The 134,765-nt window shown below is 38.1% G+C and overlaps 6 protein-coding genes across 7 annotated transcripts in view; all 6 read right to left on the bottom strand.

Annotated features, from left to right (window-relative positions):
* Positions 1 to 9,114, bottom strand: part of LOC141544296 (keratin, type II cytoskeletal 1b-like) — a 14,071-nt gene extending 4,957 nt beyond the window's left edge. Inside the window, exons 1-6 of the mRNA XM_074270303.1 lie at positions 8,518 to 9,114; positions 4,744 to 4,958; positions 3,223 to 3,283; positions 2,477 to 2,572; positions 890 to 1,054; positions 29 to 154 (exon numbers count right to left, since the gene is read on the bottom strand). Of these exons, the coding sequence (XP_074126404.1) occupies positions 29 to 154; positions 890 to 1,054; positions 2,477 to 2,572; positions 3,223 to 3,283; positions 4,744 to 4,958; positions 8,518 to 9,039 (1,185 nt within the window). The 5' untranslated portion in view covers positions 9,040 to 9,114. The remainder of the gene's footprint in view (positions 1 to 28; positions 155 to 889; positions 1,055 to 2,476; positions 2,573 to 3,222; positions 3,284 to 4,743; positions 4,959 to 8,517) is intronic.
* Positions 9,115 to 24,154: 15,040 nt separating this feature from the next.
* LOC141544295 (keratin, type II cytoskeletal 3-like) lies at positions 24,155 to 35,716 on the bottom strand. Its single transcript, XM_074270302.1, has 9 exons — positions 34,938 to 35,716; positions 31,743 to 31,963; positions 30,953 to 31,013; positions 28,827 to 28,922; positions 28,117 to 28,281; positions 27,221 to 27,346; positions 26,093 to 26,313; positions 25,315 to 25,349; positions 24,155 to 24,937 (listed from the first exon to the last, which is right to left on the bottom strand). Exons 1-9 carry the CDS (start codon positions 35,655 to 35,657, stop codon positions 24,588 to 24,590), a joined length of 1,995 nt encoding a protein of 664 aa, XP_074126403.1. The 5' UTR covers positions 35,658 to 35,716; the 3' UTR covers positions 24,155 to 24,587.
* An 8,459-nt stretch (positions 35,717 to 44,175) lies between these two features.
* On the bottom strand, positions 44,176 to 52,294 carry LOC141542836 (keratin, type II cytoskeletal 3-like). Its single transcript, XM_074267448.1, has 9 exons — positions 51,732 to 52,294; positions 51,339 to 51,559; positions 49,707 to 49,767; positions 49,257 to 49,352; positions 48,174 to 48,338; positions 46,706 to 46,831; positions 45,947 to 46,167; positions 45,432 to 45,466; positions 44,176 to 44,791 (listed from the first exon to the last, which is right to left on the bottom strand). The coding sequence occupies exons 1-9, from the start codon at positions 52,263 to 52,265 to the stop codon at positions 44,526 to 44,528; spliced, it is 1,725 nt and encodes a 574-aa protein (XP_074123549.1). The 5' UTR covers positions 52,266 to 52,294; the 3' UTR covers positions 44,176 to 44,525.
* A 9,865-nt stretch (positions 52,295 to 62,159) lies between these two features.
* On the bottom strand, positions 62,160 to 72,854 carry LOC141543962 (keratin, type II cytoskeletal 2 oral-like). Its single transcript, XM_074269618.1, has 9 exons — positions 72,297 to 72,854; positions 70,999 to 71,219; positions 69,887 to 69,947; positions 67,683 to 67,778; positions 66,489 to 66,653; positions 66,250 to 66,375; positions 64,769 to 64,989; positions 63,487 to 63,521; positions 62,160 to 62,530 (listed from the first exon to the last, which is right to left on the bottom strand). Exons 1-9 carry the CDS (start codon positions 72,852 to 72,854, stop codon positions 62,160 to 62,162), a joined length of 1,854 nt encoding a protein of 617 aa, XP_074125719.1.
* A 24,864-nt stretch (positions 72,855 to 97,718) lies between these two features.
* On the bottom strand, positions 97,719 to 106,668 carry KRT3 (keratin 3). Of its 2 annotated transcripts, XM_074270300.1 has the most exons (10): positions 106,553 to 106,662; positions 105,993 to 106,267; positions 104,624 to 104,844; positions 104,241 to 104,301; positions 103,572 to 103,667; positions 102,409 to 102,573; positions 100,803 to 100,928; positions 99,469 to 99,689; positions 99,154 to 99,188; positions 97,719 to 98,244 (listed from the first exon to the last, which is right to left on the bottom strand). In XM_074270300.1, the coding sequence occupies exons 1-10, from the start codon at positions 106,578 to 106,580 to the stop codon at positions 97,937 to 97,939; spliced, it is 1,536 nt and encodes a 511-aa protein (XP_074126401.1). In that variant the 5' UTR covers positions 106,581 to 106,662; the 3' UTR covers positions 97,719 to 97,936. The 2 variants fall into 2 exon arrangements, with proteins under 2 accessions (XP_074126401.1, XP_074126402.1); XM_074270301.1 differs by having other exon boundaries at positions 105,993 to 106,668.
* Positions 106,669 to 119,341: 12,673 nt separating this feature from the next.
* Positions 119,342 to 127,959, bottom strand: KRT4 (keratin 4). The gene is made up of 9 exons (XM_074270299.1): positions 127,399 to 127,959; positions 124,225 to 124,439; positions 123,064 to 123,124; positions 122,446 to 122,541; positions 121,678 to 121,842; positions 121,278 to 121,403; positions 120,603 to 120,823; positions 120,326 to 120,360; positions 119,342 to 120,229 (listed from the first exon to the last, which is right to left on the bottom strand). Exons 1-9 carry the CDS (start codon positions 127,876 to 127,878, stop codon positions 120,057 to 120,059), a joined length of 1,572 nt encoding a protein of 523 aa, XP_074126400.1. The 5' UTR covers positions 127,879 to 127,959; the 3' UTR covers positions 119,342 to 120,056.
* Positions 127,960 to 134,765: the final 6,806 nt, after the last annotated feature.

Here is a 134,765-nt window from a genome sequence, read left to right as displayed (position 1 = left end):
GTAAACTAAAGCTGGAAACACATCCTACCTGTTTCTTCACATTTCCGATCTCTGACTGTAGCCTCTGGATAGCCCGATTGAGCTCCGATATCTCCATCTTGGTGTTCTTCAGGTCATCATCATGTCTTCCAGCTGTAATTTGGAGCTCCTGGTACTATAGGTCAAAGACCACATCACACTCAATGATAACTCACTTGTGTTCCTTAAGCCTGAGCCTAGGAATCAGAGCCAATCTTTCTAAAGAATAACCTCCTAAATAGTCAAGGTGCCTTCAGCCTCGAGTTGTCCTTTGCCTTCCATGGCCCATCTGAATAGTTTACTATCCCATGACTTCTGGATTCAAACTCTAATCCAGTCAGGCAAACTTTCGCCCTCTACCTACCTTCACCTAATCTCTCCCATTTTTGGATCTTTACACTAATCATTCCTCTAAGATGTCCCTCCTCTCAAATTTGTACCCAGGCTTATTATTCGTTTCTCCAAACCTTCCCTGATTAGCTTAAATGACTAGTCAAATCATTAGTTCCCTATCCTCTGCATTTATAGACCTCAATGCACTTAATTTGCATTTTCTTCTTTTTTTCTGTAGCCCTATGGCTGTATCCAACAGAGCATTTCTTCCTTTAGCCCATTAGCTTCCCAAAAATAACATATAGATTTCTTCCCTCTGCATCTCCTCCAGTATTTATAACAGAAATCTGAAGGTAGAGGACTCTGAATTTGGATTTCTATTATTTTAACATATTTAAGTTCTCTACAATTTAATTAAATTGATCCCCATCTTAAGTATATGGGGCATTTGAAAGAGTCTATTCCACTTTGAGCTTTGAACTAAGGTATAGAGCAGTTAAATTAAGGCTAAGCCCAAGACAGCTGTGGAGTCACTCACCTTGTCCTGGTACCTCGCTTCAGTCTCACTCTTGCTCTTCTGGAAAATTAGTTCATATTGTTCCTGGACCTCCCGGATAATGCTGTCTAAATCCAGACTACGATTGTTATCCATGGAGAGGATGACATTAGTGTCACTGGTGGTAGTCTGCATCTGGGACAGCTCCTATGAGAGAGAGAGAGAGAGAGAGAGAGAGAGAGAGAGAGAGAGAGAGAGAGAGAGAGAGAGAGAGAGAGAAGGACAAGAAGGAGGAAGAGGAGGAGGAGGAGGAGGAAGGGAGGGAGGGAGGAGAAATAAAGAGAAAAACAAAGAGACATAAACAAATACAGAAAGAGACCGAGACCAAATGATAGAGACAAGAGATAGAGAGAGTTGCTCAGTTTTTGCCTCCATCATCCCTCCAGGGAAATTCTCCATATTTCTCCAGGAAGCTTTCCATACCTAGATCCCAGTTTCCCCAATCCTGCCAGCAATATTCCAAAAAGTACACAAACTCTTCTGTAGAGTTTTGCCGTGCTATCTATCTATAGTCAATTTTCTCTATCTCTACCCTAAGTGTGTGTCTCACCTTTTTCAGCAGAAGATAGATCCCAGAGGGCAAGAATTATACTGCCACTTATTGGTAAACCTACCTCAACAACGGAGAAAAAGATCTGCAAAAGGGACTTTTAAAGATTGGGAAGCCTCTATTTATTGCTTGCCAAATAAAGTATAAACTCTTGGTCTTGGCACTCAGGGCCCTATACAATCTGTCTCCAACCTACCTTTCTAGACTTATGCTATCTTCTTTCATCATATTCTGTGTTCTAGCCAAACGAGACTACTCTCCATTTCCTGTTCTAAATCAATCTTCTTATGTTTCAGTATTTTGGGTCACAACATTCTCCATCTTTAATCTGTCCAAATCCATCCTTTCCTTCAAGACTAAATTCAGGGGTCACTCCTCCATGAAACTTTCTTTGAATTCTTCCTCAAAGGGAAAAGTGATGTCTCTTTCTTCCAGTCTCTCAGAGTCTATCCACTCTCCCATGTATCATTGTTACATGTGTTCATATTTTTCTCCCCTAATACAATATTAATTCTCTGATAAAAGAGCTCCATCATATCTCTATGTATAGATGTCTAGCCTCCTTATTTATAGGAGGTCCTCAATAAATGTTTCTTGACTTTATTCTTAGTTTTAAGGGGTGATTCTTGGATAAGTGAAAGGATAAATACACTGTAAAATGTGTGTCATATACACTATATATAAAATATACATGTATATATTTGTTTTTAAATTGAATTTAAGCTGAAATAAATCAGTGACTAGTAGACAGGACCACACCTAATCTATCCAAGATTTAATATTTTGTATAGGTAATTAAAACCTCTAGAGAAAAGCAAAAATATCATCCTGAGCCTAATATCTGAGCTAATACTCATAAATATTTTTCCTGAAATTTTTTCTGTTAAGAACAATTCCAGAAATACCCCCCAAAGAGTAGATAAGACCCTAAAGACTGAGATTCATTTCCTCCACAGAATCATGCCACATTCATAATTTTAAACAATAGAAAATTCTGACTTCCTATAGATTGACCTTACCGCTTCATACAGGAACTTCAAGAAATCAGTTTCCTTGATCATTGCGTCCACCCTAGACTGTAGGTCAACTCTGTTCATATAGGCAGCATCTACATCCTGAAAAAAGTAGAGATTATTTTAGTCTCCTTACCATTTTCCAAATATTGATGGGTAAACTGTTTTCCTAACTTCCCACTTGCTGGTTTTTTACCTGAGGGTAGAAGAACCTCAAGAAAGGAATGGAGTCTGAAATCTTGTCAGTACAGTTATTTACAAACAGTTCTGACCCAAGTTCTGGTCATGGGAAATAGAAAGACAAAATATTGATTTTACCAAACCACAATACTTGGTTCACCCTAGTTCTCCTTTAGCTAGATCTCCTTTGGATCATGAATAATCAAAAGATCATTAATGATTTTAATATAACTCTTAGGAGATAAGAATTAAGAGATCTAAAGCAGTCTCTCTTTCATATGTCCCTCCTTCAGATTAAACTTTTCTCATCTAAGGAGATGACATAATTTGGATGTCAGTGATACCTGAGAGGCCAACTTGTTCATTCCCCTATCTCCAAGCATCTGGCATCACTGAAGATGAAAAGAGTCAGAATCTAAGGGTATCCCAGAACTTCCCTCAGTTACTTGTAATGTAGGGGAAATGATGTCAAAGGTCTATTATAGCTCAAACCCTATGAACTTATTACTCAGGTTTACAACTTTCACTCTTGGCTCTTTCTAAGTGGCATCTAGTCCTTTCTAGTCACTCACCTTCTTCAGAATGACAAAATCATTCTCAGCATTGGTCCTCTTATGGATTTCTTCCTCATACCTGCAGGGAGAAAGATGCAAGAAAAACATAAGTGAGCAAACCTTGGATTCTTTAGGTGTTCCCTTCAAGTATAAACAGTCTGATGCACACTTGTCTATGGGATTGAACATCTTCCCCAGACTGATTGCTGGTAGTATTCCAGATTAAGTCCAAGGTCAAGAAAATAAGAGTTCAAATCCAGCTGTGTGACCCTGGGCAAGTTACCTTTATTCTGGAAACCACATTCAAATCTATATTTCAATCAGACCTCCTCAATATGTGTGACATCTCTCTCTATTAGAATATAAACTCATTGAAGGCAGGGATTATAATACTTTTATATTTAGATTTCCAGAGCATAGAGCACAGTATAAGACACATAACAGGCACTTATTAAATGCTTCTTTTATTCATCCATCCATTTAAGTCTAGCATTCTTTCCACTATACCATACTGTTAACCTAAAAATGTCAGTTATAGTTTTGGAAAGTATTGGGCTACTTTATTAATATATAATTGGGTAATAAAACACTCCAATACACTTTTATTACTACTATGACACACTTACAGCTGTATATCTCATTCTGGGGTATTTATTATGATGAATTTCCTAAGTACACACCATAGAGGTTAGTTCAGAAATGGGGCAAGTTAAAGAGGAAAAGTAGTCTGAGATTAACGTTAGATAATTATGTCATTTATACGTTATACTGTGCTGTCATTACCATTGCTCTTAAAAGGCTAATAATAGTAGCTAGTTATAATAGCTAACTATATAAATAACTTATATACTGCCTAAAAATTAGCAAAGCTCTTTACAGATGTTATCTCATTTGATCTTCACAATCCTCAGAGGTGCTATACCATTTTACTAATGAGGAAACGGAGACAGAGAAATCCAGAGTCACACAGTTATTAGGAGGCTAAGGCAGGATTTCAATTCAGGTCTTTTTGCCTCCCAAGTCCAATAAGGGAATAGTATCCCCTAATACACATCAAAAATCCTTCCACTCCAAGTAGATGATTTCTGTAATGTTTTGACTGAAAAACTCTCTTATTGCAGTCAGCCTGGAAAAGGATATCTAATAAAATACTTTGGTAGCAATTGACAGACTTGTAATGATAATGTGGGTAACCTCCATGATGTGCTGGGGTTTTCAGAGCTAGTATTTTAATGGAGGTGTAATAACACGTATCAAAATACATACATACTATATCTAAATACTAAATACTTTGGGTTTCATAACCTTAAAAAAAAAAAAAAAAGGTTTTTATGTACATTATGTACATTACAATCTCACAAGTGTCCTAGAGATAAGTAAGACAGGAAGTTATCCTCATTCTATAGGTGAGAACTAAGCCGCAGAAAGTAGGTCACCTAGCTACTACTTCCTCAAAGCCAAATTTCCTTCCTCGATCTGGGAAGTTTTCCTAACATATCCTATTCCCCACCTCTTCCCACCCTGGGCTCCCATACTCACTTGTTCTTGTAATCTTCTACTAAGTCTTGCATGCTTCTTATCTCTAAGTCTTGGCGCATCCGGTCTCCATTCAGCCCATCCAGCTGCCTCCTCAACTCAGTGATATAGGACTCCAAGATGGGCTCCAGGTTTTTGCTCCTGGTGGACGTCCTCACCTGCTGCAGCAGGTCCCATTTTGTCTGCAGGACCTGGTTCTGCTGCTCCAGGAACCGTACCTGAATGCCAAAAGAATTACTATAGCCTAGACTCTTGGACTTTGCCATCAGTCCTATACTTAAACCCCTGAAACACATTGTAAAAGCTTTTTGAGATCAGTGATTGTTTCACTTTTCTGTCTGTATCCCTGGTGCTTAGTACATCATTTGGCCCATAGTAAATATATAATAAATGCTTTTTCATTCATTGATTGATTTCTTCTCCTACAAAAAAAAAAAAAAAAAAAAAAAAGAGTATAATACTCCACTTAATTAGGTTTTGTGAGAAAAATAATTAGGAAATAAACATATAACCATCCATACTATCTGTTTTCATTGAATACCTACCAAGTCCTCCTTTTTCCTCTTAACTCTGTATTTGGAACTATCTCCAGCCCTTGCTAACTTATCTTTAGTTCTCTGGGTCAGAGAGAGCAGCAATCGACCACTTCCCTGTCTCCTAGGCTCTTCCCAATCCCCATTACTCTCCCTTCCAGCATCAGGCCACCTCTTCCTGAAAGAAAGGGCTCTTTTGTTATTGGGCTGCTGAGTTAAAGGGTTGCTGCAAAGTGGCAATGATGATACCCATCTGAAACAAAAATCTATATTGCTTCTAGGCCCTGGAAGCCCCTAAATCTCAAGCCCCTTATATTTGAAGGGCTAGATATTTACTGATTATGGCTTGGAAACAAACCAAAAAAAAAAAAAAAAAAAAAAAAAAAAATCCCAGACAGGAAAATCTCCCATGATTCTCTTTTTTGTTTATTTCACTGGGAAAAGGGATTGAGCAAGAGGCTTTCAAGGGTGGTGTCAATATGACCTGTTTTTATGGGAGAGTTTTCACAAAGATACTCTGTGAGAAATTCCAGTTCTCCACAACCTATTTTTATCCTGCAATTAATCACAGGAAAAACATCAAAACTGATAAGGGAACTTCAGGATCATCTAGTCTATCTTTTCATAGAGAAGAAGACAAAGGCCAAGAAAAGTGAAATGACTTTCCAAACATCACTCAACTTGTAAATGGCAAAGATTTTAATAGAGATTAATCCTATAGAGGTCCAAGTCCAACCCTTTTCCTAATGAGTGGAGAGATTAGATATAATCAACAAAACTGCTGCTGTGCTTCTACAATATATATGCTTAGCACTGCGTGAAGCATAAGGTAAGGAATGAGAACAGAGATGGATATAAAGAATAGACTTAAACCCTGCTTGGAGAATTTTATAGTCTAGTTCATCTTAGGATGTCATTCCTCCATTACTTAGCCCAAGGTTTTGCACACAGTGCTCACTTAATAAATATTTGTGCAATGGGTAAGAATCAAGTAGATAATAAGTAATGGGGAATTTATTTTTTTATTGTCTTGGCCAATATCCAATAGTTGGGACATTGATTAAAAAGAATGTTCACACAACAAGGGTAATCTGTGCTCTGTCTACAATTTTATCATGTATGAGAGGAGAAAACTTGAAGGAGGAGGAGGAGAAGGAGCAGGAGGAGGAGAAGGAGGAAAAGGAGGAGAGGAAGGAGGAAATTTTCTTTTCTAGAATCAGACAGAAAAAAAAAAAAAAGAGAAGGAAGAGCAGCAGAAACAGGAGGACGAACAGAAGGAGGAAGAGGAGAGAAGCCAAATCCTTTTTTCCTTCTGATAGACCATCTCAATCTCTAGAGTAGAGGTCTTTAAAGTTGTTTGGGTTCTGGACCCCTTCTCAGAATCATGTTTTTAAAATGCATAAAGAGGAGGAGGAAACCTTCACCAGTAGAAACCCAAAGTAATTAAGAAGGCAACTTCCAACAGGTTTTTCCTTTCCATGTACTCCTATGTCCTCCCACAATCACTTCTGAATTATTCTCAATGTCTGCTCTCCTCTTTTGACACCCCTCTTTGGAATCTTACTGCTGAAATACAAATTAGACATGTCCACGTTTCCAGGTAAGTTAATAGACTGAATTGGTTCTCCATTTAGTCTCTAACACTCCCATCCTGTATGAACTCGGGAAAAGTGGCTGAACTTCTCTGGGAAGTGATTGAACCTCTCTAGACCTCTGCTTCTTCATTGCACCATAGCCAGGAGGATGAAAAGAAATTCATCTCCACCTTCTGGGAATCCTCCCAAGAATGATGCAACAGTTCCTATGTGGAGTCCCAGTTCACAGGGTGGAAAAGGAGGGAAAAGGAAGGGCCTTTGCTGTTGCTAGGCTTACAAAGTACTTAATGATTTCTCCTCTAGAATCAGGCAGAAAATGGGATTAGAACAGGTAGTCTTAGAAGGAAAGGAAGGGTATAGAAAAAAGGAGGGTTTTTTTTTCCCTGTAATTCCACATTGTTGGATCTGGTAATTTTTACATACAGCCAGAGGTACTTGCTGGATCAAGGATCTGCTCCATCAGAGCTTTCCAAATCTTGCACCAGAGAGGATATGGGTGGGAAGTCAGAGTCTTTTTTTTTTTCCTTCTGACAGACCATCATAATCCCTGAAACAAGGATCCTTAAATTTGGCTGGGTTCTGGACTCCTTCTTAAACAATGTTTTTAAATGCATAAAATAAAATATATTAGAGTATAAAGTAAAACAATTATAATAAAATACAATTGCCAAAAAAAATCTAAGGAATAAGCTTATGTATTCCAGATTAAAAATACTTGCTATAAAATAATTGTTTGGACATGTGTGTATATATATATATATATATATATATATATATATATATATATTATATTTAACTTATACTTTAACATACTTAACATGTGTTGGTCTGTCTGCCATCTTGGAGAGGGGGTGGGGGGAAGGAAGGGAAAAGTTGGAACAAAAGGTTTTGCAATTGTCAATGCTGAAAAATTACCCATGCACATATCTTGTAAATAAAAAGCTATAATAAAAAAATAAAAAAATATTTGCTATAGAACTAGATCATCTAGTCCAAAGTTCTTATTTTACAGAAGTGGAAAGGGAGAAGGAGATGTGAGATGACTCCAGTGTCCCCTCAGATTATGCCTGTTTCTCCCCCAAGGGAAAGAGGAGGAGCAAAGTTAAAGCATCTCCTAGAGGAGTCATCTTAGAAAATTGAATTGCTTCCCCTCAGGTCACAAACTCTGAGGTGGAGAATCAGGCATATTAGACTTAGCATCCTAAAGACCTGAGTTCAAATACTACTTCAGACACTTCCTAGCTAGTTGACTTTGAGCAAACCACTCAACCTCTTACAGCCTGATCTATTTTCCTGATCTATAAAATGAGTGGACTGTAACCAATGATTTCTAAAGTCCCCATTAGATATGAACCTAGGATTCTAGAACACATTATTAGACTAGAGCTAGATGGTCAGTCAGTCAATCAATCAATAAGCATTTATTAAGCTTCTGTTGTGTGCCTTGTACTAGAGATACAAAGAAAGATACTAAGCAGTAGAGATACAAAGAAAGGCAAAAGACACCTGCCCTTGAGACAACAGGCCAGTCTTATTCACTGTGGGGTGCCCAGTGCTGTTGACTCTGTAGTCAGCCATGCTGATTAGCCAGCACCCAGAAATTGGTGCCTCCCTCTATCACTCCTTGAACTTAGCAGCAAGTCACTCACCTTGTCAATGAAAGAAGCAAATTTGTTGTTGAGAACTTTGATTTGCTCACGTTCTTCACTTTTCACCTTCTGAAACTCAGGGTCCACCTCTACCCCAAGAGGCTGAAGGAGGCTCTGATTAATGGTCACCTCCCGAATGCCCCCTGGGGGACAGGAAGGACCAAACCCCCCAAGGCCAAAGCCACTACTCCCTAAACTTCTGCTTCCAAAGCTACGCCCAAAACCTCTGCCTCCTCTGCTCTGCCAGAAGCCACTGGTTCCATCCCCCACCAGGCTGCTGGAGATGCTTCTGTGCCCACTCAGATTATAGAGGCTTTGGCTGGTGTAGCTGCCCCTAAGTCGACTGTAGCCTCTAAAGCCGCCACCACCACCACCACCACCACCACCTGCACACCTCCCACCTATGCGACACACAGATCCACCGCCCTGGCTTCTGCCACCAAAGGCCCCAGAGGAGCTGACGTTGTAAACATGCCTGCTCCCCAATCCAAAGGCAGACCTAGAACTGAACTGCCGGCTCATTGTTTCTCAAGCATTCAGAGAGATAGGTAGAAGAAGAAGAGACTCTGTCAGGAAGGAAGAGAAGATTAGACTGGGAAGGAGACAACTCCTTTGACAAGAAAACTGGCACTGCCCCTTATATATGCAATTGGGCTGGGTACATTCTCCAACCCTTGGGAGGAGAATAATATTTAGTTTACCTGCCAGCAATGAGTCTGGTTCAAAACTAATACCTAGGAGTTGCAAAAACTCCATTGTAGACGAACTTCCCTAACTTGCTTATTTATCTTTCATCTCTCTCTACCTGTTTAGAGATTCAACTAAAATGATCACCCAGGATATGGTTGCTGAAAACTCCTCTATCATTTCCCCCTAAACATTAAGTCATTTTTTCCAAGCAACTCAAGAGAGTTGTTTGTTTGGAGATGCGCCCTGAAATCTGGGGCAAATTCTGGGGGTGCCTGGTCATCCTCCAACACTAATTGTGATGGCTCGGGCTGGGATTGGAGGGCAGTTTCTGGAACAAGAATCCTGGAGCTGTTTGGTAGGTCCCCTCTGCTGTCCTTCCCACACCACTCCTGCCCTGTGTGTTGTTATTACTGCAAAAGCCTTAGATTTTTATCCCATAAAAGACTGGGAGCCCTGAGCAAGATGAGTCAGAAGTAGGGTAGTGGAACAGAGGGAGGAATCAACCCTAAGCTCTCTCACTAACTGTATGATTTGGAGCAAGTCACTTAATTTCTTAGACCCTCAGTCATCTCATCCCCAAAATGAGGATAAAAACACCTTGTCCCTTCCCACAGGGTTATTGGAAATGTAAAAAATATTTAAGCATGAATATACTTTGTAACCAGACCCAGCTCTATGTGGACCTCTCTTTGTGAAACTTAGAAAAGTTTCAATAAGAAGCTATTACATATGATACACTGTTCAGAATGCTGGGTAAAGAAATTCCTATAAATTCATTGTATCCCTTTAACATGCGGTAAGATCCATATATCACTTATCCGAAACCTTAGCACATTACTAGTGGGTTGATTATCAGCCAGTATAAATTCAAGGAAATACAAGTTTATGCTAGAATTCACATGAGCCAAATCAAATTAGAAAGGTCCATCTGCTAGTAGAAAAATCAAGTAGATTGTTTTCAAACCAAAAAGAAATCTCTTTTTGATTATTCTCTGTTTTGCATTTCCATTAGGGTAGATCATAGAAAGCTGGCTCTAGTTAATCAATCAATCCACAGATTATCGAATACCTACTGAACAGCCAGACACTATGCTGAACATTAGAGAGATAAATAAAAGCAAAAGACCCTGTTCTCTAGGAGTTTGCATTCTAATGAGGGAGATAACATATATATAAACAGGAATGTTCCAAAAAAAAAAAAAAAAAAACATACAGAGTAGACAAAAGGTAACTTTAGAAGAAAAGACTCTGGAAGCTAAGGGGACCAGGAAAGACTTCCTGCAGAAAGTGATATTTGAGCTGAATGTTGAAGAAATACAATGGTTCCATGAGGCAGTGGTGAGGAAGAAAAAGCATTCCAATGCAAAAATCACAGCAATGGGAGTTGGAATGTTGTGTTCAGGGAACAGCAAGCATATCAATTTAACTAGATTATAAAGTTCATGAGGAGAATAAAGTATAAGAAGACTAGAAAAGTAGTCAGTAAATTTGGGGCTAATTAGTTCGCCTTCCTGAACCTTTGTTTTCTCATCTATAAAACCAAAGTGGTACTCAGAGGCTTGGACTAAAATCTACTTTCCAAGTAGACAGAAACTAGGCATAGACCAACATCTCATACCATATACCAAGATAAAGCCAAAATGGGTACATGATTTAGAAATAAAAGATAAGCAAATTAGAGGAGCATGGAAAAAAATCACCTGAGAGATCTATAGATAAGAGTTTATGATCAAACAGAGGGTGGAGAAGGTAAAATGGATAATTTTGATTACCTGAAATTATAAAGGGTTTGCACAAACAAAGCCAATGTAGTCAAAATTGGAAGGAAAACAGAAAACGTGGGGGCAGGAGAATTTTAGAGCAAATTTCTCTGCTAAAGGCATTATGTTTCAAATATGTATATAACTGAACCAAATTTGGGGAAAATAATTAAATTAATTAATTAAAATAAGAGCCATTCCCTGGTTGACAGATGGTCAAAGAAAATGAACAGTTTTCTAAAAAGAAAACAGAGTTTTGAATATTCACATGAAAACTCTAAATAATTACTTATTAGAAAAAAACAAGTTAAAACAACTCTGACATACCACCTAATTTTTATAAGATTAGATACCATGATAGAAAAGAAAAATAATAAATGCTGGAGGGCATGTGGAAAAATAGGGACACTAAAGCACTATTGGTATAATTATGAACTGTTCCAACCATTTTGAAGAACAATCTGGAATTATGACCAAAGGACTATAAAACCATGCATAGCCTTTAACTCAGCAATACCACTATTAGGTCTATATCCCAAAAAGATCAAAGAAAGAGAAAAATGACCCATACACACACACAAAAAAAAATTATTTGCAAAGAACTGAAAATTGAGGACATTTCCATCAATTTTACAAATAAATTGTGATTATGATAGAGTACTATTACACCATAAAAATGATAAAGAGGATAATTTCTGAAAAACCTGGGAGAACTTATATGAAGTGATGCAAAATATAATGAAAAGTACCAGCATGATGTACACAGCAATAGCAATATTGTAATACAATCAACAGTAAAAGACTTAGCTATTCTAATCAATACAATGATCTAAGATATTTGTAAATCTGAATGCAGATCAAAACATAATTTTTCATCTTTTCATTTTTCTTGCTTTTGTGCAACACATGTAATATAAAAATTTGTTTTACATTACTTCCCACGTTTTAAAAAATCCTGAAAAAAAAGTAAAATGTGCTTTCCAATTCTAATATGCTAAGATTCTAGGATTTGTTGAGCAAAGATGCAGAAGGACAGACATCAGAAAAGAAGGAATCTTGATGACTTAACACAGATGAAAAGGGGACATAATCCTAGGAAAGGGAGAGGTCTGGGCCAATGGGCAATACTAAATTTTCATTTTCTTTCTTAACACTGGACTTGCTCACCTTGCTCTGTAGCAATTCCTTCAAAGAAAGTGTATCCTTGTGATTATATATATATATATATATATATATATATATATATATATATATATATATATAAAGCTATTCTTGAATGATGGACTAGGAAAGAAAAGGAAAAATTTAGAAGGAGATAAAAGAATATGCCCTGCCTACTTAAGTGAGCATACTGGGAATAGCTGAACAGAACCCTTTCCAGGGATAGAAATGGATAGGAAGGCAGAATTGGGAATGGAGAGAGTGAAGATGATAGTATCCCAGGAAAGAAGGCACATGAGATTTCAGATATCTTTCTAACCTCCTGCCTCCATCTTCCAAATGTATTATCCTTAAATCTTGAAAAGGAGTGGTGTCTCTTTAGCTCCAGAATTCCAAGCTTCCATGGACAGAGTCACTCTGATGTTTGCACTGAACTTAGAGTTAATGTGATGGCCCCTAGATGCAGCAGACAGATGCAATATTTTAAAGTTTTTTTTTCCTAAAAAAAAAAGAAACAAATCATAGATGTTAGAATTTTCAAATTCAAAGTTACCTTAGAGATAATCTTTCTACAAATAAGAAAACTCAGGCTCGAAGAAGTGAAATGATTAGTCCAAGTGTATTACCAGAGAAACTGAGGCAAGACAGAGATTGTTTTTTAATCTTTTAATGTAGAGAGGTTAGGCTAGCTGACCAGATGGGACTCATGTACAAATCATTCCAGCCCTGAGAAAGTGAGGCAGGGAACTTATATAGGGTTTTAGCTAACTAGGGTTTGCAAACAGAATACATAACCTGAGTATTCAGTCTACAAAACAAAGGCTTATAGATAAGGGGGAGTGAGGACACTGGGTAGGTAGACAAGCCTTAACTCCAGGAAAGGATCATAACTTAATCCTGACAGTATAGGGGTTAAGATAAGAAGGTCAAAGGCAGGAGACATGGAGGCAAGGGGCAATACTCAAATCATCCAAGATAATATACCTGGAGGTTATGACACAATGGTATATAAAGTGGTCAGAGCTTCAAGGTTTTCCCTGACTCAATTCTCCCAGTTCTAATGACAAGGAAGGGGGAGGAGGATTTGGCCATAATAATTTTATTTAGGGCATAACACAAGTTCACCCAGCTATAAGTTAGTACTAGAGCCAGAATCTTTCCACTATACCTTTGTTTCCTCCTGTCCTCAAAAGTTCAGCTTTTAAACATGCAATCTACTGTATTCTTCCAACATGAATCATGTGGCTACGGAGTCCATATGTAGTTAATTATATAGTCTTTCAAACATCTGTATTTTTAACCTGGGGTATATTTTCTCCAAGAATAGAGGCTGCAGTTTTTAATTGTCTAATACTCCTTCTTCATTGAAGTTAATAAATGCCACAAATCTGGGAAATAATATTTCATTGCATAATCAACTTTCAGTTATTGACTGATCGATAATAAACATTTTTATTTCCTTATAGACATGATCTACTCTGCTAAAAATAACTCTAGGTAAGGAATGCTCCTCTAAATGACCACATCATTAATTCCACCTTCCCTCACAATAATAATTCACTTGTACCCTTATAGAAACTGAAGAGAACATTTATGAAACAGAAAACACTCAATTGTCACTTCTCAACTCTCAGAAAGTTTAGTGAGAAGGGAGTTCTGCATAGTCTGGTACTTGGCATTAGTCTCAGGATTAAAGATGATGTTGTCCTGAATTAAAATCTGACCTCAGATGTTTACTAGTTGTGTTAGTCAGAGTAAGTAATTTGCCATCTTTTTACCTTTGTTTCCTCATCTGTAAGATGGGAATAATAATGGAAACTATCTTCTAGAGTCATTATGAGGATTGAGTGAGATAATATTTGTAAAGTACTTAGAATAGTGCCTGGCACATAGTATAGTATCTATATAGATATTAATTATTGTCATCATGATAATATTATGTAACTCCACTGTTTTATATCAATGCTTGAGCATTCCTAGGACATCATATGTCAGGTGACAGGGTTAAACAAATAAAGCAGGGCTAAGAGAAACTTTGGAGGTCACCCTTATCCAGAACTAGGGCTCTAGCCCTGAGTGTAAAAGAGTAAAAGTTACAAAGAATGAACCTATTTAATATTAACCTGCCCTCTGCTTAGTGGGAGGTCTTCTCACCTTTAAGATTTCATATACCACACTCAATGCCTTGATCTCTTATGTGGGGAGGAACAGAGGATGGGGAAGAAAGAGGAAAATATCCAAATTTTTGCTGTTACTCATAAAGTGACATATAAGAGAGCTACCAGCATAGCTATCATCTGTCCAGATTGGAAAAGTCATTCTCTATCTCCACAAGAAAATAAGCTGGAATGGCAAGTAGCACATGGGATTTAAATTGGATCAAAGGAAGAATTTTATCAGAGATCAATTCTATGTGAGATCACATCTCATAAAGGAGATTTCTATGTGTTTATAATAGGAGAGACAACTTTTTTGGGGTTTTTTATTGCCAAGAATTTATAACAGAAGGGAGCAGAATAGAACTATTTGAGTTCAGGGCTATCCGTTTGGGCTGACAGTGGAGGTAAGGCACAATAGGCCTAATAATAATAGTAACTCAAAGTGACATGGTAATTTCTAATTTATAAAGCACTTCCTCTACAACAATTCTTCGAGATAGACAGAGGTCACAGAGTTAGTGAGTGCCAGATCTGGGGTGATTTCATAAGATTCCTTTCAGGTCAAAGATAGAAGCAATTATAATGATGTGGCTTATAGATGGTTATTGAAACCCACCTCACTAACTCCTATATAGACACCTTCTCTCCTGCCTCACCTCAAATTCTCACCATGGAAAGGAAAAAAGATAAGAAAGTTAAGAACAAACTTGCACAGCCCGTCTCCCAAGTCTTAAACCTAGAATTGCCAAGTGGGTGAGGCCCTAGCCAGCTATCATTCACCCAGATCACACTCTCGGGTGGCAGGAGGTGGTGGGGTTCAGGATAAGCTTATGATGTGATTAATTCATCCAACACATTTTCCAAGTCCACCTCTGCCAGCAGGCTTTCTGGATCAATCTGGATCAGGGGAGGGAACTGCACAGGACCAGTTCCAACCAAAAATATTTTACAAAGTATGAGGTTCTGGCCACACAAAGACAAAAAAGACTGATTTACAGAAGCTTACTTTCTACACAAGGATGCAGCATACAAAGAGACACCTAAGTACAAAGTACTTGAAAAGAGAGAGAGAGCCTTAGGAATTCCTTAGGCTTCCTAAACCTTCCTTATCATCTGAGCTAAGTCTTCAAGGAAGCCAAAGGATTCTAAGAAAGAGAGGTGATGAGGAAGTGCATTCCTGGTCTAGTAGCCATATTGGCATGGAGCTCTAATTTGCAAAAAGGACAAGGGAGAATGATTGAGGAGAGTGGGCTCCAATGTTGTCAGAGAAAGGAAAACAACTCTCAAATGAGAAAACCAAAGGTCAGAAAAATGAAATGATTGCCTACAAGTCACACTAATAAGCAACAGAGTCAGAACAAGGAAGAGAAAGGAAGAAAAATTAGAAAAGTGAAAGAAAGGAGAGAAAGCATGTGACAGATAGCTCAAGTTTCCCAGTGACATCCTATTCTAATTCTGAAGTGATAAGAAAAATTCATTGTTTGTGATAGCACCTTTTCTCCCCTCCCTCTTTGGGGTGGAGAAGGGAAGAAATGCAGTTAAGGGAAATGATTAGGCTACAATGTGAGGGAGGTACTAAAAACCTGGCCAGAAAACAATTGTTTTGAATTGTTTTGAATGATCCATAAATATACAATGGACCAAAGAACTCATTCAAAGCTCTTTCTTAACTGGACAAATCTCAAATCAATGTGTTCTAAGGCAGAAGATTCCTTTCTCTTTGGGGTCCAGGATGGTAGATAAATATGGTTAGGCCAAGAAAATTATAGATAACTAAAATCAATCAATAAACATTTATTAAGCACCTACTATGTTCCAGGCACTGTGCTAAGTACTAGAGATACTAAAATAGCAAAAGATAGTCTTTAGCCTCAAAGAGAATAATTGCAATATAATAGGAGGGACAACACACAAATATATAATTAGAGTTATATACAAAGTAAATAGGAAATGATTAACAAAGGGAACACCCATGCTTAAAACAGGCTTCCAGTAAAAGATAAAATTTTAGTCAGTACTCAAAGAAAGCGAAGAGATCATGGGGGACAGCCAGAGAAGATAACTGTAGCTGAGAGATGGAGTATCTTGTTCATGGAAGTCAAGAAGCCAGTGTTACTATAAAGAGTGAATGGTAGGGGACAGCTAGGTGGTGCAGTGGTTAGAGCACCTGCCCTGAAGTCAGGAGGTCCTGAGTTCTAATCTGACCTGAGACACTTAACATTTCCTAGCTGTGTGAGCCTGGATGAGTCACTTAACCCCAATTGCCTCGGCCAAAAAAAAAAAAGTGAATGGTAGGGAGTAAGGTGTAAAAAGACTGAAAAAGGTAGGAGGGGGTAAATTGACTTCTTTGAGTTCACACAGGTGAGTGGTCCAAATGAGATTCAAAACTAGGTCTAAGAATGCCAAATCCATCCTTCTTTAAATTATAACACACTTCCCTCACCCTCTGGTAGGCTTGATAACAGTAGGCAAGGAGTGAAAGGGGAAATGGGAAGTGAAACCTCTTATTTTTCTTGAAAAGCAAGATAAGTGTATAAATATGTTTACATATATTGGAACCCATTTCATTTTTGAATAGCTCTGATTTTTCAGAAGCTTTCTTTCCCTGAAACCTAAAATTACCTCCTCAACTTTCACTGTTTCTTCTTCTAGCAAGAGAACTATTTTTTCTTCTAATCCTTCTTGCATGTAATAGCTCTTCACATATTTTAAAATAGCTGTCATACTTCCACAAAGTCTTCTCCTCTCCATTCTAAATATTCCTAGTACTTTCATCTAGTCTTCATATGGCATAAACATTTAGAAAGTTCAACTTTGAAGTTGTTGTACTCTTTCCAGAAAAACAAAGGAAAAACCTTACCCAACACACAAAAATACTTGCCAAAGAGCAGTGTCTTCCTCCCAAGGAAAAGTCATTTTGTTGAAAAGGGGCTGCTAGGTAATTTTTGGGAGTCATCCCCACAGTGATGGTCAGGAGATGCCTAATCTATCAGCCCCCTTTATCTTTAGAACTTCCCACTAATTGGGAGATCCATCCCTTTCTCTGCATTATCCTCAGAAATCTCTGGACAGATTTGTGTCCCCAAAGCCACAAATTTCCATGTCCAAGCCTGCCCTTCTTGTAGAACACCCACAAACTATAGCATGTCTGGGCAAGTACCCCCAGAGCAACCCACCACTCTGTTGTCAACAATGCACAGATGCCCTGGGCCCCAAACATGTCCCCAGCCAACAATAGCACAGCTAGGCAGCAACACCCATGACATTTAGCATTGGGAGGCAGGGGAGGATCCAGAGCAAAGGTAGACAATTGTTCTATTTTCAAGAATTTACAGTCTGTTAGAGGGAAAGGGACACCTGCAGGGGGAAAGAACCTTAAAGAATGGGGAAAAAGTTACCCCCTCTCATTTCTGATAAATGACTTTTGCATAGCCAAAGAATTGGGCAGGAAGAGTCATAATAGTCTTCTGTCCTGGGCTTCCAGACTTCAGAAAGCATCCACTCTAAAAAAAAATAATAGAAATGAGAAAATGTTTTAAAAGCATCTATCCTTCTATCTAAGCCCCTAACCCAATTGACATCTGAAGCTAACACATTCATCCTAATCATTCTCTTTATACCATTGTCACTCTTCTAAAAATTTATCATTAAAATGGAAAGTTAAATCTTTCTCCCTCTTAATTTGGCTCTGTTTGGAGATCATTAGTAAAGCCCTCGGGAAATCTAAAAAATGAAGTGGCCAGGATAACTTCATCTATCTCAGGCAGATCAAGCCTTTTTCTGCAAATATGCCTCAAGCCATTTTTATTCATATACTAACATATAACCCCACTAATTCACTATCACCACTTTGGAAGCCAAATCACCTGGGAAAACAGGGGATCAAAAGAATATCCAGCAATGGAATATATTTAGTCAGATTTCCAGTAAAGTATTAATTCCTGTAATAAGAGTGTCCATTTTCTTGGAGCTGTAAATATTTTCAATCAGGACTTGGAAAATAGAAAATTTAGGAAGGAAGAATCTCAATATCCAATTTGATTTCCTAAGTTATAGACATAATAAGAGTACCTTCCCAAAAATGACTGGGGAGGTAGTGCTAGAGCTTAATCTCCAGAGAGAGAATTTCCAGGAGTTCATGAGAAGGCTAAAGGGGATATATTCTCACTCCCAAACTCCTAGGAAAAAGTCTTTTAGAGTTAGATATAAAGTCAGAAAAAAACTGAATTCAAATACCACCTCATATATTTAATAGTTATGTGTGATCTTCAGAAAATCACTTAATTGTTCTGAGTCTTAATGTCCTGCAACATGAGGGAGTTGGACTCTAGAATTGCCATAGATCAGTGATGCTATGAGATCATCCCATACCAGTTGAAGATCTCTCCAACCCCAGATCAGATGAAATGGCAGATATGAAAGTCCTTTGAAAATGAAAAATAATCTAGATAAATTAAAGTATTATTAGCCAAAGTAACAATAAAGAAAGCCAACAAGGCACAGTAGATGGCTAGAGTCAGGAACACCTGGGTTCAAGTTCTGTTTTTAAAACATTTTTGTCTGTATGACCCTGGTTAAGTCATTTAACTTTCCAGTTTCCTAGGCAGCTCTTTAAGGCTGTTAAGTCTCAATTGTATTGATAGAAGGAATTGCTTCAGGAGAGTTACCTACTGAAGTCATGCTTAGGATGATAGTGATGATCATGATGACTTAGACAAAGACTATAATGATAATATACTACTTCAAATCTTCATTATACTATGGAGATATCTAGAATTCTCAAAAACTCAAGATCTGGCAAAAGCCACAAAATATGCAAACCTTCCAGTTTCTCAATTGGCTCTGTTCCTATGACCTACTGCTTCACTCCACTTCAGCTGCAAACAGAAATTGTCCCACCCTTGAGCTTGCCATCTAAGCCACAAGTACTCCATTTCCATGATCAAGAGTTCTGAAATTCCTTTATCAGATCAGTCTCCTATCATTTCATCTTTCTCGATGCTTCACCCCTCCCAAAGCTATTCTTCATCACCTATAATGTCTCCACCCCTCTGCCATCATTTTGTCATTGTCTTCCATCATCCTCCAAACTTTCTTACTTCTGTTGAGGGCACCACCATTATTTTAATCCACCAGTCCCCTACTCTTCAAGTCACCTTTGACTCTAGCCTTCTCTTCATATCCAATATCCAATCAGGCGCAAAATCTTTTTGATTCCACTATCATAACATCTCTCAATGTATCCTCTTCTGTTTGCTCAAAAAGGTACCACTCATTACCTCATCATTTCTCACCTGGATTACCGTAAGCACTTTCTATTTACCTCCAATCTCCTTTCTCCAATCTATCTTCCACATTGCTGCCAAAATAGCCATCAAGTACAGATCTAACTGTTATTCCCCTGTTCAAAACTTTCCCTAGTCCCCCATTTCTTATAGAATTAAAATACACATTCTTCAGCCTGGCATTTAAGGTCCTTCACCATCTGGCTCTAATACTTTTCCACTCACGCTTCCTATTATTTCCCTTAACAGTCAACACATTAAAACTAAATGGGACTGCTAACCGGAATTGATTAGGCACCTCTTATGTGTCAGGCATTGTGCTAAACACTTTACAAATTTTGTCCATCACATTTGTTCCTAACAACAACCATGGGAGAAAGATGATATAATTTTACATTTTATAATTGTGGTGACTGAAGCAAATAGAGGCTTACCTGGAGACATACAGCTAATAAGTGTCTGAGGATGTGTTTGAACTGTCTTCCTGATTCCATGCCCAGAGCTCTATTCACTGCTCCTCCTAATATCCCCTGTCCCTATGTTCAAAACAAGTCTGCCCCAGACTCAGCATAGACTTCCTTCTCTTCTGCTTCTCTGAGCCCTTCAAGGACCAAACTCACATTCTAATTATAATCTCTTGAAGCCCTCCCTGATCTTTTTCCCCTCCCCAGTAAGGACCTTCTTCCTCATGATCTTGGATTGTTTTGTCTTTGGATTCCCAACACAGGATGTGATCCATAACAGGCACATAATAAATTCTTGTTGAATTGAATTGAATCTCAGAGTTACAAAGTACATTATCTGTTCTAGTCTACTTAAATAAGAATCCTTTCTATTATATCTGTTCCGAGTGATCATGTAGTCAGTCTCTGCACAAACACTTGAAGTGATGGAAGTCACTGCTTAGGCAGTTAGATAGGACATCATCAGCACTGTTGTCCTCACCATATTTATAAATAACACTAAGATTTTCAAAACAATTTATAGATGTTATCTCATTTAACCATCACAACAACCTGATTACATTATTGTTATCATCATGATAGGAAAGATGAGGAAATTGAATATATATATATATATGCATTTTGGGGGGCAGCCAAACAACCTTTATGTGGCAGGCTTTGACCTTAATTGTTTTGACTGTTGGCATGATTTTTACCCTTGAGCCAATACTTCCAATTCTGAGCTCAAATCAAAGTCTCCACCAGTCTTCTCATCCCCTTTAGCTTGATTCTTCTCTCAACTAGAGTTAATTGGCCATAGCTGCTGAAAAGAATGAAAATATTATTTCATGTCTTTTTCACTCCCAAGTGCACAAGTTCCCAGAATACCAGGAACCTGGCTAGAATAGTAGGAGTGTGGTGATAAAGATTTGAGAATTGCTAAGAAATGTTTCCATGATTTTTGCCTACTAGCCTGTAAGCTGATATCATGAAGGCAGGATGTTTTGGGGGTGTTTTCTGTATTTTCAAAACTGCACATTGCCCTCTGCACCTAGTTCAGTGTTTTAAACATAATAAATATTTAATAAATATTTGTTTAGGAAATTTCATAGGATTAGAATTAAAAAGACTTTAAAGGTCATCTAGTCCAGCTCCTTCATTTTATATATGAGGTAACTGGAACCCAGTTGTTTTAAGTGACTTGTACAGAGCCACACAAAAAGGAAATGACTGAATTGAATTGATAACATTAAATAAGGGCTATTCACTGTACTATTTCAAATAAGGGTTCTCTATGAGTTAAAGGAATTTTTAAATGAAGAAATTAGTAATTAATTAATCAGTCCCACCCCACTTCCATTTCATTTCCTACATTTATGGGACCATAGGATAGCTCAAAGTCTGCACTACAGAAGAAAAGACTTAAGAGGGTAAAAGATTTTTTAGAGGCTATTCTCAACAACCAGCTGGAGATAGAGGGAGGGACACTGCAGTCATCTGGGTCTGCATCCAGATTAGAATTGTGGCGCCATAGCATCCCAGGTTTCTTTTTTGTTTCATTTTTTTATTGTGTGTTAGAAGTGCTTCTTCCTTTTCAAGGATTCAATGAGAGTGACCAGTGGGGAACTGGTTGATAGAGTAATTAATTGAGGGACATAAGAATATAAGTGTTTGTTTGCCCAAGGTTGGCTGAGAAGAAAGGTTTGGAGAATCTTCTCAGGGATCCCAGGTGCTAATGTGGACTCAGATAGATCCTTATTTATGAAGTGATACTTAGAGAAATAGGAGGAGAATTCCACAGATTTTAGAAAAAGAAAGCACCAAGTGTCAAAAAGGATAACTTCAGAGTGTTTTCAAAGCATGAGAATCAAAAAGGCTGGTCAGGTTTCCCCTTAGGATTTGACTTGGAAATCTAAATCAGATGGGGACTTATGGAATCCCTCAATATATAACTATATACTAAGGGGTGATAGATCTCAATGATTAATATATCCATAATGTGTAGACATGTATCTGTTTTCTAGGAAACAGTGTCAAATCCTTCATATTCCTCAGAGAAAGGATAGCTCTATGAGTTACAAAATTCAAACAACTCCTTAATACACAGAATGAGAATTAGAACCACAAATCAGTCACTGTGAAATTGAAATGACTCACAGCAGTCACAATTTACAGTAACAACCTGTTCGAGGTCACTGGAGAGGATGGAATTTAGTCTTCCGAAACTGTTGCCTTTCTCCAGTAAAAGGGGAAGGCTTGTTTAGAAACCAGATAAACTCCCAAATGCTTTCTGTATCATAAGAACTGTAGGAGGCCATACCACCCAAATAAGAACTGATTCCATTTTCACCAATATCCATCCCTTGAGTTCTCTTTCAGTCCTCTCTCTGATTTTCTTCAGCCCTGGAGGAGTCCACCTAATGAAAAAGCATTCTTATGTTTTCAAGCTTAGTCTTGTCAGGCAGGGAGCATTCCAAAGTCAATAAAAGGGTCTCTTTGGGATCTCTTGTCCCCCTCAATGGCACTCTCTGAGACTAAGATGTGAGATGTGAGAGAAGTGATCATTTCAGATGTGAGAGCCCAATATCTTGACTCCAGCAACTCCCTGTAGGTGGAAACCTCAATGCCCAGGCCACCTCAAAGCTCAGAAAGTCCTCCCCTTTATTTTTACCTCCCTGGGCCTCAGCTTGCTCACCTGAAGAAAATGAAAGGACTGAACCAGGAGACTTCTGAAAGTTCTTTCTACTATTAAAATCCTATGATCCTATGAAAATGCCAGGAAGAATCTACATTTCTATATGATTCTTCCATATCATTGTGTAAGTCTGTTCCTTCACTTCTATGCTCCCTCATTTTTCTCACCATTCTTCTTCCCAACTTTCACTAAAAAATGTCCAGAGTTCTGTCCAGCTGTTCTGTGTCTGTGTTGGAACCTGGGCCTTATCTTCCCATTATACTGGGAACTCCCTGAGGGCAGGGGCCGGGTCTTCCTGCTCTACTCCGTATCTCCCACACCCAAGCCTAATCACCAGGGGCAGGGCACTGAACATGGAAAAAATGTGCTCCATGTGGGTGGCTTGTGGCAGCAACAATAACAACTCCAACCTCTATGCCCTTCCAAGGTGTTTGAATCACTTTCCACACAACACCCTATAAGTGAAGTTGTGCAAATTTGTGGTTTAAGTTCAAAGAAGGGAAAAGAATAAAGCATTTATTAAGCACCGAATATATGCCAAGCTACAGATATCTCATTTCATTCTCACAACAACCTTAATAAATAGGTGCTATTATTATCCCCATTTTACAGTTTAGGAAATTAAGGCAAACAAAGGTGCTGTGATTTGCCCTGGATCACAGGGCTAGAAACTGTTTTAAACTGGATTTGAACTCCTGTTTTCCTGATGCCAAACATGGCCATTTGTACACTATGGCTCAAGAAGGAATGCATCTAAAAGATTATACAACTAGTAAATGTCAGAGGCAGGATTCAAACTTATGGCTTTTGACTCCATGTCCAATACTCTCTAATTTGTTGTTATTATTCATCCTTCATACTTGAAGAGAACCAATGACATCACAATGGTTTTCACTACGGGTCGAACTGTATATTTTTAGAAGTGACTATGGCCAGCAAATTCAGACACACTTTCCTTTCCAAGAGAAAAAAAAAGGTGCTAGGTTCAAGAAGATAATTCACAGAAATTATTTCTGGAAAGGATTTTTAGAGATCATTAAGTTCAGCTTCTTCCCCCATTTTATAGAGGAGAAAGCTGAGACTCAGGGAAATTAAATGATTTGCTTAGAGTCACATAGTAGTAAGAAGCAGATGCAACACTGGAATTCAGAATTCTGGGCTCAAAAGCTATTCATTGTTAAGTTGTAGAGTACTTTGAACCCATTTGTGATGGTGAGGAAGCAGCCAGCTGGGTCCCAAGTTCCAGGACATTATGATGTTAGGGTCAAGTTACAACGTGTTTGTGTTTGACTGTGATAACTCAGTCTAATAGGAGTTCAGAAGGCTCTCGCACAGATCAGGCACAATGACCTTGGAAAAACCTTATGAAGCTAGTATCTCCCCTGGGAAAGTTAAGATGGAGGAGAAGGAAACCAGCAGGACATCATGAAAACCAGAACGGAAATGTCTTAAACAATGCAATTTATTGAAGAGGAATAACAGAGCATGTTTCCCCTGGTCCAGTATCACTCAACAGGGAATCAAAACATAAAGTAGAGACCAAAGGATCCCCCAAGGATTAGAGTCACAAAGCTGAGTCTCTCCAACGAAGTCGTCTGAAGAAAAGGGCAGGCTTGGGGCATTGCCTAGGAGTCTCATGTCCTAGGGATGTTCCCATTTGCTAAGGAGATAGTTCCCAAAATTACGAACCCTCTAACTTTCATGGTTGTGGTCTCAACAGCTGAAGGATGCCAGAGCAGAGGGAAAAAGCAAGAAGAGGACTGGAAGCTACATCTGTAGATATAACTATGTAGTGTTATGCAGAGTTTGGTTAGCGTGGGGTAGTATGGAGTAGGAATGAGCACAGTTGAGCTTTTGGTAGTTTACTCATAGGTATTTTAGAATTTGCTGTTGGATCTCTGGCTCCGGGTAGAGCTCTGCGAGACTTGGATAGAGCTGCTACCACCCCCACTGACAACCCCAGAGCCTCCAGACTGGCTAGAGTACCCGCCTCCAACACTACAGCTCCCCCCAGAGCTGACGCCCCCACTAGAACTGCCACCATGGCTCCCACTGCCCATTCCCTTCCTGCCTGTTCCTCCTCTGCCATAACTTCCCCCAGAGCTTATTCCCTTGCCACCTGTGCCCCCACTGCCATAACTGCCACCACTGGTGCCACTTCGGCCATGTCCACCGGCTCCTCCTCCCATGGAACCACCACTACTGCTACTGTTGCTGTGGACCATTTCTAAAGAAAAGAAAATACAAATACATATGAGATCAGGAACCATTTCTATCATTCATCTACACACACACACACACACACACACACACACACACACACACACACACCCTACAATAGAGCTATAACTAGAAATGTTGGCACCAAAGGCAAGCAGCCCTAAAACCAATTTTTATAATTCATATAGTGAAAATGATGCAAGTATGAAAAAGGAATTAGTTATTATTCTGATTTCTATCTGCTAAAAGTATTCATGTGTTAAATATTCACTCTTCCAAAATCTCCTTGTCTGAATTATGGATCTGCATCAAATAATCCCTCTAGTTTCAAATGTTACTAATTACCTCTCTCACAACTTCCCAAAGTAACAAAGCAATGCTTACCGATGCTCACGGTGCTCTGGCACTCTCCAGACATCCTGTTATGGAAAAATCTCCAGCTGTATACATTATTGATCCCAAGCAAAGGTCTAAGTTCTCTATCTTCCCATCTTTCTTAGGAAGAAGGAATTCTACATAGTCTAGAAGGACCTTTCTCTAAGCAGTTAGATCTAAATCATCTCCTTTTCGTAAACATCCTCAGAGCAGGACATTCTGCAGCCTCCCTTGAAACTATACCCTGGTGATTCTGAATCCTTAAAAACAAAATGCTCTTCCTGATCTTCTAGCCTAATGCTTTCTCCCTTGAGTTTCTGAGGTGTTTACTAAGCATGAGAGAACAAGATAACTGCCTTCAATTATTAGACACTTTGTCACATGGAAAAGAAATTAAATTTATACTTCTTTACTCCCCAAAAGAATAAAGATAGTTGGAGAAAATTACATGGATGGTGATATGAGATTAATTACAATTAGAACTGTCCAAAAAATGTAAATTAGTGACTCAAGGTATAGTGAGTTCTCCATCACTGGAGTCAACAAGAGCCAATAAGATCAACAAGATGCCTTATTATCAGGGATGTTGTTTATGGGACTGACTCATGCTTTGGGTTGGTCTAGATAACACCCCATGATATCTCGTGGTTGGTCTAGATAACACCCTTATAACACCAAGATTTGCTGTCTCCTCTCCCCCCCAGTTCCCCCAATCTCAAAGAGTTAAAAGTCTCTTTCTGGCCTATATTTCCTTGGACCAAATCAGGCTTCACTTCTGTGGACTCACCTGCATTCCTCTCCCTCCAACAGCTTCCTATATGTGGCAATCTCCATGTCCAGGGCCAGTTTGACTGTCATGAGCTCCTGATAATCACGAAGTAGGCGGGCCAGTTCATCCTTGGCCTGCTGCAGAGCAGCCTTGAGGTCTACCATCTTGGCATTAGCATCCTTGAGAGCCATCTCTCCACGCTGTTCAGCATCAGCAATGGCTGCTTGAAGGTTGGCGTTCTGAGGGGGAGAGAGTAGTGGAAATGGCAATGAGAGAGTAGAGAAGAAAAAAGTAAAATAATGGCGTTAGTGGTATCCTATTCTTCAGATGGATGCTTCTCATGTCTGGAAAAGTACGACAGGGGAATGATCAGTTCATGTTCATATGTCCCTTTATGGTTTACCAAAATCAGTTCTCATAACAACTCTGTCAGGTAAATAAAAAATGTTTATTCCTAATTTCCATTTATATTTTCCATATAACTAATTAGCATCAGAAGCAGAATTGGAATCTAGATCTGCTGATCCTAGGGGTACAATGGTCTTTCTATTAAGAAAAAACTAGCTCTGCTAAGTAGCTTACATGAACTTATGAGAAAATCTCACCTCACCCATCCATTCTGGAGCTTCCATAGCTGTTCCTCCAACACACATCCTTACATCTTGGCTTTGCTATCTAAATGTTTGCATGACCTTTTATGTTTTGGTAATGTTTCTAGTTATTAGATGCTTCAGGCTTCCATAGGGCAGTGCCTGAGTGTAGGAACTAAACTGGAAAAGCTCCCAGGACAGAATTACACACAACTGGATAAGTCAATCAATAAATCCATCAACAAGCATTTATTGAATACTTACTGTGTACCCCACATTGAACCAAGAGCTTCCCATACAGATAATTGTGTATTTGCATTTTCACTTTCAATAACCATATTTTATGACTTAAGCTTAAGCCATAATAATAATAATAGCTATTGTTATAATAGCTACTACTTAAAATGTGCAAAGCTTCTTACATACATTTTCTTATTTGGACCTTCCCATTTTACAGATGAAGAAACTAAGATAGTAACTTAGAGTCATAGAGTATCAGAAGCTAGACTTGAACCAAAGGCTCCAAGTCTAGTCTCTATCACTTCCATATACTCACCTGCTTCTTGACATTCTCAATTTCAGCTCGAAGCCTCTGGATCATCCTGTTGAGCTCAGAAATCTCACTCTTGATGCTTTTCAGGTCATCCCCATGCCTGCCAGCTGTGTTTTCCAGCTCTCCCAGCTAATAGTCAGAAAAAAACCCATATTCAGAGTACTAGAAGATAACTTAGAGATCTTCTAGTCAAATCCCCCTCCCCCATTTTTAGATGCAGAAATTAAGGCTCAAAGAAGGAAAGTGACTTGCCCCAAATCCCACTACAGAGCCAGGATTGAACCCCATGCACAAATTGACTAAATAACAACAACATATAGAATACTTTAAGATTCTCAAAGCCCTTTCCATATATTTCATGTGACCTCTACAACAATTCCCATTCTAGAAATGAGAAAACTGAGGCTCATAGATTGAGTTGCCCAAGGACACAAAGGTGTCCTTTATATTCAAAGTTGGTACCTCCTGGTTCTCACAACCATTTATACCATGTCACTCCTATATCATCTCAGTCTGATGGTTTCAGAACCCAGAACCAGACTCAATTTCAGATTGGTGCGATTACCAAAGATGGGGAATTTCTGACTATTATGGTATGGCAAACTGGGGAGAATCTTTATGGAGTTATTTATGCCAACAGAGAAAGTCTGGGTTCATCCCATTTCCCCGGGCTACATAGTAGAGAGGGCATTTTTGTTATCTGCTTCAAGAGCAGATGCTAAAGGAAGTATACTTGGAATTCAATAAGGACTTAGGCTGAACTACTCTCAGTAATAGTACATGGGGTTATAATATATGATAAATCTGGACTGTCAGAAGCAGGGATCTGCTCTTAATGAAGTCCTTGTTCCAGCTCTAGGATCCTAGGACACAAGCAGCTTTCCTAAATTTTCACTTACTTTTGTCTGGTACAGGGCCTCAGCCTCAGCCTTGCTCCTCTGAGCAATGTCCTCATACTGCGCTCGGACTTCAGCAATGATGCTATCCAGGTCCAGGCATCTGTTGTTGTCCATGGACAGAACCACAGAGGTGTCACTGGTGTCTGACTGCATCTGGGACAGCTCCTGCAAATCCACATGGATACATTCACTCCCAGACATGGTCTATGTGCACTGCAAATAGTCAGATGAGGAAGAAGAAGAAAAAAAGGAGAAAGAGAAGGAAAAAAAAAAAAGAAGAGGAGGAGGAGGAAGAAGAACAGGAGGAGAAGGAAGGAGTAGAAGAGGAAAAAAAGAGGATGATGGGGAGGAAAAAGAGGAAGAGGAAGAGGAGAAGGAGGAGGAAGAAGAAGAGGAGAAGGAGAAGTCAGAAGTAGGAAACAGAAAGAAGATTCGGAGATGACTGGATAACAACCCTGAATGTAGGATGTAGAGGAGACAATAAGAATTCCAGCAATAAGGACTGCAGATATAAAACAGGACTGTCCTGAAGGTTGCCCAAAGAGAAGCTAGAAAAGGTCCCCAAGTTTGGTCAGCACTGATCATCCTGCCCAGGAGAACAGCCTTGAGCAGAATAATTGAGATGGAGTCTCTCTGGAAGAAGTTTCTAAGCCCTTTTTTAAAAAGTCAGGAAGAAGGTGACAAGGATAGGAAGTTAGAAGAGAACTTACTGCATCATACAGGGCCTTGAGGAAGTTAATCTCATCCATCACGCTCTCCACTCTGGCTTCCAGTTCTACTTTGGTCATGTAGGCAGCATCTACATCCTGTCAAAGAATTTAGTTGGTCTGCATTATGCTCTGAGAGACCCAACACACAAGGGATGAAAGGTGTAGAAAGAAAATGATTGCAGATCATTGACCCCTAGAGGCCAGTTAGTATAGTTTGCCCATTTTATAGGTAAGAAAAATTGAAGTTTAAGAGAGATCCCAAAGTCACACAGAACCCTAATTTCAGAGCTGGTGTGCTTCCCACTATATAATTCTGCATCCTTAGAGAAAACATAGTTTCGACATTCAAGAAGTTGATGGGGAAACCAGGACCCAGGTGAACAGAAACCAAAGACCAGATTAGAGGCAGCTAGAAAGAGGTACTTATATCAGGGTTAAGGAATCAGAAATTTGAGGGGCAAAGAGAGAGGAATTCATTAAGGATGGCTTCCTGAAAAAGGAGAATTGGCAGACAGGAAGAGAGATGGACAAAATTTGAGAAGGAGAAACTGTGGGTAGTAAGGGACAAAAGTAAGGGGACAAGTAAGGGACAAAAGTAAGGGGACAATAAAGGGGATAGGTAAGGCATGTGCTAGAGTTGGGGATAGGTTTGCCTAGCTCTGATAAAGTCAATAGGGAGGGAAAAACAACGACGGGAGAAGAGATGGGAAAAGAACAGTAGCAGCTAAGATGTATATAATATTTTATGGAAGTGGAAGAGTCAGGAAGACCTGAGTTCAAATCTAGCTTTAAGCCCTTTCCATATATCTCATGTGATGTCCACAACAACCCCCATTTTATAGATGAAGAAACTGAGGCTCAAAGATTGAGTTGCCCAGGTTCACACAGCTGTTCTTTATATGCAGAGATGGTCCCTCCTAGCTCCACATCTGGGACTCCTTGACTGCATCTTGCTGCCTCTCCAAGGAATGGCATAGTGCCCTTTAAAGCCAAATGAGTAATTTGGATTTGAGAAGATAGGTTCAGGGAATGATCCAGTTTAAGATGAACTAAAAGAATTTAACTCTCCAAGTTCTTCAGACTCTTAAAATCCTTTAAACTGATAGACCAAGAATAAATAAATAAATAAACCAAGAATATTGACTAAAATAGTAACACTACTACTAATTGTTTCCATTTATTTAGCACCCAAGATTTACAAAGTGCTTTCCATACTATAATTCAGTAAGAAAGGTAGTGAAAGTATTTTTATACCTATTTTTCAGATGAGTAAATTGAATTTCAGGTGAAATAACATGGTCACGGTCATATAATTAGTAAACATCAAAACTTTTTTTCTTTTTCTGCTTTTTGCTGGTATGACTTTAAATCTAATCATATTTGAAAATTCAATAAGCCTATCAGATAGGGATGGCTCAGAGAGGAAACTTGGTACTCCATTTTTCCTGAGGGATGGGGAAAGCAAAAAAATTATCTTTACTTTAAATACTAGATACTTCCTTATGGTAGTACCTCTTCAGGAAGACTCTTACCTACCTAAGAGGCAAATATTTTCCTGAATCTTACCACCTCACAAAGATTTCCCCACCTCTCCAGATTCAAATGGTGTGGTGATAAAATACAAAGCAGACCTTCTAAAAGAGTCCACAATTTTAAAAACTATTTGGATAATTGTATTTCAACAGAATTTGTTTTCCTTGTACTCTGCTTTTCAAACAAATTTCATACATTTAGAAGAATTATTCTAAGATGGAGTCCATAGATTTCACCTGTGCTGGGAGTCCATTAACTCACACAAAAGTTAAGAACCCCTGATGGAGAGGAAAGAACCCTGGGAGACTTGGTTTTAGTGTCCACACTGCTAGATATTATGTGACTTTAAGCAATCCTCTCGTCTCCGGGTTTCAGTTACTTCACTGATGAGATCAAAGAGGTTGGACCAAATTGGTAAATCTGCATTTCCTTCTAGGTATAACATTGCAAGAGTCTCATATCTGTTAATATTCCTTCCTGTCTTTCCAGGTTTCAAAGTTGGCATCTCCTTCAACCTCCCAGTCATACACATCACTATGAGATTCCCAAGGATCACTATAAGGTCCCCGAAGAGTTAGAGTGAGGAAACTCACCTTCTTGAGAACCACAAAGTCATTCTCAGCAGCAGTGCGTTTGTTGATCTCCTCTTCATACCTGTAGATAAAAAAAGACATTTCAGTTCATAACCTTTCCAGAACCTCTAAAGAGTCCTCATAAAGATTAGAAAAACCAGGCTGATCAACAGCAGTACATTTCTACTTCAGAGAAATGGTGTTTGGATTGGACCTAAGGAAAAATATCCAAATGGTAATGGACACCAATTGGACACTCTCCTAATCTTCCCCAAAGAAGCCCTCCTGGATTGATCATGAAAGAACCCTCCATCACCTGGAATTAGGATCATTTCCCCATCCTGTACTACCTTTCATTTTCCTCTCCCAAATTGAGTTTACCCTAATTTGCTTCCCCTGGGCTTACCTCTATGTGATGTTAATATTTTACTATCCAGCCTATGCCTGCTGTTTTTATCCTGTAATCCAGCTCAATTCAGTTCAATTCCATTTCCTAGCTGTCTTTTACTTATTTTTGGCTTAGTCCCTGAGAATAGGGGCTACATAAGTATATTCTCTCTGTCTCTCACCATGATGATAGAAAAGCCTTTTGAAAGATTACAGTCTTCTACCAGTTGCAGTGTGAATTACACTGACCAGAAATGGGCCCTCTCTCCACCTACATATCCATGGCCAGAAGAAAATTAAACCAATACAGATGTCCAGTATTATTATCATAGACCTCTCAAGAGTTATAGAAATGGGAGATGAAGGTAAATATTCTAATGTCGCTTTCAGATCTAAATCTACACCTAAAATGAGTGAAACTCACTTCTTCTTAAAGTCTTCAACCAAGTCTTCCATACTGCTCAGTTCTCCAGTCAGCTTGTTTTTTTCATTAACCATCATATCTAAGTGGGCCCGGAGGCTACTGATGTAGTTCTCAAAGAAGGGCTCAAGGTTATGATCATTGGAGTTTGAGTTAGAACCATGGTCCTGAAGCAGCTGCCACTTAGTCTCAAGGACTTGATTCTGTTGTTCCAGGAACCTGACCTGTGGACCAAAAAGGAGAGACTCTTAGTACCCACCTGGATCTTCCAAAACATTGCTAGCCAAGTTTTGTGATTGCTTACTATAGTTCAAGGAGTCAGAAGACCTAGTTACTATCTTACTACTTACTATCTACTGACTGCTTACTATCCTTTTAACTTCAATCATCTAACATCTGAACCTGTTTCCTCATCAGTAAATGGGATAACACACATGAACTAACAATTATACCAACTACTGCAGAATCAAACGAGGAAACATATATAAAAGTTCTTTGTAACCATAAAGTACAATTCAATGACTGTTCTTATTACTATGAGAAGTATATATCATATGATGTGATATAATAATTCTATCATGCCATGTCATATTACATTATATTTATTAGATTGAATGACATATATGAAGCATTTAGTATTATATCATATCATATCATATCCACTTTAGCACCTTTGCCAAGAAAATCACACCAATAAATCCTTAGTCTCTTCTGCAATGTGTGAATAATTCCCACTCTTAACAGCTTAACCACTCCTCACCATCCCCAATTCAAACAAATATATATGGATACATTCAAGAAACATTTTCTATATACTGCAGAATAAGACACTTCACGCATTATCATGGAAGAAAGACAGTGTCTACCAGTATAAGTGAAGGGATACTGAGAAGACTCCATGCTCTCAAATTATTACTTTCTCCTTCATATCTAGGGTCTCACAATCAGAGAATGAAGCCTTTGCCCTAAAGTAGTCATTTTCCTTCAGCTACCTTTTAAAAAAACCATATTTCCACATTTACCATGCTGCACAAGAAAAGTCAGATTGAAGAGGGGGGAAAATGAGAGGAAAAATCAAGCAAACAAGAAGAAAGGTGAAATAGTATGCTGTGATCCATATTCAGTCCCCATAGTCCTCTCTCTGGATGCAGATGGCTCTCTGCATCACAAGTCTATTGGAATTGCCCTGAATTACTTCATTTCAACTATCTTTTACAATATAAATATTAGGTTGATCTTCAGGGAAGGAAGAAGTATGGAGAGAACAAATATTTATGTCACCAGTTGGTGCTAGATACAATACTAAGTACTTGACAAATATTATCTCATTTGACCTACACAACAACCCTGGGAGTCAGTATGCTATTAGAATCCCAATTTTACAGTTGAGGAAACTGAGATAAAGAAAGATTAAGTGTCTTGCTTAAGGTCACATAGCTAGTAAGTATCTTAGGCTGGATTTAAACTCAGGTTTTCCTGATTCCCATAACCATCTACCAACTGTCTATGAATGAATTTTGTCAAGCAACTTGAGAAGTGGATAGGGAAGTAGGGTGGGAAAGCAATTGATAATCCATCCAATCACCCTATTTTATAGAGGGGACCACCCAGAAATTTGTCCAAGGACATAGATCTTAGATTAGTAGAAAATCCAGAATTCTCTTTATTCCAACTTGAAGTAAAAAATGCCAAATTTATGTAAGGTTTGCACTTTGATTTGGGTAGTTTATAGGGAGCAAGGAGGAAGAATAGGAAATAATAACAAATTTCTACTTCATAGTTGTCTAAAGCCAACTCTATTAAACTGTATGTGTCCTCTCAAAGTTTTTCTAGCCCTCTTTTTATTTTATCATCAAACTAGTAATGACTCACATCTCTATACATTTTGAAGTTCCAATTATATCCTCATTAAAAACCCTTATAAGGTAATCAGTGCAAGAATTATTTACACCCATATTGCAGATGACAAACTGAGGGTCAGAGAGATAAAGTGACTTGCAGAAAGTCATAGGACCAGTCATCAGAGAGGCAGGTTTTAAATGGCATAATGCTATTTAAGCACTTCTCCCTGCAGTGCACAGTTTTCCTAATAAGACTCTCTTTCCTCAGCCCAAAAAATAAATATATGGTCAAAGGAGTTTACGATAATTATCATAATTATAATCTCAAAACTATTTTTAAAAACCACCACATTTTTAGTAGAGTTCCCAAATCATTTCTCTTTGGCTTTGGAATTTTTTTTTCTTTCTTATATGTCCAAGGAATTGGGCTCATTATCAACCCTTTACAACAAATAATGATGTTGTCCTGTGAGGACTTGTCTTAGAAGGAGTGTATAGTGGGAGGAAAATTGCTCTTTGAGAAAAAAAATGCCAGGATTACAGTTCTAGCCTTAATAATCATTAGCCCAAAGACCCTGGAAAAGTCATTTAATCTCTGAGCCTCAGGTTCCTCAACTATAAAAGTTAAATAATTAATTTTTACAAGGTTTGTTAATTACTTTGTAAACAGTAAAGGTTTCTAGAAATAGGGGCCATAACTATCAATCCATATTTGCCATTGTGGCCCCAGCTCTTCCTCTGTCTTTTCCCATAAGCTAAGAATAGAATCATCTCTCTACCTGAGGAAAAGATCAGTTTTAACAGAATTCTACTCTCTCTTCCTAAAATGACTAAAGTTCTCCTCAGAGACAGCTGAGCCAGTACTGTAAACAAAGAGCTTAAGGAGAGTGGCCAGGTTAATGAGAAAAGGAAAACAAAATTTGTCACTGATGAGTTGATTGATCACTGAGAAATTCCTGAAAGTTGTAGCTAAGCTATTAGTTTTCTATCTAAAGACAGCCATAGAATGATAGAATTTTGCAATTGAATAAGACCTTATCAATTTAATAGACAAATTGCTTCATTTTACATATGAAGTAACTGAGGCACAACAAAGGTGATCCTTAGATTTGAATCCTTTCGATCTAAATAGATCCAGATCCTTTAGATCTGGAAGGGACCATAGAAGTACTCAAGTGCAACAGTTTCATTTTACAGATGAAGAATTGAAGTACAGAATTGACTGACCCAACAGCTACATTAGTCGCAGGTAACAGAGTCAGTATTTGAACCTGAGCCAAGTCAAGCACATTTTACATAATAATGCATAATCTCATAACAGGATTCTTCATTACCCCATTGTTCCAGGTTGACTTACCTTGTCAATAAAGGCAGCAAATTTGTTATTGAGGGTCTTGATCTGCTCCTTCTCTTGGGTCTTCACCTGCCCAATTTGGGGGTCAATCTCCACATTGAGGGGCTTTAGAAGACTCTGGTTGACAGTCACTTCATGGATGCCACCAGGGAAACCACCAGGACCACCAGAGCCACCGAAGCCACCAGGGCCACCGAAGCCACCAGGGCCACCGAAGCCACCAGGGCCACCAAAGCCACCAGCTCCCCCTCCAAAGCCACCAGCTCCCCCTCCAAAACCACCAGCTCCCCCTCCAAAGCCACCAGCTCCCCCTCTAAATCCACCAGCTCCCCCTCCCATGCCACCAGCTCCCCCTCTAAATCCACCAGCTCCCCCTCCCATGCCACCAGCTCCAAATCCACTGCCCCCCAAGCCACAACTTCTGCCACCACCTAAGCCCCCTGCCTGGTAGCTACCCCCAGCTACACTGATAGAGATCTTTTTGTTCCCCCCAAGGCAATACAGGCTTCTGCTGCCAAAGCCCCTGCCCATGGCAGCGCAGGCTGATGAAGCACTGCCACCACCACTCCCACCACCTCCTCCAGATCGGGAAGCAGATGTGGATCTGCCAGAGCTGATGTGACTCTTGCTAGAGACCACAGCAGATCGGCCACTGAATCCTTGGCGTTGCCCTCCACTGGAGGTCCTGCAAGATTGTTGGCTATAACTGACTTGGCGGCTCATGGTGATATACTCCAAAAGAAAGATGAACTCAAGAGCTCCAGAGAGAGGAAAGCTGGAGGATGCGCAGATACTTTCTGAAGCTCAGGACCAGAGATAGCCCTTTATATATGAGGCCAGGGAGCTTGGCTAGCTACTTCTGAGCTAGCAACCTAATTGAGGGAATTAACGGGTTGGGTTTGCCTGCCAGCAACAGATGGAGTCCAAAATGAGTAACACACCTTGATAATCACTCAAAATTCCCAAATTGCTTTGGGTTACTGGGGTTACTCAATGAAAATAAGCTTGTATTAGAAAAAGGACACCCCAACAGGGGTTGACACATCCCAAAATCCCCAAAATGCCTTACATCCAGGTTTTGGGGATTTATGGATCAGCATTTCTCTAGTCGTCCTAATCCTTCATGGTGACCCTACTCCCCATCTCACTAATCACTAACATGCAAGTCCAGCATTCACTTTAGGAGATGTAGGTGTAGGACCATGAAACTAGTGGATCAGAGGATCTATATTCTTACTCCAAGCTCTCCCTTTCTGAGACTCATTTTCCTCATTTGAAAAAAAACACACTATTTTCAGCAATTTATCTTAACTGCTTTCAAAGAATTTAAGAGGTGGGAGAGCCAGGGGTAAGGAAGGAGGTTTTATGGAGATGTGGCTATTATATCAAAAGGGATTGATTTTTTAAGGAAATTAAATAGACAGTAAAGAATGGGACAGGATAGACATTCCCTCTGAGATCTACATGATATTATCTGAATCTGAACAGACCAAGTGGGAAGTCCAGCTCCTCAGGAAACTAAGTTTTCATGGACAGCCCAGTTCTTCTCTGAACTTATTTTCTTCCTAATTTCTTCCTTTTCTTTCCTTGGTGACTTCAAGAAATTGTCTCAGTCTCTTCTTTCCTTTGTCTTACCTACACTCCCATCCCACGTCTAAAAATGCTTTTCTCTTTGACCCTAAGGACACACATATACATAGATACTGTCTCTAACCTCTAACAAATCTTTCCAGGATTCATCTGGAAAAAAAAATTTCACTAACCACTAACCACTTATATCTCCTTTCTTGCTGCACCTGACACCTCATTCAGCATGTTCCTCTGATAAGTGCAGATTCACAAGCTCCCTGGTACTATGTACTAAGTACTATGAGGCTTTTACTTCATGTAATCAATTTTTTGACAATTTCTCCATAAAGGAGGGAATAAATATTTACTTAGTACCCACTATGTGCCAGGCACTGTGCTAAACACTTTTCAAATACAATCTCATTGAGTGTCTCAAATTGAGGGATACCTGGTCTCCTCTCTTTCTTTCCTCTGTCCCCATATGCCCCAATAGCCCTCTTTACTCTTTACCCCCTCCCAGGAGCTTTGGCCTCCCTATTTAGAAAGACTTCCCTTTATCTCTCTAGGGTCCATCACTACCACTCTGACCTGAAACCAACTGGATAATTTCACTCCTTCAGGAATCTTTCTCCATTTAACCTCATCTAGATCCATTCATATTGTTCCTATGTTCTCAATTCGCATACTCAGTAATAATTCCTATGTTGATGGACATCTCACTGTTTACAATTTTTTTACAACAATCCTGTGAGAGAGGAACCTTAAATATTATTTCCATTTTACATATGAGAAAACTGAGTCTTGTGGAAATTAATTAGCTTCCCTAGTCCCATAGCTAGTAAGCCTCTGACCAGGGTCTCAAATTTCAGTCCTTTGACTTCAAATTCAGCGTTCATCCCTCAATGTAAACTAACATGGGGAGAAGACTAAGAGTTTGCAATTGATAAAGAATTTGAATTTTTAAAGAAATGTAATCCTATTACTTTCAATATTCAAACTAATTCAAGCAGAACAAAGAAGAAAGGGAAAAGGGAAGAGAAGTGAAGAGAGAAGTGAAGAGAAGAAGAGAAGAGAAGAGAAGAGAAGAGAAGAGAAGAAGAAGAGAAGAAGAGAAGAGAAGAAGAGAAGAGAAGAGAAGAGAAGAGAAGAGAAGAGAAGCGGGAGAGGAGAGGAGAGGAGAGGAGAGGAGAGGAGAGGAGAGGAGGAGAGGAGAGGAGAGGAGAGGAGAGGAGGAGGAGAGGAGAGGAGAGGAGAGGAGAGGAGAGGACAGAAGAGAAGAGAAGAGAAGAAAAGAAGAAGAAGAGAAGAGAAGAAAAGAGAAGAGAAGAGAAGAGAAGAAGAGAAGAAGAGAAGAGAAGAAGAGAAGAGAAGAAGAGAAGAGAAGAGAAGAGAAGAGAAAGAGAAGAAGCGGAGAGGAGAGGAGGAGAGGAGAGGAGAGGAGAGGAGAGGAGGAGAGGAGAGGAGAGAAGAGAAGAAGAGAAGAGAAGAGAAGAGAAACGGAGAGGAGAGGAGAGGAGAGGAGAGGAGAGGAGAGAAGAGAAGAGAAGAGAAGAGAAGAGAAGAGAAGAGAAGAGAAGAGAAGAGAAGAGAAGAGAAGAGAAGAGAAGAGAAGAGAAGAGAAGAGAAGAGAAGAGAAGAGAAGAGAAACGGAGAGGAGAGGAGAGGAGAGGAGAGGAGAGGAGAGGAGAGGAGAGAGAGAGAAGAGAAGAGAAGAGAAGAGAAGAGAAGAGAAGAGAAGAGAAGAGAAGAGAAGAGAAGAGAAGAGAAGAGAAGAGAAACGGAGAGGAGAGGAGAGGAGAGGAGAGGAGAGGAGAGGAGAGAAGAGAAGAGAAGAGAAGAGAAGAGAAGAGAAGAGAAGAGAAGAGAAGAGAAGAGAAGAGAAGAGAAGAGAAGAGAAGAGAAGAGAAGAGAAGAGAAGAGAAGAGAAGAGAAGAGAAGAGAAGAGAAGAGAAGAGAAGAGAAGAGAAGAGAAGAGAAGAGAGAGGGGGGAGAGTGGAAGGAGGAGAGTGAATGAGAGACAGACAAATAGAGAAAGACAAAGACAGGGAGAGAGAGAGAAGAAAAAATTGCTTTTTGGTGCCTTTTTAAAAATCACACCACAGTGATCATTGGCCATTCTGACTTTAAACAAGACAAATCTTTTCACTTAAATCCCATGTTTCTTTAGGTCCCAATAAGGACTCTTAACAGCATGACAATAATCCATTGAAATACAGAAACAAACTGATAAACTTTTGGCACAATTTGTCTATGGCAGATGAACCATAGAGAACAACACTTCCATCCATCCCATGAGGATTGCCAGAGACCTCACCCAGTCTGAATGGGCCAAGAAGGAAGTCTTTATTTTAATCATTAAGAATGAATTTCAAAGAGCTTGGGGCAGAGTTTGGAACTATAATGAGGGACCTTCCCAAATACCTGCTTCTTGCCAAGACTGACAGCTAATCTTCCAGGGGCAGAGAATAAAAGCTTCATGTTTCCCCCTTCCCCAGTTATTTCTACAAATGAACAGAGACATAAATGTGACGAGAGAAAGACTGCTGCTGAACTGCTAAACTGGTGACCTGGAACAATCAGAATGGCTTCCTGGGTTAGCCTGCCCCAGATGGCCATTGACATGAAGATCTCATGGGATAATCTGCATCTTCTGCCCATTTCTAAGAGATGATGAAGAATTAAATCCAACATTCATTGAGCCCCAACTTTGTACAGATCACTGCAGTAGGCAACTGAGAAAAATACTTGATGAATAAGATTTGATCCTTCCTCACATGGAATTTATAATCTATGCAGCTGCCTGATCACTTGGGAGAAATGAAGATATGTCCATTTGACTTGGGAAAACCACATCACTCTCACTTAAAGGCATGAGTGCAGATGTCAAGTCTCCCACATGGAACAGAGTCCTGTCCTTGGCACCAAGGAGAACCAAAGAAGGAAGGAATATGATCTCTCCCTCCCAAGAAGGCACAGGTGCCAACTGGGCCATAAAAAAAAAAAAAACAAGAAAACAATGGGATTAATTTAACAGTGGAAGAGGAAAAAGATGCAGCAATAGAAATGGATTGGAGAGAATGGGACAACGAAAAGAGAGAGCATTAGTCTAACGAGTTCTTCTGGATGAGTAAAAATATGGGACAGTGATGGAAAATCGGGGAAGGGCTGATATAAATTGGAATAGCCAATTCCATGGTCCTTAGCAGGAAAGGACATTGGTCTTCCTGAGGAAATCTGTCCTCCAGCTCCAGGGTAAGCACTGAGAATTAGTTTAGACCTGAAAAGGCACCAAGGAACTGGAGGGAACAAATCATTTCCAAGCAGTTCTCATGCACCCTATCTCATTCCCAACAGTTTTCCCTGACTTTTTTCTCTATTCCTGTCTAATTATCCTAAACATCTTTGACAGTTTCATCTTCCTTATGCTTAGAACTTGCTGTCCTCTTTCTACTCTAAACCTTGCAGTGAGTCCCATTACCTTCAAGGTGAAGTTCAAACTGTCCTGGCTTTCAAAGTCTTCTCAAATTTGGTACTATTCTCTCTTTCCCATCTTATATTCTACTGTTGGTGTTGTTGAGTCACTCAGTCATTTCTGACTCCCCTCATATAGTCTACACAGAAATCAAAGCACAATGTATTCATGTTCTATGTACAAAACTATTTGCTTTCTTCTCTATATCTAGAATGTCTCTCCTAATTTAAACTAAATTCTTAGCCATTCTTTAAAGTCAAACTTGAATCAACTCTTCCACATGCCCTTCCTTATGTGCCTGATCTATATTGATCTCTCCAACTGTGAAACTCCAGGGTGTCCCAAAAATCTTAGTACAGTTGTAAGCTTTAGTAAGACTTTTGGGACATTCCATTCAATGATAAAGAGTGGCTTTTATGAAACTCAAAGTTTTTCCCTTGGAACACTGCAAGATAGAAGAATAATATGATTTTATGACCGACTTTGTTCAAGAACATCAAAGCATGGAGGGCACCTCCAAGGAGTGTTTAGCTCTCCTTAATCCTCAACATTGTAGAACAAATGAGCAGAGCACATAGTTAGTAAGAATAATTAATTAAAATAATAAGATTGAGTGTCCCAAGTGAGTTCCTCTCCATTTCACCCCACTTCCAATTCTCCTTGGTGTTAAGTAGAACAATTATAGCTGTTCTTATGTTTAATGTTCAACTGAGGAAGGTCTTCCCTGCAGAGATGCAGATCCCAATCTTCTCACTGTACTAGATGATGTCATGAGTTTTTGTGATTTTTTTTTAATCATCACCTGGAGGCTAACCTGCTGGTAATGATCCTCACTGAATTTAGTCCTTCCTCAAACAACAGACAATTCTGTTCATTACTGATATAATATTTAAAATCTTTCCCATTTTCATCTGTTGGCTTAACCCTTAAGAACCCAGAGACATCTATGTAGCACATCAGGTATCCAAAGAGAACATTAATGGATGATTATTACAGGACTTCAGAAATGCAAAGTTAATAATAGCTTGGCATTTCTAAGTTTAGCTCAATTTTGGTCTCTCAACTTTGAAACTCTTTGGGAGTTTCAGAAAGAAAATAAGACATTGAACTACATAAAAAGAAAGAAAGCAAAAATAAGACATTGAAAAGAGTAGTTTGAGAAGAGAAGCCATAGATACAAAGAAAGAGGCGAGTCTGGCTTGAGATGTCTGAAGGAAGAAGGATAGAGCAGGGTCTGTCTCTTATCTCTTTCTTTGTGTCTTCAAAAGTTAGCACAGGGTTTTAGAGACAGTAGGCTGCTTCATAAATGCTTGTTGAGTATGTGAACAAGTGAATGAATGAGTCATCACAATTTTACACATCAAAGGAATGTGAAGAGTATAACTGGCATTTACTCCTTCCCCCAAATTCCCAAACCCTATTCTATGTGCTGGTATTGATTGAAGACTTTATCTACATTCTCTCCTTTCATATTCCCAATAACCCCATAAGGAATAAGTGCCATACTCAGTTAACACGTGACTGAAATGAGACTCAGGTCATGACTTGTCCAAGATCATACAGCTAATAAGTGAAAAACCAGGATTTGAACTCGGCTGCTCTTGACTACTGATCATTTCATTTCCCTAGTCCAGGGAATATAAAAAGATATTTTAAGGTATCTTATATCTGGTAATCTTATCTGGTCCTTACAACAACTCCTGAAGGTAGTTACTATTATTATCCCCTTTTGGCAAATGAAGAAACTGAGAGGTTAAGTGACTTGCCCAGAATAATAAGTGTTTACTTTCCTAGTTTTAGGCAGCTAAATGTCAAAGTGGGAATCAGGGAGACCTAAGTTCAAATCTGGCCTCACTTCTTAACTGTGTGACTTAACCCTCAGTTTACTCATTTGTAAAATGAGTAGGAGAAGGAAATGGCAAACTATTCCAATGCCAAGAAAAGTCCAAATTGGATCATGAAGAGTCAGACACAATTCAGAAATGATTCAACAACAACAACAAATTTCCTAGCTTGCTTGGTAAATAAATTTGACTGAAGCTTCCTGACTCTAGGTCCATTACTCCAAACTCTAAACCAAGTATAGGAAGACAAGGGCCCACCAAGTTAAATAGTTTGTTCAAGACCGCATAGCTAGTGAAGAGGCATAGCTCAAGCTGACCTAACTGTTAATTCAGGGTTCCTCCTACTCTATTCCAACAGGAGGGATTCCAAAAAGAAGATTCAAAGCTGAACCATTATTTGCATTATAAATAATGACTCATTTCTGTTCTAGAGTTAACACGAACATTCATAGCCAAGAATCCATTGTAAGCTAAATTTATACCAGGTATATAAGAAGAGTTCATCATGAGGAAAACAATTAACATAATTAATCATTTTCAAAACAAAACCATTGAAAAACCACGTGATTACATCAAAAGATAAAGAAATAGCCTTTGGCAAAGTATGACAGTCATTTATGCCTTTTAAAAAAAAAGGTATAAAACTTAGACATGGTTTTTAAAAGCTGTATATTTAATAACCAAATAATATTTAGCATTATATGCAAACTAAGTAGTTCCATGCAGAAAATACCAGGTCAAAGGCAGGAAGACCAGTTCAAATCCTACTTCTGACACTTACTTGCCTTACTAGGCAAGGTTCTGAAATATTTTTTATCTTCAATATTCTTCTCTCAAAAAATGGAATTAATAATACTACTTCACAGGATTATTGAGAGAATTAAATAAGATAACACATGTAAAGCCCCTTGCAAACCTGAAAGTTTTGGGTAAATATTATTATTATTACTATTCAGTGAAAAAGATTAGAAACTTTTTCACTAAGTGCAGAAATAGTTTCTATACTATACCACTGCTATAGTTGATATAGTTATAGAAATGTGAGCAATAAACAAAGAACAAGATAAGAAAAATAAGAAAAAAATTAAGACATAAAGAGTCAAAAAAGACTATCCCTGTTCAAATGAAATGACATAGATATAATAAATATAGATGACTTTGATATAAATAATATGTATATAGATTTAGATATAAGTATAGTATGAGAAAGAGACAGAAAGGGAGAGACAGATAGCATAACAAGATAGAAAAAGGGAGAGAGAGATAAAGAGAAAAGGACACAGAAAGCAAGAGAGAGATAAAGAGAAAGAGAGGGACAGAGATAGGTGAGAGACAGAAACAGAGACAGAGAAAGACAGAGACAGACAGACAAACAGACAGCAGAGACTGAGAAAGAGAAATAAATGGAGAAAGAGCCAGGTTTAGAGGCAAAAGAACTATAATCATTAATTATCAAAGGCCAAGGACCCCTAATTTTTGCTTTGAGGATAGACCTCTGACTTTTATCCTTTGCACCATTTCCCACCAAATATCCTGTGACCTTCCATGTTAGATCAACAATTTCTATTGTAGTCACATCTGCCAGACAGATTCTTGGCTTCCTTATTTCTCCAGTGCAAATATTTGCATATTTAATACTCCCATTTACAGTGTGGCATAATAGCTGAAGGGATTAGATTTTGGGTTAGGAAGTCCTAAATTCCAGTCTTGTCTCTGATGTAAATTATGTTACTATGTCCAAGTTGTTTAATGGCATTGCCCTAGGAAACTCCCTAAGATATAAGTTGTGAGCTACTTTTTATACCCTAAAAATTTGAGATCTTCAGTGCTATGTATGAGCTGGGGTAGATTGAAGTGTATATAGGTGGGGAACGTTAAGAGGGAGAGGAAAGGGAGTGTGATGGTAATAAAATATGTGAGTAGGAAAGAATTGCTTATGAGACTAGGATACACACACACACACACACACACACACACACACATAATCTTCTATATAGAAGACCTAGAATTGGTCTTCCAAGTTTGTGAGAAAGCTATCAATTATCACAATTATCCATTTGGGAAACTCTGGAAAATCTTATAAACCAATTTAGGGTTGTGATAAATTTGACATTACAAGTACACGATCCTGATTTATCATGTCACATTGAGAAGGAAGGATGCTGGTCACAGCACATTCGGGAAGGTCATGAGTTTCCACTTAATCCAAAATAGGTTATTGGATCTCTTCCCTATTTCCAATCCCTGCGCCTATTGATCTAGTTTTAAGGTATCTCTCTTCTGGTCAGGAAACTACTTAGAATCCCTATTTTCTACAATTCACACAAAAACAAGATGCAGTATATTGTGCAGCAGTTTATTGAAGAATAGAAAGATAGGAAAGAATGGCAAAAGGTTCATTTTCAAACACAGGACTATGCCGGAATTGAAAGTGGAAACAGAATCGTAATGGAAGAACCCAAATTCACATCAGAGAAATCTTAAATTTGAAGAGAACCTAAAAGGCCAATCAAAACATGAAACAGAAATCTTTTCTGCAACATTGCTGATGTGAATATACAAATCAAAATCTTCCCCTTCTGCTTTAGCATGACAAGATGCTGAGAAGCATGGTGGTTCCAAACCCAAAGAAGATTCATTTCTCAGACTCTTCTCTTGATTCAGATGGAAGGGAGAGGATCAGGGAGCCAGGGCAGTGGCTAAGACTTAATACTTGATGGTGGAGTGTTGGCTGGTGGTAGTGGTCTGGACAATCCTGGCTGAAGGTGAGCTGCCACTTCCTCCAGAACTCTGGCCAGTGGTGACTCTTCTGCTTCCAGACTGAGAGTTCTGACCAGCAATCACAGACTGGCTACCACGATTGCTGGAGCCAGAGCCTGAGATGCTGCTCCCTCTAGTGCTCTGTCCACTTCTGTTGCCTCCGCTAGAGTGGCCTCCAGAACCAGTACTGGTACTAGTGTTGCTGACCACAGCTGCAGAGAGATCAGATTAATGATGCCCTGAGGTGACGGTTGGCTGGAGAGGTAGCCCCATAGTCATGAACACTAGGTTGGTAACAATGAGACAGAGATACAGAAAGCAAACAACAGATCTTTGAGGTCTGAGAAAGGATCTAAGGGCACACACACACACACACACACACAAAAACAAAATGGAATCACCTAGACATATATCTAGACATCCGGATGGGGGAAGGAGGGAGAAGAAGAGAGAAAGAGCAGCAAGAGGAACTGCAATTATAAGGGACTAATGATCAAAAACTTCCAAAAATGGGAAGTGAGAAAAGTACTTTGAATTCTCTCCACAACAAGAATGGAAAAATTCCAGGTGAATCTTAAAAGTACAATCTTATCTTAGATTCAGGAAGATCCAGGCTTGACCCCAAATAACACCTTGCCCTGCATGACTTGAGAAGTCAACCAGAAAGTTGTGATTCCTTTTGGACACCCCAAAACCCCAAATTCTTCCCTCCAAGGATGGGACTTAGCTGGCTAAAAAATTTTTTTTAATTGAGGGAAGGATATGTGGATGAACTAACTGAATATGATAAAGTTATGTAGTCTTGAAGAGAATATTATTTCAATCAAATAAAAGGAAGGGAAAGATACTTACAAATGCACACAGTGTTTTGGCACTCCCCAGACATTCTGTTTAGAAAAACAAAGCAAATATCAGAAGAGCAGACGACTTAAATGAGAAAAAATTAAATATCAGCTAGACTTGGCTGCTAAAATTTAACAGAAAGAGGAAAAGTAGCATATTAATGTATATTATTATGCCATAATAATAATACATTCTAATATGGCATAAAACATATTGTTATATATAATAAATTGTTGTATTACATGTAATAATGCATACTTATGTAAAGAGAAATGGAAATAGAAGACCCGGGCCCAAATCCCAGTTCCTATATTTACTAATTTCATTCACTTCAGTACAAGGGGGGTTATAAAACTCATACTGCCTACTTCTTAGAATTTCTGGGAGGAAACACTTTGTAAAATACTATACAAATCTAAGCTGTTATAATTGTAATGCTAATCCAGGTAGAAGACAATGGAGATTTGACTGACTGATTTCTAGAGATGAGTTTTGACCCATCATCCTTTGCTAATATTTCTCACCTGCATTCCTCACTTTCTAGGAGCTTCCTGTAGGTGGCAATTTCAATGTCCAGACCCAGTTTGATGTTCATCAGCTCCTGGTACTCTTGGAGCAGGTGGGCCAGATCCTCCTTGGCTTGCTGCAAGGCTTCCCTGAGCTCAGCCAGCTTAGCCTGGGCATCCTTGAGGGCAAGCTCCCCACGTTGCTCAGCATCTGCGATAGCTGTCTGCAAGTTGGCATTCTTTGGAGAAGTAGAAAGGACTATAAGGTCTTTGCAGCAGCCCCCAAGTTCCCTTGCCCTTGGAAGAAGCTATCCCCTATGTAGCAGGACAATCTCCCTCCTCCGTCTTGGGATCAGCTTTGGTAGCCCTATAAGACTAGCCTATTCAACCTGACAGTTGATGAGAGTGTTTATTTCAGGGACTATGTGAACAGCTATTCTTGTACATTTTTTCAGGGAGTAAAACAGATATTCAAGGGCTCAAACCATAGAAACTCTGTCCTATTTAGGTAAAGCCATAGGTGAAGGCAGAAGATAAGGGAACAATAGTGACAGGGGACTCATGCTTCTCTTCAACCCTACATCATACCCTATCGCTCATTGGCTATCGTACAGAATATCCCCAAGCATGAGACTCCTCTCTCTCCCTCTCTGAAAGTTCTTCCCAGGGGTCCGGCAACTCTGTCCAGCTTCTTGAACCCAGTCTGTGACCCCACAGTTGTTAGAGAGGAAATTGCTTAAGCACCTGAATCTCAGACTTAAAAAGAGCTGCCCCCACCTGCTTCTTAACACTTTCTATCTGAGCCTGCAGCCTCTGGATCATCCTGTTGAGCTCAGCAATCTCACTCTTGGTATTCCTCAGGTCATCCCCATGCTTGCCAGCTGTGATCTCCAGCTCCCCAATCTGAAGTGGGGAGGGAAGAGGAAAAAAGGTTAGCTTCAGGTAGTGAGATAGATACAAGAGGGGAAAGGAGCAGAACCAGCTGTACAAAGATCAACTGTGACAGATTTGGTTCTCAGCAGTTCAGTGATCCAAGGCAATCCAATAAATTCTGTATGTAAAATGTTATCCCTATCTATCCACATCCAGAATTATGGAGACTGAATGTAAATAAACACATGCTATGTTCACTTTTTTCTTCTTCTTCTGTTTTTTTTTCCCCTCAGGTACATACTTGCCCCCTTAAGATCTGAAACCATGGTCTTGAGAGACACTACCCTTTTCTCAGCAAAGCTTACTTGCTAATTCTCCACTGAAATTCACCAGTGGTGAGGAATTAGGGATAGAAGATCAAGAACTCTTCTGTTCCCTCCAAGCTGTTGTTATGAAATCATAAGCTCCTTCAAGATGGTTCTGTTGATTTTTACTTTATATACAAAAGACATAGCAGATCCAAAACAAGGAGGATACTGTACTTGGCCACATGGGAAGCACTATGTCCAGTCCTGGGTGCCCCGTTTTAGGAGGAACGTTGACAAGTAGGAGGTCACCCAGAGGAGAGTGAAAAGGATAGCGAGGGAAAAATCATGCCAGACTCAGAGCTGTGGAAGGAACAGGGCGGGAGATGGGAGTGGAAAAGGAAGGTTATCCTAGAAACAAGATCTAGAGAGGGCTTGCTAGTTATTCTCAAGGATTTGCAAGGCTGTGGTGTGGAAGAGCCTTCTTCCATTTGGCCCCATAGACCCAAGAGCCCCAGGCACTTTGGTATCATTGAAATGAAATGGGATTTGGCCAGAGGGCCTGAACTCAAATCCCAACTCCATTCCTTGAATGTCTGTATAACCTTAATTTCTCTGAACCTCAGTTTCCTTATCTGTAGTAAAATAAAAGACTTGGACTCGATGTCCTTCAAGATCACAATATGTTATAGAGGTAAATCTAAGGTTCCATATAAGGAGAAAACTCCTACAAATAGAGCTGTGTTATAGCAGAATTGGTGCCTCTAGAACAGACAATATGTCTTTCAACAGAGGCTAGACAGTCTTTTATTAAGGATTTTGTTGTGGGGGTTGGGGGGGATTCTGTCTTTGGGAGAGGTAACCCTTCTAAAAGTAGAACTCTGAAGTCTCTCATCTTTGAGACTGCATGCTACAATGAATTATGGAATTGAATTGAATTGCTTGTGTTTTTGTAAAAGAGGGGCAGGAGGAGGAACCACATAAGTGATTACTGAAAAGGACAGAGGCTCGAAAAGAGAGAAATTGATGGGGCTTGAGTAAATTTGTGGGGCTTTGCTCATACTCACCTTGGACTGGTATAGGGCCTCAGCATCAGCCTTGCTTTTTTGAGCCATCTCTTCAAATACAGCTTTGGCCTCTGCGATGATGCTGTCTGGATCCAGGGTTCGGTTGTTGTCCATGGAGACAATCACAGAGGTGTCACTTGTTTCTGAGAGCACTTGGGTATACTCCTGTACACCCAAAGGAAATAGTTGCTTACCATCCCTACTTTTTCAGGACACTCTAAACCACTCTTTGGCAAAAAAAAAAATGTGATCTTAAAGAAAACAAGCAGCCAATAGATCCACTGACAATCAAGTTAAGAACTCGGGATGTGATCTGTATTCTACCTGGCTTCTAAGCACCTAAAGATGGATTCATCTACTTGGGGAGATCACTAAGGATATGGATTATAGAAGCTGTGGCTAAGGGAAGAGAGAGCTCAGAGTTAGAGAAAGGAGAATAAACAATGGGCCAAAAGTATAATAATGTCACCTTTCTAAAACCTCTTAAGACTTAACAAAACATTTTCTTCACAACCAAAGGACCCAGAAAGCAGCTCAGGAGAAACAAAATTAAAGGATGTGGGTTATAGTTGCAGTGACTGGGGGAGAAGAGAGCTCAAGAGATGGAGACTGGAGAGACAAAGAATGAGTCAAAGGGATAATCTCACCTTTCTAAAATCTCTTAAGATTTACAAAACACTCTTGCCTCAACAAGGGACCCAGAGGGCAGTTCAGGAAATAGAAAATGGAAAGGGGTAAGACTGACTTTAAGAAGTGAGACAAAGAATGGGCCAAGGAGGTAATTTTATCTTTCTAAAGCTCTTTAGAGCTTAAAAATTACTTTCTCCACAACTATGGGAGGAGGAAAGGAATTGTCCACAGTCTTACTCCACTACACCATATTATAAAAGGGGAGTTGGGGGAAATAGGAGGAGCTTTAACAATTCTTTTCATCCAGGGATCTTTATAAGGGGCTTGCAAGCCCTGATTCCAGTTGAGAATGGAGTTGGTTCATAATCTAATTTATGGGGGAAAATATTCTTCAACTACTCTCCCACCCAGCCACCCAATGCCAGAGTGGGCAGAAAGGGCACAGAGTCTCACAGCTTCATAGAGAGCCTTCAGGAAGTTGATCTCATCTGACAGACTCTCTGCTTTTGCCTCCAGGTCCACTTTTGTCATATAGGCAGAATCCACATCCTGGGGGGAAATTATGTCAACTTAAGAGGATGTCATACATGTTATTTAACTGGATCTCATACCAAGTCCATGCTAGTAGTAGTAACCCTACGAGATATATATACACACTATATATAAGCAAATAGATTATACCATATACCAGAACAGAGCAACCAATTGGCTCCAGAAGCTTCCATGGCATCATGGGAACTTGGTCTGCTCCTTGAGTAAAAGCTGTTGGATTATACCCAGATGGGGCCAATCCAGAACTAAAAGCTAGGCACACTCCCACCTTCTCTCAGTCCATAACTACCACCCACTACCCACCCCCACAACAACAAATCTAGACTTGCTCAACTTCATTGCCCAGTTTACCTTTTTCAGTATCACAAAATCATTCTCAGCTGTGTTTCGCTTATTAATCTCATCTTCATACCTGCAGAAGAGAGGAAAAGTCAGGAGAGATCAGTACAAAATAGGTCGAAAGAAGAGAGTATAAGAGATATGACAAAACAAGAGAAGATAGGGAGAAGAGTCATGTGTCAGTGAAGTTTTGTATGAGTTGTACCTATACTAGCTTAGAAAATTTACATCCTAGCAATGTCCTGGGGCTGTTTTCATGTATCTTTCAATCCCTGACACATCAAAAAAATTATACAGTATTATTATTGGGGTAATTCAGGGAAAAAAAACAGCTGAGAAGCAGATTCTTTGAATCACTGGGCCCTTAAAAATTCATTTTACACACACTGCAGTGCCTCTAATGCCTCAAATCTCTCCAAACATGGCCATTCCCTCATGCCATGATTTCCTTTTCCAGATGAGCCTGTGTCCTTCTCCAGACTGGTTCTCCTTTTTTCTCTTAAATGTTCCCAAATGCCTCCTCCATGTGCTCATGAGCTCTGGGAATGAAATTTTATTTTAATAATCTCCTGAGCCAAATAGAATTAGAAACTAAGTCTCAGTTTTGCTCCTCTCCTACTAATTCCCATTGTACCTGACTCAACATCTCCCCTTCCCACTATTCTCCACTGCAAACATAATCCAATTAAACTACTTTGCCCAGGTGCTCCTGGGTCAACATTCTCTTATCTGTGTGTCTGCCTCTGTCTGAGATGAGCTTTTCTCCTCTATCAGACTGAGAATTCTGTGACTGCAGGATTTCTATAATATTTCTCTAATCCTGTTTCTTCCTGATATAGCTTTCTTATTTTCATGGATAGAGGACTGTTTGGGGTTTTGTCTGAAATTTTTCTTTTTTTTTTCTTTTTTTTTTTGGGGGGGGGTGGGGAGGATAGACCAGAGACCTGTGATTTCAAACAAAGATCTGTTAACTTTTCTCTAACTTATTCTTAGAGATTTATCTAGAGCCACTTAGCAGTAATTGACTAACAAATGGTCATCACCTTCTACACACACACTCATATGTGCCAAAGGTACAGTTTAAGCCCAGATCTTCTTGACACAAAGTATGATCTTCTACCCATTTATTGTACCTTGTTGACTCCCAAGGACATCAATGTACAACGTCTGAAAGAAATTTGAAACTATGGCATTCTGGAGTGGAAGGATGCTCAGAAGTTACTGAGAACAACTACTTCAGCAACATCCCCAACAAGTTGTAATTCAGGCTATTCCTTAAAACAGGGGTTCTCAGCGGGCTGAGGCCATTTATGCGGCCCACCAGGTTATGGCAAAAGGTGGAGACAGAGTGTGAGGTTTTGTTTTTACTATAGTCCGGCCCTCCAACAGTCTGAGGGACAGTGAACTGGCCCCCTATTTTAAAAGTTTAAAAAACTTTTAACTTTAAAAAGCCTTAAAACATGCCATTTCACCAGGGGGTGAAGCTTTGAAATTAAAATCTCCTTTGCTCCTTAGTCTGCATCCTGTGGGTATTTTGGAAATAAGGATAGAACATGTCCTCATTTTAGGATCTCATACACCATTTGATAAGATCCATGGATTATAGAACAGGTGACTGTTCCTTTGGCTGCCTCCATCACTCACTTTTTCTTGTATTCCTCCACCAGGTTCTGTACTGTATTCAGTTCTCCTTCTAAGTTGTTCCTCTCCCTGAGCAGCCCATCCAAGTGGGACTGGAGGCAGTTGATGTAAGACTCAAAAAATGGCTGCAAGTTATTGGAACTGGAGCTGGAGCTCTCTTTCTGCTGCTGTAGGAGGCACCACTTGGTCTCTAGAACTTTGTTCTGTTGCTCCAAGAACCGAACCTATAACCCAGTAAGAAAAAAAAGGAGGTTGAAAAATCCCAACTCAATTAGCTTCCTCCAGAGATCACCAAATCTTGATTTTCAAAACAGTCTTGAGCCCAAGTGTAAGAGAAGTCTCAGTGGGCTCCATCATCCTTTACCTCCAAACCAATAAATAGGTGCAAATACTTACCTTGTCGATGAAAGTGGCAAATTTGTTGTTGAGGGTTTTAATCTGCTCCTTTTCTTGGGTCTTTACCACCCCAATCTGGGGATCAAGCTTCACATCAAGGGGCTGCAGGAGACTTTGGTTGATGGTTACTTGTTGAATGCCAAGGGGAAAACTCCCAGAACAACCAAAACCACTGGTTCCACCTCTGGTACCACTGAATCCTCCTCCAAAGTTACCAGTTTTACCTCCAAAGTTGTAGGATCCTCCAAAACCATTGCCCATTCCTTTTCCACCAAAGCCACCACTCTGGCCACCACAGAAGCTAGGTCCAGCCACACTACAGGAGATCTTCTTGCTTCCTCCCAGGTTGTACATGCTTCTGCTGCCAAAGCCCCCACCTATCATGGCACAGGTAGTGGCCATGCTCATCCCTCCTGATCGAGAGGCTGATTTGGATCTCCTAGAGCTGTTGTGGCTCTGACCAGAGATCATAGCAGAGCATCCACTGAAGCCTTTACTGGTCTGGGATGACTTGCTGGACTGAAGACTCAGCATTTTCTTAGGATGGAAGGGAGAACAACAGTGTTGAGAAGGCAAAGAAAGAACAAGAACTACTAAGACACTGGACTGGAAAGACTCTTTATATAGAACCAAGGAGAGTCAGTGAATTAATCTGGAGTCTTCCTGGGCTTTGTTCTCCCGACAAAATAGGTCAATGGCTTAGATACTAAGCACACTACTGCTCTAATCATCAACTCCCCAGCTGAGTGCCTTTTCCCCCCAATTAGATTTGGTTTGTCTCCACCAAACTTGAAATTTGTAGGTTCTTCTTTGATGGATAAACTTATTCCTTGCCAGGATCGGGCCCAACCCTAGAGCCTCAAGGCACTAGCTCCTTAGGAGGCAGATTCAATTAGGTGACTTGTGCCTTACTCCCTTCCTCAAGAACCTGGTTAATCTATTCCCATCACTCAGTCCTTGACCTGATAGAGCGGGTTCACAAGAGAACTTGAAGTACTCTGGGAATTAGGATGAAAAAAGTGGAACTGTCTTTAAGGCTACTCCCCCCAGGAAACATCATAATGCTCACATTGCTATAGCACCCCAATGCTTGACAAAGCACTTCTCTACATGCAACACTGTGAGGTAAATGATACAAGCTCTGTGTTTGATGGTTGCAGCATCCCAAGGGAATTAAGAAACTTGAGCAATGGCACACAACTGGTAAGGAGCAGAATCAAGATTTGAATCTAGGTCCTCTGGTGTGAAAGCCAATACTGTGTAATAAAAGGGAAGCCACTTAGCTAGGGTCATACAGTTGGTAAACATCAGACCTGAGATGCAAATCTATTATCTCCTGTCTCCAAGTTTAGCCTTTATTCCACTCAACTACACAGCTTCCATGCCATCCTGCAAAGAAAACTAAATAACATCTTCAAAATATACCAAATAACACTCTTTTATTTTTTCAAATGAGAGAACGAATAACTATGGCATGTCAGATTATAGTGCTCCAGGCCCTCCCCAGGTAGTCATTTCAATGGATTCACCATTGGATTCTGTTTATCTAAAAGTCATCAGTACTCACCACAGTTCAGGGAAGGAAAAAAGGAAGGAAGGAGGGAGGGAGGGAGGGAGAGAAGAAGGAAGGAAGGAAGGAAGGAAGGAAGGAAGGAAGGAAGGAAGGAAGGAAGGAAGGAAGGAAGGAAGGAAGGAAGGAAGGAAGGAAGGAAGGAAGGAAGGAAGGAAGGAAGGAAGGAAGGAAGGAAGGAAGAAAGGAAGGAAGGAAGGAAGGAATACATAATAGGTATTAATAGTTTCCGGACACGGAAAGGATTGACAGATTGATAGCTCTTTCTCGATTCTGCAGCCATCTCCTGATGCACAATGTATATGAAAATGTTCATTTTATGAAGTATTTGCTAAATTTAGGTTTAAAGAAAAAAAAAAAGAAAGAAAGAAAAAAGTACTTTTTATCAAAATACTGTGTATCTTAGAAAAGTGTCTTGATTCTTAATGTAAACTCTAAATCCAATATGGACAATGATTCCAAAACTCTTATGCGTATTCTTAGAGTGCATCATATGAATTTATAGGTAATAAGTTGCATACGGTTTAAAAGCTAAATTATACAGCAGATAGAGCAGGAGACTTGGAATCAGGAAGACCTAAGTTCAACTCTTGCCTCAAACACTGAACAATTGCATGACCCTGAGGAAGTCACTTAACCAGTCTGTCTCTATTTCCTCATCTATGTAATACACACCATATCACCTACTCCAAAGAATTATTGCGAGTCAAATGATTTAACACATGTAAAGAAAGTACTTTGAAAATTTTTAAAGTATTTAAAATAGAGAAATTTCTTCAATAATTTTTTGTACTAAGAATGAAATGAAAGTTCATAGAAACTCAAAATCAACTTTGTTTTTATAATTTTCAATAGCATTTTATTTCCTAAATATATGTAAAAATAGTTTTCAACATTCATTTTTGTAAGACTTTGTCATTCCAATTTTTCCCCTCCCATACATTCTCTTTCCCCAAGACAGTAAGTAATCTGATATAGGTTAAATATGTATAATTCTTTTTTTAATTTTCATATTTGTTATGTTGTGCAAGAAAAAACAGATCAAAAGGAGGGAAACCATAGAGGAAGAAAAAACAAACAAACAAAAAGTAAAAATACTATGCTTCCATTTACATTCAGTCTCCATAGTTCTCTCTCTCTGGAGGCAGATGGCTCTTTTCATCCCAAGTCTGTTGGAATTGTCTTAAATTACCTCATTGTTGAAAAGAGCCATGTCTCTTGTTTTTCTTCCCAGGTTATTTTTACCTTCTGAATCCAATTCTTCCTGTGCAACAAGAGAACTGTTCGGTTCTACAAACACATATTGTATCTGAGATATACTATAAAATATTTAACATGTATAAGACTGCCTGCCATCTGGGAGGCGGTGGAGGGAGGGAAGGGAAAAGTTGGAACAGAAGTAAGTGCAAGGGATAATGTTGTAAAAAATTACCCATGCATGTACTGTCAATAAAAAGTTATACTAATAATTAAAAAAGAAAAAAGAGCCATTTCCATCACAGTATATTATCATATAATCTTGTTTTTGCTGTGTACAATGTTTTCTTGGTTCTGATTACTTTACTCAATATCAGTTCATGAAAGTCTTTCCAGACTTTTCTGATATTAGCTTGCTCACCATTTCTTATAGAACAACAATATTCCATTACATTTATATACCATAGTTTATTCAGCCAAGCCCCACTTGATGGGCATCCACTCAATTGACAATATCTTGCCACTACAAAAAGGGCTGCTATCAAAGTCATCTTTAAAAGAAAAAAAATTCTGTGGGTTTCTGTTTCATTCCTTATGAAATGAGAAGTTTGGGTTAATTAGTTTCTCATTCAATTCTAAATCTACAGTTCTATGAGTTCAATCTATTTTTGTCCCTGTTTTCATCTCCACCTCAATCTCTATATCATCTGTGTCTTTCTTATCTTCTCCAGTGGTCTGAGTGTTCTGGAAGAGGGGAGAAAGGAGAATTCCTGTTCCTGAATCCCTATCTCTACTCAAGGATAAGACAAAGTTCTCGCCATATATGAAGGTCAGGAAGGAATGGAGACAATTAAGTAATTGAAATTGCCCAAAAATCTTCTAGTTCAGACTTTCTGTCATGTCTAATGTACCATCTCGGATGGATGAGCAACAGTCAGTTCTTGCTTATTCATATTAATTAGAGGAAGAATCCGCATGAGTGATACCAAACAACCAGTCATCCGAAAACCATTTTGATTTGCCTGGACTCTCAGACCCTCATATGGACATGCTCTAATCACCTGCTGACTTGACTCTTCTGTCCAGAGCCTGTAACTCATCAGAGTCAAACAGAGAAGACCATAGTAGATAATAGAGAGCTGATCTCATTATGAATGGAATTTACACAAGAGGTAAGAGAGGACTTTGAAATTCCCTTCTTTGGAAATTTGGAGAAAAGAAATTGACACCAGAGGACAGCTATAGGTATATGATACATCAGCTAAAAAGCATTTTAGTACTTAACAACATTCCAGGCTAAGCACTGGGGGTACAACAACAACAAAGCAAAAACAATCCCTCAAAGAGTGTGCATTCTAATAGGGGAGAGAATATGTAACTAACCAACAGGTAAAAGATATATACTGTGCGATTAATGCCAGAACACTAGTAGCTACAAGGGACAGAAAAGACTTTCTGTTTTTGAACTGAGTCTTAAAAGAAGGCAGAGAAACTGAAGCAAAGATGGGAAGGGGGAAACAGAACATTCATAAAGTATAGCAAGGGAAGAAAAGTATTAAAAGACTGGAAAAAGAGATAGCACCATTTATGAAGAGCTTTACTGTCAAACACAAGAGATTATATTTTATTTTAAAGACAATAGGGAGACACTGGACCTCATTAGGCAAGGAAGTAACATGATCAGTCCTACATATTGGGGGGGGGGACACCTTGGCAGCTTAGTAGAGGGCAGATTATTGTGGGGAGATATTCAAGGCAGGAAGAACAGTTAGAAAAAGGTTGTTGCAATTGTCCCAGTATGAGGTAACAACATCCTGGACTGGGGTTTTGGCTGTATGAGTAGAGAGAAGGACCATATATGAGAGATGTTATGAAGGCATAAACAAGATTTTGCAAAGCATTAAATGTGCAGGATAAGTGAGATTGAGGAGTCAAAAATAAAACAGATTGGGAACCTGGATTACTGATATGAAGAGAGTCTTGAACAGGTAAATTTTGAGGGGGAAAGATAATCAGTTTTCTTTTAAACATACTGGGTTTGAGAAGGAACATTCATTTAAAATGTTGAAAAGTCAAGTGAAAGTGAGAAAAAAACACTTCAACTCAAACTAAGAACAACAAAACTTCAGCACCTCAATACACAACCAAGGGTTTTGAATAAGCATACAATAAGTACCTATTAAAAGCCTAAGTAAGGGCTGGAGATACAAAAAGAGGTAAAATACAGTCCCTGCCCTCAAGGATTTAAAACCTAATAGGGGAGACATCAAAGGAATATATACAAAGCAAATAATATACTGGTTAAATAGGAAATAATTAACAGAAAGAAAGCATTAAAATTAGGTGGGGTTAAGGAAGATTTCCTGTGAATAGGTGTTACAAAAAGACAGAAATACAGACTTTGTTCTGAAGGAATTCATATTCTATGAGGGTGTGATGAGATGAGAGTAGGGGAGGGAACAGAGGGAGGAGGCAGAGTGTTGCACACATAAATGCAATGAAGGGAGGAGATTGGTGTAGGCAGCTAGCTCAGTTTATGCAATCTCTCTGCATCCAGGACATCAGAAGATGAGTCCAGGAGAAGCCGGATGATATGTAAGGAAAATGATATGGAGAGATTGTGGAACATGAGTAGAGCTGGTTCTGTTTGGCACACCATGTGGAAAGTGCATTCAAAAAGCTTCTAGTGCTTCCTCTACATTTTATTTGAATCCAGAAGAGCTCAGAAACTGCTTTTCTTCCAGAGGCAGGTAGAAGACCATGTCATAAAAGAAAGGGCCTCAGAGACTTGCCCCACATGGCTGGCAAGAAACTGCCAGCCCTGGCTTTCTTCACTTCGTATTTCTGATTCTAAGTGAAAGGAATGGTATTTCTGACCTTGGCAGGAAGAACCAACCACAGGAATCTGGAGTTGGAATCCAGGTGGGAATTTACATCAAGCCTAGCATTATCAGTGCCCTGACAAGGAGTGATCTTTGAGAGACATCCTCAGGATCCCTATACTAGCAGAAGCCCTCACCCAACAGTCATGTTGTATATGAAATTGCTGGGACAAGTATTATATAGAAACTAAGCTGTTATGATCTCTCCCCCAGAGACCAACAGGTATGAAAGAAATATAACCCAGAAGTTTGGGGGGTATACTTAATTATTTATTCTTAGAATATCTTTGAAGTAAATATTCCTTTGTAAAAGTTAACTAATGTTAAATAGCTAAGTGAAGCAAGTTTTAGCAATGGGCCCATAACAGGGGGAGAAGAAGCAGAGGAAATAAAGTAGACATACCCAGTAGGGGCTTGAATTGATGATGATGGAGGAGAAATGTTTCAAAAACTCTCAGGGTGCTCCAGAACCCTGAAAGGCTGATGGAGTAACTTGGCTTTGGGAAATAGAGCCAAAATAAAACATTATATAAATATCTATGTATATATGTGATATTAGGAGTAAATGGAAAGTAATGTTAGAGAAATTACTAACAGGAAAATCCAGAAGAAGAAGGACACTCACAGTCCCTTCTTTCAGAGAGCTCCCAGGTTATTGTACTAAGCATCACTGATGTTCTTGGAGGGCGTGTTGGGTATTCTACTGGGTTCATTACCATTGGTTTCTTCCTTCCTCTCCAGGAGAAATAAGCTTCAAGCAACTCTAGTACATCTTCTAGGTGTGCTTATGTTCAGAATGAAATCCCAGAGTGGAATTAGGAATGACCAAATATCTAGTTAATATTCACTTGGACTAGAGGAAAAATAGAACCAAACATAGCTATGGTAGAAGGTTAGCTTTTAGAGGCATCCTAGAGGTAGAGAGATTTAAACAGGGTTTGATTAGGAAAGATAAGAAAGAATATTTTAGGTGAAAAGCAAAGACATGTATAAAGGAAATCACTTTTTTGGCATCATGGACTCCTTTAGGAATCTGGTGAATCATCTATACTTTCTCTCAGAATCAAGTTTTTAAATACATAAAATAAAATAAACGGGATGGTGAAGAAACCAATTATCTCAAAATATGGTTATCAAAATATATTAAAAGAAAGCTCACTAACTCCCAGATTGATAATCCCGTACTTCTAGGAAGGGACTTTTTTTTTTTTTTTTTTTTTTTTTGCAGTAAGAGTTCCAAGCTACTTCTGAGTCTTCATCATAAGAGGCTACTGAAACCAATTTACAGGTGCCTATTCTGCAAGGGAAAGAGGTGTGTGCTGGTCCAGGCATTACGGGAATGCCAGCCCAGCCCATTGTGATACACTGGGAAGGAATGAAGCTGGTTAGTAGCCTGAAACCTTGGGACAGGTTGTGAAGTTCTATGCGGTTCACTTACTCTCAAAGACTTACCAAAAAACCTCTAATCTCTCCACTCCTATCCATTATACACATCTGAGAATAGACACTAACTTGTTATGTTAACATGTTATGGTCCAGCTTGAAGAATTTCAGTATTTCCATATTGTATTAAAATCAGACTCCTCAACTTTCCCTTCCTTCTCCATATACCTCACCATCTCACCATCTTCTATTCAATCCCTGTCTTCCCTTGGACTCAGGACCCCAATCAACTCAAGGCCACATGGTGTAATAATAAATAGAAGACGTAACATGAAGTCAGGAGGACTTTGACTAAAATCCTGTCATGGGCAAGTCCTTAAACCTCTCAGTAACTTCATATATTCTCTAAGATTAAGTTGCATAGGTAAAAGAGTTTCCACACTCTAAGAAACAAATATTCTCAAGAATTTAAATAGGTCTGTGTTCTCATGAGTGTGAAAGTAACCTCCAACAACTCAGATCAGAACTTATTCATTACTGTCTATCTAGTACACTTCTATTCATTTACCACAGGGAATCCACCAACATGCCAGAAGGTTCTTTCTGCTTCCCCTGACATCACAGAGGTAGTAGAGAAGCTCTCTCTGTCTGCCTACCTGTCATCCCTCATTCTTGCTGTGTGACCAAACAGCCTTCTCTGTCTATCACACATCTTTTTGAAGATTTCATTTATGCCTGTTGTGCTTCAAGATTTCTTATCAGTTAGATGTAGTAACCTTCTCACACCCACCTATCATTCACCTTTTCCATTTTCCTCTGTGATATTTATACATAATTATTTCTATTCTATGTCTCATTTCCACAGGACAACATCAGTAGCCTCTTAGAGAAAGGAGATTGGCTGAAATTTCTCTGGCTGAAATGTGTCTTCAGTCAAATGTAGCAAGCATCTTTCAAAAAATCTCATTTGGATATCTGAGTATTTTGCAAAAACTTTCTCTTTATCCTTTCTGATTATCAAATGACCCTGAATATAGGCTATACCCTAAAATGAAATCTCCTTGAGAGTAAATAGATAGATAAATATTAATATATGCATACCTACATACATAGGTATGTCATTTTTTTAAAATGGTGTCAAGCTACCATCTAAAAATTTATTATTGAATGAATGAAGGAAAGAAATGATTATGCTCTTATCAAACATTATGATAAAAATACCAAAGTCAAATTAGTCCCTTCCTTCAAGAAATTTACATTATAATAGGAATGACAACACAGGGCATCAGTAAACAGATAAGGATATTTTTATCTGGAAATTTACGAGGATAATAAATGGAGTCATAGAGGAGAAGATGAGCACATCCTTTCCAAGACTAGTGACAAAGTTGGTTTGATTATGGCTCAGAACCTGGAAAGGGGGAGGAGGTAAAGGACAGGGATTAAAGGCAGATAGTAAGAATTTATCCAAATAGTGAAATGAAGTATGCTAGAGGATAGAACTAGAGAAACTGAAGCAAGTATCAATCAGGAGAGCACAAGGACAGGAGCTCCTGGCACCAAAGGGTTAAATCTTGAAGGCTTTGCTTTTGGTGGCTTACAAGAGATAGCACAGAGTAATGAATCTTAAAATATTTTATTTGCTTTTAAACATTCCCTGATTTGAATCCTACCTCAGTCACTTACTATAAACAATAGGCAAATCATTTGGGGTCTCTAAGATGCAGTTTCCTTATCTGTAATATGAATATAGTAATATTTATAGTATGAAAATCAGTATGAAAGGAGCTTGATAAACCTTACAAAATATAGACCATCTCTCTTCACTTCATCCCTAAAGTTACCCCACAAGTGGGAGTGTATATAGCATAATTCTGTGAGGGTGAAAATGTGGCCATGTATACATTCTGTCAGTATTCTGTGATGGGGCATATGGTGCAGAGTTGGAGCCAGAATAGGAGGAGACAAGTATGATTAGCCATATATGGGAAATGGTCCAACTCTTCAACATAAGAATTGAGTCATCTCTTTAACTAGTTTTATGTTGTATGAGTGAGCATATGTTAATGTTCACACTAGGGAAGAACAATTACTAAATTCATGAATCAAAGGTTTTGATTAAATTTCCTTTAAAAAGGATTATTGCAGTTTAGTTTAAGCCCCTGTGCCTGGATTGTGAACAATTCCTTAAAATGTTGATTCAGCTTGCACTCTTATTCCAAAACACAAAATGCATAAAAGTCAAGCCAATTTGTCAGCATCAAATGTGTAATATTCTTACTGGTGAGTTATAATAGCTTCAATAATACATAATATTCACTTTAAAAGATTCAATTTAGAAGCAACGAGGTGGTGCAGTAGATAGAGTCTTGGAGTCATGAGGACTTGAGTTCAAAAATGACCTCACATATTTACTAGTTTTGTAAATCAAGGCAAGTCACTTAACCTGAATTGCCTCAAAAAAGAAAAAAATCAACATCAGACCCTAATGGTAAAATGAAAAATAGCAATTATGTTCATTATCTACCCATACTCCCCACAATGGGGTTAACTGTAGATAATTGTAGACATGGGATGACTCCTTATTGGGCTGATATATTACATCTTGGGGTATAGGTTAGACTAAATGGCTACAGAGGTCCTTGCTGATTCTATAATTCTATAAAAATGTACAAAACAGACAACTCAACAACCAGGCTGTGAAATTGTGTAATTTATTGAAGTAAGAAAGTACAGAATACTCTTCACCATGCAAGGGAGAAACCGAGGGCATTGTGGACATAGGAAGATAGCTAAGAAGACTGGAAATGAAGTGGGAGTACCCATGACATCCACAGCAATTGGTATTTAAAGGATCTTCCACTCAATACTTTAGCCCAAGCCCCAGAGTGACTGTGAGAATATTATACTTCTAGAAATCAGGGCAAGTCATCTTTCATCACAAAAGATGCTAAAAACTTCCTGACCTGGACCATTAACTCCCAAATATAAAGAAAATCCAGAAGGAGGCAGGACAGACTGTGAAGGCCCAGTATCAGTCCCGGGCAATAGCACTGGCACAGGCTAGAGGTAAAAGACTATCATTGCCTACATTCCTTCAGAGATATCTCTATTCTTGGTTTTGGGTTGGCCACATTTTCCAGCTTTCAAGACTAGTTGAGTAGTCTGGCTAACACTGATTATAGGTGGAGGTTCTGGGAGCTGGAAGTTCAGTCCTGCCTAAGGGACTTGGGCAGGGGGGAAATCCATTCCTTGGAGATGTGGACAGGAAGATCAAGGATATTTTGTTGGAGTTCAAGATGATACTGGGCAAAGAAAGAGGAAAATAAAGGTAGGCGATAGGATCAAGCAAGATTGATTGATTGTGGTGCAAGATTGTTGTTCCCAGTTGTGAGATTACTTGAAGCGCTGGCTGGAACTCTGGGACACATGTATGCTGGAACTGCCTCTGCTTCCAGAGTTGTGACCTCCACTTACAGAGGTCTGGGTGCCGCCTACATTGCTACCAGCACTGCTTCGGCTCCCAGAGTTGTATCCTCCACTTCCACAGCTCTGGATGCCACCTAAATTGCTACCAGCACCTCCTCGGCTCCCAGCACCTCCTCTGCTCCCAGAAACACTCCCTTGGCTCCCAGAAGCACTTCCTCCACTAGTGACATAGCTGCCACTGCTGGTACCACCAAAACTTCCACTTCCTCCTCCAAAGCTGTTACGGTTTCCACTGAGACCACCACCGACATTACTGCTGGTAACGTTGCTCACCATAGCTGGAGGAATAAATGCACACCCAAGTAAACCAAAGGATTAAATAGTTTGAAGCTCTGTATTCAAATCCTAACTCTACCCTTACTGTCAATGTTACATGAACAGAATCAGAATTCTGCTTTTCTTCTTTTCTTTTTCCCAAAAGAGTTGTAAAGATAAAGGGAGATGACACATGGGAAGGGGTTATGAAAGGTCAATTAACAGAGATATCTTAGGAAGCCATCTCAGAAATTCTCCAAGGAAAGCCAGGATGATGTCTTTATCAGAAAGATCTTAAAAATACTTCTTCCCCAGACATAAAGAATCTTAGATATAAGAGTTGAAAGGAAACTCAGAAGCCAATTAGTCCAATTTTCTCAATTTACATTTACAGTTAAAACTACTAACTCTGTATTTCCTGCCATCTTATTAACCTCAAATTATACTTTTCTCTTTCCTTTTCCCCTCCTCCCCAATATTTTACTTATCAGCAGAACTTATGGTCAAGATCACAATAAATATCAGAAGGAATATTTAAACTCAGGTCTTCTGATTCAAAACAGTACCCTTCCCATTAACTATATTATATGATCTCTGAAGTTCTCTCCTATTCTTAGAGAGTCTCTGATTATATGATAAGATTCATTTCTGATAGGCTTTCCTAAGTTTCCTGGAGTACTTAACTTGTCTCCTATTCAGCATTTGACAAAAGGCATTAGTTCTTTGAATGCCAGGACATCATTAAGAATTCTTGAAACTAGTCACCAGTGAGAAATGATTGTGAGAACAAAACTGCCTCCAAAACAGTATAGGAATTCCCAATAACATAAGTTGGATCCTCAATCAAGAAACAGAAGTAAATACAATTTCAGTGGCCTGAAAGAAATGAACTAGTAAGATAACCTGAATTAGTAGGAATCATTTTTCCCTTTAACCTCCCACTTCCAGTCAGAATAAAGACTTTATAAGAAGTACTTACAGATGCTCACAGCACTCTGGCACTCTCCTGACATTCTAGAAAGGAAACAGAAGAAAGAAAGAAAAAGTTATTCCCACAATTTCCCCAATACCAAGCATGCTGAGGGGAACAGAGAATTATCTCCTCACAACAATCACTAAGGGAACTAATATTATCCCTATTTTAAAGATGAGGAGACAGAGGCTCAGAGGTTAAGTAACTTGTTCAGGATCTCACAGGTGGCAACTGTCTGGGATAGAATACTAACCCTGTGAGGTCAATCATGCAAGTAATAAGGTTCAGAGACAAGATTCCAACCAGATTTCTGTCAACTCCAAGAACTCAACTCTTGCTGCTTTAGCAGAGACAGCTAGAAAAGAGTACTGGGCTTGGTTGGAGTCAGGAAGACCTATGTTTAAATTCTGCTTCAGGTACTTACACTGGCTGTGTGATCTTGAACACTTAAATCACTTCACCTTTGTTTGCCTCAGTTTCCTCATCTGCAAAATGAGGATAATAATAGCACCTACATCCTAGGGTTGTGGTGAGGATCAAATGAAATAACATATGTACAGTGCTTCAGAAATTTTAAAGCATTTTATAAATGCAAGCTATTATTGTTATTATAGTATGACACCTATATATGTATATATACATACATTTATGAATCTCTCTAATAATCATATATGTGTAGCATATAAATAAATATCATCCTATAATATGATACTTATATATATTTATGAATCTAGCTATTATTATTATCTTAATATATGGGATGATGTGGTGTGAGCCTGATAAAATGTGTCGACATGACACGACATGATCTGATATGATATATTGGTCAGCTAGGTGACACAGTGAATAGAGTGACAATCCTGGAGTCAGGAATGCCACAGTTCAAATCTGACCTCAGCCCCTTACTAGTTGTGTGACACCGAACAAGTTATTTAACTATGTTTGCCTCAGTTTCCTCATCTGTAATGAGCTGGAGAAGGAAATGGAAAACTATCCCAGTGTCTTTGTTATGAAAACCCTAAACAACATATATGTATGTGTATGTATGTGTGTATACACATAAATGTATGTATACACATATTTATATAGCACCTGCTATGTGCCAAGCACTGTGCACTCTACAGTTATTCTCTATATTGCCTAGAAGAATACTTTCATCTTTTTATTTCTGTGTTTATGTCCTGTCTTCCTCATCAAACTAGAAATTCTAGCAAATTCCACTCTCAAATAATCATGGAAATTATTATAAAGTCGAAGTCAGCCAAAGTTTGTCCTTCCAGGTCCACACCTGCACTCCTCGCCCTCCAACAACTTCCTGTAAGTGGCAATCTCAACATCCAAGGCCAATTTTACATTCATCAGTTCCTGGTATTCTCTCAGGAGGTGGGTCAGGTCATCCTTGGCTTTCTGCAGGGCATTCTGCAGTCCCTGGAGCTTGGCCTGGGCATCCTTGAGGGCCATCTCCCCACGCTGCTCAGCTTCAGCTATGGCTGTCTGCAGGTTGGCATTCTGAGGGAGGGAGAGCAGTGGGAGAACGGTTAATGAAGTTAACAGGACGGGTTTCAGTCTCTCCTAGAAGTGTCCCTCCCTTAAGGGAAAAAACCTAATGGCACAAACTGTGGAGACAGATAGGAGCCATCAAAATTCATGTGTAGTCAGGAAACCAAGTTTCTTCCACAGGCTAGAAAACTCCAGGGTGATAAATGTTTGGATTTATTTGCTGATCTTTTATAAACCCCTTTACTGAATTACATCTCTGTGAAGTGGCATCCGTCATGAGAACTAAACAAAAAATTATAGATTTGAACTGTACCCAAAACAAGTTCTCCTAAAGAATTAAGTATAATATCTTATGGCATGTTCTAAATTGTGGAAGCTTTAAATCTTCTAAATGGTGAATTGTTCTCTTGGCTATTTGCCATAAAAGGGAGATTAATCCCAGGGATTTTTCAGGATTCCTTAGCAGAAATGATTCTACCTTCTCATTACACCAGAAAGAACATCTGGGTCAAAAGCTTCCCATCAATTGGGAAATGGCTGAACAGGCAGTGCTATGTGAATGTAATGGGATGCTATTATGCCATAAGAAATGTTGAATAGGAGAATTTCAGAAAAAACTGGAGAGACTCTCATGAACTGATGCTGAGTGAAATGAGCCCTACCAGAAGAACATTGTACAAAATAGTGGCAACAAAGTGCAATAATCAACTATGATTAACTTAACTCTTCTCAGCAATACAATGATCCAAGACAATTTGAAAAGACTCATGATGGAAAATACTATTGTCATCCAGAGAAATAACTATAGAGTCTGAATGCAGATCAAAGCATACTGTTTTCATTTGTTATTTTTTGTTTGTTTTTCATGGTTTTTCCCTCTTGTTCTATTTTTTTTCTTTCACAACATGATTAATGTGGAAATATACATGATTGTACATGCATAAGCTATATTATCTTGAGGAGGGGGAAAAAAAAGGAGAAAAATTTGGAATGCAAAATCTTATAAAAATGAATGTTGAAAACTCTCTTTATATGTAATTGCAAAAAAATAAAATACTATTTACAAAAAAAATTTTTTTAAATTTCAGAGTCTATAGTATCTCATAACATATTACAAGGAGAAAAAGTTGAGGCAAAAATAGCCAATTGCTTCTCCCTTCCTCTCAAAAAGCTTGAATATTTCTTCTGTTAATCTGACCCCAATGTCTTCAGAAAAATGGAAAAGTCTCGAGTCCAGCTCCTGCTGTGCAGAGCTTGTATGTATCCTACCTGTTTCTTGACATTCTCAATCTCAGCTCGCAATCTCTGGATTGTCCTGTTGATTTCCATAATCATACTCTTGGTGGTCTTCAGGTCATCACCATACCTGCCAGCCGTGGTCTGCAGTTCTCCCAACTGGCATGTAAATCAAGATGATTGTGTTAAGGCTGTCATGCTGACAGCTGAATGCTAGACATGATTCTTCATAAGGGAAAGGAAGGGGAGAGATGGACTAAAGGAAAACTTACCTTGGTCTGGTATGCAAAATTAGCCTCTGCTTTGCTCTTCTGGGTGATCTCCTCATATTGAGCCTTGACCTCGGCAATGATGCCATCCAGGTCAAGGCAGCGATTATTATCCATGGAGAGAATTACAGAGGTGTCATTGACATGGCTTTCCATCTGGGACAACTCCTGCAGAATGGAAATGGTCACTCACTTACCTCCAAACAACAGGAGTTGAGGGAATGGAAAGATCCAGTGATTAAATAGGAAGAAATAGCACAAAAATCATGTCAAGAATGAGGAATGAGGACAGTTCAATGCTCTTGTGATGGAGAAAGACATCTGCACCCAGAGAGAAGACTGTGGAGACTGAGTGTAGATCACAATAGAGTATTTTCACTTTTCTATTGTTGTTTGTTTGCATTTTGTTTTCTTTCTCATTTTTTTCTCCTTTTTTATCTGATTTTTGTTTTGCAGCATGATAATTATAGAAATATGTATAGAAGAAATGCACATTTAGCATATATTGTATTACTTGCCATTTAGAATAGAAAGTAGTGGGAAGATAGGGAGAAAAAAATTGGAACACAAGATTTTGCGATGGATGTTGAAAACTATCTATGCATATGTTTTTAAAATAAAAGGCTTTTTTTTTTAAAAAAAGAATAAGGCAGACAGGGGAAAGTGAGCATTTGATTTCAGCCTGAAGTAAATTAGTCTACAAACTAAAGAAAAATGGAAAATTGTCAAGGTTGTCTTTACTTCACATGAAGAAATCACTCATTGAATCTCAAGTAAAGACGGGGAATCAGACTTGAGACCCAATGGAAATCAGGCAGCAGGACCAAGAGAAATGGAATCTTTTTTTCCCTTCATTCCCAGGGTCCTCTGTGTGTGGATGGTGGATAGAAGGCTGCGACCTTTGGTAGTGTAAGCTGGGGAAGGACTTGGAGAGTAAATGCAGTAGGGGCCAGAGTGAGGATGAAAAGGGAGGAAAAGAGCATTTGAGAAAAGGGACCAATCAAATCTGGAAGATCGGAGAGAGCAGCTAAGCAGTCTTTTTGTGAGACTGCTACTATTTAAACATCATTGGTAATATATGATCCTAGGATGGTCCCAGTATCATTGCCCTCTCCATGGTGCTGATGGATAACAGACTTTAGGTGTTTGAGGGAAGGTATATAGAACAGTTGGGATAGATTCAGGAAGGGTATTTACCATGTCATAAAGAGCTCTCAGGAAGTTGAGCTCATCGGTCAAGCTGTCTGCACGGGCCTGCAATTCAACCTTGCTCATATAACCAGCATCCACATCCTGGGGAAAGAACAGGAGGGCAAAGATTTTACCCCCCCCCCAGATTCAGAGCTCCCCCTCCCAGTGAGTCCTTTTTTTGTTTTAATGAATGACCTTTTCCAAAATAAATTTCCTAGGGAGCTATATCTTTATGGCAGTTATTATTATTTGATGTATAATTCCATTAAATTATTCTATTCATAACTAAACCTTTCTTTGGCATTTAAAAATCACCCTTGCTCCCAACATTGTGAAGTAAATGGTATAAATACCAGTCCCATTAAATGATAAGGCATCTGAAACTCAAGGAAGGGTCATGAATTTTCCATCGTATCAGCTAATTAATAACACATCTGGGACTGGAATCCAAGTCTTCTGATTCCAAATCTGGCTCTCTTTCTGCTTCCCCAAGGCCTGAACATCACTATTTTTTTTTCTTTAAATGCTTCTGATTGATCTATTCTTACACAAGATGTGGGTTCTAGCAAAGTTAATCTTCCATTTCTAAGGAAAAATAGTCCAGGTTAAGTGACAAAAGTTCATTCAATAGTCTCACTTTCTGAATTTATTTTTTATATTAATTTTTATAATTATAACATTTTCTTTGACAGTACATATTCATAGGTAATTTTTTACAACATTATCCGTTATACTCCCTTCTGTTCCAAATTTTTCCCCTCCTTCCCTCCACCCTCTCCCCTAGATGGCAGGCATTCCCATACATATTAAATATTTTATAGTATATCCTAAGTTCACTTTCTGAATTTAAACCAGTATGTTATGCTCAATATGGAGGCATGGGGTTGGGGGAAGTGGTCCTCTAGCCATTTCACAATACTACCTCTTCCCAATACCCACCTCAATTTCTTCATCTGAAAAATGGAAATAATACTTATACAACATACTTGACAGAATTGTTAAAATGAAAGTATTTTGAAAACCTTAAAATCACTAATCAAAGTTTCTTAATCTTTTTTGTATCCTGGACCCCTTTGGCAGTCTAAGAAAGTCTGTGGCCCCTTTTCAAGAACTTTTAAAGCACTCAATGCATATATGAACTTGAGTTCAAATTTAGTCTCAGACACTTGCTAGCTATATAATCCTGAGCAAGTCACTCAAATCTGCCTCAGTTTACTCAACTATAAAAAGAGATAATAATAGCACCATCCTGAAAGAATTATTGCATGAATTAAATGGGACATGTGTAAGTGCTTAGCACAGTGCCTGGCACATAGTAGATGTCTAATAAATGCTTGTTTCCTTCCCTTATCCATATATGCTTTAAGTTTTAAAACCATTCAATGCATTATATATGCATTCCTAATGTTTTAATGCATCTTAAATATTTATGATTTAAAAGGAAATCAATTATATTAAAACAAAGATATAATTTTTCCATTCAAGTTCATAGATCCCTAGAAATCTATGCAAAATAATCCTTCTCAGAATAATATTTTTAAATGCATAAAATAAAATATACATAAGTTTACAAAGGAAAGAAATTATATTGAAATGCAGTTAGCAAAATGTTTTTATAAAGTTTAAGGACCCCTCACTACAGAGAAATGAGTTATTATTACCAACCTCTTCAAGATTTCTAATGCAAATCTACACTATTAGTATTAATATAATTCACGATTACTAATCATGATCCCCAATGTTTATTTGTTGTTGTTGTTTAGTTGTTTTAGTCATGTTCAACTCTTTATGAGTTCACTTAGGGTTTTCTTGGCAGAGATATTGTTGGAGCAGTTTCCATTTCCTTCTCCACTTCATTTTACATAAGAGGAAACTGAGGCAAACAGAATTAAATGACTTGCTCAGAGTTGTATTAATAAGTGTCTACGATCAGATTTAAACTCAGGAAGATAAAACTTACTGACTTCAGGTCATTCTATGCACTGCACAATATTGATGTTGCATATATTCATTGTCAATTAGTATATGATCTTGTTGGTAGCAATAGTAGTAATCCCATTTTTTTAGAATGTCTCTTTCCCCTCATAAAGAACCCTTCCCCTCCAAGGTCCAATTTTTGAAAAAGTAGATAGACAAACCCTAAGGCATTGCTGATTGGAATGACAACCCTCAAAAAGAATTTTGATTATAACCAGTCCTATCTCACTCACTTTCTTAATTCCAACAAACTCATTCTCTGCAGCTGTGCGTTTGTTAATCTCATCTTCATATCTGCAGAATAAAAAGTATGCACAATTAGACAGTGACATCTCAGAAGTAAAAATAAAAAAGAGGGAGAAATTCCAAAGGTAGAAGTGTCTCTGTTTCTCTATCTTTCTCTCTGTCTCTGTCTTTCTCTCCATTCTTGAATTTCATCCCTCTGTTCTTTCACATATGTAAGCCAGATAAAGGATAAAACTTTCTAGAGATAGACACTATATGACTGAAAATTTATAAGGGGTTTTAAAAATACTCTAGTTCAATCCTCTCATTTTACAGATGAGGAAACTGAGACCCAGAGAGGGCAAATGAATTGCCCAAATTACAAGAGTAGTAAATATTTGAGTTAGTATTCGAATTCATATGCCCTGATTGCAAACCCCATATGCTCTACAACATTGTCTCTTTAAAAACATACGGAACTGGAAATATTTTAATGGAAAGAAGAAAAGGTTGTGTCTATTAAGAACTATAATCCATTAGGAGTAATCTCATAAAAATAAACTTAGCCATCCTTAAGGAACCAGATGGCTAGACTATTCCAAGAGTTCTAAATATAATTGCCTCCCCTTTTTTTCTCTCCAATCTAGAATAATCATAGGAATAGAGTTTGTCAGAAATCTCCCATCACTTTGTGGTATCATTCTACCCTGGATCAAAGAATCAAAGGATCTCCAAGGTCATCTAGTCTTATTCATACCTGAGCAGGAATCCTCTTTATAAGTTCTCCCAACAAGTATTATTCAGTATCATTTTATAGATCTTCAGTGATGGGAAGCACTGCCTCCCAATTTGGCATGTTTCTTTTGGGGGCACATCTAATAGGAAGCTTTTTTAATTTCATCAAGCCTAAGTTTTCCTTACTAAAGCTTCCATTTCTTGTTCCTAATTATGTATTCTAGAGCTAAGCAAAGGCTAATTGGAATCAAATCTCTGGTTAGCCGTCCTTCATTATATCAATCAGTCTAAGGATATTGGCTAAAGATTCAATTAGGAGCAATGGAAAGACCAGGTTAGACCATGACTTGCTACCAATCTTCCAAGAGGGATTTGGAGCACTCACTTCTTTCTGAAGTCTTCCACCAGTTCTTGCATGTTCCTCAGCTCCCCATCCAGTTTCCCACGCTCTCCCTGGAGCCCATCCAGAATCCTCCGAAGGTTGTTGATATAGCTTTCAAAAAGGGGCTCAAGATTGTTGGTACCTGTGACAGAATTGGGACCCTGCTGCTGCAGCAGGCTCCACTTGGTCTCCAAGACCTTATTCTGTTGCTCCAGGAACCGCACCTGCAGAGCATCAGGAGAAACAAGATGTAATATTGGATGGTCAGGGATTGGCCAAGATATCCCTGTTTAAATCCACCCATGACCTTAATTCCAATCCAGGACTCCCAGCTGGACCATTTTCTCTCTCCCTTACAATCACAGAGAAATCCAAGGTTTTCATGCAGGAAAAGACACAACCAAAGGAAAGATCTTTGGATTCTGAAAATTTTAATCACTGTCAATTCCACTAAGAAGTAAAAGTAAGAAAGATAACAAATTATTCATAGTTATCCCCACATGTTTCTACTACTACATTTTTTTCAATAATCCAGTTTCTGGATTATCCAGGGATAACCTTAAATCCAAAACTGTCGTCCTCATGACATCCATCACATTCATTTATGTCTATGCATTTCTATGCCTTTGAAAAGCGTTTTTCAAATTGTACTGTGAGAAAACATGAAACACCCAAAGTTTGTTGGGATTTTTTTAATGAGCCTTATTTTTTTGTTAATTGTACATTAAATATAATAATTTTATAAAATTTGATTCCAAGGGTTCTGTCAAACTTGTAGGATTTCTTAACTGAAAAGTTTTATCATCAGAGAAAAGTTTGAGACACACTACCTTAAGATACAATCTCATTTTCACATTAGCCAACTCATAACATAAGAAAGATGTCTATATACAAAGAAAGATAAGAGCATACACTCTAATAATGAACAAATGCCAGTGAGATTTTGATTACTTGTAGATCTCAGTTCACCTACTGTTACTATAAATGTTAGAAAGTGAGAATGGACTTGCCAGTCCTTTTCTTCCTCCAGACTTCAATGTATTTTCACTTCTCTTATTTATTCCCACACTATGCCATGCAATGAGACCACAACAAGAATTTTTCAACTAGATTACATGTGGTGAAGAAGGCCCAGAATGGCTGAGCTATTTCTTCCAAATCACACAGCAAGTCATAGCAGAATTAAGAAATGAATTCAAGTCTTTTGTTTTCATGACACTGCCACCATTCTTGGACTATCCTCTCATAACCAATTACCAAAAAGGATATCACTTCTTTTGGCTCCATGAAGGCTCCCTCACCTTGTCAATAAATGAAGCAAACTTATTGTTGAGGGTCTTGATCTGCTCCCGCTCCTGGGTCCTCACAGCACCAATCTGAGGATCAATCTCCACATTGAGGGGCTGCAGGAGACTCTGGTTAACAGTTACTTCCTGGATCCCACCAGGGAAGCCACCAGGTCCAAAGCCACCAGAACCACCAAAGCCACCAGAGGCACCAAAGCCACCCAGGCCACCATAGCCACCAGCACCTCCAAAACCACCAGCTCCTCCAAAGCCACCTCCTATTCCCCTGCTTCCTCCAAAGCCAACTCCACAGCTGCTGCGTCCTCCACCAAAGCCAAGGGCTCCACTCCTGGAACTACCAGCCACATTGTAAGAGATGCTCTTGTTGCCACCTAGGTTGTAGAGACTTTGGCTGCCAAAGCCTCCTGCTCCACTACGGGCCCCACAAGCTCCTCCACCAGAGTGTCCTGTGCGAGCCACACAGCTCATGCGGCTGCTGCCAGTGATCACAGCAGAACGGCCAGAGAAGCCGTGGCTTCCACTGCCTGAGGTCTTGCAGACTTGTCTGTTCATCATGAATAGATAAAGAGCTCCTCACAGAAGAGTAGAGAGGACAATAAGATAGAGTGATAGAAATGCTAGTGGGATCTGACATTTATATACCGATAAGAAGTGAGGCTTGGTAGAAGGAGAGGCAGGCAATTAGCTGAGAGTCATAAAAGTTTTGGTTTGACTCCAAGTTAATAAGTTAGTTCTAGGTTACCAAACATGCCTCATAGATAATCCCCTGGCTCCAAATGGTTTTGCTTTCATAGCCTAATCACCTCAAAGTTGCTCCAGTTGACAAAAGAGATGAGTCTTTCCTCTACCAATTGAAATGATTTCCTCATGGGCCTTAGGCATGCAAGCAGTAACTGCCAGGGCAGTGGCAGGGAACGGACTAGGGTTCAACAGTAGCATAATATAATAGAAAGAATATTGTTTAAAGTCAGAAAACATAGGTTCAGATCCCAACTGTGGTATTTACATTGGGCAAATCATTTAACTTCATTTAAATGGGCCTTAGTTTCCTCATCTATAAAATGATAGGTTTGTATTTAGTGATCACTAAGATCACTTCACATCTATGTTCCTTTACAAAAAAATGAGAGACAATAAAACTACAGAGGTGCAGAGTAGGATGACTTCTCTCAAGCATACTTGACAACGCCCTCAGATCCCAGGGTCAAAAGGCTGAGGCAATGGCCAGCGGGGAATAGACAATGCAGGATACCCCAACCAAATCAATTAGTGGCCTTCTAGTAGAGTCTCATTCCCCCCTCCAGATTGAAATTTCTGAGAATGTGAGAGACCTCTGATCACTGGGGCCTGGAATGATTTAATTCCTACCCCCTCATAGAGACATAAATCTGAGTAAACCTGAAGTAGAGTTGAGCAGAGTATAGTCTGGAAGATGGAAGCAAAAAGCCAAATGAGAATCATAAACTGAGCAGAAGAGATGGGGGAGAGAGGGAGTTATTATTAGAATATAAGGAATGAGGAGAGGGAAATGATAGAAGAGAGGACAGATTAAAGGAGTCAGAAGCCAAATAGACATTTCAACTTTGTTCTCTCAGAACTAGATTGATATAATTATAAAATAAACAAGAAAGAATTTAAGAAGAATAGAATTTTAGAAAAGTCATTTGATAGACCTATGGAGAAAATTGAGTGGAAATAGAAACACCTTTTTCTCATTGTACATGGCACCTCCACAAAAAAAAAAAAAAAAAAAAAAAAAAAAAAAAAAAAAGATCATTATTAGGGCACTCACAAGTGAATTCTACCAAAAAGAATAATACTATATAAACTATTTGGAAAAATAGGCAAAATAGTCCTACCAAATTCCTCTTATGACACAGATATAGTGCTGATGCCTAAACCAAGAAGAGCAAAAAATAAAGGAAAACAATTTCCCTAATGAATATTAATGCAAAAATATCAAATACAATACTAGCAAAGTGATTACAGTACAAAGATTATATCACAAAGATTGTACATTATAACTAGGTGGGACTTATGCAATTATATTATCAGTATAATTGACCACAACAGTAAAAAAAAAAAAAAAAAATCATGTGACTATCGCAATAAATGCAAAAAAAAAAAAAGGTTTTTTAACAAAATACAACAATCATTTCTATTTAAATTTTTTTTCCAGATAATGATGAATATTGGGGAGGAGGTGAGAAAACTGGGGCACTAATGCATTGCTGGAGTTGTGAACATTCTAGAGGACAATTTACCCAAAAGACTATCAAACTGGGCATATCCTTTGATCCAAGTGTCTCTATATATTCTATATACCAAAGAAATTATAAAAGAGGGAAAAGGACTCACATGTGCAAAAAACTTTTATAGCAGCCCTTTTATAGTAGCAAGGAACTGGACATTTAGTGGGTGTCCTCAGTTGGGAAATGGCTGAATAAGTTACAGTATATGAATGTAATGAACTATTATTGTTCTACAAAAAATGATGAGCAGGCTGATTTCAGAAAAGCCTGGAAAGACTTACATGAACTAATTCTAAAGTGAAGCAATCAGAACCAAGAGAACATTGTACACAGTACCAATGAGATTATGTGATGATCAGTTGATGGACTTGGCTCTTTTCAACAATGTGATGATTTAAGGCAATTCTAATAGACTTGTGATGAAAATGCCAGCCCAAGGCAGAGAGAGCTTTGGATACTGAATGTGGATCAAAGCTTATTATTTTCATCTTTTTTGTTGATGTTTGTTTACTTGTTATTTTTTCCTTTCTCATTTTTTTTCTTTTTGATCTGATTTGTGTGTGTGTGTGTGCAGCATGACAAATATGAAAATATGTTTAGAAGAATTGTACAAGTTTAACCTATATCAGATTGCTTCCTGTCTTGGGAAGGGGAAAGAAAGGGAGAAGAGGGAAAAAAATTTGGAACACAAGATTTTGCAAAGATGAATGTTGAAAACGATCTTTGCGCATTTGGGAAAAAATATCATTAAAATAGAAAAAAATAAAAAATTATTTTCCAATTAAAACCCAGAAAGCAAAAGAACAAATGGATTTTTCCTTAAAGTAAGTAGTATCTATCTAAAATCATTAGCAATCATTATTTGTATTGGGAATAGGCTTGAAACCTTCCCAACAAGATCAGAGGTGAAATAAGGATAACCATTATCACAAATTTTATTCAATATTGTACTGAAATGCTAGCTCTATTTAATAAACTCCATTTAAAATAACTGTAGGCAATATAAACCACTTGGGAATCCATCTGTCAAGATAAACCCAGAAATTATATGAACACAATTACAAAATACTTTTCATACAAATAAAGTCAGATCTCACGCTGGAGAGATATTAATTATCCACAGGTAGGCCAAACCAATATAGAAAAAATTACAATTCTGCCTAAGTTAATTTACTTATTCTGTGCCATGTTAATTAAACTTAAATTTGATATAGCTTAAAAAAATAGCAAAATTCATTTGGAAAAACCAAAAGTCAAGAATATAAAAGGAATTAATGAAAAAATGTAAAAAAAAATATCAATATCACACTTCTATTGCAAAGCAGTAATCATCTGGTACTAAGAAATAGAGTGCTAGATCAGTGGAATTGATACAATACACAGTAGTAAATAATCATAGTCATCTAGTGTTTGGTAAACCCAAGTTTTGGGGACAATTCATTATTTGACAAAAAATTTCTGAGAAATCTGGAAAGCAATTTGGCAGAACCCATATATTAGATTATAAATACCAAGATAAGGTCAAAATTGGTACATTATTTAGACATAAAAGGTGATGTCATAAGTAAGTTAAGGAAGCATAGAAAAATGCCCCTGTCAGATCTGTGGATAAGGAAAGTGTTTAGACCAAACAAGAAATAGAGAACATTATGGGAAATAAAATAAATAATTTTGATTACAGTCAATTAAAACATTTTTGCACAGAATGCAGCCAAAATTTAAAGAAAAGCAAGAAAAAATAAAGAGTTCTCCAATAAAGGCTTCATTTCTCAAATATACAGAGAAATGAATCAAATTTATAAGAATACAAGTCATTTCCCAATTGATAAATGATCAAATGATATGAAAAAGCAGTTTTCACATGAAAAAAAATCACAGCTACCTATAATTATATATATATGTCCTAAATCACTATTTACTAGAGAAATGCAAATTATACACAAGGTGGTACTATCTCACACCTATCAGACTGACAAATATGACAGAAAAATAAAATTACAAATGTTGGAGGGGATGTGGAAAAATTGGACAGTAATACACTATTGGTGTAGTTATAAAGTCATCCATTGGTATAGTTATAGTCACTCAAGAGAGCAATTTGGAATTTTGCCCAAAGGACACACTCTTTGCACAACAGTAGTTAGTCTATATCCCAAGGAGACAAAAAGGGGGTGGGATTTATGTATACAAAAATATAACAGCTCTTTTTTTATGGTGACACAGAACTGAAAATTATGGGGACGCCTATCAGTTGGAGAATGACTAAACAAGCTATACTTTTGATGAACTATTGCTATACTGTGGTAAAAGATGAGCAAGGTACTCTCAGAAAAACCTGAAAAAAACTTCTATAAACTGATACAAAGTGCAATAAATAGAAACAAGAGAACATTGTTCACAGTAACAGCAATTTTGTATCAAATGTGACTGAGCTATTCTGATAAATGCAATGATCCAAGACAATTCCAGAGCACTCATGGTCAAAAATATAATTCACCTCCAGAGAAATAATTGAGGGAGTCCAAATGCAGATGAAGCATGCTTTTTGAAACTTTATTTTTCTTGGTTTTTTTTTTTTAATTTTTGATCTGTGTTTTCATTTGCAATATGGCTAACATGGCCATATGTTTTGCGTGATTTCATATAATAGTCTATATCAAATTGCTCACCTTCAGAATTTTTTGAGATTAATATTTTTAAACTTACATATAACTAAGAAAGAAAAAAGGGGGAAATGGAGAGAGCATTGATACTCATTACTGTAGCAATCATCACCTCCAGATTCCAAACTACAGCTCAGGAGCATCTTTTAGATTTGCTTTCTCTGGCAGGCCATTTACTTTTTATTTCTTTTTATCTCCTATCTCCATCTTTTCCATCCAGAGCAGAAGAGAATAAACTTTAATTACCTACAGAAAAAGCATTTAAGGTTAAATATAAAGAATGGATCTGATCAAGGACAGGAGATAAAATAGATCTTCCAGAATTAATTCTATTCAGAATAGCTACTCAACCATCTCCCTTGAGTAATTTTAGTATTGCTTGGGCAGGAGTGGATTAAATTGAAAGATGCCTATAGTGTCCTCCCAAACTCACTGGAACCCTTGGGTTGACATTTATTGTGTAATTAATTGTGAGCAGATGATTTGACCTCACTAAGTTTTAGTTTCTTCATTTGGAAATGAGAGTAATAGTGCTGACCCTATCTGCCTTGTTATAGTTATTATAAGTAAAATGTTTTATAAACTTTTAAGTGTTATAAAAATTTGAATTGTTATTGGAGTTCTAAAAATAGCTTGCTCTCTATCATTTATGCCAATGGCATTTAGGGGGCTGGGCATAATGATGCAAATTATTAAAATTTCATTTAAAATGTTTCTTTAAAAGATTTAGAACTGGAAAGGATCAAACCCCTTAATTAGTGGATAAGGAAGCTGAGGTAAAGGAAAAGGAATCATTATCATTCCCTATCTAGATGTTTCAATGAATAGAGCACAGTAGTTGAGTCAGGATGCTTTGAATTCAAATCCCACCTCAGACACTTGCTAAATGTTCTTAACTGCCTCCATTTTCTCATCTGTAAAATGGGAATAATAATAGCACCTGTCCCTCAGAAACGTCCTAATCATCAAATGAGATAATATGTGTAAAGTGCTTTGCAGACTTTAAGGCATTAACACATTATTATATTTGTAGAACTCAATTGTCAGAGCTATGATTTCAGCCCAAGACTTCTGATTTGTGAGGTGTAAGGAAAAACATATTTAAGAAAGCAACCAATTTCTTTCTTCTACACCATGCTGTTCTTCCCATAGTGAGAATTAATAAAAATATCAAATCTAAGGGAATTCAGAGGAGTTAGAAGAGTCAAACAGGAGGAGCTGTGTTTTCCTATTCATGACATTTCAGGTTGGTATTAAAGTGACTCTGAGAGAGGACAGTGATCCTCTCTAAGTGGTACAGTAGATAGAGCACCAGTCCTGAAGTCAGGAGGACCTGAGTTCAAATCTGGTCTCAGACACTTAACCCTTCCTAGCTGTGTGACCCTGGGCAAGTCATTTAACTCCAATTGCCTCAGGAAAAAATTCTCTCAACACATTCCAAAAGAGAGTAAAGGGTGAAGGTCTTAAAAAATGTTGTGGGGACACAAAGAATCCCAGGTGAGATAGAGGTAGATTCAAGAAAGAAGATATATTATGGAAGCCAAAAGACTCGGGTTCTTCCCCTCATTTCCACTATCATTTAGCATGAAAGTAATATCTCTCCATCTTGTAGGGCTAATTAAAGATTTGGATGACACAAAAAAGTATTTTGAAAGCATAAAGCATGTTTTCTGGTCTGGATTTATGATTTCAGCAGTAAAAAAAACCCAAAATGGGAATTATCCCCATCTATAGAGAGCACCATTGTTCTTGTAACTTAAAATCTTAAAGAATTACCTGTTCTTTAACAGCCCATGCCAGGGAACTTCAAATTTCATGACGGTCTTACTTATCTTATCTAAACTTTGCAGATTAGGTCTGCACCTGCTAAGTGCGTTTAAAAAGTTAATTGCACTTCATTGTGTTCCTAACCCTCACTTACCTTTTAGCAAAGATATTTCTCCTTGTACTTCAAGAAGCATTTTGTGTGTTACTCTATGATACCATGTAATCCTTATCTATTTCTGTCTAAGCCCAGATGTCTCTGAAGGAGAGAGTGAGGCAGGCAACCTTGACAATTCTGTCTCACTTAAATCCAATTCACTTGCATGGTATGGTATCACCTCCCTAATGGCATGGTTCTCTTGGAGAATGAAGGACAAAAAACAATTATAGCTATCTATAATTATCTATAATATTTATAATATAATTATGAAATTATATATTGTCATATATTATGCTGCATTGTGTTGTATTAGATATTATTTTATTTTTATATTGTATATTATGATACATTGTTATATATCATATTATGTTATGTTATATTAGATTAGATGCTATATAATTGTATCATATCATATGCTGTTATATGTTATATTATATTATAATATATTACATCCCTACTAGACTATAAGTTCCATGAGGGTAAGGAATTGTATCTAACTAAATTTTATATCTTTCCCAGTACCTAGCAAAGTACTTGCATTAGCAAGTTTTTAAGGAATGTATATTTAATGAATGCACAAAAATGTCAATAATCAAAATTTGTTGTATTGCAACTAGGTGCTATAGTGGATAGAGTGCTGAGCCTAGAGTCAGGAAGACTTATGAAGGTAAGTTCAAAACTGAGCTCAGACATTTACTAATAGTGTGACACTGGGAAAGCTACTTAACTTTGTCTCAGTTTCCTCATTTATAAAAGAAGCTGAAGAAATAAATGGCAAGCCACTATAGTATTTTTGCAAAAAAAAAAATTCTGAATGGGGTCACAAAGAATGACAATAACTGAACAAAAGCAAACTTTGTTTCTCTCCCAATGCCTAGCAAAGTGTTTACACACAGTAAGTATTCAAGAAGTGTGTATCCAATGAATGTACAAATATGCTATTAATCAAGATAGGCACATTCTGTTAAGGAATTGGAAAATTGTGAAATCATTCCATTGGCTTCCAGTCAGAGATAGCTTCCCTGCAACATTCCTCCACCTCCATTCCATGCTATCAGTCCCTCCCTAAGGCATCCCCTTCCCAGGGAGCCAGTTCCTCATGTTTCTTCTTCTCTTTAGAGAAGTGAAATCAAGCACTCCCCTAAAAGTCCTGAGCAGATAGCCTTGGAGAAGAGAGCTGTCAGTCCCATTGAAGCATTGGGTGCCATTGCAAAGCAAATAAAGAAAGACAAACTCTCCCCAACTCCTGTCATTACCCAGTGACCCAGGCTAAGCTCTTGGGCAGGGAGCTGTTCAAAAACCACCCCCAAAAATAATTATTTGTATCCTATTATTGTTCATTCCTCAGCATAATGACATAGCTAGAAGGGAGTGAGAAAGTAAAAGTGATGGATGAGAGATCACAAAACTTGCCAAAGCACCTCCTTATTTGGCTGGCTTGTGTTGTTTTTTCACCATTCAGCTACTGGTATTTGAAAAAGCCTAGGCTTGCACCTTGCCATATTTCCTTCATTACTTCTAAGCTCTTGGAGTCTAACTGATTGCACCTTTGAAGATTTGCGTTTTAATCCTGACTCTACTCCCTGTCAAACCATGTAAGAAAGCTGTTGTCAAGGCCTTAAACTTAAATTCTCCACATCAATAAAATGGGGATGATCATTACTAAGCAGAACTTCAGAGAAATTCTCCCTCATGCCTTCTCTAAGGGAAAGAGTTAGGATCATAGAATTTAGTAATGGAATAAAACTTGAAGATTCTCTAACCCATATTCCTCATTTTATAAATGAGAAGACAGAAATGAATTGACTTATTGCAACTCATGCTAATAGTGAATGTATGAGCCAGCATTTGATTGCAAGCCTTCTGAATGAGAGTTCTATCCAATTTCCAAAAGAGTTTTCATTGAGGAGAGACTCTCAAGCTTCTCCTTTGTGAAGTCAGTGATAAAACTAATAAAAGTTACTTTAAAAGAGGAAATGTCAGTATCAATAAGAAATTTAAAAGCTTGGCCATAAATAAACCATAATAGGAATATTTAAGTGTTGATTGTATTTTTTTAAAAAGCCAGCAAAGTGTTTTAGTAATATTATCTCATCTTATCCTCATAGCAACCATGGGGTATAGATACTAAAATTATCCCCATTTTACAGATGAAAAAAAAAAAGAAACTAGGACAAGAGGGAATAATGAAGGTATGAATCATAAAACATTGTAATTAGAATTGAATGATTATTATGCTGAAAACAGATATATAAAGAGAGTTAGAGAAGCTCCCTTTGTCTAGGAAATGTATCTCAAAACTATGATTTCTATGATCATTTTATATGTTTGGGTTTGAAGATTTGCTTTTCAGGTCATCAGTGTAGAGATGGTAATTAAATATATAAGATCTGATGTGATTACCTATATATATATATATATATATATATATATATATATATATATATATATATATATATATATATATATAAAGAGAGAGAGAGAGAGAGAGAGAGAGAGAGAGAGAGAGAGAGAGAGAGAGAGAAGTCTAAAGGACCTAAGATAGCACCTTAAGTGGGACCTCTGCAAAGGGACAGGACATAGAATATGTTAAAGGAAAATATGAATGGAAGCAGTCATATAGGTAAAAGGACAATCAAGAAAGGGAGAATAAAGTATGCAGGGTAAGGGAGCGATGTGAATATATTCCACTAAAAGAATTAAGAAAATGTACTATATGGTATCACTTAGACATTATTACTAACAATAACATTAACTTTATTATAATTTATGGGAAATTACTGGTTATTGATGTTGATAATTTCTAAATTATCTGTGTATAGCAAAACCATAAATTTGTTAGACCAGTAATGAATAAATAATAGATACCAACTTGGAAGTGGGAGGTAGGAAACAAATCCATAGACTTGAGAAAAGGATATGGTATGCAATTATTTAATATATAAAATTTTGTATTTTTAACAATTTAATTAATTAAATGTGACTCCAATCTGACCTATTCAAACAGGATAGTGACACCAAAATTAAGAAATGAATAAAAAAATAGTCAGCAATCATTTAACTTTGTGCCAGAATGAATGTATACAGAGAAGGTTTAGTTTTGAAAGTATTAAAGGATAATTTCCTAGCACATATGGAAGAGGGGAATAATTCAGTATTATTTCAATACTTTAAGAAACTGATTTCATCACCCCCATTACTGAATTTCATCAAAACCCTTCTACTTCTTACTGGATGTTTTCTTGAACCAAAAATTCATCACTACTATCAATCTGGTGATGAATTTCCCTGAACTTAGTTAAACTGGTTCTCAAAAAAATAATACAGTAGGTCACTGAGTCCATATTAAATGCCTTTCCAGTTTGGTAGTAACTGACAAAGTTTGTTGACACAATCTTCAGGAACTCAGCACCATTTCCAAATATAGCATCAGAAGAGATCTTAAATGGAGAAAATGTTATCTATATTTATGCTCTTTAAAAAAAAAAAAATTTAAAAAAATAAATAGTTTGGATTTTTAAAATAAATAAATAAATAAATTTTAAAAAGATTCACTTTTCAAGAGGGGCTTATCATCCCTTAAAAGAATTGATCATACAATTATGAAAATTAGTACCAGGTAGATAAGGTTGCCTTGGTTTGAACTGTCAATCTTAAACCATAAAATCATTAGCTGAGAAAAAAAAAAAAAGTTAAATGAGCCATTTTTCCAATTCTTTACAATTTTTATTAATAAATATTTATTAAAGAAGTCAGAATTAAATAAAATACAGTATTTTCTATATTTATATATAAATAAATATATATGTTTATATACTTATAAAGCAAGGTTTTAAGGAAATCAACATGTGGGTAAATTTCAGTAGCTTTCCCAAACCCAATTTAATCTAGCCATAGTATTGAATCCAGACTTCTGCCTTTCAAGAACTCACAATTTGGCAAATACTACTGGAAAAACTGAGAAGTATTCTGGCAAAAATCTGATATAGACCAACATTTCACAATGTATATGAAGATAAACTCAAAATGCAGATGTGATTTAGATATAAAGGGTGAGATCATCAGCAAATCCGAGGAGCATGAAAAAAATTACCTGTCAGATCTATGGATAAGGGAAGTTTTAAACCAAACAAGAGATAAGCAGGATCATGGGAAGTATAATAAGTAACTCTGATTACATGAAAATTTTTTTAATTGCACAAACAATAAAGTGAAAATTACAAAGAAAATACAAAACTTGGGGGTGGAAATTTTACAGTATTTCTTTGATAAATGCCTCATTTCTCAAATATATCAAAACATGTTCCAAATTTATTTTTTAAAAATTAAGACCCACTCTCCAATTGATAAATGGTCAAAAGATATGAACAGGTAGTTTTCGGAAGAAGGCATCAAGCTTTCAATACTTATATGGAAAAAAATGTTCTAATAATTAAAGAAATACAAACTAAAACAATTCTGAGACACCACTCATGAGATTGGCTAAAATGACAAAAAGAAAAATGACAAATACAGGAGAGGATATGAGAAATTTGGGACACAAATGCACTGTGGGTGGAAATGTGAATAGGTATAACCATTTTTCACAAAAATTTAGAACTATGCCCAAAGGACTATAAGACTGAACATATCCCTTAACTCAGAAATACCACTACTAGGCCTATATTCCTATATATGTATAAGATTCCTATATACAAAAATATTTATAATAGTTCTTTTTGTGATGACCAAAAAAAAAAAGAATAGAAAATTGAGGGGCTGACCATCAATTAAGAAATGACTGAACAAGTTATGGTATATGATTGTGAAGGAATACTATTATGCTACAAGAAAAATTAAAAGGAAGTGGATTCAAAATAATCTGGAAAACCTTTAAACTGATACAAAGTGAAGTGAGATGAACCAGGAGAATATTGTACACAATAATAGCAGTAATATAATAATTAACTTTGAAAGACTTAGCTATTCTGATTAATACAATAATCCATGATAATTCCAAAGAATTCATCATAAGCTTTTTTACCAGTAGCAACTACTCTTGAGTGCTCTACTGTGCATTTAAACCATAGTTCTATGAAATGATGACCAGAGATCTCTGAAGACCTCAGACAGAGAGTTGTACTTCCAGCCAAGATGGCGGCGAGGAGGCATACAGCTGCTTGAGCTCCACATTTTCTCTCAGAATTTATTTAATAACAAGCCTCGGAATTAATGCTTGACCGGAAAAAAAAAACACAAATAGTTACCAACAAAAGACATCCTTGAAATTCACCAGAAAAGGTCTGTGTTTGCTCAGGGGAGGGGACAAACATCCTGGGTACAGGCTGAGGACAGGAGCAAGAGCAAGGCAGGCAGCTCACACTACTCAGACCCAAGGGGGGAGGGGTTTGATCTCTTCTGTTTCTGTGGAACAACCTTTACCCCAGTGTAGATATTCTGTCTTGGCAGCAAGCCAGGAGCAGCAGAGAAGGTGTAAACACTGGAGGTAAAGAATAAAACCCCAGAAAGATAGCATCTCTCCAGACGCAGCCACCCCCACCCCCACTCGGGGGTGACTCAGCGCATTCTTAGAGCCTCAGAGCACAGATGCAGTGCAGCCATCGCTGTCCTGCTAGTGCCTTGCTGCTGTCTCCCGCAGTCTGTAGAGGAAACCCAGTAACACCATCTAGCCCCATCCCCTGCCCAGAAACAGACCAATTGTTTCTCTTGTCAATTTGTTTTCTTTGATTCCCGCTCTGACAAAATGAACAAAAAATTTTAAAGGGCTCTAATCATTGACAGATTCTGTATGGATAGAGAGCAAACTTCAAACCCTGAGGAGACTAAGGGGGATATGATCTGCTCCTCAATACACAAAACTCTCATAGAGGAAATCAATAAGGCTCTTACAAGAGAGATAGAAGAGAAATGGGAAAAGGAAAGAGAAGCTTGGCAAGAGAGTCTGGAGAAGTCATCCAGAGTGGATAAAGAGATCAAATCATTGAGAAATAAAATTAGTGAGTTGGAAAAAGAAAACAGCTCTCTAAAAAATAAAATTGATGAAATGGGGAAAAAATTCCATAGAAGATAAAAACTCAATTGGACAATTACAAAAAGATATTTAAAAAGTGAGTGAAGAAAATACATCATTGAGATGGACAGAGGTAGATACACCCAGAGAAGAAACACTGGGAGGGGAATGTAAATTGTTAGCACTAATATCTGTCTGCCCAGGTTGCATGTACCTTCGGATTCTAATGTTTATTGTGCAACAAGAAAATGATATTCACAAACATGTATTGTACTTAGACTATATTGTAACACATGTAAAATGTATGGTATTGCCTGTCGTCGGGGGGAGGGAATAAGGGAGGGGGGGTAATTTGGAAAAATGAATACAAGGGATAATATTATAAAATATATATATATATATATATATATATATAATAAAAAAAATTTAAAAAAAAAAAAAAGAAAAAAAAGAAAATACATCATTGAAAATTAGAATCGAGCAAGTAGAAATGAATGACTCAAGGAGAAACCAAGAAGTAGTCAAGCAAAACCAAAAAAACCAAACAACTGAAAAAAATGTCAAGTACCTTATTGGAAAGACAACAGACCTGGAAAACAGATCCAGGAGAGACAATTTGAGAATAATTGGACTCCCTGAAAAATGTGAGGAAAAAAACAGCCAGGACACTATTTTCCAGAAAATTATCAAAGAGAACTGCCCAGACGTTTTGGAAACAGAGGGTAAAATAGACATTGAAAAAATTCATTGATCACCTACCAAAAGGGACCCTAAAATCAAAACACCAAGAAATATAGTGGCCAAGTTCAAGAACCATCAGACAAAGGAAAAAATATTGGAAGCTGCTAGAAAAAAGCAATTCAGATATGGAGGAGCCACAATAAGGATAACCCAGGATCTAACAGTGTCCACATTAAAGGAACGAAGGGCCTGGAATATGATATTCTGAAAGGCTAAGGAACTTGGTATGCAGCCAAGAATAACTTACCCAGCAAAAATGAGCATCGTTTTCCAGGGAAGAAGATGGACATTTAACGAAATAAATGAATTCCATCTATTTTTGATGAAAAAAACAGATCTACACAAAATATTTGATCTTCAAATACAGAACTCAAGAGATTTCTAAAAAGGTAAAAAGAAATCTTGAGAACTATATTTCTGCCATAAAGATATGTAAAGAACACATGTATAATTTGTCCTAGAAACTAGAGGTGGAAAGGAAATTATATCATAAAAAAGGGTAAAGTGGTGGTACTACATCTCATGAAGAGGCAAAGGTAACCTATTATATCTGAGAGAAAGAAAGGAGGGGGATGAACATAGTGTGTATCAATAGACATATTCGATTTATGGTGAAACTTCTTCCACTTCATTGAAAAGTGGGAGGGAAGGAGTAAGCTAAGGGAAAGGGAATACAGAAATTGTGAGGAAAAGGGGTAAAATAGGGGGAGGAACTTTAAAGTGGGGGAGGGATACAAAAAAGGGAGGGCTGTAAAAAAACAAGTGGTGCTCACAAGTTTAATACTGGGGAGGGGGGTAAGAGGGAAGGAAAGGAGAAAAGCATAATCAGGGGTTAACAGGATGGCAAGCAATATAGAATTAGTCATTCTAACCATAAATGTGAATGGGGTAAACTCCCCTATAAAGAGGAAGCAGTTAGCAGACTGGATTAAAAGCCAGTTAAAAAGTCCTACTATATGTTGTTTACAGGAAACACACCTGAAACAGGGTGATACATTCAGAATAAAAGTAAAAGGGTGGAGCAGAATCTACTATGCTTCAGGTGAAGCCAAAAAAACTATATACAGAGAATTGACTCTAATTTATAAGAAATCAAGCCATTCTCCAATTGATAAATGGTCAAAGGATATGAACATACAATTTTCAGATTATGAAATTGAAACTATTTCCACTCATATGAAAGAGTGTTCCAAATCACTATTGATCAGAAAAATGAAAATTAAGACAACTTTGAGATACCACTACACACCTGTCAGATTGGCTAAGACAGCAGGAACAAATAATGATGAATGTTGGAAGGGCTGTGGGAAAACTGGGACACTGATGCATTGTTGGTGGAGTTGTGAAAGAATCCAACCATTATGGAGAGCAATCTGGAATATGCCCAAAAAGTTATCAAACTGTGCATACCCTTTGATCCAGCAGTGCTACTACTAGGCTTATATCCCAAGGAAATACTAAATAAGGGAAAGGGACCTGTATGTGCCAACATGTTTGTGGCAGCCCTTTTTGTAGTGGCTAGAAACTGGAAAATGAATGGATGCCCATCAATTGGAGAATGCTTGGATAAATTATGGTATATGAATGTTATGGAATATTATTGTTCTGTAAGAAATGACCAACAGGATGAACACAGAGAGGTTTGGAGAGACTTACATCAACTGATGTTGAATGAAATGAGCAGAACTAGGAGATCATTATACACTTCAACAATAATACTATATGAGGATGTATTCTGGTGGAAGTGGATATCTTCAACATAAAGAAGTGCTAATCCAACTCCAATTGATCAATGATGGACAGAATCAGCTACACCCAGAGAAGGAACACTGGGAAATGAATGTAAACTGTTAGAATTTTTTGTTTTTCTCCCCAGGTTATTTTTACCTCCGAATCCAATTCTTCCTTTGCTACAACAACAACAACAAAATTCGGTTCTTCACATATATATTGTACCTAGGATATACTATAACATATTTAATATGTATGGGAATGCCTGCCATCTAGGGGAGGGAGGGAGTGGAGGGAAGGAAGGGAAAAATTTGGAACAGAAGGGAGTACAAGGGATAATGTTGTAAAAAATTAACTATGCATACGTACTGTCAAAAAATGTTATAATTATAAAATTAATTTAAAAAGAAGAAAGAAAAAAAAAGAATTCATCATGAAAAATACTATCCACCTCCAGAAAGAGAATTGTTGAGAAATGCTATTCACCCTCAGAAAGAAAATATGCAGAGTACAGATTAAAAGAATATCTTTTCTCCTTTGAAACTTATTTTCCTTTATTTTTGGCCACATGGCTAACATAGAAATATATTTTGCATTATTTCACATGTATAATGGATATCATTGCTTGCCTTCTATGTGGAGTGGGGGAGAGGGGTTGGAATAAGGAAGAAAATTCAGAATGCAAAGTTCTTAAATGAATGTTAAAAGAAACATGTTTTTAAAAAGATTTCAGCCTTCAGTGAGGACTATCCATGGGTCAGATCTTCAAGCTAGTCTGACAACAAAAGCCCTTCTTGCTTCTCACAACTGTTACTTTTCTTCACTTTAAGTATAGCTGGAGAAGTTTGGCACATAGGCAATGGCCATCCAAGCTTATGAAAATAGATAGCCCTAATCTGCCCTTACAACCTCCTTTATCAGTCTGCTGTGCTCTCTTGCTCTGAATTCTCCTATTTGCCAAAGTAGAAAGAACCAACAATTATGTAACTCTCTCTCCACTAACAGTAGGAACTACAAAGGACTTCCAAATCATTTGGGAAGTATTTTCTACTATGATAGAGGAGAGTAAAAACTTCCCCCTCTCAACTTGCTAGCAGCTCTGATGAATGTGAAATTGCATAAAACAGTTACCTGCACCATCATAGAATATTAGGCCATGACATCTAGTCCCTCATTTTAAAGTATTTTATGGAGAACTCACAAAAGGCAGGCATTCACAAGGTGGTCAGAAAAATCAATACAAGAACACTCTCAAGCACATTCTTAAGAACTTTAGAATTGATTATACTATACATGGAGACCCTGGAACAGGACCACCCAGCACAGTGTGCCCATACCAGAGAAGGTGCTGTTCTCTATGAGCAAAGCAGAATTGAATTAGCTCAAAAGAAACATGAGATATCATTATTGATGATGATGATGATTGATTGGTGATAATAATGAGAAATCATTATTTGATTATATGAAGTTTAAAAGGTTTTGTACGAATCAAACTAATGCAGACAAGATTGGGGGGAAGCAATAAACTGAGAAAACATTTTTACATTGAAAGGTTCTGATAAAGAATTGATTGAGAGAATTTAGAGAATTAAATTTATAAGAATTCAAACCATTCTCCAGTTGATAAATGGTCAAAGGATATGAACAGACAATTTTCAAATGAAAAAATTAAAACAATTTCTAGTCATATGAAAAGGTGCTCTAAATCACTATTGATCAGAGAAATGCAAATTAAGACAACTCTTGGGTACTAGAACACCTCTCAGATTGGCTAAGATGACAGGAAAAGATAATGATGAATGTTGGAAGGAATGTGGAAAGACTGGGACACTAATACATTGTTGGTGGAATTATGAGAGCAGTTTGGAACTATGCCCAAAGGGCTATCAAAGTGCATATCCTTTGATACAGCAGTACTTCCACTGAACTTATATCCCAAAGAGATCTTAAAGAATGGAAAGGGATCTGCATGTGTAAAAATATTTATGGCAGCCCTTTTTTCAGTGGCAAGAAACTGGAAACTGAGTGGATTCCCATCACTTGGTGAAGGCTGAATAAGTTATGGAATATGAATGTAATGGAATATTATTGTTCTGTAAGAAATAAGAAATGATCAGAAGACTGATTTCAAAGAGGCCTGGAGAGACTTACATGAACTGATGCTAAATGAAATGAGCAGAACCAGAAGATCATTGTACATGGCAACAACAAGATTATACCATGATCAATTCTGATGAACGTGACTCTTTCCAACAATGAGATGATTGATCATTTTCAGTGATCTTGTGATTAAGAGAGACACCTACACCTAGAGAGAGGACTGTGGGAACTCAGTGTGTATCATAACATAGCATTTTCATTTTTTATTGTTGTTTCCTTGTATTTTATTTTCTTTCTCATTTTTTCCTTTTTGATTTGATTTTTCTTGTTCAGTAAGATAATTGTGTATGTATGTATGTATGCATATATTGGATTTAAAATATATTTTACCATCTTTAATATATATTGCATTACTTGCCTTCTAGAGGAGGGAGTGAGGGAAAGGGGAAAAATTGGAATACAAGGGTTAATGTTGAAAAATTATCCATGCATATGTTTTGAAAATTAAAAAGCTTTAATAAAAAATAAATTCAAAAAAAAAGAAGAAACATGAGATATGCAAAGTTAGAGAAGCTGTTCCAAATGTTCATAAGGACTATTTGTACCCAATCTGTGGCAGAGTAGTCAGAGTAGTCATGTTCCTCTGATCATCCACAGTGATGTCATTTTGTCCTCTTTGAGAACAAAGGATGACAATTAACCAACCAACCTTTTCAAAGTTGAGGAAGCCTATCTAGAGATGAAAGTATCTGAGTTGCACCATTACTAATGCTTATTAAGCAGGACCTTAACACAAAAGGAGTCTTAGAAATAGTCTCTGACACTGAGGGATTTACAGTCAAATTGGAAAGTCAGGAGAAAGCAATCACAATAGCAACTATTTTTATAGTAATGATTACTATTGCTCTTCTCCACCTCCTGGCTTCTCTGCTTCCCTTTAAGACTCAGCTCAAATAACATCCACGAGAAGCCTTTCCCAGTTCTCTCCCTCCACTGCTGGCTCCTTCCTTCTGAAACTAATATCATTGTGCATATATAATCAAAGATCACAGGTGGTACAGGTCTAGAGTTAGAAAGATCTGAGTTCAAATCCAGCCTTAGACAATTGTTATCTATGTGGCTCTGAGGAAGTCACTTAATTCTGTTTGTTCAGTTCCTCATTTGTAAAAATGAGCTGAAGAAGGAAATGGAACTCCACATCAGCCCCTTTAATAAGAAAATCCTAAATGGATCATGGATAACTGAACATGACTGAAACAACTCAACAATACATACATAACCATGTTTGTAGCTATCTTTCTTGTTATAATGTGAATTCCTTAAAGAGAAGGACTATTTTTTCTTTTCTTTGTATCCTTAGCATTTAGCACAGTGCTTGGCATTTAATAAATGCTTCCTGATAATGATGGAGGAGATGATAGCAATAATGATAATGGTGGTGATGGTGGTGGTGGTAGTGGTGGTGGTGGTGATGTGATGGTAGTGGTGGTAGTGGTGGTGGTGGTGGTGTGATGGTAGTGGTGGTGGTGGTGGTGGTGGTGGTGGTGATAGTGATCAAGGGGTTGTAATGGTGGTCAAATAGTGTTGATAAAAATGATGATGATGATGATAGTGGTACTAAGATGATTTACCAAGGTATTGGTAAACAGTGATGTTGGTAGTGGGCAGGTGGTAGTGATGATAAATATTATGATAGTAATGATGATGATGATGATGATGATGATGATGATGATGATGATGATGATGATGGATAGTGGTGATGATGGTGAAGATTGTTGTGGTGATGATGATGATGATAGCAATGACTAGGTTATGGTGATGTTGGTAATGGTGAAGATGATGATTATAATGGCAGTGATGGTAGTTGTGGTGATCAGATGGTATTGTGGCCAGGTGGTAGTGGATAATGATGATGGTGGTGGTGGTGGTGGTGGTGATGATGAAGAAACCAAAGAATCAGTTCCTATGCTCGTATATGGAATATTGTACTTAGCATTTCAAAAATTAAAATGTTCCTTCTTATACTAAACCAAAGTATGCCTCTCTCTTTCTTCCAGTTCATTATCCTTATTTTCCCTTGTAAAGATATATAGATTACGTCTGCTCCTTCTTCTATATGACACCACTAGTAATCATACCAACATAACAGACATAGACTTCAATCTAAAAGGGACCTTAGAATTTACTGAAACTACTCTCCAAAAGGAGAATGTGAGTCCCAGCTAAGTAATTTGACCAAGGTCCCACAAGAGGCATAGCCAGGAATTGAACCCATGTCCTCTGACTGTGAATTCAGTGCTCTTTACACTATATCAGGTTGTCATTTTTAAAAATAAGCATGAGTTAGAAGAGCATATCCAATATATGATCATATTAATTGTTCCAAATTTGTTATTAAAGGGGGAAAAGCAAATATGATGGGGCTAATTGTGCTTTTTCCATAAGATCCAAACCAGGCGCTGGTATCAATCCTGGACTCAAGAGAAAACAAAAGCTAACAATGAAAAAGGGTAATCTCAATCCCTCCCCAAAAATGGGACTAAAGTAAAGGATTCAGTACAAAGAGTACTGGGCAGCTAGGTGGTACAGCAGATAGAATGAAGAGCCTAGAGTGAGAAAGACTCCTTCTCCATCTTATGTTAGTAACATTTTAAGAAATATTTAATAGGTTAATAAGGATAATAATGTTGGTCTTCAATCACTTTAAAATCTTAGATCCTTCAAAAAATGCTTTTGCTTCTAAAAAGTTAAATAGTGTTATCCATTAAGGAGGTAAAGTTTAGACATTTAAATAAAGCAAATCTTTAATATATTAGTTATGCCCACCTTGAATTATTGAACCCTACATTGAACTACATCCTAATTTTTAGTATCATATTTTCCCACTGAATCTTGGGAAACTTTATATGGGAGGTGATAATGTCACAGTACTCAAAGCTCATCAAACAACTCTGGATGCCACATCTTTAAAGGATGATATCTTAAAAGGATGCCAATAAACTTAAGCCTGTACAGAGGAAGATGAGAAGGATAGTAAAGGTCATAGTATGATGTCTATGAAAAAAAGAGTTGAAGAAAGTGAGGATGTTTGGTGTAGGAATTTCTTTGGATGGGATGTGATTCCATCCTGTAACACAGAAGGATTCTGTATGGTTTTAAATGGCAGGATTAGGACCAAAGAATAGAATTCATGGAGAGAAGCTTGTTATACTGAAGGATTTTGAATCAATGAAAACAGTCCAAAAATAAAGTAGACTACCTTGGTGGGGTTTTTTAACTTTTTATTCTTAATTTAACAAAATTAACACTTCTGAATACAGAGTAGAACAGGAAAATGGATTGAATATGAAGCTGCCCATCTCAATGACATACTGCTTACTTTTCCTTTTAAGTATATAACAATTCAACATGTGATTTTCAGAGAAATCCTCCTGGTCTTTATTTCCTACTGGCACTGGCCATCTTTCTGTCCTCTTCTATATATTTTTAAATGTCTCAGTAACTTTTTCATTTTGGAAACTATTTATTCTCCTTGATTAAGTACTCTATTGATATGATCACCATCCCTGTTATCTCCTACTTGACCTTAGCCTTCATCCCAGAAGAAAACAGAAGAAGAAAAAATGTGTGAAATGAACCATCAATTACTTCTGAGAAGCCACTAATTATTTATTATTGTTAATTATTAATTAACCAGGGAAAGTGTGAAGCAGAGAGAAGACAATCTTGGAGAAGCTACAAAAGCATCAATTGGTAAATCTAGGGAAATAATTCTTTCTGGCATAGAAAAAAAGAAAAGAGGTCTTGAGAAATGAATATAGAGGGAAAGATGAAAAAAATAAATTGGACCCTATGCCCTGCCCATACCAGAAAAGGAAAGACACAGAGCAAGCTGAAAGGGGAAATATAAGATTTAGGAAGGGGAAGGCAAGCCTTGGAGAAGAGTTAAGTACGCAGGACTCAATGTGTATGTGATCTTTCCCTGGCCATTCCTGAAGCTCAGGATTTCTTGGGGAGGTATAACTCTCTACCCTTATTCCTCTTAGACCAGGTTGTCCTTAACCCTAAACTACAGTTGTTCCTCTCTATTTCAGACCACAAATAGAGTTAAGTAATTTGCCCAGGGTCACATAGCTTATAAATGTCTGAAGCCAAATATGAATTCAGACCCTCCAGACTTCAGGGTGTGCACTCTATCTTTGGTACCATCTACTTGTCCTACCTATAGCAATAATTTTTTTTACAAAAGCTTCCTAATTAATAACCAAATAATATGTAGAGGCCTGGACCTGGAGTCATGAAGACTAATCACTTACTACCTACATGGTCCTCAGAAAGCTGCTTAATCTCTGTTGGTTTTCTCATCTGTAAAGTAGGACGATAATAATACTTACCTCATAAGGACTGTTGAGGACTAAATGGAATAATACATATGAAGTGCTTCAAAATGAACTAAAAATATTTGCAGCAGCTCTTTTGATGATGTCAAAAATTGGAAAATGAGTAAATGCCCATCAATTGGGAATGACCAAACAAGTTAGGGTATATGAAAGTAATGGAATATTATTGTTCCATAAAAAAATGATGAACAAGCTGATTTTACAAAAGCTTGGAAAGATTTACATGAACTGATGCTGAATGAAGCAAGCAGAACCACAGAAACATTGTACATGACAGATTTGATTCTTCTCAGCAATTCAGTGATCCAAAGCAATCCCAATAAACTTTGGATGAAGATGCCATCCACATTCAGAGAGAGATCCAGAAGACTGAATATGGATCAATGCACAATATTATCACCTTCTTCTTTTCCCTCTTTGGATGAAGATGCCATCCACATTCAGAGAGAGATCCAGGAGACTGAATATGGATCAATGCACAATATTTTCACCTTCTTCTTTTCCCTCTTTCTTATGGTTTTTCTCTCTTATTCTAATTTTTCTCTCCCAACATGACTCACATAAAAATGTGTAAAAAATAAATGTACATGTGTAACCTCAAAAAATTCAAGAAAAAACCCTTAAGCACTAAATAAAAATACTAGTCACTACTGGTCTCTCTACATAAGTCTCTCCTTCATAATTTTTTTCCTAATGTTCAAATCTAACCATGTCACTGTGCTACTCAATACATTCCAGTGAAAATCCCTCTTGTCTCTAAAATCAGATACAGATACCTTCCGAATACAATTCTTTCTTTGCAACAACAACAACAACAACAAAATTCGGTTCTGCACATGTATATTGTACCTAGGATATACTATAAGATATTTAATATGTATGGGAATGCCTTCCATATAGGGGAGGGGATGGAGGGAAGGAGGGGAAAAACTCAGAACAGAAGGGAGTACAAGGGATAATGTTGTAAAAAGAAAAAAAAATTACCTATGCATATGTACTGTCAAAAAATGTTATAATTATAAAATTAATAAAAAATAAAATCAGATACAGAATTTGTCTTTAGTTCATCTTTTTAATATTTCTTTTTGGTGTAAGTTTTTAATAAACATAGTTTATTGGTAGAGTACCAAGTGTAACTTATAAGTAAGTAATACACACTGGAAATGTGTACTTTTTTAACTGAGAGGAATCAGAACTTGATTAAAACTGTTTGGGGGAATATCAGTCACTAGATCATAGGATTATGAAGCAACAGAGACATATTGGAGAGCTCATCTTAGAGTCAGGAAGAGCTGAGTTCAAATCCTGACTTAGAGCCTCTCACTAGTTATTTGATAAGTCACTTAATCTGTTAGGGCTTCAGTTTTCTCATATGTAAAATTAGAAGACTGGACTCAATAGCCTTTAAGGTTTCTTTTAGTTTTAAATTGAAGTTTCTTTTTAAAAATTCTTTCTTCTTCAGAAAATCTTCCTTGATTGATCAAAAAAAGAAATAAAGAATTTCCCTATACCCATGATAACAAAAGACAAAGAACTTTCCAAGATTTTTCTTACTTCAATCTCACCCCTAATTTTTTACTTAACTTCTACATACTATTCTTCTTGCCCTCTGATGTTAATATCTCCTTCCTCCATACTTTTTATTGTTCAGTCTTTTCAGTCATATTTGGTTCTTTTTTTACCTCTTTTGGAGTTTTCCTAGCAAAGCTACTGGAGCAGTTTGCTTTATCTTTTTCCAGCTACAGATGAGGAAACTGAGGAAAACAAATTTAAGTGACATGTGTAACTAGTATCTAAGTCCAAATTTAATTTAGGAAGATGAGTCTGACTCCCGGCTGGGCACTCCATTCACCCAGCTGCAAGTTCCCCAATACTTAACCCAGTTTAATTTTTCTGTTCTGCTTCATGTGTGAATTCACATGAAGACAGGAGGGCAAGGACTGGATCTATGCTATTCCCTTTCTACAACACGTAGCATAGCAATCATGTTTAATGATGCATTTAATAAGAGCTATTTGATCCTTAATAAAAGCAAATGGTGAGAACAGGCAGAATTATGAGGTACTTCATAGCATAACTGGAAGGAAACAGGGATGTGAATCACTTATTCTACACCATCTAAGTAAAAATGTTCAAATAATTTTTCTCCTTGACCCCAAACAAGAAGGTGACTAGGTCTCCAGGGACTAAAGTGGCCATTTAAACACTGTTCTGACATGAACACTCCCAGAAAAATAAGTACTTCCAGGCATGGTGTTTGAGGGCAGCAGGATGTTGAATGCCCTGAAACAAAGTATTCACCCTAGAGGGCCCTAGAATAAAAAGGATCCTTTATTGCCTCAGGGCTTTCTCCTTTGCCTTCCCTCTACTCTTGTCTTCAGCTATCCCACAATCAAATCTTGAACTACTTCATGGTCTACATAGCTTGAATGAGAAGGGAGTCACCAATTGTATTAATTCTAAAGAGATGGAAGACCAACAGACCTGATTATCTTTTCCTACCAGGTGAATGTTGAAAACTATCTTTGCATATATTTGTAAAAAATAAAATATTATTCAAGAAAAAAGGAGGGTAATAAAGAAAGAGAAAAAAATCTTTTCTGCCACTGCCTCTTAAGGTCCTTCAGGCTTTCTCTTTCTCTAAGCCTTGCAGACACCACCACTACCTCCACCCCCACTTCCAGGGCTGACCTACTAACTGACCTTACAGATAATCTTGACATCTATTCTCCCACTATACTGTTAGAAAGGCCTGAGTTCAAATCCAAACTCAGACACTTACTAGGTATGTGATTCTGGGCAAGCCGCTTAGCCTCTGACTACATAAGGAGTTAGGAGGTTTGGAATTGAGTCATGACTTTGCCATCAGCTAACTGTGACTTTAGCAGAGTTATTTTGTCTTTCCAGACCTCTGTTTTGTGGTCTGTAAAATGAGGGGGGTTGGACTAGATGAAATCAAGCTGTAATATTCTATGAAAAGTGAGGTGTTCACAATTTCCCTCAATGAATGAATGAATAGGGAAGAATTTATTGTCTTAATTTATTTAGTTTTATTAAATGTTCATGTCACGCCTGTCTGATACCAGCCCCACCAGAGTCCACAATGCTCTAAGCCCTCAGATGCTTTTCCCCCCTAGAGTTTCCTCGGAGAGGGAGACCGGAAAAGTAGACAGCTGACTCTTCAGTCATGAGGTTATAGAAGTAAGGGCGGGTGGCAACTATGGAGACCAACTAGTTCAATGCCTCCATTTTTTAAATGAAGAAACGGAGACCCAGAGACTTGTTTGCTCAAGGTCACATCAATGTTAAATAGTACATCCATGGTTCAAATGCAGATGTTTGAGCCACACTATGCTGCTCCAATTATCCCAGAGCATGAGTGTTAACCTAGGGGCATTAGAAATACATGTGGGCAGAAAGACATCATCTAGGCAGAAAAGGCGCTAGAAGAAGAATATTGTCAGTGATATAAGGAAGGAGATTTACAGATAGAAAGCGTTCAAGAAATGAAGACTGTTAATAGAGTAGCCCCAGGTGGGAAATGTTGGCAGGAGCTCTAGAAGGAGAGAATAAATAAGAAGCAAACTCAGAGATCTGAAGTGAAACACAATGCAATTTATTGGAGACAGAATAGGTGGGCCAGAGGGGTTTGTATTTTATATACAGAAGAGCAGCAGGGCCCTCTCCACTTCGGGGAGGGGGAGGGGAAGCGTAATCTAGATGAGCCACAAGCCAGGCGCACGCACCGGGACTGGAGGGGCAGCTGGAGGCCGGGCGCGCACGCCAAAGGGGCGGCGGAGCTGGCCAGGGTGCTTATCTGGAGGAGCGCTGGCCGGATGACTGAGAGTACTTGACAGAGCTGCTGCTGCTGCTGCTGCCCCCGAGGGTGCCGCCGGAGCTGACCCCACCCCCGCTGACCCCACCCCCGCTGACGCCGGAGCGCCCTCCAGAGCCGAAGCCTTTGCCGCTGTCGCTGCCGCCGCCGAAGCCGCTGCCGCTGCCGCCGCCGAAGCCGCTGCCGCCCGCTCGGCCACCACCGTAGCCACCGCCGTAGCCACCTCCGTAGCCACCTCCGTAGCCACCGCCGGACACCGAGGTAGAGGTACTGCTGCTGACCACAGCTGCAGGGGGAGAGAGCAAGACAATCGAAGGTCAAGGTCATTGCAGGTAGGACTCACCCGGCGATCCCACGCAGCCTTGTCAAGCCAGGGGAGATAACCTTTCTCATCACCCCCACCCCCCCCCACCATCATCATCATCATCTTTATCTTTATTATTATTATTGCTGCTGCTGCTGTTACTACTACTACACTGCTTAGTTTTATTATTACTGTGAGCTAGGTGAGAGAACTGAATCGGGAGGTCTAGAGTCAAATCCCAGCTATGTGCCATTAGACAGATAATTAAACTTCCCTTGGCTTCCGTTTTGCCATATGCAAAATAAGAACCTTTCCCAGGTCCCATCCAGGATTAAATCTTATAATGCTACTTAATGATGTAATGCCCATTTTACAATTAGTACTTGATGTCTTTATATGGGGTGATAATTTTATAATTAATTCATCTCCATGTTGTTAAACTACAATTAATTATCTAATAATTAAATCAAAGAACTATCTAGCTCTCAGTCTGTGGTACGTGACTTTACCCAGCAGCTTGGACTCTCTCTAACTCCAGTGAAGCCTGCCCCTGAGACAAGCAGCTATGAGACTATCTGCTAGGGGTCAGAGAAAGCCAGGGAAAGGACCTCAAAGATCATCTAACCCAACTCTTTCATTTTGCAGGTGAGGATTACATAGTGCTTTAAATTTTGCCAATTGTTTTTAATATTATCTCATTTGAGAGGTAAGAAACAAATACATTTAATACTTCATGAAACTCCATTCCCTGAATTTAGAAAACCAATTTGATGTCTCCAGAATGGCATGCATCCCCTTAGGAAATGAATTTGGGGTTTCCATTGCTCCCCTTCATTAATAGATAATAAAGAATTTAGAATTTCCCATTTTATCCTAATTTTGGCTACTTACAGATGCTCACAGGGTTCTGGAACTCTCCAGACATCCTATAAGAAGAAGCAGAAAAAAAGATGATTCAATTATATAGCAAATATCTTTAAATTTCATGGCCAGAGTGAAAAATATCACACCATTATTGGGAGCCCACGCTGAATTCAAGAACCTGGCAAATCAATCCTTGGGGACTAATGATTGAGAGTGGGCTAACTTGAGAAGAGAGAAGAAGCTACTTTGCAAGGTTTATCTAAGAGTTGAGCCTCCTTGTTCAAGCAGCTACTCCCCAATATTTTTAGTCAATGAGTTTAAGGTCCAGAGAAGATTACCCACCTGCACTCCTCTCCTTCCAGCAGCTTCCTATAGGTGGCAATCTCAACATCCAGGGCCAATTTCACATTCATCAGTTCCTGGTAGTCCCTCAACAGGCGGGCCAAGTCATCCTTGGCCTTTTGCAAGGCAGTCTGCAATCCCTGGAGTTTGGCCTGGGCATCCTTGAGGGCCAGCTCCCCACGCTGCTCAGCTTCAGCTATAGCTGTCTGCAGGTTGGCATTCTAAAGGACAGAGGACACAGGTGAAAAGATCATCAGAATGGGAATTGTATCCCAATCTAAGGTACTTGAAGAAACTTGAGATTTAAATCTGAATACCTCCATTGTCAAGAGAGACAAAGAAAAAAAGATAAAGACAGAGAGACAGTCACAGAGACACACAGAGAGAGACTGAGACAAAGAAAGACAAAAAGAAAGACAGAGACAGACACACAGAGAAACAAAGACAGAGTGGGGAGAGACAGAGAGATAGAAAGAGAAAAACAGAGAGTGATAGAGATACAGAGAGATAGGAAGAGAGACAGATACATTCAGAGAGATAGGGAGGGAGGGAGAGACAAAGATCAAGAGACAGAGAGAGATGGAGATGAAGAATCTAGAGATAGCAACATAAATGCCAATATCACCACTATTTCTGTGCCATGTTGTTAGTTGCTCTTTCCTATGTTATTTGAAACATGTTTGAGAAAAAACCATCTAGTATTCTGATGGAAGTGGATATCTTGAATATAAAGAAGATCCAACTCACTTCCCCCTGATCAATGATGGACAGAAACAACTATACCCAGAGAAGGAACACTGGGAATTGAATGTAAAATATTAGCACTACTGTCTATCTACTCAGGTTACTTATACCTTCGGAATCCAATACTTAATGTGCAACAAGAAAATTGGATTTACACACATATATTATATCTAGGTTATACTGTAACACATGTAAAATGTATGAGATTGCCTGTCATCTATGGAAGGGAGTAGAAGGAGGGAGGGGAAAATCTGGAAAAATGAATACAAGGGATAATGTTATAAAAAAAATTATTCATGCATATATACTGTCAAAAAACTGTATAATTATAAAATTAATAGAATAAAAAAATAACAAAAAAGAAAGAAAGAAAGAAAGAAAGAAAGAAAGAAAGAAAGAAAGAAAGAAAGAAAGAAAGAAAGAAAGAAAGAAAGAAAGAAAGAAAGAAAGAAAGAAAGAAAGAAAGAAAGAAAGAAAGAAAGAAACATCTAGAATTACTGGACAAGCCAGGAATTTGAATGAGAAGGCCTCTGGAGACTTCTTTTACTTTAGGATCATGGACTCCAATATCTAACTAGACTCTGACCCACCTGTTTCTTGACATTCTCAATCTCAGCCCGAAGCCTTTGGATCATTCTGTTGAGTTCCATGATCTCACTCTTGGTGCTTTTCAGGTCATCGCCATGCCTGCCAGCCTTGGTTTGCAGTTCTCCTAGCTAGAGATAATAAGAGTATTTGTTGTGTTGAGTTTCAGGAAAGGACATGTCTTTGTAATGGAACAAATGCTGGCCAGTGGAGAAGTCACTGAGCCAGGGAGGTCCATTTTGCCTTTATTTTTTGTACATACATTCCTGACTATGCATAACTTTGTTAACAAAGGCAAGTGGAACTGCTGAGAGTGTCCAGCTTTCCTGTCTCTATCAAATAACCTTGTCATCTTTTCCCCAGTTTCTCCCTTCTACTTTGTTTCATGCACACAAGACCCTCTCTACCATGATTCTCACCCCTTTTTGTACCTTGGACTCCTTTGACAAATTGATAATAATGATTGCCTACACTTATAATTAAAGGAAATGCTAAATTTCAATTCAAAATTAATAGAAAATAAAGATGTATTTTTCTCATCCAAGCTCACACATTCTCTGAAATCTGTCCATGAATCCTCAGCTAAGAATCTGTACTCTATCTTAAAGGAGAGAAAGGGAACCACATGTACAAAAATGTTCATAGAAGTCCTTTTTGTAGTGGCAAGAAACTGAAAATTGAGTGGATGCCCGTCAGTTGGAGAATGGTTGAATAAGTTATGGTATATGAATGCTATGGAATATTATTGTTCTATAAGAAAAGATAAGCAGGATGATTTCAGAGAGGCTTGGAGTAACTTGAATGAACTGATGCTAAGTGAAATGAGCAGAACCAGGAGATCATTGTACACACCAACAACAATATTATATGATGATCAATTCTGATGGACGTGGCTCTCTTCGACAATGAGATGATTCAGACCAGTTCCAATGGTCTTGTGACCAAAAGAGCCATCTACACCCAGAGAGAGGACTATGGGAATTGTGTGTGATTCACAACATAGCATTCTCACTGTTTTTGGTGGTGTTTGCTTGAATTTTATTTTCTTCATCATTTTCTTTTCTGGTTTGATTTTATTTTTCTTGTATAGCAAGATAATTATATAAATATGTATGCATATGTTGGATTTAACATATATGTCTGCCATGTTTAACATATATTGCACTACTTGCCATCTAGGGAGGGGAGTGGGAGAAGGGGGGGAAATTGGAACACAAGGTTTTGCAAGGGCTAATGTTGCAGAATTATCTATGGATATGTTTTGAAAAATAAAAAGTTTTAATAAAAAATGAAAAAAAGAATCTGTGTTACACTCATTCTAAGCTGCAGGATGAAGAAATTTTTTCACTCTTATAAAGCTTCATGGAATTCTAAAGTCATTTATATGCAACGTAATCAGGAAAAGATACATCCTTCCCTGTAAAAGGCAAATATTTGCCATAGAACAAGGGGAAATGGGGCAGAGGTGGACTTCAGGAATTGATGGTCAATAGTATGAAAACATTAGAGATCAAGGAAGGGGAGCTTCTCCCCACAAAAGATAAATTATCCACAGAACCTTAGGTTAGACTGCAAATGGTCTCCTAACTGGGACAGATTCCTGACACCTACCTTAGTCTGGTACAGTTCATTGGCCTCTGCCTTGCTTCTCTCAACCATCTCTTCATACTGTGCTTGGACCTCAACAATGATGCTATTCAGGTCCAGAGAGCGGTTGTTGTCCATAGAGAGAATGACAGAAGTGTCGCTCACGTGAGTCTGCATCTGATTCAGTTCCTATAGGGCAGAAATTATCCTGCTCAATCACTGAGGTTCTGAAATGGGTGTGAGATGGAAGGTCTCTGCCCCAAGAACTCCAGCTCACACTTCAGAGTCCTCCTTCATCCTAGGGAAACTTACATGCGACCAGGAGGGAGTCCAACCTTGTTAATAGACTTGCCATCAAATTTCTACATTTCTACTAAACTTACACAACCTGATTTCCCTGAGGCCCATTTCACAGAAAGAACAAAGACCTCTGAGATCTTCTGCCTTATCCCTCATCCTGGAATATCTTTCCCATTTTCTTTCTATTTATTCTAGTCCTGTCCATTCTTCATGGTTTAGCCTTTATGAAGCTTTCTGAGACTATTTCAATCCATACTAATCCCTTTCTTTTCCAAATTCCTACACAAAATTAGCTCCAACAATTCCATGAGCAGACATTAAGCACCCATTGTGTACAGAGTACTATTTAAATGTGGGAGAGACATACAGAATTTAGCTAAAATTCATTTCCTGCCTTCATGGATCATACAATCTAGTAAATTCTACTTATTCCTTTATTTATATATTGCTGATAGGTTTTAATTTTATATGGATCCACCTTATCTCTCAAAAAAAAAAGTAATCTTATTAAGGAAAAGAGCTATTTAATTTTTTATCTCTGTGTCTATGACCAGACCTGGCACATAGTTGGTGTTTAATAAATGCTTATTGCATGAATAGTACACTTCTAGTGGGGTGAACACTGTAGCCAATACCCCCGTGCCAAGCATATACTTGTTCAATACTGGGCACTTAATTGAGAATGAAAAATAAACAGGTAGGGATTTGAGTACCTCAGTTCCTCCTATTTCCTATCTCAGATTTAAGATCAGGATTCAGTGACAAAAAAGAAGTTGGAGCAATAACAGCATGGGAGTTCTCTGCAGACTCCCCAACACAGGTCTAAAGAAACCTCTTAAGATAACAGGATATCTGAAGATACTTCAGAAAACAGGAAGCATCCTTACCGCCTCATAGAGAGCCTTAATGAAGTTGACTTCATCAACCAGGCTGTCCACCCGGCTCTGAAGCTCAACCTTGTTCATGTAGGCAGCATCCACATCCTGGAGAAAAAAAAGAATCACAATAGGGACCCATTTATAATACTACTTAGCCAATGAATTGTAAAGTCAGCAGAAATGATGAGAATTAGTTCTGTGGCAGGATTGAATATAAGAGACTCATTTCTTTTAGTGACCTTTCAAGGGTACCTTGATCAGAAGCAGGGGGACTTCTTACAGACCAAGAAACTAATGAACTCCTTGACCTTGGAGAAGGGAACAAACCAGGTTTTCTAGCTAATTTTCCAGATATGTACTGGGAAAGGAAGTGAGAGATGTCCTCCCAGCTTCCCAATACCTCCCTCTCTCTCTCTCTCTCTCTCTCTCTCTCTCTCTCTCTCTCTCTCTCTCTCTCTCTCTCTCTCTCTCTCTCTCTCTTTCTCTCTCTCTCTCTCTCTCTCTCTCTCTCTCTCTCTCTCTCTCTCTCTCTCTCTCTCTCACACACACACACACACACACACACTTACACACACACACACAGCCTATGACTCAGGATCTAGGAATCCCATGCCTTTCTCACTCAGCTTTTTTTTTCTGCTCTTTTTTTTTTAATTATAAAGCATATTTCTCATTTACCTTTTTAAGTGTCACAAACTCATTTTCAGCAGTAGTGCGTTTGTTGATTTCATCTTCATATCTGTAGGGATTAAAGAGAAACAGGACTGTGTTTAGTATAATAACACATTTACATAGTAGTTTAAAGTTCCAAAAGTAATCTTCTCACAGCATCCCTATGAAATAGATCTTTCAAGTATTACCATCTATATTTTACAGATGGGGAAATACAGGCTCAACTTGTCTTCTCAGACAATCAGGGAAAGGGAATGAGGATACTATGCTACAGTAAAAAGAACAGTAGATTTGGACTAAGAAGACTGAATTCAAATTCTGACTCTGATCCTTACAATACCTTGCTGCTAAACCATCAAGAGAGGAAGCTCCTGGGGTGGGGCACTCACTTCTTCTTGAAGTCTTCCACCAGGTCTTGCATGCTCCTCAGCTCTCCATCCAATTTCCCTCGCTCTCCCTGGAGCCCATCCAGAGTCCTCCGAAGGTTGTTGATGTAGCTCTCAAAGAGGGGCTCAAGATTATTAGTGCCCGTGACAGAGTTGACACCTTGTTGCTGCAGCAAGTTCCATTTGGTCTCCAGAACCTTGTTCTGCTGCTCCAGGAACCGCACCTGCAGAGCATGAGGAGAAATAACTTCAAGTTACCAGACTGCAATGGGAGAGAAGAAAGAAATATCCCCAGCAGAAAGACTTGGAATCTTTAGCCTGAGCAATTCCACAAGTCCAGGACTCTTGTCTAAGCTGAGCAGGCAGAGAAGATTCCAGTGAATTTGAAATTGGAAGACATCATAGAAATTGTTTAGTTCAACCATTTTGTCTTAGAGTCAAGGAAACTGAGGGGAGATAAGTAATGATTTATAAGCGACAGTCAGAATTTGAACCCAAGTCTTCTTAAGGCAAACTCAGTGTTCTTGCTACAATATGAAAATCAGCTCTGCTCAGAGGCAGAAGGATGAATGAATTAAATCTTTGCCACCCCTGGGAACTCTGTGATTCATTAGCAAAAATTTACCGGACTGTGTTAAAATGCACACACTTCATTCTCAGGGTTCTTTGAAAACTCTTGAAGAGGGTGTGTCTGCAGGGCTAGTGGTATTAATAATACTGATTGACATGTTATATTGGGGAAGGCAAACCCTGTTTCGACTCAGACCCTGGGAGAGGCCAAATCACATTGGCCCCGGAAGAGTCTAAAATACCAGGTCTCCCCCTGACAAACCTCTGGCAAAACCAATGTAGTCAACTCTAAAATATACACATCACCAAAAGCTAATCATTAACAAGGAGAAAATATTAGGTTTAAGATATACTGCACATTTAAGGTTTTCCTCTTATGGGACAATTTTGATACAGGTCAAATTTCACCAGAACATTGTTTGTCTAAGTTCTGCTCTTCACCTGATTGTGCATCTAGCCCTGCCCTCTCTCCAGCAAAACCATTGGTCCTGAATAAGGAAAGAATGTCAGATTTGGAGTCAGGTCTCAGTTCAAATCCAGAGTATCTAAATGATCCTGAACAAGTCACTTCTTCTCTTTCCTTATCTGTAAAATAAAAAAATCTATACATGAACTTTAGGGCCCCTCCAGATCTGAATCCTATGATTATATCAATTCAACCACTACCCCTCTAATTATTCTGTCACTCCCCCTACTCTTACTACCCAGAATTTCTGGTACAGAAATGTACCAGAACCAGTTCTCTGAATGCTAGGCAAAGTCCCTCACATTAAGGACTAGGATAAAGAAATCAAAGTGTCACCTTGTCAATGAAGGAGGCAAACTTGTTGTTGAGGGTCTTGATCTGCTCCCTCTCCTGGGTCCTTACAGCACCAATCTGAGGGTCGATCTCCACATTGAGGGGTTGCAGAAGGCTCTGGTTCACAGTCACTTCCTGGATCCCACCAGGGAAGCCGCCAGGTCCAAAACCACCAGGGCCACCAAAGCCACCTAGCCCACCGTAACCACCAGCCCCTCCAAAGCCACCAGCTCCTCCAAAGCCACCAGCTCCTCCAAAGCCACCTCCAAAACCACCAGCTCCTCCAAAGCCACCTCCAAAGCCACCAGCTCCTCCAAAGCCGCCTCCACAGCTGCTACGTCCACCACCAAAGCCAAGGGCTCCACTTCTGGAACCACCAGCCACGCTGTAAGAGATGCTCTTGTTGCCACCCAAGTTGTAGAGACTTTGGCTGCCAAAGCCACCTGCCGCACTACGGGCCCCACAGGCTCCTCCACCAGAGCGCCCTGTGCGAGCCACGCAGCTCATGCGGCTGCTGCCAGAGACCACGGCAGAGCGGCCAGAGAAGCCGTGGCTCCCACCACCTGAGGTCTTGCAGACTTGTCTGTTCATGGTAAATGGATTGGATGGCAAGGAAAGCAGTGAGGCAGGAAGAGCAGTGATACTAAGAGGCAGATAGACAGAAAGAAAGAGAACTGAAGACTTCTGCAGCACAAATCCCTTTATATACGTTTGGGGAGGTTGTTAGGCTCAAATGAGGGAGAGATAATTAATCCCAAATATTCATGGGCTGGGTTTGCCTGGGAGGCAATAAGTTTGTTCCAAACTCCCAAACACACCTTGAAAATAATCTGAAATGGTAAAAGTGTTAAGGTGACAAGGCTGCCTGGAGCGGGTGGAGGAGATGGTGACTCCCAGGGCTGCCCCACGCTTGGGCAAGGTCATCTCTTAGCCTTTGTCTCTTCAGGGCTCAGAAGACATGCTCATCCACATCAGGCTATTCAAGAAGCCATCTCTGTGTATGTCAGCTGCCCTGGGGCTCTGATGCAGCCAGCCAGAGTAGCATTTGGCAGGATTGGGGGTGGGGGGGAGGGTTGATCTGAGTTTGGAGCTTGGTCCCCTCAAGGGTCATGTGTGCAAAGCCCTATTTAGCCTTCCTGGGGATGAGGGAGGGGAGAGACCCCGAGGGAGGAGAGAACACAGGTCCCAGATCACAAGATATAAAGTTGGAAGAAATGTTACTCTTAACCCAATCCTCTCATTTTATCCGTGCCCAGAATGACACAGGCAATAAAAAGCAAAGCTGGAATTGCTCTGATACCAAACTGGGAGAAATACTTTTTCCTTCATAATCTGATTCTTATCTGTTTTTCTCAATTAACTTCACCTTGATTCCCCCTCAAGTGCACTGTGTTTCAGTCACTGTTTACCATTCTCCACCTCATTGTTTCATCTTTTGTCTCCATTCTCTATACCTAGAAAGCTCTCTCTTCATTTCAGCCTCATGGGATCCCCAAACTCCTTTCAAAGATCAGTACAGGAGTCATGCCGTACAAGAGGACTTTCTGATTGCCCAGTTGTCCATGAAGAAATCTCCTTCCCTAATGTCCTTATTTTGGGGGGGGGGTAAAGAATTTAGCATTTTGGTAAAGCAGCACATTGTAATTGCTTAATAAATGCTTATTGAATTGAATTGTAAATATATCATATTTATTTTTGTACAATAGGATGCCAAAGCCTTAAATATTTTAAGTATTTTTTACGTTGTTTCCCTAGGACCAAACACAATACCTGGCCTGTGATAAGTATTCCATAAATATTATTAAAGTTGAATGCCATTTAACTGAATTCCATTACAACCTAATTCAATCAACCAGGTATTTCCCAAGTATCCGATTTGAACTGAACCATGAAAGAAGCTAGAGGTTCTACAAGACAGAAAGTGAAGGGGGAGAGCATTCTAAATATAAAGCATGGAGGAAAGAAATGAAATGTTGAGTATGCAGAACAGAAGGAAGGCTAGTTTGACTGGAGCATAAGTAGCATGCTTACAAGAGAATAATGTGAAATAAAATTGAATTTTTAAAATTTATTTTTGAACAGATTTTTTGGATATAATGTAAACAGCCACAAGTGCTGGCACTGAGGAATAGGGAACCAGGGAAGGTTATAAGTTCCGAATGTCCAAAGAAATGAAAATGAGCCAGATAAATTTCCTTTCTGAAAATAGATGGGTTCTCACTGTACCTTGATAACCATTTAAAATGTCTTTATGATACTTTATGAACACAGAGGCAAAGCAATTTTCCTTGGCTCTGATCTCTGGTTCTCCATTCCTCTCGATAAAACATCATCTTTGAAAACCTGTGTTTAAGGGATGGGAGAGAGAACAAGCATTTATTAAGTGGGTATTATGTGCTAAACACTTTAATTTTGTAACTTTGTAATATTCTTGAAGAAAGAATCTGAGGAATGAACCCAACTAAAAGCCTGCTCCTGCAGGCGTTTCCCCCATTATCTCCCATGGAAGCGGTAAGCCGTGTGAGACAGAAGGCAGGGACCTTCTAAGACCCTCTATCCTTAAGAAGTTAAATGTTTTCCTTGTTGACAGCTTCCATTGTATCAGAGATTCCTCTAGTTAGATGGTGTTAGCTATGCCAGGCAGGACCTTACTTCAGCTATTCCAGACCAGTGAAGAAAGTTTTTTTTTTTGTGAAAGTCCTTTAGAGCTTGACATATCATTTTTTGTAGCTATCTATCCTTATGGCTGGCAATTCTTCCTTTTGTCTCAGTCCCCACTGCTTGACAAGAAACTCCTATCCTCTGCTCTCAGTGAAGTTAGAGAAAAAGCAAATGAGCTTCCTCCAAATCAGGGATTTGGACAGATACCCTTATTTGTGTGGCACAGACCCCTTTGGATAGTCTGATAAAACCTATAGATCCCTTCTCAAAATCATGTTTTTAAATAATTGGAGTTAACACTAAATATCAGTTAGAAGTAAATGAAATTAAAGATATAATCTTCATTCTCATCTAAATTCTCACATCTCCATGAAATATATGGTCCCCTACTTAAGAATTCTAGTTCCAAATCAGAAACCTGCCAAGAGTATAAGAAAATGAAGCATTTCATTTGACCTGAGTGACAGGAGGCCCAAGTTCTAAGTCCAAATCATTCACTAATTTGTTATTTTCCTCATTTGTAAAACAAGAGATTGGGTTTCAGGTCCCTTCCAAAACTGGCATCCTGGGAGCCTACAGTCTTGTCTCATTAGTAAGCATCTTGGACCATTTGCTGACACTCAGGAGATGCCAATTTAGTCATTATTTTATTATGCAGGAGCTGATTAGACATACAGAGGACTAGCCAAGTCTTTTGTGTCTTTTCCTTTTCCCTTTCTTCCTCCTGCTCCCTGCCTTGCCCTGTGTGTTCAGCCCCTGCCTAGCAGGTAAAGTGAGCAGGTAAAGACAGAACTCCCATCCAGGCTGGGATAGACGTCTGTGAGATAGGGGGACCAGCAGGAGTTAGCTCTGTTGACTACTGTGTGATCTTGTCATGCCTTTTCAAGGCTCCAGAAATTCTCACATCCCAGATACCTAGACTTGGCAACATCACTGAACATGTCTGATTCAGAAAGACAGATTCTGCCTGTCTAGTGTTTTTCAGAGGCTTAGGCACTGGGTTTGGTTCCTCAAACAACTTTGTTCTGTGCTTCAGGAGCCTGCCAAGCTGACTACTTATTATTTCAGAATGGATTTTTCAAATTCACTCTACAGTAAGTTCTGCCCCTGGCAGCAGGCTAACTCTGAATGCTGATGTGAATTCACTGCAAAGGATAATAGTACATTATGCTCAGTGCTAAGTGTTTTTCAAATAGGAAAGTCTCCTTCTCCCTCACCTGTTTATATCCATATTACTTCTCCTAATATGGGCCATTATATTTCTCTGTCTCTGTCTCTGTCTCTCTTTGTCCCTCTGTCTCTCTCTCTCTGTCTCTCTGTCTCTGTCTCTATCTCTCTCTGTTTCACTCTCTGTCTCTCTGTCTGTTTCTCTCTGTGTCTCTCTCTCTCTCTCTCTCTCTCTCTCTCTCTCTCTCTCTCTCTCTCTCTCTCTCTCTCTCTCTCTCTTCTCTCTCTCTCTCTAGCTGTGTGACTTTAGGCAAGTCACTAAACTTCTATTTGCCTAAGAGGCAGCTGGATGGCTCAGTGGATAGAATGGAAGGAAGACCTGAATTCAAATCCAACAATTACTCTCTGTGTGACCCTGAACAAATCACTTAACCTTTATTTGACTTAATCCACTGAAGAAAGAATGACAAACCACTCTAATATCTTTACAAAGAAAACCCCATAGTATAGTCCACAGAGTCATGATTCATGTGACATGACTGACCAACAACCAAGGCCAATCTGACTAGACTTCAGAATATATATGCGGGAATGATGTGACTTTGCAAGGTTACAGCAAAGGACTTCATATTTTAGCTTGCAAACAATAGAAGGCACTAGATAAAGATCTGGACACAGAATCAGAAAAACTATGAGTTCCACTTCTTCCTTCCAAAACATATGGTTGTGTGATGTTAACAAATCACTTAATCCTTCAGCATACTAAATGACTCTAAGAGTTGCAGAGAAGGTTCTAACCTACAAAGGCAGAAGGGATTGCCTCATCCAGGAGTTCTCTATGCCAAAGAATTCAGAGGTCCAGTCCCTGTTCCTTTCCTAGAAGTGATAGGGAGCCAATTAAGGTTTTTGAGCAAAGGAAAATAATGTGGTCAGATTTGTGCTTTAGACATAACATTTGGAACCCAGACTGAAAAAAAGGAAGATGCATCAAGCAGAAGGTCATTATGATGGCCTAGAAGAGAGATGATGAGGACCAGAGCCAGGCATGTGCTCCCAGAAGGGCACAGATATTGAGGGAAGTGATCAGAGAAGATGGACATTTTTGGAGAAGAGGAAGCAGTACGAGTACATCAGATCTAAGAGGATAGATCATCATAAACAAACAGAGTAGCTTCAAGGGAAAGAAACAAGGTAAGTTTTTCTGGAAGCAGGAAGTATTTGAGCTGATTTTACAAGAGGAAAGTGATATGACTTGGCAGAGATGATGGGATATCAAATAAGATCAATTGATTTCAAAGCTGAAGAAAATAAAATTAAAGATTATCAAAGTAAGAAGATACATAAAGATTATCAAATCCAACCTCCTCCTTTGACACAAGAGGAAACTGAGTCCCTGAGATGTCAAGTGATTTGTCTAATGTCACAGAGCTAGTCACGGGTAGAATCCACATTCCAATCCAGATTTTCTGACTCCAGATTCAGTACTATTTCAATTCAATTCAAGAAATATTCACACGCACCTAATATGAGTTAGGTGCTTGGGACTATACCATGCTTGGGTGAGCCCAGTCCTTGGGAACATACCATGTATTCTCTTCCTGGTGCAGGCTGGGGAGGTGAGCCTGCCTCTCACAGCATATTTGTGATGTTGTGGATTGGAGAAGCCCAGCTTCCCACAGGTCTACATAGGTATTCAGGATCTATTGCCACTCTGTTGAGGTGGCCAAGATTCTCATCCAATAGCTAGTCCATGGGTTCAAAGATGAAAAGGGGTGGCTTGAATATGATGGATGCAAAACAGATATCTTTAGCTAAAGTATATACTGAAGTCCACCTCCTGACAGAGATGATAGGCTAAATATGCAGCCTGAGGCAAGCATTTTTGGACATGACCAATATGGGAATTTGCTCTACTTGACTATGTATATTTGTCACACAGTATTTTTCCCCCAGTGAGGAGGGGGAAAGAATGGAAGGGAGAGAAATAAATGCTTGTTCATTGCAAAAAAAAATTTAATTTTTAAAATGTAAAGAGTCAAGGGATAAAGGAAGAGGCTAGAGATAAGATGGGAGTGAAGTAGCAAGTAGATGGTCTTGAAGATCAGGGAAACAACTGAACAAATTGTCATTGCATGTGATAGAATATACTGGACAATAAGAAATGATAAATGTGAAGTAATTAATAAAACTTGGGAAAACTTGTATGAACCGATGCAGACTGAAGTGAGTAAGATCCAACAGAACAATCTACATTGATAGCAACAATAACATAAAGGAAAACAATCTTTAAAGATTTCAGAATACTGATCAGTGGAATGACCAGTCCTGATAGTAGACAACAGCTAGATAAAGAAATCAGTTATTAAGCACCTACTATGTGCCAAGCTCTGTGCTAAGCAGCTCTCAAAGAATATAGGCAGCATGGTGCAGGAAGTGGTCTGATGTTGAAATATATTCCTGCCTCTGAGAAGTGAGGAATGTAGACTGTAGATTGTGGGTCATAAATTTAGGACTTGGGGAAGGGTGATTCATAAATCATCAGGTCCAACCACTTCATTTCTATAGATAAGGTGTGAAGCTCAAATTGATGAATTGATTTGGCCAATATGATGGCCAGAATTCAAAACCAGAGCCTCTGACTCCAAATCTATTAATTTTTCTATGCTCATATGACATTTTATTTCATTTAAATATATGTCTTTATTACAAGAAAGAATTCTATGGAGGATGTGTAGTCACTGGCAAGTGAAAATAATGTAAAAAAAAAAGTCTGTAAAGCACTATTCTTTTTTTTTTAATTAGACAGAGACCTCCCAAAAGCCAATAGAAAAAATAAAATTAGACTATATTCATCATGAAAAACATCTATATAATTTAATTTCATTGAGATTATGGATTTAGGTATATCCTAAGGCCCTTTCACCTGGAAAAAAATGAATCATTATATTGCAATTCATCATAGACTCACAAAGATGATGATACAAGAAAGGAGGTTATTCCAACCACCCCTCTGCCTCAGGGAGTATAGCCTTACCTGGACTTTCTAAATCTCCAGAATCTCCATGGAAGATTCAATTGTTGGGCCCACCCAGGCCAGTCTGACACCCTCACCCTGACCTGAGAAAATTCCTTCTTGAGCCTGTAATCTCTCCCACTACAGTTGAAATCTGCCTCCTACGCTGCATAGCTAACATCAATAATAATAACAATAATCACTAAAATGTATATAGCACTTACCATGTGCCAGGCATTATGCAAAGTGTTTTGTGATTATTAACTCATTTGATCTTCACAACCCTATGAGATAGGTACTATTATAATGTCTATCTTACAGATGAAGAAATTGAAACAAACTAAGTGGTGATCACCCAGCTAGTGTGTCTGAAGCTGGATTTGGACTTGGGTCTCTGTGACTATAAGCCTAGCACTCTATCCATTGCGCCATCAGAATTGAAAGGAGATTTGATCTCTTTGGAGAGATTAAAGTCAGGGAATCCTCTACATAGCATCTCTCCTTTGTGTGGGAAGGATACTGTGTTCTTGATTAACTCCTCAGAAGTACATGTACAGATCAGTACTCAAGTAATATCTCCTACTTCTCATTGTATCCAGGATTTTTGAATGACCCAAATAGATCACATGATTTAAAGAGTCCCAGCCAAATAGCTTTGACTTGTCTTTGCTATGAATTACCACACAGTTTCTTCATATTCTGATTTGTCTTTCCTTTTTTCTATTTTTTTTATTATGAACTTCAGCATTAAATGAAATGAGCTTTTCCATGTATGCAGTAGAAAAGAAGAATTGAATTATATATACACTGCAAATCTATTATGAATCTCTTGCTTTCCTTTTTAACAATGCATTCAACATACAATTTTCAAAGTTATCCTGATGACTAATTCTTTCTGACTTTCCTTCTGTCTTCTACTATGTGTCTTTTATGCTTCAGTGAACTTTTTAAAGTTTCTATTTTCCTCTCTCTTTTTTTAGTTACCTAATCCCTAGCTTCCTTCTCATCCCTTGACCTTAATTTTATTTGAGTCCGTTCCAAAAATTAGAGACCTCTATGAGTTTCCAGTTGAAAAACATTGTAATACTTTTCAAGTAACCTTGACCTCATCTAGGCAATAGAATGATCCACAATGTCTCTATGTAGCAAACCAGTAATGAAGAAGTAAACCAGACAAATTAAATGTTACCATGATAATATAATAAAATAGTCTCAGTAGATGACACTCAGCAAACAATGGTACAGATTCATGACAATAATAGTGATCACAGCAATTATGTACCATATTCTGTGCTAAACACTTTACAAATATTTTCACATCTGATCCTCATAACAACTCTTGGAGGAAAGTGCTGTCATTATCATTATATCATTTTACAGTTGGAAAAACTAAGGCAGATAATAGTTAAGTCAGCTGCCTAGGATCACACAGCTAGAAAAATGTTTGAGGATGGATTTGAACTCAGGTTTTCCAGATTCCAGGCCCAGTGATCTATCCATTATACCTACTCTCCTAGTATTCCATTTATTTGTTGATGTTTTACTTAGTCAAGAATTTTTCTCTTAAACATAATTATGAAATGTATTCTCTTTCCCTCCTCCAATTTTTATAATGCAACTTTTTATATATAGATTATATTTAGCTCATTTGAAGGTTTTTTCTCAATATTATTTTATTTTTCCAAATACATGTAAAGAGAATTTTCAATATTAATTTTTAAAAGACTTTGTGTTCTAAATTCTCCCCCTTCCTGTCTTTTATCTCTCCTCCCCAAAATAGCAAGCAACCTGATATAGATTAAATTTGTACAATTCTTTTAAATATATTTCCTTATTTGTCATGTTGTGTAAGAAAAATCAGACCAAAAGTGAAAAAAAAAAAACATGAGAAAGAAGAAATAAACCAAAAAAAAGGTGAAAATACTATGCTTTGATCCACATTCAAGCTCCATAGTTTCTCTCTTTGGATGCAGATGACATTTTCTATCTCAGTTCTTTTGGAATTACCTTTAATCATCACAATGTTGAGAAGAGCCCAGTCCATCACAGTTGATCATCACATAATCTAATCGTTTCTGTTATACAATGTTCTCCTGGTTCTACTCACTTCATTTATCATCAGTAAGTGGTAAGCCTTTCCAGGCTTTTCTGAAATCAACCTCTAGCATTTCACTTACTTAAAAATAAGCAATAACTTCATATTTAATGTTACAATTCACATGATTGGATACAAGCTTTAGGGTTCATTCAACAAAAAAATATAACAGATCAGGAGTATTAGAGACAATGACCTAGGGAAGACATACATATGGAAAAAATTACCAATTCAAGATTTGCCCAGTTACTCCTTCTGACCTCCCTGATACAATTTTATTTCTTTTTCCATAACAATTATTCTCTCCTTAGCTCCTTAATAAGGCCTTTCACTCTCCAGTGAGACTGTTTTGCTCATGAGAGTGTATAAAAATGCTGAATATTCCTAAAAAATAGAAAAGGCTTAGGGAAGGGTAATAGGATTGTTATCTTCAAGTATCCAAAAAGCTATTATATGGGAGAGAAATTCAATTTGTTTTATTTGGCCTTTGAGGGCAGAACTAAAAGACACAGCAGAGATATAGAATTTGATTCAATATAAAGCAGCTGGGTGGCACAGTGGATAGAATGCTTGACCTAGAATCCAAAGGATCTGAGTTCAAATCCAACCTCAGACATTTACTAACTGTGTGACCCAAGGCAAATCACTTTAAGCCTATTTGCCTCAATTTCATCATCTGTAAAAATGAACTGGAAAAGGAAATGTAATAGCAAACTACTTCATTCAAGTATCTTTGCTAAATTTGTCCAAATTGGGGGAGGGGGTCACTAAGAGTAGGACATAATTAAAAACAACCAAACACCTACAAAAGAAAGTTTAACAATTAGAACCATCCAGAAATGGAAGGGCTGTTCCTCATCACTGAAAACTTTCAAGTGAAGGAAGGTTGAATGTTCATGTATTTGTAAGAGGCCATGTTGTAGAAGAAGTGCTTAATCCTCTGAAAATCAGAATTTCACAACATATGTGTATATACTCAATTCTAAATTCTTCACATAAACATACAGGAGTATATATGATATAGTTGAAGACTATGCATTGTCCAAAAAAATTGTATTTATTTTGTCTTTACATGTAAACAAGGACTGAAGGAAGACGAAGTTCAGTCCTGCCTCAGGCATTCACTAGCTGTGTGATCCTTGTCATTTAACCTCTCTGTGCCTTCATTTTTCCATCTGTAAAATAAAGGGAGTTGACTTAATAGCTCTAAAGTCCCTTCCAGATCTAAATCTGGAGTCCTATGATATTCTAAATATTCTAGGCAATTCTCTAACACTATTGGTTTCAAACTTTAAAAGACTTAAGATTTCTGGTCAATATACTGGCCAATCATGATTCAGGAGCACAGATTAATTTTTTTTTTTAATTTTCACTTCCTGACAGAAAGGCGATGGACTCAAAATGTAGGAGACACACATTTTGGAATACGGCCAATGTGGAAATTTGTTTTGCTTTACTATGCATTTTTAAAGTCTCATTTTTTTCTCTCTCTGACAACCAAGCAGAAATGGAGAGGGAGAGAACATCAATGCTTTTTAATTGGGAAAAAAACAATCTAAAACTACTAATTACAGAAAAGGCACTGCCCTACATTGGAGGAGGAGGTTCCTTTATTTGAAAATTCACTAAACCCATGAAATCATAGGTCCAGTCTTCATTCTCTAATCCAAAATAAAAACCCTCACCCTTACCTATGTGCATGAAAAGTCCCAAAGATAACAAAGGTGTTAGTCCCTGAATGGAAGCAGGGAAACAAAATCTAGCTATTTATGAATTTTTCTATTTGAGTAGAGAAGAGAAAATACTCCAGCCTGTAAGGTGTGCCAAGGAGTGCACTGCTTAAGAAACTTAGCCCCGCCCCTACCAAAGCCCAGTCTCCCCCAGCCCAAGATACTTGGAACTGAGCTAAACTGGTATTTTCCCAGGGGCCAAGCAGCAGGCAAGAAACAGTGTTGAGAAGACACTGAAGCAGTTTGACAGCATTGTGGAGATTTCCTTTTCTGACACATGCCTGGGAGAAGCTGGGGCAATAAGAAACAAACAATTAGGAGATTAGTGGCCTTTGTGAAGGACAGAGCCTTCCAGCAGGTTTGGGCTTCTCAATAAAAATCACCTGTCAAATGTCTATACCTTGAAATTTGCCATTTGCATGTTTGGTCACTCAAGACTGTATTGAGCCCATACACCAATGTCCAAGGGGTGAATCTCGAAGGCCTGGGGTTGAAGAAGCAGAAGAACAGAAAATAATCACAAGAGGCAATGTGATCTACACAGGAAGGAGAGGAGCCAACTATGATTGGGGGAAATGAATTGGTATTGAAAGGTACAATATATTAACCAATTCAGGGGAGCAGAGGAAGTGGGTAGGGAGCCAGAGCTATGCAACAAAGAAGGAGAATAGTGATGTCTACCTAGAATGGGTTAGAACTAGCAACATAGGAAAAAGTTGATACATCTGAGAATTTAAAGTTTTCTTAGGCTTAAATTTAGAGCTGGAAAGTATCAAGTTCAAATCCTTCATTTTATGGACAAGGAAATTAAGGCAGAAAGTGATTAAGAAACTTGCCCAGGTTCACATAGCTAAAAAGTATCTGAGACAGGATTTTAATTCAGGTCTTTTACTCTCTACCTACTAATGAAACTCTCCATCACCTAAGAAGACCCTTCCATTGAAGATAGCTTGCAAAATGGATGGCAGTGTGTTCATAGACCTATAGCTCATCTCAGGCTAAAAATCTGTGCAGAATTATCATTGTTTTGTTAAGTTATGATATCCCCCTAGAAGAAGATTGTACTGATGGGAAGAAGTTCCTTATTTATAGTGGGAAAGTCCCAGCCCAAATCAACGAATGGTTAAATTGCATTTTCCTTTAGCACCTTCTTGTATTATTATTACCTCATGGTTGTTATTGCTATTATTAGCAATACCTTATATATAAAACCTCAACAATGATGATGAATGATCATCTGTTTGATTACCAGTTGTATCCCAGCATTGGGAATCCTAGGGCTTGAGATAACTGTCTGATGTGGCTGACTTTTGATCCTATGTTTTATAAGTGATAATAAATATCACCTAGGAAATACAATGGATGTTGCCTTTGGTACCTTAACACTAGTTATGCACTTTGAAAGTAGAAGCAATGGGACAGTTTGATCCCAGAATCCTAAAGGGAATGAAATTTGTATGATGACCTCCCTAGTTTCTGTAAGTGATTGTGAATGTGTTTTAACTTTCTCAACTTTTCACCTAAACAGAATCTTTAGAAAACCAAAGAGATGTGCCAAGATATTGGAATTTAGTCCCAACTGTCACTAGCTGAGTCCTTTTCCTTCTCTGGGTGACAATTTCCTCACCTATAAAATTAAAATATTAGACTAAATGAATTCCAAAATGCGCCTCAAAAAATATTGATATTACAGCCTCTCTATCAATAACAACAATTATCCCCCACATCTATAGGACTTCCTCTTCCCTAAGTGACTTCCTTCACTGTCCCATTATTATTTCCTTCATTGAATATCTGGCATATTTCTGAAGAAGCAGGGAAATTAAAGAGACAAGAAAGCTTTGTTGAGACAAGACCCATCCGTTTATTTATTCAATCTTTTGTGGAGAATCAATAGATAGAATGGTAGATTGAAATTCGGGGAGACATGGATTGGAATCCCACTTCTGACACTTAACTGTATAAACTAGTTATTTAACCTCAATAATCCTCAGGCAACTCTCTAAATCTGTAAATTATGGGTGGCTTAGATATTCCTTTGTGTAAGGTGTTCCCACTTTGGAAAAATCACAAGTCCCATGGGCTCAGCATATTCATTCAATAACTGAATGCTTGAACAAGTTCTTGACAAGGAGACCTCACCCATTTTCCTACATGGACAAAATTTGAAACCTTTTTAGTGATTGAATTTAGCTATTAGAGAATCTGACCATTTGGAGAGCATAGTCAGCCAACCTCCTCTCAGCTGTGGCCTCTATTTGTTTGGGGAATTTGGTTTGATTGGATTGCCATTACCTGAGGACTTGTCAATTCTGTAGATGAATATTTCTCAATGTTCTTGGCTCCTTAAACCCTTCAGTGCCAGAGGACACAAGAAATTAAAACATAAGCCAGGACAAAGCCTCTAGATTAAGGGATCTCAACCTAGGGGTCTACAGCTTTGTTATAATTGTATTTCAGCATAATTGTTTTCCTTTGTAATCCTAGTCATTTTATTTTTTGTATTTAAAAGTACTGTTCTGAGAAGGGATCCATTGGTGTCATCAGACTGTCAAAGAGTCCATGACATTATTTAAAAAAAAAAAAAGGTGTAAGCCATTTTTATCTCAGTGACATGAACTATCTGAATAATTTCAGTCACATAAACTATGCTTCTATCTCAGTTATAAACACAATTGACTCAAGATGAATGATAAGTGCATTTTATTGAGTATACATCAAAATAGGAACAGAACAAGATAATAAGTGAGCAGTGGAGGAAAGAGGAGGTAAAAGGACAACTGACTGTGTGTCAACCTTGTAGAACTAGAACTTTTACCTTTCAGTGATGGAGAATGAATTCTGGATTGGCCTGAATAAGGTAAGAATGTTAAATTGCCCATTTTAAATGGGAGAAGATGTATCTATTGCAGGCATGTAAACAAACCCCGATCTGGGCGGAAACATGTCTGTTTGGGAGAATACAAAGTCCATCAGTGAAAGACTTCAATCTGATTAAGAGATTGAGAAGTTCCATTTATGAGTAAGAGATGGCACATATTATTGAGAAAAGGGCACAATTATTTTAAAAGGGGAGAGACAGCCTAGCTATTTTTCTCCCCTATCTGACCAAGATGGAAAGTCAAGTAAAAACTGCTTCCTGGTCCAATCAAGAAGCTTATCCAGAGCAGCAACAAGGCAATAAAACACCAGAAAGAGTTGGCCAAAGACACTATCCCCTCAAGGATACCCTTGGAAGAGAATGAGGAGTGAGAGAAGAGGATGGTCTTGTCCTCAAACAGTTCCTCTGAGCCAGATCCAGAGGACATGGGGCAAAGGTACGTGCTTAAGGTGAAAGAGAAACAGAAATTGAAGAGATAGAGTTGTGAGTGCTCAGGTGGATATAGGGAGCCATCTCCCCATTATCGGCTGGTCCTCTTGCCCACAGTGGTGGAGGAGACAATCTTGGTGCTGGAGCTGCCACCGCTAATCCCAAAGCCACTTCCGCTGCCTAAACCACTACCCAGCCCATGCCCAGAGTAGTTTCCAAAGGCTCCTCCGAGGGCTCCAGAGCTAATACTGCCACCAACTACAGCTGCAAGGGGGAGAAGCAAAAATAATAATAATTAATAAGCAATATTGGGTTAAATCATTAGATCAACAAATAGGAGAAGACATGAAGGCTACTTACAGATGCTTACAGCACTCTGGCATTCTCCAGACATCCTGTGGGATGAGAAAAATACATGGTGAATCATAAACCATCCCTGCATCTAACAGGATTTGTTCCTCTCACTCTCCCAAACAGATGAGAATACTCTCTGTTTTCACACCTCCGTTTCATTTGAACAACAGTTTCTGAAGGAAATCTTTTTTAGGTCTGACTAAATTCCTTTATGCTTACATGTCTCATGTTTCTCTAAAAACTATCGTGGCCTATTTATTTTAGCCCTCTACCCCCATCTCACCTGCATTCTTCTCCTTCCAGAAGCTTCCTGTATGTGGCAATCTCAAGATCCAGGGCCAGCTTGATGTTCATCAAGTCTTGATAGTCTCGCAACAGCCGGGTCAGCTCCTCTTTGGCCTTCCGGAGGGCATTTTCCAGCTCAGTCTGCTTGCTGAGGGCATCCTTCAGGGCCAGCTCCCCACGCTGTTCAGCATCAGCCACTGATGTCTGCAGAGTTTGACACTATAGGAGGAAGGAAGTGTTAACTGTTGGCACAGAGACTTGAAAAGAGAAACACAAATTGTAAGTGGTAGAATAAGGATTCAAATACAAATCCTTTGACTTTACAATGTTTAAAAAAAAAGCTTATTAATTCTGATTCCAAATTCAGAATTCTGTTATATATACTACATGAATCATTTATTTTGAAAACCTAAGAGAGTTATTAGCTATCATCATTGTTGTTGCTATTATTATTGTTATTACAGAAAACTAAGGGTTGAAAAATGACCCACCCAAAATCATTCTGCCAGTTAGTGTCAGAGCTAAGACCTGGATTCAGGTTTCCTTATTCTCGCCTTTTTTTTAAAGAAGAGAACAAATGTCCATCTGATTTGTTTTTAGACATTTCATCTGTTTGTCTCTCTTGCATTACTCAGTTTTGTCATCCCCCCCCCCCATCCTCCTTCACACTCACTTGCTTCTTGACGTTCTCAATCTCAGCCCGAAGCCTCTGAATCATCCTGTTGAGCTCAGAGATCTCACTCTTGGTATTCTTCAGATTATCACCATGCAGGTCAACAGAAAGCTGAAGCTGTTGAACCTAAAGGCCATGAAAATGCCAAGTTGGATCAATTCTTCATTCTCCAAGTTGGAAGGCATGAATACTCATTCCCAAATATTAAATAATCCCTAATCATTTCTACCCCATTTGAGAACACATCTATGTGGTCCCTTTGAAGCAGATTAACCATCATTTGCTTAGCCAAAGCTTTTACTTAAATTTGCCAAGGACATATTGATGAATGGTGGAATGATTTTTGAAATTCCAGAAGCATTGTCCCATAGACCATCCCCATAACTCTTTGATCACCCACCTTGTTCTGGTACAGATTTTGAGCCTCTGCCTTGCTCTTCTGGATGATATCTTCATACTGTAGTTGGATCTCATTGATGATGCTGTTCAGATCCAAAGATCGGTTGTTGTCCATGGAGAGTATCACAGAGGTATCACTCACATGGTTCTGCATCTGTGACAGTTCCTACAAAGCACAAACATAGATGCTAATCTTGGCACCCAAACGTATGTCCTTCTAAATGATTTCTGATTATTAAAAACCTGGGGATTTTTTTCAATTTAAATGGGACTAGACCATAGAGGCTTAGATTGGTCGAAAGCTGCCAGCCTCTAGGAAACATTATATAGAGGAAGAGATGTTGTAAAGGAAGTGTTTTGGTAACTTTAAAGTGGTAAGTGGAGTGTGATCTATTTATTTCTGCAGAAGGATAATCCTACTACTCTGCAATAACTGAGTTTCAAAAACTTAATTCAATTTAGTTCAATATTCGCTGTTCAAATATTCATTTGTATATAAAAAGATTACTCTACTCTTAACTCAGGGAGCACCCCATAGAATGGAACTGGGTCACTTTCACCAATGGAATCTTTGACCCTGAAGAATTCTACTGAATCATGTCCACCCATAGAATCTCTATATCATGATCACTTCCATCATTTTGAGTTCTTTTCCAATGAGTTTTTGTTTTTCAGACAAGCAAAAAAAAAAAGAGTTCCTTTAAAAGGACAGGGAATGATTTCTAACCACCATTATCACAGATCCAGAGGAAAATAAAGAAGTTCTTACCATTTCATAAAGGGTCCTTAGGAAATTGATCTCATCATTTTGGGCATCTACCTTGGCTTGCAACTCCACTTTGTTCATGTAGGCAGCATCCACATCCTACAAAGGGAGGTGGATAAGATAGTATTTTGTTATTGCAAAGACTGGAACTACAAGAAGAAATATATCAGTAAGATTTGAAAAAATACTTAGAAAAAACTAAGTAAAGGGACAATGGCCAATATTGTATCAAATTCCACCTATAGGGGAAGTTCTAAAGTCTATCTGGGGGAAAAATGAATTAATCAAATGAGCTATCTGCACAGTCTTAATTTCTCAGATCCTGGTTCAATTCCCCAGTTCTCTTTGACTTCACAGACCTAGGCACCATTAAGTGGAGTAGGGTTTGGAGTATTGATTTGGTTCAATGGAAATGGATAAACCAGATGAGTCAAGTCAAAGACTGACCAAAAAAAGGAAAGCAAGGCTATCACAGGAATTTTTCTTCCAGCTTCATCATCAGTTCAATTCAGTTGAACTCATTGACTACCTACCTACCTACTTGTACAAAGAGCACTGTTCAAGGCTCCAGAGATATTCACATAAAACAAAAATCAGTCCCTCAGAGAGCTCACATCCTACCTTCTTGAGGACCACAAAATCATTCTCAGCAGTAGTACGCTTGTTGATCTCATCTTCATATCTGTTGGGGTTGGAGAGAAGGAGGGGGTGGGAAAGGGAAAACATGCTTAGCTAGTGTTTCTTGAGCCACAAAGAGGCTACAAAATACTCAGTTGAAAATGTCCAGAAAATTAAATTTTCCAGAATTCCTCCATAAGACCAAAACTCTGGAAATCAATCTTAACACTATAGAAGCAAAGAGAAAATTTGAAAATGTCTTCCAAAGAAAAAGGAAAAGGAATTAAAAACTTGTCTCTACACAATGCCACATAGAGGGCATCCCCAGCCAGGTAATCTGATGCTAACAGAAGGAAAGAATTCAGGATTTCTACCCTATTCGGCCATCTCCAATGATAATATTTAAGCCTCTTTGGTGGAGTGTAGAAATAGTCACAAGAAATACTTGTATTTTTTTATCACCATGTGTCTATTTGGTCTCCATTTTCATGTGATAAGCTACATTAGTTTATTCTTCTTGTTAGAATTGGAAATCAGAATCACAGGTATCAGACCTAAAAGGTACCTTTACCTTTATCTAATTATCTAACTAATTTTCATGTTACAGATTAGGATAACTTGGACCCAGAGATGTGACTTGCCCAAAATCATTCAGCTGATCAGTGATAGAGCTGAAACTCAATACTAGTTCTCCTGATTCCCAAGCCAGTCCTATTTCCACTACTTTTAGCCTTTTATTTGACCATGTTAGCACATCAAAACTACTCTTACTCTTGAACCTCAGCTTGGAAGAGAGTTAGGCTTTGAGGAAAGATAACAAGCTCTGTTTTAGATATGTTGATTTTTAGATATTTGGTTTTAGATGCCAATAAGCCATTGGTGATGTAAAATCGATTCTTTTTTCAATTGTTTATTATTTAACCCTCAGCTTATTGATTTCATTGAAGATGTGGATGTCTAGAGGAAGGAAAATGGACTCAATGATTTTTATTGAGCCTTTAGTATTTCTAACTCTAAACTATGTCTAGAAGTTTAAGGAGAATGAATTGAGAATGGTCATCTGCATATGGTCTCTGATTTCCAGAAAGTTAGACTTCATAAATCAACTAGCCAAGCTCCTGGTAGATGGCTAATCCCTGCCACCCTACTCCAAGCAAAACATACTTTTTCTTGAAGTCTTCCACACTGTCCTGCATAGTCTTCAATTCAGATTGTAGGCGGCTTTTGTCATTGAGCAAGCTGTCCAGCTGTTTCCTCAGGCAGCTAATATATGTCTCAAAGTAAGGTTCTAGGTTTTTGCTAGATGTGGTAGTTGTCTGCTGTTGCAGGAGATTCCACTTGGTCTCCAAGACTTTGTTCTGCTGCTCAAGGAACCTCACCTATAATAAAAAGAGAGAGAGAGAGAAGCCAATGGGGCAGCTGGGTGGCACAGTGATAGAGCACCAGCCCTAAAGTCAAATGTGATCTCAGACACTTAACACTTCCTAACTGTGTGACCTTGGGCAAGTCACTTAATCCTAATTGCCTCAGGAGAGAGAGAGAAAGAGAGAGAGAGAGAGAGAGAGAGAGAGAGAGAGAGAGAGAGAGAGAGAGAGAGAGCCCCAAGCAGTCAGTGTCCAGTTCAAAAACAAAATAATTCAGTTCTTCTCTTCCAGCAATGGAGTTTCTGGAAGAGAAATGCATTCCATCCAAAGAGAAGGGGAGATGGGGAATGAATCATTTAATTTTGACTAGAAATAGAGGGAAGAATAACCCTTAATTCAGAACTCAAAGGGATCTTAGAAACAAGTCTCATTTTCCCTATTTCTTAAATGAAACATTTATATTTTTAAGATTCTTTCTCTGATTTCCAGTAGAGTTATAATAACTACAAGCTTTCTTCTAGTGAAAAGAGCTTAACAGATCACAGCAGGATAAAGGTTTAGATAAGCATTTAAATGTGAATTCTCAGTTTGATCTTGGTGGCAATTTCTGCTTACATGGTTCTTTACTATGCTCTTGGAAATGCCAGTGAAGGACAGTTAATCAACACACATTTATTAAGCATTGTAACCAGCCATTGTGACAAGCATTGGAGAGATAACAAAGGCAAAAAAAAACCACAGTCTCTAGAGAAACACATCCTAATAAGAAAGACAACATGCAAATAATTATGCATAATTAATAATGGCTGAACAAGTTATGGTACATGATTGTGATGGAATAAGAAATGATGAGCTCAATTATTTTAGAAAAATTGAAAGAAGAGCATGAAGAATCTGAATGAAGAACAAAATGAGCATTAACCAAGAGAACATTGTATTATGATAGCAATATTATTTTAGAAATGACTTTGAATGAATGTATTTTGACTATTAAAATACCCAATTAACTCTAAATTCCATTTGAAAAAAAGATAATATCTGCATCCAAAGAACTGATTAATATTATGTATAGAAGTAATTATATATAAATGTATATGTAAAAATGTCTATTTGTGTCTGTTGATAGCCATCTTTAGGGTGGAAGGAAGAGGGGAAAAGGAAATTTATATGATAATTCTGTTGTGTATTTGACAGGAATAGCAAGTTATATATAGTAGATTTGCAATTTCATGTACAATCATTTTTTATTATACTGTTATAAAAATGCTTGTTTTATTCCATAAATTAAAAATAAAATTTAATAATAAAAAATTGTTCATGAAAGATATATAGTATATAAGTGGAAAAAGCTTGAAATAATCTAGGTTTAAGTCCAGTGAAATAAGGTAAAATTAAAGTGGCCTCAAATGATCTCCAGATCTGTAAATACTGAGAGTCAATGATACTTGCTAAATTTATAAGATACATTCTAATACTAATGTATGGTAGGGTCATTAAGCTTTAGCATTAGAACACAAAATGTGTTATGTGTTTTGATACTAATATTAAAAAAAAACATGATATTTCCTACTTCCTGGCTTTTAACAAGAATAATAAATCATTAAGAACCAGGATTTTAGAGTGCCCATTAGAAGTCTTCTAATCCAACTACCTTGTTTTACAAGAAGGAAAACTAAGGCACAGAGAGGAAAGTTAAATATCTTTCTAGAGATAATTTAGGTGATAAGTAAGTGAGCCTGCATTTGAACACAAGTCTTTAAATCCCAAATTCAGGGCTCTTTTATTCAGTTCTTTTTAGATATAGTCAAATCTTTCTTGATCTAGCCCTTATATATAGGATAGGAAATATTTAGACATATTTTAAGAGTCTATCTGAGTGGAGCTCCTGAAAGAGTTGTCCCAGGGACTGGGGAAAAGGGATCACACTCATGCAATTCTTTCGTAATGTATGACTCAGCTATTTGAAGGCTGATTTGTCCTCTACCAGCCATCATATTTGGCTCTTAGTCCATTGGCTAAACCTGAAGCAGATATGGGCTTTACAATCCAAAGGATTGGAATCCAAAGGATTTATCACTTATTCAATATATCATAGCACATCCTGTGAGCTCAAAGTTCACCAGTAGGATTACTTTGGCTTCTGTAATATTTTTAATTCGCTCACTAGTTTCAGTAGGTAACATTCACATCTAGCATTTAAATAATGCTATGTGGCAAATCTTTAGCTTGCAAAGTACACATCACAAATGTTATTTCATTTTATTCTCACAACAAATGTGAAGAGGAGAAGATGCTATTATAATTCTCATTTTATAGATAAGGAAACTGAAGAAAAGAGAAATTAAGTGAAATCCCCAGAGTCTGAAGTAGGATTTGAACTCAGGTCTTCCTGATTCCAGGTGGAATGCTATGTGTCATCCATCTGGAAACTAATCTATGATCCCTTCAGTAAGAGAAATTATTCCATTTTGTAGCTAGTAGAAATTAAAACCCAGAGAGGGTGACTGACTTGTTTCATGTCACATAACGTATTAGAAAAAAAACCACAGAGTTCATTTAGTTCACATAAACATGTCTATTCTACACATCAGGAAACTGGCACAGGCAAACTAAGTGATGTGTCATGAACCACACCAATAACAATCAATAGAGAAGAGATCTGAATCTAAGAGTTAGTCACTTTTTTCACTAAGTGTTTAAGATCCCAAAGAAACCCCTTGGAGATACAAAGGTGAAATAAAATATGACCCATACCTTTAAAGAGAAAAAAAAAAAAACAGAAAAGAATCATAGACTTTTAAAATTTCGTCTCAGAAGCCATTTTGCCCAGAGAGGAAATGACATGCCCAAGATCTCTCAAATAGTACTTGTCAGAGCCTGCCCTCATTTCCAAGTCCTTGGATTCCAAATCAGTGTGAGACTCCAGAACTCTTCAGCCTAACACCTGCACCTATCTAGACTTAGACCAGCTCACCTTGTCAATGAAGGAGGCAAACTTGTTGTTGAGGGTCTTGATTTGCTCCCTCTCTTCTGTCCGCACCTTCTGGATCTCTGGGTCAATCTCCAGGTGGAGGGGGGTCAGCAGGCTCTGGTTAATGGTCACCTCTTGAATCCCACCAGCAGGGCACACAGGGAAGTTGGGTCCCCCTTGGCCATTGAATGCCCCACCAAAACCTCCAGCACCAAAGCCTCCAGCACCGAAACCTCCAGCACCGAAGCCTCCAGCCCCAAATCCAAATCCAGCCCCTTGCCGGCTCCCCGCCACACTAATGCTCCTGTTCCTCCCGAAGTTATAGAGACTCTTGCTGCCAAAGCCTCCAGAAGAGGAGCTGCGGCCTCCACCACCGGAGATAGAGGCAGAACTGAAGGCAGCCCGCCTGCCCCCACCCACTACTGCTGACCCACTGCTAAAGCCCTTTGAGCTGGCTCGGATTCCTTGATGTCTGGCAATCATGACTGGTGGAGAAGAGGAGACCTTCAGATAACTGTAACCACCAGCAAGAGGGTAATTAGGCCAGAGCCAGTGAATGAAGAGACTTCTGCTCAGGGCGCCTATATATGTGCTGGAGCAGCTGGGTTTGGTTACAGGGGCATAAAAGGAAAAAAATCCAAAACATCCCTTGGGCTGGGTCTTTGGCAAGAGCCCATCTTTCTTGTACCTGCTTTGTCACTAAACACACCTACAAAAGTCATTTGGAGGGCACAGTTACTTGGATCAGATCAATTGTACCTGCCTGATAGCCTGCAGGGGCTCTCTATTACACTGGTATCAAAGGCAAACTCAGCAGTATTCAGGAAGCAAAGAACTGAGAATCAAAGGACATGATTTCTTCCATTAACCCAGCTAGTTTTAGGATTAAAGGAATATAGAACTTAGAACTTTTTTAAATGGTCATCTTGTTTGACCCTATTTTATAGCTAAAGAAACAGACATAAGAAAGTTAAGTGGTAGTAATAATAATAATAATAATATCTCACCTGATTCTCTTAGAATCAGATAGATACTATCCTGTTTTACAGATAAGGAAACTGAGGCAGACAGGGATTAAGTGACTAGAAAGGATAGTAAGCTTTTGAGGTGGGATTTTAACTAAGGTTTTCCAGAACCAAAGTCCAGCATTCTATTCATTGTACCATCTAACTACTTTAAGTGACAGCTATGATGAAATCATATGTCAGAATTTAAATCCAGTTCTTCTCACTGCTTGGCTAGGGATCTCTCCATTATGAGGATGGTCTACCCACTTTTGGCAGCAAGCAATGCCGCCATATTGGTGATAGATTTAGTGGTAGCAGATTGAACAGACACCCAATCAAACTTAACCTTACTTCATTTCAGAACTCCTTATCTCAAACAGTCCACCAACCTCAGCAGGAATTATAAGTTTGTACCACCACTATACCAAGTTCTCTGTTTCCTATACAGCCCCAACCTTTTAAACTACGGTTCGTGACCCCATATGGGATCTCATAAATGAACGTAGATGGTTGCAAAATTAATATTTATTATCAATAAATGTTTTATTTGTTTATCCACTTTATATACCTATATAGTGGGGTTGCATGAAAATTTCTTGATCAAAAAGGAGTCAGGAGCAGAAAAAGTTTAAGAAGTCCTGCTATAGAGTATTTTCTATTCTGTGTCCTATCTTGCCCTTTTGATGTCCACATAAAATCCTGAGGCATTATATATAAATTACCCCAGGAGCAGCTAGATGGCACAGTGGGTAGAGCACTGGCCCTGAAGTCAGGAGGATCTGAGTTCAAATGTGGCCTGAGACATTTAACACTTTCTAGCCTGGACAAGTCAACCCCAATTGCCTCAGCAAAAATAAATAAATACATTGCCCCAGCTACCAAGATGATATTATTAAGAATACACAATTTATCAATCCACATGATACATGTCTTTCCTAAAGTTCCCATTGGCTAGGGGAATCTGGATAATAGAAACATATTATTATGTGTCAAATTTTTTACTCTAGGTACAATGTTACTGTTACCTATTAACTGCCCATCCTGTTTATGGAAAATTTATAGATAGCTTCTGGTAGACAGAAGCAAAGAAGTAGGACTTTTATTCCCTGTCCTTTACCTGCTCTATTAGCCCAAGCAGCCTCTTGAAGAGGGAAAAGAGAAAAAAAAAATGAAGAGACCCTACTCTGGAGCTGAATAATCCATTCAGGAAAGATATGCTCCTAAATAATTATGAGTTGTATGAACCAACTAGAAAAATCTAAAAGAAGCAAAGGAAAAAAGGGGAATGAGCCTCTTCATTGTATAAATGAAGAAAGCAGAGATGAAAGTGCCTAAAGACCTCTATAAAGACCCAAGTGACTGGAAAGTCCAGGGATCAGTCATTGTCATTGTTTTCCTCTTGTTTTAACCCTCATAAAATCTTTTTTCTATCCTAAACCCTCAATTCTCTCTCCTCATCCATTATATCTATTATGTCCATTATTGCCCAAAAAGAAAAATGAAAAGGCAGCTCTGTTTGTGATATCTGGGAAATCTAGAGACAGTAAGAGCAAGGGATGTCCCCCGGAATCCAAAGGCAAGTAGGGTCTGTCTTCAATACCCCTTCCCAAGAAAAAGAGGCATAGACAGTGAGTCAGTCAACACCTACTCATTAACTCTTTGGGGACCATAAAGACCATATTTTATCCAGTCATATATTACCACTATAGGGAGACAGAATCCCTGCCCTGAAATTCAAATTCAAAGCCCCTCCCTCCCTCCCATTCAGCCCTTTCCTCCAGTCATTTCTTTTAATTCCTACCTAGACAGATTTTTTTCTTTTCCACCCTCAACATACACACACACACACACACACACACACACACACACACACACACACACACCTCTCTTGTCTTCTGAGGCTACTCTCCAATGTCCCCACCAACCAAGGTTGCCTTCTCCCAGAAGGTAGTAGGTGGTCAGTGGTTAGAGTCCTGGACTTTGAGCCAGGAAGCCCTGAGTTCAAATCCAACTTCACACACTAGCTGGGTAAGTCAATTATCCTCTATTGCCTCAATTTCTTCAACTACAGAATGAAGAAAATAATAGACCTATCTCCCAGGATTGTTGTGAAGATTATATGAACTATACATGTAAAGTACCTGACAGATAGTAGGAACCTGATAAATGCTAATTTCCTTCCTTTCAAAGGAAACTGGGTAGAGATCATCTAATCCAACTTCTTTATTTTAAAGAAAAGAAAACTGCTGTCCAGAAGGGAGAGTGATTTACACATAAGTAAATGTAGAGAACTAGAACCCAGATCATTGGACTTGACTTGCACATGGTGTGAGTCAGTCACTAAATCCTATTTCTCCCTTCATCCAGCTTCTGCTCAAAGTTTGCTTCATCTTGGAAGCCTTTTCAGACTAACTGCTTTCCAATTCCTCACCCCCAACCAAATCCCCATTCCATCAGCATTGAAATCTCTATCTCTGACCAATTGCTCCTAGATTTATTTATATATATGTAAAAAAAAATGTGTGTCCATAATTCAAAGGACAAGAACCTGTGTCTCTTCCTCTCTCTAAATCTCCACCCATTCATTCAGACTCATTCTAGGGATTCTGCTCATGGCAGTGTGTTGTAACCAAAGGAGTCTTTTTCCAATAATTGACCCTATTCTTTATGGTCTGAGGGCTAGATTTGTACAACTAAATTCACTTACCCAAACTAAATTCAAGGGCCAGACACTAATGTACTATTAGTGGAGCTGTGCATTGATCCCATCCCTCTGGAAAGCAATTTGAAACTTTACCCCTCAATTAACTAAGCCATTGACTACTTTTTGACTAAGGGCCTATATTTTTTTTCCTTTTTGATTTTTCTTGTGCAGCATGATAATTGTGGAAATATGTTTGAAGAATTGCACTTGTTTAACATATATTGGATTACTTGTTGTCTACGGAAGGAAGGAAGGAAGGAAGGAAGGAAGGAAAGAAGGAAGGGGAAAAAATTTGGAACACAAAGTTTTACAAGGGTGAATGCTGAAAATTATCTATGCATGTTTTTTTAATGGATTGAACCTTTTATTTTTTTATAGTTTTTATTTACCAGATATATGCATGGGTAATTTTACAACATTGACAATTGCCAAACCTTTTGTTCTAATCTTTCCCCTCCTTCCCCCCACCCCAGATGGCAGGTTAACCAATACATGTTAAATATGTTAAAGTATAAATTAAATACAATATGTGTATACATGTCCAAACAATTGTTTTGCTGTACAAAAAGAATCAGACTTTGAAATTGTACAATTAACCTGTGAAGGAAATCAAAAATATGCATATATTTTGAAAATAAAAAGCTCTAATTTAAAAAAAGAACTCTATGTCTAAAGAGATCAAAGACAGGAAAATGACACCTATATACAAAAATATTTTAGTAGCTTTTTTTTAATGGGAAAAAAAATAGAAATTAAGGGGATAGTTATCAATTGGAAAATGGATGAATAAGTGATAGTATATCATTTCAGAGGATTAATGATCAAACATAATATCTACCGGCTGGCACTGAAGTGATGGATTCAAAATGCAGAATGAGACACATTTTTAGTTATGAGCAATTCAAGAATTTGCTTTACTTAAACTATGAATGTTTATCTCTATTAGTTTTTTTTTTTTTAATTTTGGCTTTGATTTTTTGCTATTCAATGGGGAGGGAAAGAGAAGGAAAACAAATGTTTTAGATGAAATCTTTTATTTAAAGGATTTGAGGGCCAAAATGAATAAGTTCTTTTTAGACAGGTCAAATGAAATCTTTACAGTATCTTAAGCTTCCCTTCATACAATATGGATATGATTCTTCCTGGAAAAATTCAAATCCCTTTTTCAATTCCTCAAAAGTCTCCCTTGGAATGAACAAACCTGAGAGAAAGCTGGAAAATAACATGATTTCTATACTAGATATAGTCCTTATAGACCAAACTAGGAATGTGATTGGGCAGGCACTAACACCTATGTGAACTGAATGAACTTAGTAAATCCATTTTCAGGGAGTTTTCTCTCATCTTTTCTATTTTCTTTCAAATGAAAAGTGGAAAGATGGGTTGGAACCTAAGACAGGGGTGGATAAATTCCCCAATCCCAGGCCCTTAATCCTTCCTGTTCAGTAACATTACCCTGACATCACACCCTCCTGTTGGCTCATCTTGGCCTCTTCACCCCAATTCTGTTCTCCATATATCTCTTGTTTGCTTCACTGGGGAAGTTTATGATCTAGAATTTTTAAGAATTTTTTCAATTTAATAATATTTTTTCTAGTTACATGCAAAGAACATTAATTTTTTGAAAGATTTTAGATTCCAATTTTTCCCTCCATCCTTTTTCCCATCCTCCTTCCCCAAGACAACAAGCAATCTGATAAAGTTTATACACATCGCTTTTAAACATATTTCCATATTTGTCATGTTGTAAAAAAATAGAACAAAAGGAAAAATACCAAAAGGGTGAAAATATTATGCTTTGATCTGCATTTAGACTCCATCAGCTATTTCTCTGAATATGAACAGCATTTTCTATCATGAGTATTTTGGAATTGTCTTGAATCATTGTATTACTGAGAAAATCTAAGTCAACCACAGTTGATTATTATACAATGTTTCTGTTATTGTGTACATTGTTCTCCTGGTTCTGCTTCTTCCATTTTGCATCAGTTCACATAAGTCATTTGAGGTTTTTCTGAAACCCTCATCACTTCTTATAGCACAATAGTATTACATTACATTTATATACTACAACTTATTCACCCATTTATACCAATTTATGGGCATCCCTCGTTTGCTTTACTGGGGATGTTTGTGAGCCAGAGTTTATAATAACAAAGTTACAGCTATAAGATGGCACCCAGTGATACTTTACTTTTCTGTACTGAAGAGAAGATCTGAGTTCAAGTCTCAGCTTCATGATCTTGGGTTAGTCACAACCCTCTGGATCTCAATTCCTCATTTGCAAAAGGGGATCAAAATGCTTATAACATGATCTCTTAGACTTGTTAAAAGTGCTTTGCAAAACTTATGATGCAATAGAAACAACAATTTTTATTAAGTAGTCTAGTGCACCTTTTATAACAACTCACATTTTGACAGCGCTCTCAGCTTTACAAAATTCTTGTCCTTATAACAACTCTCTGAGGCCAGAGGCAAATTTCTTGTTATTATCCCCATTTTATAGAGGAGGATCTCAGCTCTATTGTTTCCCTTCTCTTAATATCCACAAGCCTCAGTTTCCTTTTCTGGAAAATAGGATCTGCCTCCCAGATTTGCTGTGAGGATTACAGTTGAGGGTTTTGAAACCCTTTGAAAGACTAAAGAATATTGATCAATTCAGTGTCCAATCATTAGTCCAGAGGACCCCTGATAAAGCAAGCTACCTCTTTCCTGACAAAGGGGTGAGGGACACAGTTTTTTGGACATGGTCAATATGTGAATTGCTTTACTTAATTCTACTCATTTGTGACAAGAGTTTTGTGGGACTTTTCCTCCTCTGAGTGGGTGATGAGAGGAAAAGGAAATAGATATTTGTTAATTAGAAAATAAAATAACTTTTTTTTCTTAACAAAAGCTTGTCACCATCAAGCACAATCTATAAATGTGAGCTATTGTTCTTCTAGATCACTGGAAGTGTCTAAGTCAAGCCCCAATAGGCTTGATAGGGACATTGAGAAGTGGGGCGTTTCTAATTCAAGTGGGAGTGCCTTTTATTTCTGAGAATTTTTTTTTACATGCAAGGAAATAGAGACTCAATTGTTTGCCCACAGTTATATGGTTAATGAGGGGCAAAGTATAGCTCCAAATCCAGACCTCCTAATGTCACACTTCCCACTACATCAGAGGTTCGCAACATATGGGTCTCAAACCCCTGGATACTCCAAGACTCTTTCAGAGAATCTATAGGTAGAAACTTTCAAAATAATAATAAGATAATTTGCTTACTGAATACTCCCTTTCCAACTACATATCTATGCAAGGCCAGATTTTCTTCATATACTTCAACCAAAATGTCTTATCAAGAGAGATTAAATGCAGAAGCAAATAGGAGAATCTGGTTATCTTTTATGAGACCAGACATTTAAAAATTACTAAGGAAAATTTTAAAATATTTTAAAAGTTACAAAATATCTTTAAAATATAGTTATAAAAAATATAAAATGATGTCTCTATTCTAATTTTTTGTTTTGTAAAATAGTTTTTCATTAAAACTATTAATATTAACATAATGGATGTATTACTTATAAACAAAATAATAAACATTTTAATGTATTGATTTTAATATCTAATATAATCAACAACAATTAACTCTATCCCATGTAAATAAAAGCTCTTTG

The sequence above is a fragment of the Sminthopsis crassicaudata genome, chromosome 5 (assembly GCF_048593235.1).
Source record: "Sminthopsis crassicaudata isolate SCR6 chromosome 5, ASM4859323v1, whole genome shotgun sequence".
NCBI classification, from domain to species: Eukaryota; Metazoa; Chordata; class Mammalia; order Dasyuromorphia; family Dasyuridae; genus Sminthopsis; species Sminthopsis crassicaudata.
Note: the sequence above shows the minus strand (reverse complement) of the source record. Positions and strands in the feature narration are given on the sequence as shown.

Excerpts from the sequence above, each read along its gene's own strand:
- LOC141544295 (XM_074270302.1), bottom strand. The coding sequence starts at position 35,657 with ATGAGCCGCCAAGTCAGTTATAGCCAACAATCTTGCAGGACCTCCAGT. Across the intron at positions 31,014-31,742 it reads GTTGAAGACTTTAAGAAGAA|GTATGAAGAGGAGATCAACA; the intron begins GTGAGTTTCACT and ends TTTTATCTACAG. Across the intron at positions 28,923-30,952 it reads ACTTTGTGGTTCTCAAGAAG|GATGTAGATGCTGCCTACAT; the intron begins GTGAGTTTCCTC and ends ATTCTTTGACAG.
- LOC141542836 (XM_074267448.1), bottom strand. The coding sequence starts at position 52,265 with ATGCTGAGTCTTCAGTCCAGCAAGTCATCCCAGACCAGTAAAGGCTTC. Across the intron at positions 49,768-51,338 it reads GTGGAGGAATACAAGAAAAA|GTATGAAGATGAGATTAATA; the intron begins GTGAGTGATGGA and ends TCTCTTCTGCAG. Across the intron at positions 48,339-49,256 it reads TGAAGGCTCTCTATGAAGCT|GAGTATACCCAAGTGCTCTC; the intron begins GTGAGACTCTGT and ends TTGGGTGTACAG.
- LOC141543962 (XM_074269618.1), bottom strand. The coding sequence starts at position 72,854 with ATGAACAGACAAGTCTGCAAGACCTCAGGCAGTGGAAGCCACGGCTTC. Across the intron at positions 66,654-67,682 it reads TGAGAGCTCTTTATGACATG|GAGTTGTCCCAGATGGAAAG; the intron begins GTAAATACCCTT and ends TCCATTCTGCAG. Across the intron at positions 63,522-64,768 it reads TTGGAGGGCGAGGAGTGCAG|AATGTCAGGAGAGTGCCAGA; the intron begins GTGTGGACCTGG and ends TTTCCTTTCTAG.
- KRT3 (XM_074270301.1), bottom strand. The coding sequence starts at position 106,580 with ATGAACAGACAAGTCTGCAAGACCTCAGGTGGTGGGAGCCACGGCTTC. Across the intron at positions 103,668-104,240 it reads AGTTTGTGACACTTAAAAAG|GATGTGGATGCTGCCTACAT; the intron begins GTAAATGAGAAA and ends TTTTTTCTCCAG. Across the intron at positions 98,245-99,153 it reads CCAGAACCCTGTGAGCATCT|CTGTGGTCAGCAGCAGTACC; the intron begins GTAAGTAGCCAA and ends CTCCCCCTGCAG.
- KRT4 (XM_074270299.1), bottom strand. The coding sequence starts at position 127,878 with ATGATTGCCAGACATCAAGGAATCCGAGCCAGCTCAAAGGGCTTTAGC. Across the intron at positions 123,125-124,224 it reads GTGGAAGACTTCAAGAAAAA|ATATGAAGATGAGATCAACA; the intron begins GTATGTTTTGCT and ends CAACCCCAACAG. Across the intron at positions 121,843-122,445 it reads TAAGGACCCTTTATGAAATG|GAACTGTCACAGATGCAGAA; the intron begins GTAAGAACTTCT and ends TGTGCTTTGTAG.